General features: G+C 32.6%; 11 protein-coding genes across 17 annotated transcripts; 8 read left to right on the plus strand and 3 right to left on the minus strand.

Moving 5' to 3' along the window:
- Positions 1-14,991: 14,991 nt before the first annotated feature.
- On the plus strand, positions 14,992-16,762 carry LOC18104505 (transcription factor bHLH30). Its single transcript, XM_006376280.3, has 2 exons — positions 14,992-15,429; positions 16,031-16,762. Exons 1-2 carry the CDS (start codon positions 15,121-15,123, stop codon positions 16,526-16,528), a joined length of 807 nt encoding a protein of 268 aa, XP_006376342.2. The 5' UTR covers positions 14,992-15,120; the 3' UTR covers positions 16,529-16,762.
- A 3,660-nt stretch (positions 16,763-20,422) lies between these two features.
- LOC18104506 (ABC transporter G family member 10) lies at positions 20,423-22,478 on the minus strand. The gene has a single exon (XM_006376281.3). The coding sequence runs from the start codon at positions 22,321-22,323 to the stop codon at positions 20,491-20,493; it is 1,833 nt and encodes a 610-aa protein (XP_006376343.1). The 5' UTR covers positions 22,324-22,478; the 3' UTR covers positions 20,423-20,490.
- Positions 22,479-30,452: 7,974 nt separating this feature from the next.
- On the plus strand, positions 30,453-35,104 carry LOC18104508 (uncharacterized protein At1g03900). The gene is made up of 8 exons (XM_006376283.3): positions 30,453-30,753; positions 32,405-32,436; positions 33,035-33,135; positions 33,237-33,309; positions 33,506-33,537; positions 34,114-34,204; positions 34,377-34,488; positions 34,582-35,104. Exons 1-8 carry the CDS (start codon positions 30,655-30,657, stop codon positions 34,894-34,896), a joined length of 855 nt encoding a protein of 284 aa, XP_006376345.3. The 5' UTR covers positions 30,453-30,654; the 3' UTR covers positions 34,897-35,104.
- Positions 35,105-36,254: 1,150 nt separating this feature from the next.
- On the plus strand, positions 36,255-41,644 carry LOC18104509 (uncharacterized). Of its 5 annotated transcripts, none has more exons than XM_024583116.2 (6): positions 36,255-36,567; positions 37,314-37,493; positions 37,919-38,621; positions 38,704-38,814; positions 40,838-40,995; positions 41,089-41,644. In XM_024583116.2, the coding sequence occupies exons 2-6, from the start codon at positions 37,407-37,409 to the stop codon at positions 41,281-41,283; spliced, it is 1,254 nt and encodes a 417-aa protein (XP_024438884.1). In that variant the 5' UTR covers positions 36,255-36,567; positions 37,314-37,406; the 3' UTR covers positions 41,284-41,644. The 5 variants fall into 5 exon arrangements, with proteins under 5 accessions (XP_024438884.1, XP_006376347.1, XP_006376346.1 ...); XM_006376285.3 differs by having other exon boundaries at positions 36,261-36,567; positions 41,086-41,644; XM_006376284.3 differs by having other exon boundaries at positions 36,261-36,567; positions 38,710-38,814; positions 41,086-41,644.
- A 1,254-nt stretch (positions 41,645-42,898) lies between these two features.
- On the plus strand, positions 42,899-45,245 carry LOC18104511 (senescence-specific cysteine protease SAG39). The gene is made up of 2 exons (XM_006376287.3): positions 42,899-44,413; positions 44,536-45,245. The coding sequence occupies exons 1-2, from the start codon at positions 43,978-43,980 to the stop codon at positions 45,126-45,128; spliced, it is 1,029 nt and encodes a 342-aa protein (XP_006376349.3). The 5' UTR covers positions 42,899-43,977; the 3' UTR covers positions 45,129-45,245.
- Positions 45,246-49,105: 3,860 nt separating this feature from the next.
- On the plus strand, positions 49,106-53,437 carry LOC18104513 (senescence-specific cysteine protease SAG39). Its single transcript, XM_006376289.3, has 4 exons — positions 49,106-49,262; positions 50,444-50,533; positions 52,318-52,722; positions 52,845-53,437. The coding sequence occupies exons 1-4, from the start codon at positions 49,106-49,108 to the stop codon at positions 53,435-53,437; spliced, it is 1,245 nt and encodes a 414-aa protein (XP_006376351.3).
- Positions 53,438-68,352: 14,915 nt separating this feature from the next.
- On the plus strand, positions 68,353-72,491 carry LOC18104514 (protein trichome birefringence-like 39). Its single transcript, XM_006376290.3, has 5 exons — positions 68,353-68,841; positions 68,922-69,093; positions 70,721-70,899; positions 71,006-71,164; positions 71,915-72,491. The coding sequence occupies exons 1-5, from the start codon at positions 68,537-68,539 to the stop codon at positions 72,204-72,206; spliced, it is 1,107 nt and encodes a 368-aa protein (XP_006376352.1). The 5' UTR covers positions 68,353-68,536; the 3' UTR covers positions 72,207-72,491.
- A 2,520-nt stretch (positions 72,492-75,011) lies between these two features.
- On the plus strand, positions 75,012-77,569 carry LOC18104515 (seed biotin-containing protein SBP65). Its single transcript, XM_024583559.2, has 2 exons — positions 75,012-76,876; positions 77,176-77,569. The coding sequence occupies exons 1-2, from the start codon at positions 75,296-75,298 to the stop codon at positions 77,185-77,187; spliced, it is 1,593 nt and encodes a 530-aa protein (XP_024439327.2). The 5' UTR covers positions 75,012-75,295; the 3' UTR covers positions 77,188-77,569.
- Positions 77,570-79,824: 2,255 nt separating this feature from the next.
- LOC18104516 (anthocyanidin 3-O-glucosyltransferase 7) lies at positions 79,825-81,538 on the plus strand. Its single transcript, XM_006376292.3, has 2 exons — positions 79,825-80,415; positions 80,577-81,538. The coding sequence occupies exons 1-2, from the start codon at positions 79,887-79,889 to the stop codon at positions 81,452-81,454; spliced, it is 1,407 nt and encodes a 468-aa protein (XP_006376354.2). The 5' UTR covers positions 79,825-79,886; the 3' UTR covers positions 81,455-81,538.
- Positions 81,539-87,342: 5,804 nt separating this feature from the next.
- Positions 87,343-92,405, minus strand: LOC18104517 (transcription factor GTE4). 3 transcript variants are annotated; one of them, XR_002977296.2, is made up of 6 exons: positions 89,900-92,405; positions 89,762-89,807; positions 89,555-89,668; positions 89,370-89,440; positions 88,963-89,011; positions 87,343-87,765 (listed from the first exon to the last, which is right to left on the minus strand). XR_002977296.2 is itself a non-coding variant. In XM_024583346.2 (6 exons), exons 2-5 carry the CDS (start codon positions 91,862-91,864, stop codon positions 89,391-89,393), a joined length of 2,175 nt encoding a protein of 724 aa, XP_024439114.2. In that variant the 5' UTR covers positions 91,865-92,010; positions 92,144-92,404; the 3' UTR covers positions 87,343-87,765; positions 89,370-89,390. The 3 variants fall into 3 exon arrangements, 1 of the variants encoding a protein (XP_024439114.2); XR_002977295.2 differs by having other exon boundaries at positions 88,920-89,011; XM_024583346.2 differs by lacking the exon at positions 88,963-89,011 and having other exon boundaries at positions 89,900-92,010; positions 92,144-92,404.
- A 38,863-nt stretch (positions 92,406-131,268) lies between these two features.
- LOC18104519 (CLAVATA3/ESR (CLE)-related protein 4) lies at positions 131,269-131,906 on the minus strand. The gene has a single exon (XM_006376295.3). The coding sequence runs from the start codon at positions 131,865-131,867 to the stop codon at positions 131,628-131,630; it is 240 nt and encodes a 79-aa protein (XP_006376357.1). The 5' UTR covers positions 131,868-131,906; the 3' UTR covers positions 131,269-131,627.
- Positions 131,907-144,179: the final 12,273 nt, after the last annotated feature.

The raw sequence follows: 144,179 nt of genomic DNA on the forward strand, positions 1-144,179 counted from the left end.
CAATGAAATTCCAAGCAAGCTTGTAGAATTTGAAATTGAAACCATCTGGACCCGGACTCTTGCTCCCATCACAATCCCAAACACTCTGCTTTAATTCTTCCAAAGTGATATCTCGCTCCAAGCTAGCTGAAGAAGAAGCCGAGAGTGTTTTAAAACCAACAGGCCCTAAACCAATTCGGAATCTATCAGGACTTCTGAATAAGTTGGAGAAGAAGTTAACTGCCGCATCTTTTATGACCAGTAAACCTTCAACAACAGAACCATTATGAACCACTTTCAGGAGATGGTTTTTAGCCCTCCTGAAGTTAGCAACTAGATGGAAGAAACGCGTGTTGCGATCGCCCAGGCGACACCAAATTTGGCGAGACTTTTGACGCCACATGCTTTCTATATGCAGGTTACATTGCCACTGATTCTTGATCAATGAATCAAGCGAGTTCTGCTCTGCAGTAGATAATTGCCCATACTCTGATTTCTTTTCTATAGCTGAAATATTGCTTTGGATCAATGACAAAGCAGTCTCCTGATGCCCAAAACCAACCCTATTCCACTGTCTGAGCCGAGTTGCCATAAAGCTGAGCTTCTTAATGAGCTTGAACTGACCTGAAAATTCATTGCAAGCTTCATCCCATATACCCTTTACGATATCTTTAAAATTTGGATGATGGAGCCAACAATCCATGAATTTGAAAGGAATCCAACCTTTTTCTGCAGGTGAAACCCCTAGGATTAAAGGGCAATGATCAGAGAACCCTCTTGGAAGCCGTCGAAGAGACAAAAGGGGGAATTGCAAATGACAACAAGGACTAGAAAAAATACGGTCTAGTTTACTCATGGATCCCCCACGAAACCAGGTGTACAGACCCTCTGACATGTTGTACTCGATTAGGTTGCAATCATCAATAAAAAGTCTAAAAGCCGTTGAACCCACCTTGTTAATGAAGCCACTGCTTCTGTCACTTCGCAACATAGTTTCATTGAAGTCACCTGCTAAAAACCAAGGACACTCAAAAGCAGCCTTCAGAATACGAAGGTCCTTCCAAAGAAGAAGTCTGTCAGCTTGATTGCAAGGGGCATAAACACCTACCACCGCCCCTGAGAATCCTGTCAAGACATTCTGCCCAAATAACCCGATCCAACCATGACCATACTCCACTGATGATACCGCAAACTTAGAGTTATCCCACATAGCCAGAATGCCCCCTTTAGTACCTTCAGCCTCATTACCAAACCAAGAAACATTATTGACGCTCCATAATTGAAAAACCAATCTGTCTGAGTAACTTTGTAACTTAGTTTCAAACAAAAAACAAACCTCTATATCAAAATCCCTGATTAACTTTGAAACTGTCCTCTTCTTTCTAGCTAACCCCAAACCACAAGAATTCCATGAAAGAATCTGCATAAGAAAAGAGATTTAAAATCCTTACAGAACAAAGAGGAACATCTGCTCACTGGGATGCTTCCCAATCAGCCTTCTCTTTACGCCTTTGCTGATTTATATAGGATGTGAAGTCCTCTAAATTGTGAGGTTTTTCAATCTGCAAAACCTCTCCTATTTCCAGCATTAAACAAACCTCATCACCCTCAGAAGATTTATTGTTTTCGTCATGAGCTAGCAAGTTCCTCCTGTTACACCTCTGTATTGTTGAGTCCTCAGTATCCATCTCACTCGTATTAACTGTTTCATTCAAACTTCCATCAGCTGTAATCATCTTTGTACGTCGCAACTTCCTTCTTGTTTTTGCAGATAGAGCAATTGCACTCTCTTTTGTGTTTGCATCAGAGTGTAAAATAACTGGGTGATTCATGTTCTGTGGTTCCAGAATTACTATGGCCTGAGGATTGTATGTTGATTGAAGGGCTATATCATTGTTTGATCCAAATGAAATAGAGAGAACGTCAGATAGGCTTTGAGATCCACTGCCATAAACTAGGCTTGCAATCTGGGCCAATACAAGGGAGTCAAGGTCCAAGGCAGCTGCAGGGTTTCTAGCATCTTCTCTCAAAATAGGAGTGCCCTGTCCCGTATATACGGTAAGAGCATTGGAAATGAGACTACTTTTTATATAGCTGCTGTCAGAAAAAGAAAGATTGTATGCCATAATTTCTGGAAATCTCTCTAAAGATGAGGCAACATGTTGATCTTGCACCACATCCAGATGAAGAGCATTAAATATGATAAGAGAGCTATCGTCAGAAGTTGATAGCTTGTCTCTATCCTGTGCTAGATCTGAATTTTCCCACCCGCTGCTGCCGCCCCCAAGAGTCCTGGTGACTGATGGAGCCACATCTGCTCTGTCCTCATCTGTGTCTACTCCATCACCCACATCAACCGAGTCTTCCTCATCATCCTCATCCCCTTGCTCTAGGGATGTCTGAAAGTCATCCATGGTGTATGAAATTGAGCCAGCAATTAGGTAATGTAACTGGTCCATCTCCTCTATCTTAACCTGATATGTTTGATTTTTGAGTTGCAAAACAATCACCTTATCCAGTTGTGTACCAATGAGGATCCGTAACTGTGATAGTTCAAAATGCTTGAGAGTAGTTTTATCATAACCTATCATCTGACCAGATCTTTCTAAAATCTTTGTGAGGCATCTGCAATTCCAGCCTATAATGGGTAGATTTGTTATTGTTATCCAGGCCATCCGATTCAAAGTTGTATCAGTCTCAACCCAGGGGCGAACTTCCTCAAAAAATACATCCCAACATTTATTATTCTTCCTCCATGATTCCATTAATATGTCTCTATTATCAAAAATCACAAGGACCTGAGATGCCCCAAGAAAGCGCAGTCCTACAAAATCTATATCATGTTGGATCAATCCAAAACGTATAGAAGAGTAATTGGATCTTTTTTTTATTTTTCCCAGAAGACATCTCTTTAGCCAAGCATAATCCTCTTCTTCAATATCAATGGAGAGTTTTTCAAAGTAATCCTTTGGTCCAGAAGCCACAGGCAGAAGTATTTGTTCCACTTTTCCTTCACTGAGTACCTCTTTGTAACTTCTTTCATCTCTTTCACTAATAGGCACTCTTATAGTTGTTTTGGGTTTTGATCTATTAGGAGCTTTGTTCTCTCTTGGAATCTTTTTATAGTGTCTGGCGAAATTGGCCTTTAGTTGGTGATATTCAAACCAAATGTCATTCACACTCTCTAGCAAAACTTTATCAGAAAAGTTTGATGTTATTGTTACAAAACCAAAAAGACTCCCTGATTTGTTGACACGCCTGGATAAATAGAGTTTGAGTACAGAGCCAAACTTGCTAAAAGAAGCCTTTATGCGATGGTAATCAGCCCATATTGGGAAACCTTCAAAGTAAATTTGTGGCACTGAAATGTTAAAGGAGTGGTTATTCTGGGTTTTTGGGCTAGGAAAATTGTGAATGTGTTTAGGGGGTGGTTGTTGTTTTGGGTCAAGGTGGAGGTGGCTATTGGAAAGGGATTTTTGATTGTTTGTTGATTCGTGGGATTTTAGAAACCTAACCTGCGTTAAGGAGGCTGTATTTTAGATGTTTTGGTGATGGTTTGTGGGTTGTTTAGTGATTGAGTGGGTGGTGTTAGCTTTGAGGGTTTGAAGTTTTGGATTGGAAGCCATGACAGATTCTGGGCAGAGCTTCAAACAACAATTACTCACCAACAATTCAACAAATAACAAATCGCAACGGTGAAATGATAAAAACACATCTTATGCAGAACATATCCAAATATCAGCTCAAGTTAACGGTTGGATCTCCCTAGATCGGAGTTAGACCAAAACTGACCTGAGATTGATGGACCACTGTTGAGCATGCATAACTCTTTGCTGGAAGAGTTTTATCTCATCTCCACCGTTCTGAATGTGTAATATGGCCATACGCATCACATATCCAAAATTCGGAAGGATCGAACGGTAGAAAGAGAAGAAATAAGCCGGCAATTCTGACTGTTCCGAGAGTGATTTGCCCAGAAATCTTCAAGCGGTAAGATTTCTCTAGTGGATTCAAATATGCACGATCGCTCTGGTCAGGATGTGGGAACTATAGTGACACACAGCTTACCCAAAATTCGTGTTAATCCAACGGTGGAAGAATGAGAAATCAGCCAGCGACGCTGACAGGTCTAAGGAAGGTTTTCAGAAACCTTCAAACTATTAGATTTCCAAATTGTGACTGATATCCCCTCCTGTCAGAATGAAGACAATGTGTTACAGAATCCGGTTCTAGAAAGGGTTCTTTTGAGGATGAAGAGGTGGCGGGTTTGGTGGTGGAGGTGGATTTGGTGGAGGTGGATTTGGTGGTGGAGGTCTGGGGAGATTATTGGTGGTTCTAGAAAGGGTTTTTTTTCTTAATATGTTCACCTCTTATTCTGTAGAGAACCAAGAGTTGCTTTTTTCAAATAGAACCAACTTATTAAAGTCAATCGGGCATGTAACCCAAGTTGTTAGTTTTTCTTATTTCTTTTAAACACTTTGTGGCACTTAAACTATCATTGTATTTTTTATCTTTTAATTCTAATTCTGTTTTTTTATTTGTAATTGATGTCTTTTTTTAAAAGTGATTTTTTTTAATTTATGTTTCAATTAATATCCTTCCTTTATGATTTTTTATTTTGCTTATTTAGCCTTGTTTTAATAGTTTTTTTTTAAATTTTGTATGCATTTAATTTTTGAAGATATTTTATATCCATGAACTTTATTTTTGAAAAAAAATATATTTGTGTTTAGATAATCTTTTTATTGTTTGATTGAATAAAATACTGATTTTAATTTAAAAAAAATCAGTAAAAGCAACCAAGTGAGCAAAAGAGACTGCAGATGAGAACCTCAAGTTCACAAGTTTTTTTTCTCTCTCAATGAATCATCCTCTAAAGGTTTACAAGGCCTTAAATAGGTTTGAAACCCTACTTCAACTAGGATACAAAGTAAAAATCCAAAATTATAAAGGAAAGAAGCATATATGAAATCCAAAAAAATAACAAGGAAAATCATAAAAACTACAAAAACCAAGGTCCTGGAGCGAGATTTTTAAAATCTAAAGATTTGATTGTCAAAGTAGCAATTCCATTCTAAAAAAAATTAAGTGCGATCCAACGATCAGATTAAAAGTTATGGCTCTTTTCAGTAGTTATTCTAGTCTGGCACGGCCAGACCTTCTCTTGGGTCTAAACCAGTCTCACTTGTCCATAAATATATCTATAGGTCATCCATATAATCTGTCTGGGGCATATCCTTATCTAGTTATGACAGACTCACATCTGATTGCCCAAAATTACTTGTTATCGTAAGCCCAACTATGTCACTAATATCAAGAAAAAACAAAAAATACATACTATATAATGTCTTATTCCTCCAATAAGACATAATGATAACACTACAAAATCGCATCGGATTAAGTTCAAACAAGCTTCTCCCTCAACCTATATGGAGATTTATCCTACCTAGCTCAAGCTAAACAGCCGGTGTTTCAGCTGCTAGTTAACGCAACTCAGGTCGAACAAAGTCAGCATCTGATGGAACTAAAAGTCGGTAGTAGGTTCTAATTGGACACATACTTCAACAACTCCATGCACTGGATCCGATGGAAGTTACTTATGAGATCACGGTTGATAAGAGTGCCATGTGCACTGCTACCACCACCCGCTGAGGGAGGATATAGTCAAAACTGTTAAATAATATATTTATCTTATTTTATTTATTAAGATTAGAATATTATTTTCAACTTAACCTATATATAAGCTCTTTGTATTTAGGTTAAAGTAATAACAATAATACAAATCAATTGAGGAGAATTCTAGCCTCCTCCTCTTTCAAGTTCGTATTTATTTTTGTGTTAATTGAATTGTTTTAACATGGTATCAGAGTTGGTTTTATGGAACGAGACTTAATCCTAAACACAGCTTTCATGGATCCAACTAATTAAACATACGCGAGGAAATATGAATTCCAAGTTCTATATCAAGGAACCTTGACTCATTCCATTTTCAGTATACAGTCTAAACAACGACTCCACAATTCCATGAATAACACCAAGTAAAAAACCTATAGACCATCAGAAAAGGGAGGGGGGGAAATTACAGAACAAAAATAAATAATGATGTTGGGAACTACACTCACCTCACTCCCCAAAGATGTCACTCTTGTATTCCTGCTCCAGTGTAGTGGCAAATATGAAAGGGGAACCAAGGGCAATTCACCATCCAAAGCAATATTTGTGGCTCTACCATCTACATCCTGTACACAGAGAAAACAATAAACACCTGAAGAGTTGGTGAGATCAAATAAACACTAATGCATGCCAGTAGGTCAATGTGTGTGCTTGTATGCATATTTCCTAAAAATTTAAGCGATTAGGTCAGATCAAACTCGTAACTACTTGGTCAATAATCTCTGATACCATGGGAGACAAATAATAACCTGGTGGACTCTAAAACAGGAATTAATTCCAGCACCATTGATCTCTTTGCCTGGAATACAAGTCTCCTTAGAGATGAACCCATTTCGTTGGTACACACAGCAATCACACAGATATTCATCAAGTCTCATTGACTGCAAATGCCCAAGAAGAAATCCATGGGAAATCCCAAGGATGTTATTTGGCTTCATGTAGGAGAAAACTTTTACATAATTATCTGCCTGTTGCATGAGATAAAACCACAATTCTTCAAAGGAGAAAAACATAAGAAAGAGAAACAAAATGACCAGCAAAATCTAGACTGTAAAAATACAGAATGTGTGAGATATAACACATAAAATAGGAGGTGATATTTCATTAAATTGAAATAACTACCAAAGTTATCACAATGCATAGCAAAGCTTATACCATCCCTTTGGTTTGCAGAAAATTAGGGGTAAAAATAACAGCTAAATAATGCTACGTAAAAATAAAAAAGAAAAAAAGTGATTCGTTATCATTTCCATTTCTTTCTTATGCAATACAGGCTTTGATCGAGCTAAATCTTTGCTAAGATATTTTAAAGTATATTTTTTATAAAATTAAAATTTATTAGTTATCTGATATTGAAAATGACTTCTAATAAAATCTATAAGTTATTGTTCAAGATTTGTTATTTTTTTGTTGTTAGTTTAGGCTTATTTTTTTTTAATTTCTTTTAAGACTATTTTTTTATTTTTTCAACTTTATTTAGAATATTTTTTCTAGTATATAATCAACCTAAAATAGCTATAATATTAAATTTTTATTGGAGAAAATATTTAAGAATAAAATTTTGAATTAGAATTTTTGTGTGGTGGCCATATTAAGAAGAGTTATGTGTTTCTTATGCTTATTGTTGTTTTTGTGTTATTTTTGTCCGCATCATAATTATAATTAATCTCTCAAAATTTCAACACATCATCTTAATTAATTTCTCTACTAATTAAGGTCTACAAACTCTAGGAAATATGACTCAAAATCTCTTTAAAATATAACATAATCTAAGCTTTAGAGTAAAAGGAAAAACTAAAGCATAAACTTAAGGAAAGTGATCTAGAAAAACTAAGCTAAAAAACCACCATTTATTAGCCTTAATTATCCGTCATAAAACAACATTAACCTAGAAAGTTTTGCCTTTAAAGTCTATCATTTTTTGCTTAGATAAGAAATTGTTAAGATAGGTTAAAGAATAAGATTGTTCAGATTGTTTACTCCTGAACTGGATAAAAAATAATCTTTATAGGCCTAAAAGTTATTTTATAGTATTTTTAATTTGAGGTAATATTTTTTAAAAAATAATATAAATTATATCTTATGACATCACTTCATAGTTTAAATTTTTGGATTAAGATACTTTTTTTACTTGATATCAAATACTTGCTTATCAAATAATCACGAGTTCAAATCTCATCAACCTCATTATCTCTTTAAATTAAAATTAATTAATAGTATAGAGTAATGTGAGTTTGTGTAACTTTCAAGCCAAAAAACTTTCACTTGAAGGGGGGTGTTAGAGAATAATATGAATCATATTCATAAATATGCTTTATAAGGTTGCAAAAAGAAAAGGAGGTGTGTGTTAGAGAGTATTATAAATTTATAAGGTTGTGAAAAAAAAGGAAGAAAAGGAAAGGAAATTCTTTTTTTCTTTTTTTTTAAGTAAAGAACTGGTATATTGGCTCGTGCTCCGCAGCGGGTCAATATCAATTTTTAAAAGTACAGAGAATATTTTAAATGTCTTGGGTGTGGCGGTCATGCCAGACCCAAGCGCCTTGGGTCTAACGAAAATGCAAGACCTAAGAGTCTTGGGTCTGGCGGCCACACCAACCTCAAGTGACTTGAGTCTAAAATCAATACCAGACCCAAACACCTTGAGTCTGGTGGGCATGCAAGACCCAAGTCTGAGTAGGTGATAATTAAAATGTTGAGAGTTTTAATTTTTTTTAAAAAAAACATTTAAATTACCTTGAAGTATTTTAAACAGAAATCCAAGTTCAGAAATTATTTATAAATAAAAAATCACCACAAAAATCTAATTTAACGTTTTAGATTTGAAAATTCAAATCATATCTTCCTATTGAAATAATTTATTTTTTATGTTTATGAATTTGTTATTCCTTCAGTAGAAATTCTATCTTCTCTCTTCTTTCTCTCTCCTTTTTTTTTCTCTTTGGCGGCCATACTAGACCCAAACGACTTGGGTGTGGCGGTCATGCCAGACCCAAGAGACGTGGGTCTAACGGAAATACCAGACCTAAGAGCCTTGGGTCTGACAATTATGCTAGCCCCAAAAGACTTGAGTCTAAAATCAATATCAGACCCAAGCGCCTTAAGTCTGGCGGGTATGCCAAACCCAAGTCTGAGCAGATGATAATTAAAATGTTGAGACTTATAATTTTTTTTAAGAAAAAACATTTAAACTATTATTGAAGTATCCTAAACAGAAATCCAAGTTAAAAAATTATTTGTAAACAACAAATCATCACAAAAATCTAAGTTAACATTTTAGATCTAAAAATTCAAATCATGTCTTCCTATTGAAATAGTTCATTTTTTATGTTTATGAATTTGTTATTCATTTAATAGACATTCTATCTTCTTCTTTTTTCTCTTTTTTTTTGAATTTTTATTTTTTTATATTTTTTAAATCAAACTCAATGCAAAAAAACGTTTATTTAATTGGTGGTCCTTTGTGATTTTTCACCAGCGACAACATTATTTTATATTTTTTAACAATATTAGACTATATGTGTTTAGTTTCAGTTTACATATTTTCATCCACAATGCATACAATAAAAAGAAGTTTATTTTTGAAGACTTGAAATAAATCACTTAGAACTCAAAATTTATAACATAAGTTGCACAAACAAAAAAGAGATTGTAATTAAGTTCTACTGCATATGAATGAAAAATCCTACTTAAATAAGGCAGTGTTTGTTTTTGCAGTCCAATCGTGCTTTTATAAAATTTTAAAATTTTTGACCCAAGCAATTGGGTCTGTTATGGTCTGGCAAACACAGGTGCACGGGTTTGGCAGACCCGCGCATGGATTTAGCAACAATGCTAGACCCAAACATGGTTGTCAGATCCAAGTAGCTTGGGGCTGGCATGGTTGCCAGACCCAAAGCATGTAGGTCTTGAATGGTTTCCAGACCCATGACGCTTGTGGGTCTGGCATTTTTGTCAGACCCAATGCGCTAAAGTGGCAATAAAGAAGCAATGAATGAGAAGAAAAAGAAAGCCAAAGAAACATCTCGTGAAAAGATAAGATGAGAAATTGAAAGTGAAACTACTATTATAATCCATAATAAAAGGTTTTTTGATCTACAGTTATTTCCTGGCATGGTTGCCAGACCCAGGAGCTGGTCTAGCAACCATGTCAGACACAAACATGATTGTCAAACCCAAAACGTTTGGACTTGACGTGGTTGCCAAACCCAAGGTGTAAATCCTGGTCAAATATATATATATATATATATATATATATATATATATATATATATATATATATATATATATATGAGATGAAAAAATAGTCTCGAGAATTGAGTAAATTAATTGATATGATTTGTACAAGTATGAAATATGAAAATCTGAATTTTTGACGAAAATTACAAACCGGCTAATTTTACATTGTAGAACATAACTTTCAATCTGGTCATCAGATTAAGTTGAAATTTTGCATAGTCTTATAAAATATTATTTTAGCTTAGGTTAAACTTTTAGAAGTTTTGGAGTATGATAAGATGTTTTTCCAAATAAAAGAACAAATAACAAAAATGAGTGTCTAGAAATTTCTTTAGGGACCAAATTGAAAACTTGCCCAAAATAACCCTTTTTAAAAGTTACCAACAATGAAAAAAAAAAAGGAAATGAGGGAGTGTGCAGCCAACCAAGAGAATAAAATGTGAAAATAGGGCTTTTGTCATTTTTCATGGAAATTGCTTGAAAAATAAAAAAAAGTGTAAGATAGAAAGAGTGTTAAGTAATTAAAGAGAGGGTTTGATACATTTGATACATTAAGGAGCCTATAAGGAGTTTAAAGATTTTAAATGTGCTTTTAGAGAAGGAAAAAAATTGAGCTTAGAGGGAAGTGTGAAGGAGAACTTGATTCAACTTGTTTTGGCTTTTGATTCTTCATTCCTTAAGGATAAGAAAACTCTGCATGATGATCAATTGCGTTGTTTTTCATGTTTGTTCTTGGATTGAGTAGAATTGATATTATGTGAAGGTGGGTTCTTGATGTTTTTAGGGTGATTTGAATGTATGGATTTATTTTGATTATATGTTTATTGAGGGAATAAATGCTTGGGCTTGTCATTAATTAGGTTAATTTGTATTAAAAAAAAGGAAAAAAAAGAAAAAGAGAAAAGAAGGAGGGGGATAAAGAGTGGTTTCCACCTTAGATTGCTATTGATCCTTTATTATATTATGAGTAAATATGATCTTATTATGTTGATTAGTAAAATTTTATACATTGATGCTTAGTTATTATTATATGTGATTATGGAACTCTTAGATAATAGAAATGGTGGGTGTAATTTGTGAAGTTTTGCTAGAGTATTGTATGTTGGCATGAAAAAATAAAATAAAATAAATAAATGGGTTAAAGTTAATTAAGTGAAAAAAAAAGTTGAAAAATTATCATGTCACCATTTGTTTACTTGAATTTTTGGGCAATGGTAAAGAATTTTGAGGGGTGGGTTGAATTGATGTAATTGGAGATTTTTCTTGACTTAAATGGATGAATTGAGTTTGGATGATGGATTAAAATTTAGAGAAGAAGGGAATTTATCCTCCTCTTAGAAAGGTGAGTTTGGCCATGGAAAATATAAGAAATAAAACTTCAAGCTTAAAGAAATTAATGAATTTCATTTAAATAGTGAAAATAATAATGAAATGATGTGTTGAATTAGGTGTAAATGAATTAAATTTCCTATAGTTATTGGAAAATTTGTATAATAATATAAGATTCCTTTATAATTGTGATGAATTAAAAGTTTAGGTGGATGTAACATTATAAGAGTTATTTATGGAATTATTAAAGAACATGAAAAAAATAGTGATAATAATTTCGGGTATTAAAATTATATTCATTGAAAATTTTACTATGTGGAGAAGTTTTAAGTAAATTATTAGATGATAAATTATTGAAATCATGTGATCTTTTAAATGAAACATGAGAGGTTGGAGGCTCCAAACAGCAACAGATAGCTACTAGTCGAGCATCACCAGCAGGTAGGTGTCCGGCATCTTGAATTTTTGTAGAGAGATTAGTTGAAAAACATGTGTTAATTTTAATTAGAAATTCTGTAATTTATGTTTTGATGTCATCGGATGAACTAGCGCCCGGTAATTGGGCGAATGAACTAATGCCCGGTAATTGGACGGATGAACTACTGCCTGGTAATTGGACGGATGAATTAGTGCCCGGTAATTGGATGGATGAACATATTTGGGCGGATGAACTAATGCCTGGTAAATGACCGGGTAAACTAATGCCCGGTAATTGGGTGGATGAACTAATGCCCAGTAATTGAACAGATGAACTAGCGCCCGATATTTGGGAGAATGGATTAGTATCCCTAATGAGGGACTAATACCCCTGTGAAATGGCTAAGATTGGAATTAATTGGATGAATATGAAGGTGTAAGATATTAATGATTCATAACAAAGTATATAGGAGAAATATTTTTATATGGGTATAGTGAAATGATACATTGCATTTATTGATAATTATGTTGATAAAATATTAATCTTATTTTCGGGACCCTCGCAATAGTAGAATAGATCCTGCTTTAATATATGACACTTTTTGTGTATTTATAATGATCAACATGTATTTTGAGATTAATGAATGATGTAAAAGAGGTTGAATGAACCTTTTTATTTGTAGAACAAAATTGTTATATGTAATTAATGTGAATGCTATACTTAAAAATATCTTTGTGTTTGTATTATATTAAGTATTTGCATTTTATCATAGTTGCTCATAGGATTAGAAATGTTAGAATGATAAAAAATGAAGAAGAATCCCCAAATTTGTATATTTAACTAAGAAATTGTCCCGGATAAAATAGTGGGAGAATTACATTCATAATCTAAGTTTTTATTGTTTTTCTTAGAATCAATTAATTTTGCAAGTTATGTAAACCTTAGAATTATTTATGTATTTTGTTTTTATTGATTGCATCTTTATTATCGGACAATACATGTCTATTATTTTTGTGATGTATTGATTGGGAAAGAGGTTCAAGATGATTGAACCATAATTATGATATGAATTGTGTCAGGAATGAAGATGTTGATAACTTGGTATGGTCCCGTTACAGGAGTAACTCTGTCGAATTTTTAGTAAAAAAAAAATTGCACTTAATAAAAATTAACACTTATAAATAAACATGTTTTTTTTTATTTGGGTCGTGACACAAGGCGTTTGAGTCTGGCGTGTTTGCCAGGCCCGGGCACTTGAGCTTGGAATGATTGTTAGACTCAAGGCTTTTAGGTCTTGAATGGTTGCTAGACTCACAACGCTTATAGGTTTGGCATTTTTCTCAGACCTAATACGCTAAAGTGACAGATAAGAAGCAATGAATGAGAAGAAAAAGAAAGTCAAAGAAACATCTTGCGAAAAAATGAGAAAATTGAAAGTGAAACTATTATTACAATCCACAGAAAAAGTCTTTTGATCTACAATGATTTCCTGACATGGTTGCTAGACCCAGGCGTGCAAATCTGCCCGCCCCGCGCCTGGGTCTGCCAATAATGTTAGACCCACGATTGAGTCTGGCGACCATGTCAAATCCAACCATGATTGTCAAACCAAAGTAGTTTGGGCCTGGCATGGTTGCCAGACTTATGGTGCTTATGAGTTTGACATTTTTGCTAGATCTCAGGCCCTAAAGTGGCAAAGAAGAAGCAATGAATGAGAAGAAAAGGAAAGCTAAAGAAACGTATTGTGAAAAGATAAGATGAGAAATTAAAAGTGAAACTACTATTACAATTCATAGTAAAAAATCTCTTGATCTACAGTGATTTGTCCACACCATTTAACTTTTATTATAATGTTATTATAATTATAGTAAAGAGAAAATAAATCTCACTTTATTAATGAAGGGAATGTGACTAAATTGAAGATAAAAATTGTTTTAGTATATGAACAATATCAAATTTTCTATTTAATTTCAATTAATTTATTTTTCTTATTTATTGATGTTTGTTAACTATATTTATTAAATAGTAATAAAAATATTTTGAGTTTCAAAGATGTTTTTGTGGAATCAATTTTTAGATAATCTTTATAAATCTATTTCATTTTAAAAGAATCATTGTAATTTATCATATTTTTTAATTATTAAATTAAAAATATTGGATTAGATCCCTTACTAATTGGCATATCATATTTGATAAAATTATTGGATACCATTAGATAACTCGTGTGAGATCCCATTGCAGTATCAACAATAAAAAGTTAAAGATGAAAATAAAAAATAAAATAAAAGGACATGTAAGATTTGTCCATGATTGTTGGAGTTTATTTTTTAGATTCTAGCATAGTAAAAAGAATTGATAAAATAATACAGTGCAAAAATTATTTAGAGAAATAATATAATATAGAGAGTCGCAAATACATATACAATTTGCGAGTCGCATATGCCATATGAGAGTCTCTTAAATTGCAAAATTTTTGAACACAAGATTTAATAAAGAGAGAAGAGAGAGAAAAGGAAATAAAAAAAAACCTCGAAGACATATCTAAACTTTGATGATAACATCACTGTACCGTTGAAAAGACCTCAACGAGACAAATCCAATAATATCAAGGAAGGTTACTAACAATTACCGGAGTGGGCCACATGAAAGCAAGTGAGCCCCGACATTTTTGGATAACTCATATGGTTTGTGACTTTTTTTGGTATTGATGGATTCGTCTTGTCAAAATCTTTTCAACCATAGTTTTGGTGTGCCTCCAAGGTTTTTTCTTTCTTTGTTTTCTCTCTCTCCTCTCTCCTCCTTGTAACTTGTGAAGAGATAGGAGAGATAAAAATATAAAAAAAAGTGAGACTCTGGAAATGCAAAAAAGTCTTAATGATGCACCATTGAAACTGTAAAACAGATCCGAATAAAACGAATTTATCAAAACCAAATAAAATCATAAATGATGAATAAAATATGCCACATAAACTATCCAAAGGTGTTGGGCTCACTTACTTTTGAGTTGTTCGTATGGCTCATTCTAGTTATTGTTTATGATCTTTTTTGATATCATTAGATTTATCTTATTGTATCATTATTACAGTCTTAATATTTTTCCTAATAAATATTTTTCTTTCCTTTCTTTTCCAATAATTTTACAATTTAAAAGAGTCTGTTTTATTTTTACAGATATGTTTTTGCAACACATTATTTTATCAAAACAATTTTTAACTATGATATAATCCCCAAAAAAAGTTTAATTGTTGTGTGGATTTGTGCCTGGAAAAAAAAATACGGTCCGACCAACTATTCAAATATCTCCACCTGTACTACCACCCACCCTTTTATTGCCTCTCCTTTAAACAACAAAGCAAAGCAACGACCACATTCTAAAGACCAAACTTTTGTCTTCTCTGTTTTAATGGGAGTTGCACTTATTGGTATTATCAACTGGAAATTACATCAATACCCTTCCCTAGTTTGTTAGTGTTCCTATACTGGCTATGGAACCTTGTTCTTGGAACTCAGCAAGGGTGCAAGCCTCTGCATGTGAGGGAATGAGTGATGTGTTTTTGGTGAATTCTGAGTTACAAGCCGAAACAAGAAACGGGTCACGTTCAACTTCATCTTTGGTTTTTGATAATGAAAGAGGAGAGCTTGTGGAGGCTACCGTGAGAATGGAGAGGAAAGGAGTGTCGGCTGAGAAAAGCATTGCTGCTTTAAGGAATCACAGTGAGGCTGAGAGGAAGCGTAGAGCCAGGATTAATGCACATCTTGACACACTTAGGAGCCTAGTACCTGGTACTAGTAAGGTATTTGCTGTTTTTGTTTTGGTAATGTTAAAGTTTGAGTTGAATTGAATCATAGTTCTTAGAGCCTCTTTTTTTTTTTTTTTAATGAATTCTGTCTCTTAAAGCTTGAGAACAAAACTTAGCGAACGATTAGGTAATGTACTTGAAAGTGGTTATTATTTACTGTAATAACACGAGTTGCTTAATTTTATTTTTTGTAAGGTCTGTGCTGATAACTTTTGAATTTGTGAATTTCTTCAAGAATCTTCTATTACAATTCAAGTTCAATGTCTGGGAGATTTGTTGTGCTGCTTTTGTTGGTGAATGTACTTGAGTTGTTTATATAAGAATGATTAGTTATCAATTAGTTCTTGGCAGTTCTATCACCCAAAACACATATATTACCTGCTATGATTTTCTGGTAACTTTTCTCATTACTTCTTCTTGATTGAAATTGATCATAGATCAATGTTATCCATGGAGTACTTGATAAATAAATCTTGATATTTTGATGGACTTATTTGGTCATGTAAGAGCTGGATTGTTATGATCTTGTTAAGATTCCAGCTTATGGGCTTGTTGAGATGGGTTGCTGAATTACTAATCAATTTGAATCACTCAGATGGACAAGGCATCATTGCTTGCTGAAGTTATAAGCCACCTGAAGGAGCTGAAGATCCAGGCAGCAGGAGCTGGTGAAGGCCTTCTCATGCCACTGGATATTGATGAAGTGAGAGTAGAACAGGAAGAGGATGGTTTGTGCAGTGCCCCATGTTTAATCAGGGCATCTATATGTTGCGATTACAAGCCTGAAATCTTGTCTGGTTTAAGACAAGCACTCGATGCTCTCCATCTGATGATAACGAGGGCAGAGATTGCGACTTTGGAGGGCAGGATGATGAACGTTCTTGTGATGAGCAGCTGCAAAGAAGGGCTCGGTGGTGATAGCAAAGTACGCCAGTTTCTCGCCGGCTCCGTCCACAAGGCCTTTAGATCCGTACTTGACAAATTCTCTGCCTCGCAGGAATTCTCATTAAAACCCACGCTTTCGAATAAGAGGAGAAGGGTTGGTTTGTTGCAGCCGTTCTCATCATCTTCTTCTGGGGATCTCTGCAGTTGATTCCTTGCATGTTTGGCTTGTTCTGTATGAAAACGAGAATCGTAGACTTACACGCGTCTCATCTCTGCATGACAGATAGATGGCTGGATGTGCTACACTTGTTGCAATGAAAATTATTGATAGCATAGTGTAGTAATTATAATGTTTATTATCTCAATATAATTTCTTTGTGAAGTTATTTCAATTACATCTTCGACAGAAGTTTTAATAATTAATGTAAGTTGGCTTTTAGTCTTTTGCTTGCCTCAGCACTTCAGCAGTGTTATTTTGTCGGCATTGAACACTTACATTTGCTGTCAAGTCTCTTTTTGTGCTTAGCATTGTAGAGCTCCACTGTGTCATATGCTCTATGTGAGTGAACATACATGTTACCAATCTCACAGTCTTCAATAAATGAAAAATTATTGACAGAAAGTGTATTTCTTTTGGGGAAATAGAAGGAAAAAGAGAGTTAAAATGACTTTAGAAGCTGCAGACTGTCATAAAAGTAACAGCAGAAGGTGTATTTCGAACAAGTTTAACTAGATTTGAGTGTCTGGTATCATAAGAAGGTTTGATCTTATGGATGAACCCCTTGAAATCCTGTAGATGTAAGTGTATTGTTTAATCTAAATTGACCTACTTTTATGTTCTAAAACTGGATTACTGGAGTCGAACGCCCCCCTGCAGGCCTTTTCAAGAAACTTGGATCTGCAAAATAATAGAAGAATGTGTTTCAAGTAAAGCATCTAGTTCAAGTTAATTTGAACCGATGAAATATGAACTGAAATTGTGGTTTTATGCCTAATAAACCGAAAACATAGAGAGCCAAAATACGAACTCAATTCTTTTCTAAATTGAGTCGTTGGCAATTGAACTATATAATATTTTTAGGTTTGTTTTGTTTTTGGTTATTTTATTTTCGTGTCTTTTGTCGCGGGTTTGTAAAGTTAAATGGGGTTAACTCGATTTTTTTATTAAATTTTTTTTTTAATTATATCCTTTAATATTAGTTGTTTGATTTTCATATTATTATTTTTTTAATTTTTTATGAGATTATCACAAACTTATAATCCAGATCATAATTTTCATATTTTAATTAAAATAACCAACATCAATCAAGTATATTATATTTTAATATTTTTTAAAAAATTGATAATGATGTCCCATGAATCATTATTTTAGCATTTAAAGAAGGTGTCGTCCAATCTACATCAAAACTTAATTTATAATTAATTTATTTTTTATTAAAAATACGTTAGTAACATATTTACTTCTCTTTTTCATATATATTTTTTAAATTAATCCAACTGGCGATACATCGAGGGCACAGACCTAGTCTGAAACTAAATTCTTGACTGATCGGGAAGATCAGAGTCCACCAGTAACCAACCTTCCATAAGAACAAAAGATCAAATTTACTAGTAGAAAAAGATGATAGAACATATTTTTCTTACTGATAGAACAAAGCAAGCACAGGGCATCGGATTAGAACATGATCATTCGAGACATTACAACTTCTACGAGGCAAAGAGAGACAGTTAACCTTAAACTCCATGGCCATATGTTAAGACGACAATTAACGATGAATGGGTACAAAAGTAGAGAATATTCACGATGATAAGAGTGAGTATATAAATCAAAGATGAACCACAGCTATGATAGCAGTACTGCTCAATACTCATCTCACTACCGTAGGCTCTGTCTCCATATACAGCAGTCATGTAAGATTCCCATGCGGAATGATACGAGGCATTGTCTGCAATCACAAATTCTTATTCGCCGTATTCAGATAAGAACTAAGCGATTGATATGCCATACCCCACTAAAGTCCGAGTTCTATCTCTAGGCGCCTAGCCCCCAAGATGATGGTTTGGATTATAAGAGTGAGACTCGTTTATAATGTTCATATTTTGTCAAATGATGCATTAATCAAGGTTATGTTTATTTTTATGTTTCAAAAATATTTTAAAAAAAATTAATTTTTTTTTATTTTTTTTTTATTTTAAATTAATATTTTTTTTTGTATTTTTAAATCATATTGATGCACTAATGTAAAAAATAATTTTTAAAAATTAAAAAATATTATTTTGATATATTTTCTTTTAGTGAAAAACACTTTAAAAAACAACCGCAACCACAAAACATGCTGTGCATTTGTTACGGTTATTTTTGACTAGAATATTAAAATGATGATCTTGCTCCTCTAACATAACACAAGTGGCCTTGAAAGTAAGGGGCATGATAGGTTTTTAGTCGTTATTTATATAACAAAATTACTAATATGCCCCTTGAGGAAAAAACTAAAACATTGACGGGCATGGGCACTTTTGACTTTTTAATTTTAGTTACACGGTAAAACCACCACAATACCCTTGAATTATAATTGTCTTTGTCTTGGATGAAGGGGTGTTTTTATCTTTTTATTTTTTTTTTTGTAATTATCTAGTTTGAACAAGGACAATTTAATATTTTGGTATAAATAAAATATTATTTAATTTAAAAAAGACGGCTGCATATGGGGCTAACACAAACACGCGTGGGTTCTCCTGCGGTCTTCGGATATAGTGTGCGACACTATTTTACGGTCAAACTCCGGCTTGCACGGCGTCGCCTCCATTTCTAGGTGGCACGTGTGGCAAAAATATGTAAGGTTTTGCGCTAGTCCCTATTTCTTTTTTTTTCTTCCTTCTTTCCTCTCTTTCTCTCGATTCCAGAGCCAACCATTGCACATTCCCAAAACAACTCTTCAATTTATTTTTCTTTCAGATTTAGTCTCAATTCTTTTTATTTTTATTTATTTTATTTTAGATTATCCATAGAATTGAAAATTTCTTTCAATTTAACCCTTCTTTAGTTTTTTCAATTTTCAAACTTGATCCTCATTCTCTTGATTAAATTATATTTTCAAATGCATCCCTTAATATTTTAGCTCATTTTACTTTATGTCAGATTTGATCATTATTCTTTTAATTGCTATTTATTTTGTTTTTAATCTTTTTATTGGAATTTTTTTTTTGATTTCATCCCTCAACATTGTTTAAGTATAGCATTCAAATTTTGCCAGTCCAGTTCTAAAAATGTTAAATAGCATTCAAATTTTGCCAGTCCAGTTCTAAAAATGGTTGATTAGGTATAATCAATTGAGGTACAAAAGACCTCCAAATCAGGTCTAAAAAGATATTGTTTGATTAGTTTTGTTATTTTTTCTCAATATTTTTGGATTTTTTTTAATTTGTTTAGGCTTTTTATTATATTTTCTTTACCTTTTGATCTTTAAATCACTTCTAGATTTATTTAAGAAATTATAAACAACAAATTAATTAAAAAGAAATATTAAGTAATAAAATCTCCAATTAAGATTTTTGTACAGTGATACATGTTTTCTTTCTTTCCTGTATTGTTTCTGTGTCTATATCTGTTGATATTAGAGCTGTGTTAATTACCAAGGAGAACCTAATTATAGCTAATTAAGGGTGTCAATTGACCACCCTCTACCAAGAAAAATCCTTCAAAGGATATTATATTATTATTAAGAACTAAGATTTTTGAAGGTCGATGCATCAAAATAATCCTACAAAAAAAAAAGCAAAGAATCATGTCAACTGATCACCTGTAAGATTAGTTTCTGCAATCTTAATCTCCCACCTAATATGTTAGCAGAAACGGAGCAATAAATGTGTGCTAGGTAGATGTTCAAGGGGAAAGATGAACGAAGAACTCACCCTGTCAAGCTTTAATTAATATTTTGAGTGGCTGAAATCATAAGAAAGCTGAATGCTAAGGTTGAAGCCCCTTGGAAGCTGGGTTACTCGTGTTGAGCCAAGAACTGAAGTTGATGTATATATTTCTTGAATGATTGCTAAAAATTATTTTAATCTGGTTCTGAATAAGAGAATCAAAAGAAAGAATAGCTTCTCCTGAAAATCCTCTTGCATCAATAATTCTTGAATGAGCTTTCTTATTCGATTGCTGAAAATATTTTAAATTCTTGTTCTGTATGATCTGCACAGCAGAATTAGAAAGCAAAGAAGTCTGTATCCAAGAATGAAACCTGTCATTACTGCTAAATTACTCCATTTATTTGATTCTTCCACACCTTGTTGCTTCAGAAACTCCTCCCCGTACAGATAGCAGGATCCTTCTATATTCTTCAAGCACTTCCTCTTACCTTCCTCTCCTCCATATTCATTTATCATAAAACACTCAAAAGGGTACTTAAACAAGCTCAGATAATGCATGAAGATCCAATACTTGGGCATGTCGTCCTTCGCTATGAAATACCCAGAGAAAAGGAAAAACGACCCCACTAGGCCAGCAATCAGAGAGGTCCCCATGATGAAATTTGGCACAAGAGCACTAAAACATGCAACAAATGAATTTGACATCAAAACAACCATCCATACCACCAATAAAAAGTAGAGAAACCCATCCATTGTCCTTCTCAATCCAACCAGCCAGTATACTGGGGTGCTGTAGAGCAGTGCGACAACTAGAAGGAACGGAAGGAAAACTAGAGTGTTTGATACAACATAAGAAGAAACTCTATAAGCTCCTTTTGAGGTTTCTCTCTTTAGAATTCTTCTTTCTTGTAAGAAAATGGGTAAGCCTTCTGTTGTGGATGACAACAAGAAGGCGAGGCTGTAGGCAAAGAACCCAATTTGAGTCTGAAGTTTATGTCTCTTTGAATCGTTCATTACATCCATGAATATAGTTCCAAGAACAACCCCACCAAGCACTGCTTGTAGTATTCTTGCTGCAAAGAGCTGGTTGGTTCTGCAAATGATATGGGAGAATCTCTGACCCAGTATTAAAACCTCCTTGAATCGACCATTGGCGTAAATAGTTTCTTCAATATTGGTGTATCGGTTAGGATTTCTTCTGGTAAGCTCTTCATCTTGTGCTACAGCACTATTTTCTGTTTCTCTTGCTTCACTATCTTCCATGGCCAGGGACTCTGTCATCTCGATAGCGAACTCAAGCACATTAACATGCCTAGGAATGAAATGACCAGCAAATCTAAGCCGCTGTTCGAGGAGAAGCAAGGAACCATGATGATGAACAGTTCCATTTGATAACAACAGAATCTTATCAAACAGCTCAAGAATTCGGAAACCAGGTTGATGGATGGTCAACACGATTGTTTTACCTTGCTTTATAGCCATAGATTTGAGCAAGAGAATTATATTAAGAGCTGATGCTGAATCCAATCCAGATGTTGGTTCATCAATTAGAAGAACACCCGGATCATGAACAAGATCTACGCCTACAGAAACTCTACGTTTCTCACCACCTGAAATGCCTCGGTTTGATTCACTGCCAATTCTCACATTGGCAACGTGCTCCAATCCAAGTTGCTTCAATAGTTCTTGAACTATAGCTGCAGCTGTATGGAAACTGCCTGGCAACCTGAGGCGAGCACTGTACATGAGCGTTTCTTTGACTGTTAGAAGTGGGAAAAGAGCTTCATCTTGTGCTACGTACCCCGATAACCTCCGAAAGCATCTGGCATTTATCGGCTGCCCATTTACAAGAACTTCACCAGAAACTCTGCTAGGTGGAATTACACCAGCAAGAATCTCCAACAGTGTGCTCTTTCCTGCCCCACTTGGACCAGCAATTGCCATTATCTCCCCAGGTCGTGCTTCACAATTCACTTTCCTCAAAATGTACGCGTTATCATCCGCCGTTTTCTTCCAGAGAAGCCAGTTTAATTCATCGATTTGACCGCATAGCTTGTAAGAAAGGTTCTTCGTCTCGATAATATATCGAGCTCTCAAACTACCAGAGTTGGGAGCTATTCTTGGTAGTTCCATGGAGCTATAGTATACAAAAAAAGAAGAAGAGAAAAGACTGAGAAATGAACGTAAAAAGAAAAGGAGAGAAGAGAAGATGAGCTGACACACCAAACAGGATCTAGTTCGTACACGCTAGTGCATAAGCTATAGTTTGCATGCTTGATTACAAGCCTAACTCAGTTGTTCTTATATAAAATTTCACAAAAACATTTGGTCTTGGAGGATTAGGTGGTGTATAACGACATTTATCAGTTTCAAGAAATTACGTAAGTAATTGCCTTTCAGGTGACGTCTCCGTTGACCCAGTGTGGGGTTGGTCTTTTCGAGGCTTCGAGCATGTCATCCATGTGACTGGTGAATTTTCAGTTACAATCTTTTTTTTATATTTGTTTTTAGTGAGTGTTTGAAGTGATGTAGTTTTTATTTACAGATGCAGTGTAAAAATTATGTTTTACTTAAAAATAATAATATGAAATTAATATTTTTTTAAGTATTTTTTTTTTATAGATTTGATGTCTTGATGTAAACAAATATAAAAAAACTAATTTTTAATATATTTTTAAGTAAAAAACACTCCATATTATAATACAAATATATTTAAAAAATTATAAATAATATCTATGGCTTGATATTTATATCCCATAAATTATAAATATCATTTATGATTCTCTAAACTATATTACTTAGAAAAAAAAAACTCAATTTTTGTCCCCACTTCAATCTTTTTCCTTGGTTCATATATAGTAGTGTATTAATAGCCCTTGGTTTGCAAATTGAAAATCCTCTCCATTCTAATAAATGTTTAGATAGTATTTAAAATCGTGGGAGTAATTATTTTTTAAATTGTTTTTTAATTTAAAAATATATTAAAATATTATTTTTTATTTTTTTAAATTTATTTTTGATATTAACATATTAAAACAATTTAAAAATACTAAAATATTAATTTAAAATAAAAAAATTATTTTTTTCAAAACATGGTTAATTACACGGAAAAAACAAAACACTTCCTTGAAAATTCAAGGTTATTATTAACAATATTCCCCAACTGCTTTCTTGTTGTTATTGGCATCTATAAGCGTTAAATGAAGAGGTATTTTTAAACTAATAGATAATGATAAATTAAGTTCTTTATTTTTAATATTAAGATTGTTTAATACATTATAAATATATTCTTATAAGTGTCGATACCTGTTTAGAAGTGTGGTTACGATTGTTTTTTAAAGTACTTTTCACTTAGAAATGTATCAAAATAATATTTTTTTTTATTTTTTAAAAATTATTTTTGATATTAGCGCATCAAAATAATCTAAAAACACAAAAAAATATTAATTTTAAAAAAAAATTTCAAATTTTTTCAAAAACGCTTTTGAAATGAAAAACAAATAGAAAGTCAAACAATAAAGAAAATATCCTATTTCCCTCATTGAATTTATATAGTAATATTTTATTTCAAAGAGATTATTATTTCTGTTTAATTTTCCATATATAATAAGAATGTCATTAATGTATAAATCATATCATAAATTATTAGTTATTTGGAGAACTATATTCTACTCTCTCGTAAAAATATGTGTTTGAACGTGAAATTTTTTCATGGATCCCATATTTATATAAAAGGGATTGTATTTCCTTTCATTTTTATCCATGTTTTCTAAAAATACCTCTTTTTAATTGAACGTTCCATTTTAATTAGAGGTATTGTAACAAAATACGCTATTTAAATATTTTGACCAAATAATTATTCTGAAAAGGAAAAGGATAATATCACTCCAAAGGATTATTGTATTAATAGTTTTGTTGAATTAATATTTTTTAGAGGATGTTCGAGTGGTTTTCTCACACATTCGTACTAATATCTTTTTGGATGGGCCAACTTTAGAACCTAGAAAAGGCAATGTTGACTGTGAGTATAAAGCATTGGACCCAGTACAAAAGGGAAATTATAAGAAGTCGTGGTCATATTATATTTTTTTGAAAATGATATCAAAACTAAATTTTAAAAAATAAAAAGATATATTATTTTAATATATTTTTAAATAAAAAGTATTTTAAAAAATAATTTTTATGACATTTTTAATAATCACGAAAAGAATTAAGACATTTTTTATGGTAAATGTTGTTTTACGCAATCATAATTACGCTAGTAATGTCTGTAGTTTAAAACTACTTAATTTATCCAAGGATTTTAAGTTAATTTCAAATCTAAAAGAAGAAAATATCAGCATTATAGTTGCATTTTTTGATAATATAAAATTTGTCAACTGAAACTACTAAAAAATGTAATTAGCAACTATCCATTATGTTGCAAATAAAACTAAAATTCGTTACTAAAATAATTTAGCAACGGAATCAGCAACGGTAAATATCGAATGCAAATTTGTCGTTGCTGATTTTTTAGCAACGAATTTGTCCATTGCTGTGATTGACAAAATCAGCAACGGATTTTCCGTTGCTGATTGAATAATTATTTACAATCAGCAACGGAAAATCCGTTGCTGACTATATTATTTTTATTAAATTAATTTTTTTTATTTATTAAAATGAATTTTAATTTGTTTAATTAATTATTTATGGATAGTTTAAAAGTTGTAGAATATAACCAACATAAATTAATATTAAAAATAATTGTATCACTAATAAAAAATGGAATAAAAATAATATTCATATTATAAAAATTTAGTTAAACTTGCATTAATACAAATAAGTCGAAATACAATAAAAAGAAACAACAAAAGATACAATCATGGTGCTGGTTGCGAAGACGAACCATGATATTGTGGATCGACACAAGATGCATCAGGATATTTTGAACATGAAAAAATATAATAACAAACTTTTATTAAACAAATAATTACATAATAATAAGTAATTTTTTTCATACCTGAAAATATAACCTTAATAAATTAGTTTTAAGAAATTTTAACTTACTCTGTTGTTCCATACAAACAAAGCTCGTTTGATTTTTCTTTTATTACTCTGAATGTTAGCTTTCATCTTCTTGAGTCATCCTAACCGATAGCTTCTACGATTCACATCAAAGTATTTGATTTGCTTGTTTGTCCATTCTAGCCGTGTTTCCGATTTGTTCTTTGGATCAAAATTCATAGCTTCTGTTCTGATTGCTGTAGGGTTTGTGATTTGGTTAGGCATATTTAAGAGTATTGTAAATGTTATTTTTTAAAATATTTTTTATATAAAATTATATTTCATTTATTTATTAATTATACAACAACATCAAAATACTCTAAAAATATATATAAAAAATTAATTTAAAACTAAAAAATTTTAAAAGTATAATTCACTGCGATGTCAAATAGAACTCAGCTACTCATCGTTTGCTAGAATAGCTTTCAACAGCTAATCCTGTTCACGATTCGATGTTATAAACATCTACGCACGCAGTAATGATTCAAGACAACACTTGTGAGAATATTTCTTTGCACTATGGGAACATATCCCAAATAGAACCAGTAGCTGTGATCTTAACATATCCCCGGTGAGAAAATGGCTCATCACGCCAGACAATGCTCATTGCCAAAATCCAGCATTACATTTCTTCAGTTTTCCAAGTCCATCCCATTTGAAATTTAACATTTTTAACTACAATTTTCATGAAAAAATATATTTTAAATTCTATCATTTATTAATGCAAACATCAGCTGAAAGTCAATAAATAAAAAGGTTACAGTTATTAACTTGATGCATAACCACATATTTGTTTTATGAAATTTTCCCCATTGAAGTCAGCTATATTTATGCTAACATCATCACAACTTTACATAATGTTTCAAGTCAACTAAACCAGCAATTTTAAACCCTTTAAATAGAGTTGGTCGAAATCTTTGTCTATGATAAGGGTGGATTTCCTTGTACAATTAATCTATCATCAACTTTTTAAATGTTTCACTTCATACATTCAAACATAAACAAATTTTAATATTTAACTTTGATTTACCAAAATAATCTATCTTGAAATTAATATTAAAAATAATATACTAAAAATATTCATATTAATACAAACTTTATTTCTTTTCATGTGTTTCTTTCTTTTATTCTAGAAACCCTTGGCAATATTGTATCTTTGTATGCTTAGCATCAATTTTGTACATTATATATTAACAAAGGTAACATTTATACATTATATATTTTCTTGAACATATGTTGTTCAATAGCCTGGTATTTTTAATTGTGATTGAACTTCCAATCATGGGATCACGTACAAGAGCATGTTTAATTACTTTAGATATTTTTAAGCTCTTGTTCAATAGCCTGATATTTTTAATAATTTCAGATTTTTTGGTGCGTTCTGTTTCTTACCATTTAAGTTATACCAAAGGAAGAGATGGAACACTTACTGAAGCTTTTTGCACAGAAGTAGTTCTTAATTCATTAAATCCAACGTGGATTGCAAAACACACTATTATATTCCAGTTTTAAGTTGTTCAGACATTGACACTCAATTTCACAACATAAATGTAAAAGTAACCCTTTAATAGTCATGTATACCTCTTCCTTTGTTTCTGCTCTTCGTTTAGGAAGAAATAGGTTTAACCATGAATTTCTTATTTGTAGTTTATTATAAAAAAATCTCCCTAACAAAGTTAATTCTCTTTGCAAGATCAATATGTTTGGTCAATAATAACTCTAAAACAGAATTAAAATGCCTAAAACATAAAAGAAAAATAACATAAAATCTATGATAACACAAGAAATCCAAACAAAATTAAAAATATATTAGTCAAGCATAATCTTTCAAGCCTCATTTCAGATTATATACATAATGGATGAACCAACAACACAATTTGAAGTGGAAAAAAAAATGGAATTCATGGCTGTTCATATTTAGCCCTCAATTCAGTAATTAACTTTTCCTCGTTCTGTTAAAGATTCAAGAAACCTATTGATTAACTGTTCTAAATACACAGCGAAGCACCCAGTGAGAATAATCTTATGATACAATTTTCTGTTAACCATGTGGCATTTTTTCTTTATTATGTTTTTGGCAGTGCGGTGGGTGGGGGTTCCTAATTTAGTTATACCCTAAATTTATGCTTGATGATGTATTTCTGTGCAAAAGGGGGAGAGAAACTTGTGTTCATACATACATTTGCACTGACTACAGTTCCTAAATCCTAATTTTATCGAATGAATGGCCTAAAACAATTATTCAAAGCATCGATCAAAAAAACTTTGTTACCTGTGTTCTTGAGTTCTGGGCGAGCAAGATGAAATCTACACGGCAGAAGAACACCTAAGATTGCAGAAGAACACCTGAGGTTGAGAAAGTTAGGTTAAAACTTTTTAACCTAAGTTTAATTGCAACAGAGCAACAAATAAATCGTAAAATTAATTACCTAAATTATTGAGGAAAAGTATGCAACACCCAACCCATATACAAAGAGTGTGGGTAAATCAGGATGCTCGATGGTGATACTGATGGGTAAAGCGGGATGTCGCCGTGGGTCTGTGTTTTTGGTGGTTTACAAAGAAAGATTAAATCTGTTATGGATATTGAAGACGAATGAGAAGAAGATGAAGAGAAATGTTAGGGACAAAGGAAATCAGATCGATGAAGAGAGAGTGCTAAGTTAATTGTTTTTCTACTATTCTGGATGTTATCAGGGGACGAAGGGGATGAAGAGATCAGTGCAAGTTAATTAAATTAGCATTATCAGGGGACGAAGGGGTAAAGTGGGATGTTACGTTTCTGAAGGGGAGAGATCAGTGTAAGTTTAGGATTGCTAATTAACGGTTGAGATTGTCAAAGTTAAATACCCCATCAACGGTCTGTATAATTTTAATTTTAGATTAAAATTTAAATATATATTTTTTTAATCAGCAACGGATAGTCCGTTGCAAATATTTTGTTTCCTTTTGCAACGAATTTTCCGTTGCTAAAGTCCGTTGCTAATATTAAAAAAAAAAATATGCAATCCGTTGCAAATCCGTTACTAAATTTAGCAACGGAATTATCCGTTTCTAATAATCCCCTTTTTTAGTAGTTAAAAAAAAAAGGAGATGATTCTTGAGACATACATACGCGATGAGGTTAAATCTTGTAGTTTTGCTAGTTTTCAACGTAAAATATCAAAGAAAGGACGATCCTATTGTAGTCACATGTCTAATGTGAGGCTGCAGCTGAAGCTGAAGCTGAAGGTGCAACCATGTCAATGGTGAGGAGCGTAATGCCTAATGCTTCTACAGTAGATGAAGCAAATATTCAAGTAGCTAGCGCGTGGAAATTGGCTTCAGGCAATTGAACAAGATCATCTACAGTACTCCGGGAATTCCATGATAAGAGACATTCTAGATATTGGATGCTCTGTAGGTGAGCACAAGATTTCTGGCTGATAAGTTTCCTTCTGCGAATGTCGCCGTAAGTTCGATCTTCAATTTTAACGAGATCACTTTAACAGTCCTGTACATATGAGCAATGGAACTAAGATGCTCCCAAGTTGTTTAGCTGAAACTTGCTCATTTTCTCGTATATATGTGGATCCCAACCTGCAGGGGCTGGAGCTGTCACCTTTCTTTGTTTCTGTAGCTCAATTCAAGGGAAAGAAGACAGAATTTTCCCAAGAAAGAATCCTACTAAATGGATGCATGCTATGGCGGAAGACACAGGCTTTCCATCCCAATCATTTGATCTTGTTTCCATTTCATGTGTGGTATGTGCTCTTCTGTAAAGCAGTAAGCTTCTCAAAGCTCTGGAAATGCAATGAATGTTTTGAGTAAACACGATACCTTTCTTCAGTGGCCACACATGCATTCCCAATATTCAAAAGCTGTACATGGTAGACTGCAGTATAATTAGCCTCGGAAGAAAGCAAATAAAGCTGTTGAAGTTTGACACTTGGGAATTTATTAATAAAAGGCCCAACATTTTGTTTACGATTCAAGCATTGATCAGGATTTGAACTCTAGAAACGTATTTTTGGAATTTCGAGCAATAGTACAAATTTTGAAGGAAGCATCCGAATATGTTTGGCAGTGTGATAGCGGTTGTATTTTAAATAATTTTTCGTGCTGAAATGCATGTAAATAATATTTTTTTATTTTTTAAAAATTATTTTTGATATCAGCACATTAAAATGATTCAAAACATATAAATCATTTTAAATTTAAAAAAAAAAAATTAAAATTTTTTACCAACACTATTTGTACAATGTTCCTGAACAGTTTCTCTTCGCCCCGGAGGCACAATTGCTGTGTCAGATCAATCAGTAAGCATTCATGGCTCTATAATTGATGTTTTCTGCTCTCTTATGCAGCCAAAGTCAAAGATCCTTCAGGTATGTTTCCAATGCCAACATAGCATACTGTAGATTTATTCAAGAGATCTACAAAAGCCAAGGCTATTCGAGCTTAAGATTTTTGTAATTGTAATAATTTTTCAGAGTATTTTTTATTTAAAAATATATTTAAATAATATATTTTTAAAATTTATTTTTAATATTAACATATTAAAATAATTTAAAAACATAAAAAAATAATTTAAAGTAAAACAAATAAAATATTTTAAGTTTTTAAAAATACTTTAAAAATAAAAAAATAAACAAAATCTAACTTCTTGGTTGGAGACTTGAAAATATAACTATGTTAAATACTAGGTAAAAAAAGCTTTATCGTCTTTGTAATTCAACCCAACTCGAATATGAGTGTTTGAGAGTATGATTGTGATTATTTTTCAAAGTGTTTTTTATTTTAAAACAGATTAAAATAATATTTTTTTAATTTTTTAAAAATTATTTTAGAAATCAGCACATTAAAATAATCTAAAAACATAAAAAATATATTAATTTAAAATAAAACAAAAAATAAAAAAATTTAATTTTTTTTTTAAATCCTTTCCGACCAGCAGTACAAAACACTTTAATCACAGCCTTTTTTAAAACCGGATGCTCTACCAAAATAAAAACAGCACGTTCCATGGTCAAGCCAGTTAGGTTGGATATTCGTAGTGGACAAACTGATGCTTCCTTAGAAATCAAGCAACTACTACACCAAACTCCCATGTTGACCCCATCATGACCGTCCAATATTTAACCACAGCCCTCGATCTGACCTACAATTTAATGGTGCAGATACATTAAAGGTTACCCAATCTAACGGTGCAGATTACTTGCACTAGCAACTTATGTCCTCTCTGTCATTGTACAAGCAAGGGAAAACCCAGAGACAGACAAATTCCCTCTTGATACTCAATTTCCTTGTTTCTTAAACACCCCCTTGTAATATTTTTTCTTAAATTCCTGTAAAGCTCCGAATTTTATCTCAGGGAGCTCACATCTTCATTTAACTTATCCTTGTTTCTGTATCAAAATTTAATCTTTCTCTCGTGAGATCATGGAGAAAGTAGAGAAGGCACCGAATGATATTGAGAGTGAAGAAACTGAAGCTATAGAGCTCATTCTCTTTCAAGTCTCTGAATGTTATGTTTATATGGTAACTTTCTCTCTCTATATGTGTATCTGTGTGCATGTGTTGTACTGTCTTTTGATTTATGTTTAGTTGATTTTTCTTGTGATTTTGCAAATGGGTTTTTGAGATTTGTGGTAATTAATGATCTTTTGAGTTTTTTGTGTATAACCAACCTTGAAAGGTTATTCCTTTTCCCAGAAACCTTGTCCTTAAAAGAAATTTAGATTTTCAGTTGTATGGATAGGAGAACAGAACTTAGTGGGGATTTGGATCTGGGTTTTGCTCATTTTAGTGGGAAAAATTATTGTTGAGAAATGTCATATAGATCAAGAATTGAAACGTCAGAACAAGTGGCAATCAGCAGCATTTTTCTTTTTTTGATGAGTTGCAAGAAAATACCTGTATCAAATATGATAAATTTATGTGAATTGTGTTTTAGAAGTTCTCAGTTGGGCATTTGGGGATTGCTTTACTGTTCTAAAAGAAACATCATTGATTAAAGGTCCATGCTTTTTGTACTTGTGGACTGAGTATTGACGGTGTTAATAATTGACAGGGAAAAATCTATGAAGAGACAATCTTGGCTGTCTTTATTAGTGATTTTCTGTTGTTCATATTCTGATAGTGGGAATTAACAGTGTCATTTGCAATTAAAGATGTGTAATAGAAATAGTGGTATTACCATGGCAGATATTATCATGGTCAAATAAGAAGTGGTATCTAAAAGTCAGAAGCTGCAGATCTTGCACCTAGAAGTAATTACTGGCTGATACTAAAAGGAATGAGGCTGATTTAGAGAGATCTGGCTATAGAAAATTTTAATTTGTTGGAAAGAATTAAATGTTACATGGGCATCTCAAAAACTTATATTTCTAGTTTGATAATATGTTTTTGGATCATGTCAACTAAGGACTAAGGAAAGGGCTATTTTCTCCCCTTTCCAGTATACTGTCTTTGTTATTGATCGCCTTCCTTTCCCTGTTCTTTGCATTTTGTTTCTAACAGGGAGTTGATTATGGTTGGTTAAAATCCAAATATAGTCAAACTTCCTTAATTTGTTTGAATCTGAAAATTTACAATCATTTTGTTCGCTAAAGCACAGGTCCTATGACTTGGTCCTTCTGTTGGAAGTAAAAGACTCATAGTTCATATTGTCATGTTACTTTTATGTATTTGATACCTGTTTTTCCCATTGCTCTTTAATACATGTTTTAAAGTGCTGCCCTGGCATTAATTTCTTGAACATATCTGTTTTCTAGTCTTCATACCTATTGCAGATGTATGGAAGTTTACATGTTGAGATATCTATACAAGTCTAAGATGTTTGACATGATCTTTTAGACTTTTAATTGAACTCAAATTTCCAATATGTTAACATTTATGCTAACTTTCTGCTCTCGGCTGTTTATGTAGGAAGTCAGCTGCAAATCCATCAAAATTTGATCCTTTTTTTTTGTTTTTATTTACTTCTTTCTTTGTTTTTTTAAACCACCCAGAGTATGGTATTATGTCATAGAGGCAAATGATTACACACCACGTACAGATCAGCTGCATCCTATAATTTGCCACTTATTTTCTTTGTGATCTAAATCACACATAATGTAGTTTTTGGCGGATCAAGCCAATTCAAACTAGATAACAGTTGCTAAGCTACTTTCATTTCTTTTTTCTGCAGATACCTCCTAGGAAAAGTGCTGCTTCTTACAGGTTTTTTCTCAACTTGTCTTTATGATGCCTGATATAGATATTGATCAGAAATTTTAAAAATGATGTCTTTCATACAATATTCATTTTATAAAAGTGCTATTTTCTTATTGTGAATTAAGCAGAAGTTAATTTATTCAATTTGTATTGTTGCTCAGATCCTCTTGTAGAAATTGTGTCCATCAACGTAATTAGGAGTTGGACTTTATTTGTCATGCATGACCAAATTAGGATATACTTGCATGAAGAGTTTTATGAATTTTTTCCTTCTTTTGAGAAACAAAAGATATACAGAAGAACAACAAGGCATCTGAAATTACTAGAAAGATTTTACTATATGCATGGGAATTTTAGGTTTGGAAAATTATATTCAAGTAACGAGTTTGATTTCTAAAAGAAACTTAATATCTAAATTCACCTTCATAAACACAACCTGTTATAAAATCCAGTCACTTCATATCCTTCCTATGGTTTTTTCCTGTAATCAAATGTAGCCAGTCAGACAATGCCATTGCTTTGTTGAATCTATGGACTATATCTGCTGCTTAAACTTGGTTTTACCTATTGTATGGATATTTATATCTCTTGAAGTGTATTCCAGGGCTGATGAATGGGATGTTAACAAATGGGCCTGGGAAGGGACTTTGAAAGTCATTAGTAAGGGCGAAGAGTGCATTATCAGACTTGAAGATAAAACCACAGGTTAGATTATCTCTGAATGGCTACGATGCAGAAAATGGTATATAGTATCTTTGTTTGATGAACTTTGCTGTGTCTCTTATGCTTTGATTTAATTTATATAGGTGAATTATATGCCCGGGCATTTTTGAGAAATGGGGATCTACATCCAGTGGAACCTGTACTTGATAGCAGCAGGTTAAGCCCATTTCTCACTGAATCTTAAGCATATCTTTGTTGCACCACTGATTCTACTGATAAGAGTAATGAAATATGCCCTCCATGCATAAAGTTAATTCATTCTGTTTAACCTGAGTTTTGTTCTTAGCTTCTAACTGAATTCCCATATAACTGTGTTTTGAGAGTATTTAAATGGATGTCTTTTCTTTTGCAGATATTTTGTTCTTCGAATAGAGGAAAATATTGGTGAGCTACCATGCCTGCCTCTTGGTTCAAGTTCTATATTTAACTGAAGATTCTACTTCTATACTATTGTTGTTATCTGTTTTTTAAAAAGAATCCCATGTGTGCAAACTCTATTTGAAACACTCTTTATGGTGATAAATTTGTTCTTCAAGGCTCGGATAAATTTAACTTGATGTATTTATGTTCTATTCATATGGTGTCCTGAAAGAACCCAAAAACCTGCATTGAATGAGTTCTTATTCACCTATTCATGATTAAGCAAAAGATCTCCACACACAGTCATGTGCTGATATTCAGATTTTATGATACTGACCAACAGACTTTGATTCTTATGAAAATTGTTCTTAGGGAAGATTTAGAGGGAGGGTAGGAGGGTAGGTGAGAGGAAGGGAGGGGGGGGGGGGATTCCTTGGACCAGATCATGTGTCAGCAGTTTCATGTTTCTTGGAAATCTTCTATTCATATATATATATATATATATGTATATGTATATATATATATATATATTATTCTCCTTTCCTTTAGTCAGATTCATCTTCAATTTCTTTACTAATTTAGTTTTTTGGAATCATGCAGGTGGTCGCCTTAGGCATGCATTTATTGGCATAGGATTTAGAGAAAGAGCAGAAGCTTATGACTTCCAGGCAGCACTGCACGATCACATGAAGTATGTTAAAACCCATAAATGCATTATGTACCTTTTCAATACAAGGATCACACCCCACAGATTCTTTGTAATTTGAGCTGTTAATGCATTCAGTGTGTTCTCATATAGAGATAGTATTCCCACTTGCATAAAGTTGATTAATGTAGGCATTCTCTTATGTTGTCTATTAAAGATATCTGGACAAGAAGAAAACTGCGGAAGAGATGGAGCAGCATTTTCAAACAACTTCCTCGGTGGATTACAGTTTAAAAGAAGGGGAAACTATTGTACTCCAAATAAAAAATGTAAGCTCTTTTGCATCCTCATTTCCCAAATGTGTATAGATACGTTATGCATCCTAATGTCTGTAATGAAATTTACTCTTTCTGGTATGACAGAAACCTAGAGGTAGTGTGAAGTCCAAGATTTTTGAGCAGGGTCTGAACAATCTGTCATTGGAGGAGAACAGTGATCGAAAAGAACCCTTGCTTAGTATCAGACCTCCTCCACCTCCCCCTGCACCGCTTTCACCTGCTACAAGTGTACAGAATTCTCCATCAAACTTACCACCAAAAATTACTCTTGAAGGAACTTCTACTGAAAAGTCCCCATACTTGACAAAGGATGAAGCAGAACAACAACATTTTCCTGACAATGAAAGCTCACAAGATATACAAGATGATGATTTTGGAGATTTTCAGGCAGCTGGTTGATGTGGACTCCAAATTGACGTGTTTATAATAAAATTCCTCGATTTTATTCTTGTTTTTGTGGGATTGGTGTTTTCAAGGATTTAGATAGAGATCCAACTGAGTTTTTGGTTATCATGGTTTGTGAAATATGCTGTAAATATTACGGGAAGTGGAGTTACCTTACCGACCTCATAATGCTGCTAAGATTGATTTACCTTTCTCTCTGAAATGCAGCCTAATTATAAGAGGGCTAATGCGCAGTCAGGATCCGTAAAATTAACCCTCAAGCTCCGTTCATAATGGTACCAGCTAAAAACTGTTCTCACAATGTTTGGATCACTGCTCTCGGGGCTTAGAATCTGTGGTGAGTGAGTTTTTTTTTTTAAAGGCATTATTATAAATGCAGATCACTGGTCTAAGATAACAAGGATTCAATCTCCGTATTTGCAAGTAGGTAAAAAATAGCCTTATTATGTTTTCATTCTTAAATTTTTTTTCTTTTGTAATCGAGCCCCTTCACAGCCTAATTGGATAGAATTGAGCCTGAAATTATGGGGGAAAAAATACCAAATTAAAAGTTCATCTTGTTAATTTTTTGTCCTGTTTTTACATTTCAATCCTTTATTTTTTAATTTGAAAAAATAAATAATATAGTTTTATTTTTCAAGTAATGATCTTATTATAAGTTAATGTACAGATTTTTGACAAGTGGCACAGGGTTTAATAATAATAATAAAAGGTTTTTCATGAATTAATTTTTTCTTAATCCACTTCATGACGTAGTTTGAGGAAGTATCCTAGTTGAAAAGTTTTGATCATAAGTTTTTGTTGTCTCTCTCTTTACAAATGAACCTTAAAATTGGTTAAACCAATTGGTCAATGCCATCATTTGAAGCTCAGAACTAAAAATTTGTTCACCAACCTCCGCAAAAGAATTGGACACTTACAGTATATATTCCAAATATTTCTTGCTTGCAAGTTAAAACTATTAAAGCCTAATTTGTTGTTAGTTCAAGATTCCCAAAAGATTCCCTGCTTATTTTTAAATTATAATTTTATTTATTTAATAATATTATTATTTTTTAAATCAGTTTTCATGTCAACCGCTATAATCATTTAAATTTAATTTAATTGACAAACTTGTAAGTGGACTTTTCAATTAAGGTTTTCATTGTTTTTGTTTCTTTTATTTGTTAATATTTAGTTGGGCTCGACAGAAGATTTTCTAACAGGCCGAACTGGATTCAAAGTACCAACTAACTCTATCTTGTTGGATTTCATTCATGGTACACACAACCAGGTTGCAAGTTGCTAGCTATCATTATCATGGGGACCCACCAAACCAAGAAAGTTATTAGAAGCAATCCATTGTTCATACTTTTTCAGAAATTAGTAATTTCTTCTTCTTCTTTTTATCCCCTTGCACGTTTCAATCAAGAAGCCGTTTCAATTTTCATGTCTAATCTTTAATTCTTTTTCCTTTTCCTCTTCTTTTTGTTTTCAAAATATAAAGAGATAAAAAAGAGTTTTGGGTCCACATAAAGTCTGAGCTCAAATGGAGTTTTATTTATTTAAGTGTCTCTATGGATGATCAAAGAGGTTTTTGGCTTCTGATTCTGAAAAAAAAAAAGGAAGAGAGAGAGACGGGGGGTTTAGGCTTCTGGGCATCACTAACTTGGCCCTTTACACCAAGTAAGTTCTCTCCATATCTTTAATTCTCAAAGTTTACAGTCTTTATTTTCTTCTTTTTGCTCTTTCTCGAAAGGGTTACTCAAAAACAGCTATTCTTCAAAAGGGTTTTCTTTTCTTTGATCATCAACTTTTATGAAGCTCTGCTTTTGTGTTGAAGTTTGGTTCTTTTCTCCCATACTTGTTTTTTGAGTTTGGTTTTTTAGGTGAGTATTATGCACTGATCTATTTTATTTTATTTTACAACTATTTTTTTTTTATCGATGACCAGTTTTTTTAGGTAAGTCTACTACTTTTTTTCTAAGGGAAATTTGAACCCCACAAGAATAACTCTTAATTGATACTCCACGTTTTGAGTTATCTTCTTATGTCCAAGGAATTGCTTGAAGGGTTATAAATGAATTTCAAATTTATAGACTTTTAGGTGTGTTAAGTGTATAGATTTATATGGATAATGTTTATACAAGCGGGTGCAAGAATTTAATATAATTTTTATGTCGGTCCAATACATTATTGATGTAAAGTTTTGATTTTGAGCTTAAATTAAACAAAAAATCTTTTAAATTATTGATGTGAAGTTTGCTTCTGCAGTTTTCTTTTTTGTGCTGATGTTTGTTTCTGTAGTTGTTTTTATATTTCTTTCTTTTAATGAGTGAAAATTGAGGTTATCTGAAGAGTATAGTCAAAGCAAAAGAGCAGGGAGCTGATTTTTTTTTTCACTTACTGAATTTTTGTTTAAATTCCGGCAGAAAATAGAAGCTGAGAGGATTGCAATCATACTACTAAGATACAAACTGGAAGAAGTCTAAAACCTGTTGCTGCGGGGTAAATTTGTGATCGCTATGGACCTGAAAGGGATAACATGGGTTGGTGATTTTTATCAGAAGTTTGAAGCTAGGTTGTTGGAAGTGGAAGAAATTATGTGCGAGGTATCTCCTTTTACATAATTTGACCTGAAACTAATAACTTATAGCTCAAGGCCAGTCTAAGGGCTGTATCCCTCAACTGCCGAGATGGGAGACGGGTTGGCAGCTGGAAGCAAATGACCAGCAAGAACAGTGCAGTTTCTTCCAAAGTTACTGTTGTACTGTTGTGGCTTTCTTATGAGATTGGCCTTTACCATTTTTTTATTATTATTTCTTGGAAAGAGATTGATGATGATATCTCCTTTGAACTCTTATATTTGATGTGTGTTTCCCTTCCGGGTGTTACCTATTTATTGTCTCCAGTTGTTGATGGCTTGATTGATATGTCACTGGGAATTGAGTAATTGACTTGTCCAAAGCTAGTTATTTCCTCTGGCTACTTGTATTATTTGGGATTGAGGCTTGGTTATTGTTGTTGTTTTGGACAGGAAGCAGTTAAATATGTGGAAAATCAGATGCAGACTGTTAGTGGTAATGTGAGGAAATTCTATTCGGATGTCATGCAAGATTTGTGCTCTCCAGATTCAGAGGTTCCTGCAAATGGGGCAGTCTCTAAGTTGCCTGTAGATTTGGGAGCAGCTGATGTTGGGGTCCACTTGAAGCCAGATGATGGTGCGAAAGAAACATGTGAGAAGGCTGATGATTTGAGGCTGTTGACTGGGTATTCAAAGATGACTACTGATCATGGTCCTGACCGTCTCCCAGTACGTGAAAGGATTTCTATCAGAAGAATTTCAAGGCAACATAGTAAAGGAAGTCTGTCCAATAAATCAAACCTGGACATGCATGGAAACTCTAATTGCAAGAATGTGTCTCCAAAAGAGACATCAGGGATCACCACTCCTTCGAGTAAACATCTGATTGGATACTCAACAATTTCTGAACATTCTGATCAAAATCTGGAAGCATCTTGTGACTGGAATGCAAGACTTATAACTCCAGGGTCTGTTGAAGTTACAGAGCATTTCTCCATAGAAAAAAGTAAAAAAGAGATTGAAAATACAAGGGAGCACATGCTTGATATTTCATTCTATAAACCATCATTGGATATGGGTAATATCACTGAAACTGGCAGGCATGAAGGAACAGACAGGAGGCCTTCCAGCATCAACCTATTAGAAGAATCAAATGGTGAGTTTTCTGCACCATTCTTTCTGATTATTTACTTTTTCCAATCCTTGTAGAATGTTCTCTTTTGACTTCTTGTTGGCAGCTGCAGGTGTTTGTTTAAACAATGGATTGGTTTCTATGACAGACTTTTATGCAAATGGGAATATGCAGACTAACAAATTTGCATACGAGGAGGATTTTGTGTCTAATTCAGGTATGCTTCTGTTGCATTTCTGCACTTAAAAATACATGCAGCAGATATAGTGCAATCACTAAAAATACATGTAGCAGATATAATGACGTCAAAACAAAATTCTCTCTCTCTTTCCCAATCAACCTGGCAATCTGTGCACTCTCTAGACTGCTAAATAGCGTATATTCATCATCTTTCTTTCTGGTACCTTGTTTCTGTAGCACAGATGTTGGTGTATTGTTCTTGAGTTATGGCTGTTGTGTTTTCAAGGAAGGATTGATCTGCTTAGCTGTTAGCATTATATAAATTTTTTCCTGTTATTTTCTTGGTTACTACAGTAGCGTTGTACAAACATAATACTGCAACAAGGGTACATAAATCTTCATGTATCCACAGTTGATCATCTTCTTTGTTTCCTGACGTTTTGGATTAGACACAGGCCATTAAACCTAGTTTAAACATTGAAAAAGTTGTATAAAACCTGATTCCAGTTATTATCCAGTGTCAATCATGACATAAAGTTTCTTTACATTATTTCATTTGAATTTTCAAACACAATGGATTGATTGACATAAACTTTATTTTGGTTAATATAGTACCTCATTTTATGCGGCGCCCATGAGTGTTGTATGGTTGGGTGTAATTCCATGGATTATATCCATTTGACAAATCTTAATTTCTGTTATATGTAGTATCTAACTCTCTTACCCTGTGGCCAATCATGTCCACAGTCTCTGAAATTCAAGATCTTACATTTGAAAATAGATAAAAGGGATAAACTTGTTTCCTTCCCACCCATTTTGTGTAAAATTCTTGTTTTCTTTGCTAAACCCATTTTTCTGTCCTTCGTGTCCAAAAGTTGTGAATTTTTATTCTAGCTCATTAATGGTGGTTAGATATCAAAACTTGGAATATTTGTTCCTGAAAAATTAATCCCTCAGGCTAAGCCTCCATTGCTTGAGTTCAAATGGTAATGTCCTGGCCTTGCAAGCACAAGGGCATGCGTTTAAATTTTGAGACAGCTTTTTATGCAAACTGCTGGAGGATAGCATTTGTTTCTGTATGCTCACCGCTAGGATCACATTCTGGTGAAGCCTTGATGGATTAATGCCTTTATTTAATTTTCAGATTAATGGCTTTTATCTCTATAAGTTTCAGGGATCTGTTTTTCGGTCATTTAGGATTGTGCATTTTGTTCATTCATATGATCAAGCTTGCATGAAAATGCAAGTACTCTGTTTATTTGGTAAAAGATGCGTGTATGTTTTGTTTTGCTTAAATATTTTAGAGGGAGGCGGACCACTTATTAGGGTACTCGGATTGGCCTTAAATTTATGGCCTGCTATGACCATCTTTGACTCACTAGTCTGATAAGGAATGGTGAGGTTAATGTTATTATAGAAACAGAGATGAGTGGGTTCTAGAGCGTAGTCATTGTATCTCTACTTCTGATTGTGTCTGGACAACATTGTATCTCTAATTCTGATTTTGTCTGGAAGGGTGTCTATTTCTTTTGGTTGGTTTTTTTTATTTCTGTTGAAATACTCATTTGTCTTGAATTGGAATGTCCTAGCTACAGTACAGCTTATGATTAAGATTAAAAATAGCTTGCACCTGTCTTTACTTTGTCTCTTTCTTTAATTAAATTTCTAACATTTAACGGAAAAACAAATGGAAAGAGAGAACAAAGTTCAATTATCATCACTATTTATGTGAATGTTAAGTCATCTCTGAAAGCATTGAATTCATTATGCACATGCCATGATGCCAGATAAAACTTGCAAATCTAAAATTTATGACTATCAAGTTTTACTAAAATTCTAAAAAAACATGGAAAAAGTGCTCATGCATGCATCTCGGGGTTGGGGTGTTGGCCTAATAACAGCTTCTCTAGTCAATCCTGTTTAGGCATCTATATTTTCCAAAGTCCATTTTCTCCATCAAATTTTCAATCTGTATATATGATTTATAAACACTGGTTTTTCCTGTTGTCTTGTTAATTTACATACTCACTGATGTTGTTCTAAACTTGCTGGAAGTTCAGATGAATGGGGAATAGATTCAGACAAAGACGGTACCCTCATTGAAGAGGATATGGAAATCATCCAACAAGTGGATAAGGCTCAGCTTGAGGAAACCTGTGTTTTGATGAATGGAGATGAACTTGATGCTTCTCGTGAAGGCAAAAACAAGCCTTACAAGGTAACCTCTCCACTCCATTTACTTAATCAATCATTTACATTCTTGCTCTCTCTCTCCCCGTAAATTATTTCTCTCAACATTCATGTTTAGAAGAAGATTCGGGATGTTTTTAGTTCAAGAAAGAGGTCAGTGAGGAAGGAATATGAGCAGCTTGCTGTACAGTTCAGAAGTGATCCAAAATCCAATCAAGAAGAGAGTAAAACAAGTTTAATGGCAACTCCGTCTATAAAGGAAGCAAAAAGATCCTCATCTCATGATCCCTCTGAATCTGAATGGGAGCTTGTCTAGATACCAGTAGTGTTTAGTATTAGTAACACGTCCGTACGTGTATATAAATGTTGAATGGGGTGATTAGGATGTTGTGCCAGATGTTAATATTTCTCCCAACCTTTATTCCCCTTCTTTGCATACTTTCTTCTCTTCCCGAGTGCTGAAGTCGGTAAACGGCAGAGAAAAAAAAACCACCCTGATCTATAATGCAGAAATTTGTGAAGTTATATTCAGTTATTTTATGATGTCCTCGCATCATGGGGACACAAGTATTTACCTTGTATGACCTGTGAGTATTGTGCATGCCTTGAGTTCCAAGCCAAACCACTTGAAGGAATTGATTATTTCCTTCCTCCATGAAGTTTCAGTTGTTTTAAGAGCTGCAAGATTTGCTACATTTGAATTTCTTGAAATTTGTTGTTAGTAATTCTAAAACCAAGGCACACTGCAACTCTGAAGGATACGTAGATGATTGTAGGCAGCTGATGAAGATAGGGCAGACAATAACAAGTTAACTGATCTGATAATAGTAAACCAAGGCACATCACAACTCTTGCTGAAGGTCAAACAACCAAATGTGAGGAAATTGTAGTGTCCAAGACCAAGGATACATGCAAGAGCTTGTTCCATGTATCACGATGAGCCTTTGATTTTTCTGTTGCAGATCAGTTTTCAAAAGCTTGTGCTGCTTTCTTGCATACAAAGCTGGATGTGCATCGCTTCTATACTCTTGATAGCTCGGTATTGTTCAGGTATCTCACTGGTATCATCATGCTTCCAATTGTTTTCTCAATAATTTCTTTTGCTGGGTCAGGAAATGCACACATAGGATTCAACCATGATGGGTTGTGTTTTATTGTACCACTGGTGTTGTGGTGATATGCCACAGAAAACGATGGTTGTTTTGGTCGCATCAAGGTGGCGAATGATCCAACAAGGCCATGTCCTATGCCTTTATTGAATGCAGATTCATTCATTTCCTCTGCTAATTTTCCTTTGTATTGGAACAAATCCCACCTGCAAAAGTTGACATCCACTTCGACATTATTTGTCTTTCAAATTCCACAAGTTGACTAACCTTGTCATTATAGTTTTACACGAAACTTATGGCTTGAGCTCCCCACTGTAAACCCACCAAGTCATGGCCATGGTGAAAACCATGGCATCGTCTCCCCGCCACTTTTGGGCCAAGGGCGACAGTTTGTCAAGAAGCCTTAGAACTCTGCTCCCGTTTCTTGCTTGTGTTTCCCTAAAATGGGCTCAACAAAACTCCGGTAACAGGAGTAAAATCCTATGTTTCAAGTTTTTCTTAAGTTGATTCATGGTTATAATTCAACTAATAGAATCACTAGAGGATTAGAAACAGAGTAAAATATTGTAATCTTACCTTTGCTTTGAAGACCTTATAGACACAGCCTCCGTAAATATGAGCTCAAGAAGAAGGTATGGCAGAATGAAGAAGGCAAGCTAGAGGTTCCCATTGGTTTCTGTTGAGGGAATTTCCAACTATTATCACCATCTTTCATCTTAAGTCTCTCCAACATGTCCATGCCATTAAACATTGAATACAAATCTTTGTTAAAAAGAACACTAAACATGCACTTGTTTATATATATATATAAGCTGAAGGACTGAAAACACTTGTTTTTAATAAGCCAGAAAATTGGCTTAAAACACCTATCATCAAGGAGAAAAACTAAAAGAGTGAAAAAAAGAACAGAAGGCCTAAAACAAAAGGAAAGCATACCAATGCTTGTAGATAACAATTTAAGCATCAGATTGCAGCAAACAATTAACCACAGTATAAACACATCTAAATGATAAATTAAATCTTTTTAGTATAGTGTTTAACATTCTCAGGAAAAGAAAACATTAATAAGTTCGGTTGAAGAGATAAATTACAACCGATACTCCAAACTTTTAATGCTCTAAACCCACAACACTTTTAATACTCCTAGGATAGCATTTGATTATTGCTTCGAAATAAAAACAAAGGGGACAAATGAGGCATGCATCTCTTATATTTCATGTTTTAAAATTATATAAACGTATTTTAAAACTATCTTATAGATGGATTTATTTTCAAAGTAAAAGAAATTATTTTTTTAATGCTACCCTATGAAAGAAATTACAACACTTTTAAGGCGAGTCATTTGTCCTCTATGATGGCCAAGAAAAGGAAGAAATTAGTATTTTGATTGCATCTATTATCTACTACGAGGATTGAAGATCAGTGTAATATTGATGACTTCCAGACATGCTTCACAACTATATATTTTTAGACACTTCAATTGAAGTTAGTATAAGCTGCCTATGAATTTGAACACAGTTAACAATATTGGAGGCAGCATGATCCTGCCAAGACTAAAGACTACAATTACTGTCAACTCAAATATTAAATAATCAAAAATCATTTCCTTTAGGTTATATTTTTTGTTTTGTACCATAAAAACACATTTAGATAGTTGAAAAAATATTTAGCCATATATCATAGCAGACTGCACGGTACACTACTACCCGGCCATCTAAATCATATGCAATTTGCCGGTTGATCTAAGCATGGGAGGTGTCTTCATCTTCCTAAACAAGGGCATATAGATTCATAAAGCAATCAAACAGGAACATTAGCATACTATATATAGAGGTTTGCTGCGTATGTGCAGCTCATTCATTTCTAGTTCACACAGATTAACTACATCATTTAGATAAACCATGGTTTCGATATGCAAAAGGCAATGTTTCTTCGCATTCATCCTCATCTTGGGAACGTGGGCTTATGAAGTAGCATCTCGGGAGCTCCAAGAGCCATCCATGTCTGCCAGGCATGAGCAATGGATGGAAACTTATGGAAAGGTCTATGCAGATGCTGCAGAGAAAGAAAGACGGTTCGAGATATTCAAGGACAATGTTGAATACATAGAATCATTCAATACTGCTGGAAACAAACCGTATAAGCTAAGTGTTAATAAATTTGCAGACCTAACCAATGAAGAGCTCAAGGTCGCCCGTAATGGTTATAGGAGGCCACTTCAGACACGGCCAATGAAAGTAACATCATTCAAGTATGAAAATGTTACTGCTGTTCCTGCTACCATGGACTGGAGAAAGAAAGGTGCGGTTACTCCTATCAAGGACCAAGGCCAGTGTGGTAAGCTTTATCACTGCACCAAGCATTTCCCCCTCACCTCTGATTTTATGCTACATGCAATATCTTGGCTGTATATGTATAAATGTTATCATTGATGCTGATTTTTGTTGGAACAAAACCAGGCAGCTGCTGGGCCTTTTCCACTGTAGCAGCTACCGAGGGCATCAATCAACTCACCACAGGTAAATTGGTCTCCCTATCTGAGCAAGAGCTTGTAGACTGCGACACCCAGGGTGAGGATCAAGGATGTGAGGGTGGTCTCATGGAAGATGGTTTTGAATTCATAATCAAGAACCATGGCATCACAACTGAAGCTAACTACCCTTACCAGGCAGCTGATGGGACTTGCAACTCAAGAAAGGAGGCATCCCGCATAGCCAAGATAACTGGCTATGAAAGTGTTCCGGCTAACAGTGAGGCAGCATTGTTGAAGGCTGTGGCCAGTCAGCCAATTTCTGTTTCCATTGATGCAGGAGGCTCTGACTTTCAATTCTATTCAAGTGGTGTTTTCACAGGACAGTGTGGAACTGAGTTGGACCACGGTGTTACAGCAGTTGGCTATGGAGAAACCAGTGACGGTACCAAATATTGGCTTGTGAAGAATTCATGGGGCACTAGCTGGGGCGAGGAAGGATACATAAGGATGCAGAGAGACACAGAAGCCGAAGAAGGTCTCTGTGGCATAGCGATGGACTCTTCTTATCCAACTGCCTAAATATATAGCTATGGTCTAGATCTGTGGCACACTCCTTGTGAACATGTTTATCCTCTAGCGTGCAAAAATTCTCTGTAAAATCTGTGATGTGTGAATGAATATTTTACAAATATTGTCTGGTGCCATCCATATTCAGAAAAAAAAGTATTCTGCTTCTTTTTTTTTTCTTTTGTTTTGGTGAAGTAATGGGACTTTTATATGTTTGTTTGCCAATATTGGAGCGCATATTAAATTGGTGAAGGTTCTATATTCTTAAGTTATGGTGGATCTGCGGAACATATGAAAGAACAATATCATAATTGAATATTTCCATCGAAAGATTTATGCATTATTGGAGAAGAGTGACCAAGATCGAGCACTGTTTTTATATCACTAAAAAAAAAAAAGAAATTGAAATTTAATAACCTTATTATTAGAAATTTTCAAAAATGCTTAGAATTTTTTCGAAGCACAGTTTTTTTCGAAACACAAAAAAAATCTAGAAATTAATAACGTGTTTTATAAAAAAAAAAGAATTTTTATCTAATATTGGGATAGAAAAACATTTGATGAACTTATATTAATCTGGGTTGACTTGTAAAATTCACGGGGATAATCTTAAAAAAAAAATTGAAAATTTTAATTTTAAATTAATTCAATGTTGAATGAAGAAATCGATATAAAAATAATATTTAATTAAAAAAAAGCCTAAGTGAACTCGAGTGAACCAAGCAAAATCGTGATACAAATTATGCAAGTCATTAGATTGAATAAACTTTTTTATTCCATAGATTATTTTTTATTTAATTATACGAAAATAAAAGACATGATAATTTTTTTGTTTTAAACAATTTTTTAAATAATAAAAAAAATCGTGATAGGCACGTGAGGCTGAGATAGCAAAAGTAAATAATTTATAACAAAGAGTGAAATTGCATTCTTTTAGGTTTAACTTAAATAAAAGAAAAAATAGATCATTAATAACAAATAATGAAATTATATTTTTTTTAAAAATTGAGGGGCATAAAAACCTTTTAAAAAAGAATAACAAATAATAGCTAAGATGTTGCGAATTAACACATTAAACATGTGACCCGACCTATGGATTCAATTAGGTTCAATAATTTTTTTTTATCAATATTTTAACCCATATAAAAAATAGAAAAAAAAAGATTAAAAGGAGCCCAAGTGCACGGGCCTTCTAGCCCAGCCCATACACCTAAGCCTGATTTTATTTTTAATTTTTTTATTAAAGTCGCAGGTGACCTATCGTTTGCCTCAATTTTTTTTTTTACAAAGATAGTAGACGATACGTCATCTGTTTTCTACAAAATCTGGCAACCAGAGGTTGCCGAAGAAATAGGGCCTCAATTTGTTTTGCTTTAAAATCCATTTTCAATTCATTTTTGACCCAAAACACCTAAAAATGATAAACCTATCAATGGCTTAAAGAAAAAATAAAAAAAAAATCAACTCAGGCCCAAAAATATTTTAGTGGTCAGATGTGTCTCCTCAAGAAATAAGAAGGAAAAAAAAAAGCACCTATGTAAGACTCTTTTTATAAAATGAAACTTATTGACACTGATTTCAACCATTTTATGGCCATAATCATCGTCGAAAACCATTTTGTCTCTCTATGCTAGAATTCATCTGTCCTCTCTCTCTCTCCCTCTCCCTCTCGCTCTCTCCTATCACAAGAAATGGCTGAAAAATAAGAGAAATGAATTTTGATACTAAAATTTAATTTATAACAACTAAAAGAATCGATCGCCTATAAACCAAAAAAGATGGGGAGACCAAAATAATTTTTTGTATGAAATTCAAAGTCGCCACCTATTTTACTCGCCCTTTTCACTTTGATCCTTTGTCTTTCAATCCATTCATCTCTTTTAAAAAAATGCAATTAGGTGCTAATTTGAGCTCGAAAGGGCTTAATTGTGCAAAAAACAAAGTTTGAGGACCAAATTAAGAATTTAGAGAAAATATATTATTATAATTCATAGTGATTTGTGAGAGAATGAACAATAAATTTTCAATGGTAAAAATGCAACATGACTTAGTTTTTTTTCTTTTTATTAATCCAGAAACTTGATATAGTCATTGTGTTGTGGGATCCAAATTTAATATTATTGTTTGAAAGAAGATAAGGTTTTGACATTTCTCAATTGTTAGCCCAAAGCTTTTTAATACTTATGGATTAATTAATGATAACAATAATTATTGAATTTAACATGTATGTCAAAGATTCTATTGTTGTAAGAATTTTTCCACATCAATTTGAAGCACCATGGATTTTTTAAATGCAAACATGAATTGAAGATGTCTAAGTTTAATGTTAACGTAATCAAGTATTTATAGAATTTATTTTGGAATATTAAAAATGAATCTCATCCAGAGTTATTTTTAATTGCCAAAATTTACCATAAAAAATATTCTTATTGCCAAAACTTATACATAGTGAAAAATACATTAGGAGAAATTCTTTTATCAAATAGGTTGTTTTGGATTATCACTCGATTCTTTTTAAATGAAGAGCATGAACTTTATCACATGTCTTTTTATACTTTTAATTATCAAAATGTATTTTTTTTTTGTTTTTTTTTATACAAGACTTTGTTAGTCGTATTTGCTTATGTGAGTAACATGTGTGATTTATTCACTTATACATACCACATTTTCATTTGAGGTGAAATAACACTTGACGTTTATAATTCTCTTTTTTAATTTTTTATCTTTTCAAAATTTTAAACAATTTCATAATATTGAGCTAAATTACTTTCACCAAGCCCAACTTTATTGTAATCTTTTTTATTATGAAAGTGTGTAATATTTGAACTACGAGAAAATATTGGTTGTGAGTCATTCAAAAATTTAATCTTGATTATTAAAAAAAATTGTGAGTGAAATGTTTTTTAATATTGATCATGTAAAAAAATTAATATATCAGTAAGGTCTCACTCATTAGAAAAATTATAAATTGATATTGAATAATAAAATGAAGATTCAAAGAGTTGAAATAGATGATTGTCTGAAGCACTATAAATTATACGTGTCTCTTTTATTTTTCATCTCATTTTATTTGCGCTGAAATTAAAATAATTAAATTTCTTAAAAATATCAAATTTTCAATTAATATTTAATTCATTTTGTTTTTTAGATGTTATTTTAGAATTTCATATTACACGAATCAACTTCACAATTATTTTGTCCTTCTGCTATTAAAGTTTCATTTATTTCAAAAATATTTATTTACAACATCTTCAAACAATCATTGAACTTCTGTCAGCTCTGTTTCTATATTCATTAACGACAGGACGAAGGAAATAATCTTATTCTCCATTGGGTTCAAGAATTCCCTATCATTAAAAAATTAATAATGTATTGAGAAAAAATAATAATATTAAAAGGTAATACGCAATACGCAATGCAAAACAAACAGAGCCTTAATATTCATATTCATGTAAGTTTGTTTGCGCACATTAACATTTCCTATAGTTTTTTTTTTTTCGTCTTGTACCATAAAAACACATTTAGATAGGCTATGCACAGTGGGAAATGCCAAAAGCTCTGTAACTAATCCCCTTTCCTCATGAGACATTGCTTGATGAATTCAGCGTTAGAGTGTAAACTAATCCAATAACAATAAAGCTAACATATATATATATATATATATATATATATATATATATATATATATATATATATATATATATATATTCACGTGGGTGTCCGGGCCAGCTTGCGCGCACCACGACTAATCCCACGACCCACTGAACATCCTGCAAACCCAGTAAGCATGTAAGGCACCGCGGGGTGACAGACATGCACATGGAGGTTCGAACCCGGGTGCAGAAAAAGGAAACAAGTCCCTATCACCGCTAGTAGAATACCTCAAGTGCAAAGCTAACACATTTTGACTGGTCTCTTGAGAGCATGGAGATGGTGCGAGCCGCAAACTCATGCCAGACATGACAAATGGTTGATTTGATACCAATTCCATGGTGCCTGCCAAACACAGCTACTTAAACGACACAGCAAGTACTGGAAGGGGATATTTGGAAAGGAACTTCCCAACTTCAATATATAACAGATCCTCAGCCAAACTAAATCCTATGCAGGTGCACTTTCTGTTATGTGAGCCCGCTTATCTCAGAGGTTAGAGCATCGTATTTATAATGTCATGGCCATCGGATCGCGGTATTAAGAAGAGACAGCATGTAGCCACTAGTTGCAACAATTTTCTACCTTGCTCTTCTTGTTCTTGGCAGCAACCAGTTGCATTTTCGCTTGAAAAATTGCAGGAACAAGACAAAAACTCCGAGCAACTTTTTGTTTGGAAGCAATCTGAACATCAAGATATGAACTTCTTTTCTTTTGAAATCTTACAAGCCCTACATAAACCTCCATCAAAACTACAAAAGAATTAAAACCCCAAAATCCATCAGATCTTATCAGACAAAAGAACCCATAGAAGAAATTGCTCTGTTTTTTTTTTTTTTTTTCCTGATACCAAGGTTTTCATGACAGATCTCATAACTCTGAATTCCTGTTGATCTCCAAAACGTCAGGCAACTCATTATACATCTTTTGACATTCCACATCAATCTCAAATGTTCCATTATTATAAACCCCATTGTTCCCAGCTTCCGGAATTGTATGACCCATTATCATCCCCTTCATCCCAGCCCCATAACCACTGCATTCCTCCCTCAACAGTATCCTGGTGCCAATTTTCCTCACAACTGCGTTGTCAGATTCTGCAATGCAGCTATCCTGGCTCTAATACCACAAAAGAACGGGTTTAATACCAAGGAAAGTCAAAATGAATCCATCAAAGACATCCTCTTGCTTTCCTAGTCCAACACCCTCACTCTTCATTTCATTACTTAATCTGCTGAACAATACCAATAAGCTAAATTCTCTACCTTCTCTAACCCTGTATTAATCACATTCCTCAAGTGGAAATGTATTCTACGAAAAAAATATTAAAGGGCACCACCACACGAACATTATAAAGATAACTTTGATGAGGATGTCCAACATAGAAGATCAGTACAGCATGGGATAGCAGAGTAGGAAAAACAAATAGTGATCCCAAGCTTAATAGAATCAGTATAAAGGGATTCAATTAATAATTATTCAATATAAAAGGTAGTTGTTAAACAAGAAAATTAAAAATAAAAACTAGTTTCTGGATAATTAAAAACAGTATAGATCAAATATTTTCCATCAGAACGTCCACACTAGCAGCGCTCCTTGACCACCTGCAATAAGTTCCTCTTTTTCGCATGTTCCAATGCAGCATTACGCATCCCAAATCTAAACCTCCATTTCAGCTACTGCAGTGACAGTGGATGTGTTTTTGTCCACGGTATTTGACATCGAACGCTTAGTTATCGGCAGGCACCATCTTGTGCATATTTCCAATAGTAGCGTGACCAGTAGCAAAGTTAGTATTATACCACTGTAGGTAAGCCTCCAAAATCTTGCGGCGTGCAATACGTCAAATCCTTTGTATATATTGAATATGCTTAGGATAAGTGTTGAGCAACCCGCCAGGAAGTGGAACCAGTTGAAGAAGGGACGATACTTGCTATCTTTGTCAGGTCTGACCAGACCACCAAACACCTGCGCTGTTGCAAGACAGAAGAGGACAATGCCGATGATTTTGTGACAACTATGTTCAATTCCATGAGACCTTATGCCAAGAAATATTCCAGTCCCAAATCTAGACAGACCACCAAGAATATAGGCCAGAAGTTGACAACTGACATGCAAGTAGAACCATAAAGGGCCTGCAGATTCGAACCTTTTCAAGTATCTTGCAATGACGGCCCCAACAGGCATTAGAATACCCCAGCTTACTGTGTTCAATATTCCATGGACATTTTTCAGTGTTGTTGAAGAACTTCTTGTCGCTTTAATCCTCCCTGAAAGGAAGTCCAAACTCCCCATGGATTTAACGTTGGGACTGGATGGAGCAACACTATGCATCATTGGAGTGTTTTCAGACATTGGGCCTACTTGCCAGAGATGATTGACTGTACTGATGTTTCCATGGAGCTCTAAGCTTGCATAGATTATCATCTCATTGTTCTGATTAGTAGCAGACAAGTCCAAGACAGGAAAGCTAAGATTTCCATGTTCCAATCGCGTTCCATAACTTGTTATAGGCGAAGTATAGACAGCAAGACTTCCATCCGTTCTCTGAAAAGAAACGATTGCTTGGGAACCAATCATCCCTCCTGAAGTTGGATTGATAGCCCAAGCAATCCATCTGCGATCGGTCACGCCAGTATGCCTGAAGGCAACCTCAACTCTGCTGGATAATGGATGGTAGTTCCAGTGAAGAGAGGAACTCAAAACAGGCAAGTCGCTGCAAGAAGAGAACTGTTTGTTGTTGGAAAATTTATAGGTCGTGCATGGTTGTTGTTGTGCTATGCATGACAATGTGCAGAAAGAAAGAAAGATGGCGACCAGAAAAATCACAGAACGGGCCATGTTTATGCAACAAAAGGGCTTGAAAGAAGAAAGATCGGTGATGACTAGAGACTACGGAGCACGGGGAAGGAATTGTTTTTGGATAGAGAATTGTAAGGCTGATTGAGTGAATATATAGGGATCTTGTCTTCCGTTTGCGACTCGGAAAAATATTTTGATTGCTTCGGTTTCTTGAAGGAAGTAATGTCCGTCTTATAGTCTGAAAAGCAATAGAGAGATATTTCAGTAGTCGGTCTTTCCTTTTTTTTCCAATCGGATTAGCAATTTATTATTTTAAATAGTTTTTTTTTTTTTACTTTGCCTCAATAAAGGAAAATATTTAGCCATATATCAGAGCAGACTGCACGGTACACTACTACCAGGCCATCTAAATCAAATGCAATTTGCCGGTTGATCTAAGCACGGGAGGTGTCTTCATCTTCCTAAACAAGTGCACATAGATTCATAAAGCAATCAAACACGAACATTAGCATACTATATATAGAGGTTTTCTGCGTATGTGCAGCTCATTCATTTCTAGTTATAGCAGATTAACTACATCATCTAGATAAACCATGGTTTCGATATGCAAAAGGAATCAAACACGAACATTAGCATACTATATATAGAGGTTTTCTGCGTATGTGCAGCTCATTCATTTCTAGTTCTAGCAGATTAACTACATCATCTAGATAAACCATGGTTTCGATATGCAGAAGGCTATGTTTCTTCGCATTCATCCTCATTTTGGGAATGTGGGCTTATGAAGTAGCATCTCGAGAGCTCCAAGAGCCATCCATGTCTGCCAGGCATGAGCAATGGATGGCAACTTTTGGAAAGGTCTATGCAGATGCTGCAGAGACAGAAAGACGGTTCGAGATATTCAAGGACAATGTTGAATACATAGAATCATTCAATACTACTGGAAACAAACCGTATAAGCTAAGTGTTAATAAATTTGCAGACCAAACCAATGAAGAGCTCAAGGTCGCCCGTAATGGTTATAGGAGGCCACTTCAGACACGGCCAATGAAAGTAACATCATTCAAGTATGAAAATGTTACTGCTGTTCCTGCTACCATGGACTGGAGAAAGAAAGGTGCGGTTACTCTTATCAAGGACCAAGGCCAGTGTGGTAAGCTTTATCACTGCACCAAGCATTGCCCCCCTGCCCCTGATTTTATGCTAAATACTACATCTTGCCTGTATATGTATAAATGTTATCATTGATGCTGATGGTTTTTGGAACGAAAACAGGCAGCTGCTGGGCCTTTTCCACCGTAGCAGCTACCGAGGGCATCAATCAACTCACCACAGGTAAATTGGTCTCCCTATCTGAGCAAGAGCTTGTAGACTGCGACATCCAGGGTGAGGATCAAGGATGTGAGGGTGGTCTCATGGAAGACGGTTTTGAATTCATAATCAAGAACCATGGCATCACAACTGAAGCTAACTACCCTTACCAGGCAGCTGATGGGACTTGCAACTCAAAAATGGAGGCATCCCGCATAGCCAAAATAACTGGCTATGAAAGTGTTCCGGCTAACAGTGAGGCAGCATTGTTGAAGGCTGTGGCCAATCAGCCAATTTCTGTTTCCATTGATGCAGGAGGCTCTGACTTTCAATTCTATTCAAGTGGTGATTTCACAGGACAGTGTGGAACTGAGTTGGACCACGGTGTTACAGCAGTTGGCTATGGAGAAATCAGTGACGGTACCAAATATTGGCTTGTGAAGAATTCATGGGGCACTAGCTGGGGCGAGGAAGGATACATAAGGATGCAGAGAGACACAGAAGCCGAAGAAGGTCTCTGTGGCATAGCGATGGACTCTTCTTATCCAACTGCCTAAATATATAGCCATGGTCTAGATCTGCGGCACACTCCTTGTCAATATGTTTATCCTCTAGCGTGCAAAAATTCTCTGTAAAATCTGTGATGTGTGAATGAATATTTTTACAAATATTGTCTGGTGCCATTCATTTTCATATTCATTTAAAAAACAAGAAGGGATTATTGCCTAAATATATATATATTTGGAAAATTAATTCTCACAAAAAATAAAATTATTTATATATATGATGTATATCCCAAGTTGTGCTTTTTTTCTTATTTAAAATTATTGACGATCCATTTTCATTTATGTGGTAGAGGAGCAGAATAATTCCTCATTTTAAGATGGACTTTGCACAGCCCATGTCACTCTTCTGAAGGAGGCCTGGCCTTTTCAAAAGGCCCAGCCCAACATGCTTAACTGTTGTCTGTTGAAACTTGAAAGGCATGGAGCAAGCCTGTTAATCAAAATGAACCCAGAAGGAGCTTTCCGGCTACAGAACTTCCACTTTCCTCCACGTGCCATCATTTCACGGCAGGTTCAGCTGCATTCTTCTGGACCCGGATGTCCTTTACCAACCCGTTTGAGAGTGAGTGGGCTTTGTCCTTTCTGTCTCGTAAAGTCGTTTGACTTTCATCATTGCATTATGAAAGTTGAAACTTCAAAATCCATCACCGCTTGAATACAGGAATAAACTAGCACAAAGGTCCAATTAGAAACTGGCCTTTATTTAATAGATGGGCTCAAGCCCATTGATGTCATGGTGTAATTGATATGACATGATTTGTTTTTTCTAAAGATATAACGAATAATAGCATTGTTTTTGCATTTTAAAAGATTTTTTAGAAAAATGTTGAATTTTTTTAAAAATATTTTATTTCAAATTAAAATTTTATTATTTTTAGATTGTTTTAATATGTTGATGTTAAAAATAAATTTAAAAAAATATTATTTCAAAATATTTTTAAATAAAAAACATTTTAAAAAAGAACCATAATTTTTCAATCAAATATTAAATACGTCATTTACACTTGAAAAGTACGTTCATAAAATATTATTTTCTTATGATTATTTTATAAAAAAAAACTTTAAATAATAATGTGAAGATTAAATTCACTTGCAAATAAGATTAAATAATTTATCATAAAAAGGGGTAGTATATTAATCAATTGGCCTCCTAAAAACGCATGGCATCGTGATTTTCAAGAACAGAGTTAGGCAAAATCAAATTATTACTAGGGCTGCTGCTACAATACACTCAAGTGGCCGGACCAGCCATTTGCAGCATCATACACTATGACCCTTTATAAAACTAAAAATATTTTAATATATTTCTAAATAAAAAATATTTTTAAAAGTATTCCGAGTCAATACACTAAACACACAATTAATTCATTTCTATATGCTCTTTTCTTTTAAAAAATATTTCCGATCACATTCAAAAAAACAAATTACCAACATTTTCATGATGATGTGTAAATGGCTTGATCAACTTAGTTTACGATCGAGTCGGCAGCTGATTTGACACAACTATTTCTCAAGTCTTAATTACCAAAAAAGGGTTCAATACATTCCTCCCGGCGGCCAGTCACCGGCCTCTTTGGTGCCTTCACATAAAGCAGATGGTAAATGGTTGCTAATTACTAATTACTTTTCGGTGCGGCATTATTGACACCCCACAAGACAATGTTTTCTTAACATTTGGGTCCTACATGCCATCATGAAGATGTTTTAGGAGATATAATTCTTTTTTATTAAATTAATTAGTTGATTTAAAAAGAAGCCATGCTTTAGGAAAGTCTCTTAATCAGCAAAATTCCATTCCATCACTAAAAAGGTCAATTTTCCAAGCCCCTCCCTTGAAATTAATTGCTACGCCCTAATAAAAAATTAAACAAAGCCAAATCTAGAGCGGCTAGCTATCAAATTTGATGTGAGCAATCATTTTGTGATTACAGGCAAGAATGAAAGAAACTTTGAAGAATTGGGGCCCCAAACCCATCATGATTATCCATGAGAGAAGAATTCATTGTTTGTTTTTGTGTTTTTTATTTTTTTTTATTTTAAATTAATATTTTTTTAATATTTTTAGATCATTTTGATGCGCTGATATCAAAAATAATTTTTAAAAAATAAAAAAATTATCATTTTGATATATTTCTGAGTAAAAAGCACTTTAAAAAACAACCATAACCGCACTTTCAAATAGGTTTTTAGAGTGGTGTTGGTTGCCGCAGTGGATATTGTTTTGTAAGGTGTTTTTTTTAATAGAAATATATTAAAATAATATTTTATTTTATTTTTAAATTTTATTTTTTATATCAACCTATTAAAACCATTTAAAAATATTTAAAAAATAAAAATTAACAAAACAGTGATACCATGTTGTTTACTAATAATTTTGTTTTTTTTGTTTTAGCAGGCCTATATATGGCAACACTTCAAAGCCAACACAAAAGACACGATATATATTTAATTTATTAAAAATATATAATTCCAAACCTTTCTTTCATTCTTTAAGATGAACACCGTGCTAAGAAATGATACAAAACCGGCGTCTTCTCGTGCCACCTCGATGGAATAATTAACTTCTTAGAACAATTGCTTATAAATTATCTGTAGATTGACCGATTAATTAATTATTTTTTTAGTAAAACAAATCACAGTTTCATTTAAAATATGCTTTGGAAGTAGAGTGTTACTTATCGAATGTGATGAATAGTGATATAAAATAAATTACATTAAAGTATGTTAAAAAGGGTGAAAACTATGGAAGCTTGTTTTTTCTATTGTATTGTGTGCGTAGTATCACTAAATTCGATTAAAATATGCTTTGGAAGCTTTCCTGTAGGCAAGATGAGGAAAGAGGTTGGGATAAAAATCCTTAAAATTTTTAGTTATGCTAATTAATGTTTTTTTTATATATATAAACAATGATATTTGTGTGAGTTTGCTGATGAAATGATGAAAAAACTTCACATAAAAATTAACTTTTCACATGCTATGATCCTAAACCAAGACATGTAACTTTAATGTGAGTTTTGTGTCTGAGCTTACTGGTTGTTGGGCATGACCGATGACAAAAAGATTTTCTTAAAAAAACAAGTTCCTCGTGAAACAATAGACTCTCCGATACTTAAATTAATAATTATAAACAAAGATAAAAGACCTAGCCATTTGGACTAGACTTAAATGGCAAGGTGTAGCCATTTAAGCTAAGGTGTTTGTGGTTACCACAAATGACTTGAGATGTTGACCATGTTGTTTAGGCTGAACCCAAATACCCTAAGGTGGTGATTGAACATGTCTTTTGGGCTAAGCCTAAATGGTGTGAATGGATTTTTTTTTTAATTGTGCATCATTATTTATAACGAATTTGATCATTAAATTATGTTGAGAGTTTAAGAAAAAAAAGGATTTTATTAATTGATGGTGAAACAAAGGATTATAATGCTATAGTTAATTTAGGTTAAATATATTGTAATAAAATGCTTAATTATTTGTAACTAGTGACATGAGATTTTTCTTACAATATTCATTTTTTATATTGTATATGGATCTTTTTTTTTCCTTGTTATTATTAATTTCATATATAATATCTAGCGGATATGTTGATAAACCAGATGGACAAGTTTAAATTAAAATAAATGGACAAGTTAAAGGAGCTTACTAATAGAAATGAGCATAACTTTAAATTTGATCATTATTGTGCGTTTTATAAAAATATTTTTATAAATAGTCAACTCACTATAATTTGTTGAGGTTGCTTTAATCCCTAAATTACTTCTCAATTTTATTTTTTTCCAATTATTTTTGGAATCTTTTTCTAATTAAGTTCGAGATATTTATTTAATTTAAGTTTTATTAGTTGGATTAGTTAACTTATTATTTAAATAGTTTTATATGTTATTGAAAGACTATTGCTGACATTTAAGATTTATTAGATTAGGATTTTCTTTATAGTTTATCTATAATTTTTAGAATTTTTAAGTCTTTAGTTTTTTCTTTTTTTGTTATATGTTGTTTGTTAATTTGACTATAAATCCTTCATCCACCACTAAAAGAGAAGGTCATTAGCATCGGATGTTAGCAACAGAATAATTCAGATACAACTTTAGCAATAGATTAGTAACGGGTTACATATATATTAATTTTTTAATATTAGCAACGGGCTTAGCAACGCAAAATCTGATACTAAAAAATAAATTAATATATTAAGAATCAGTAACAAATTTTTCGTTGCTAATATGGTTACACAAAATTTACACTGGAAAAGTTCGTTGCTAATAAAAACAAAAGATTAGATTTTGACTTTTATGCAAAAACAATAAACAATAATGACGTGTTAATAATTAATTGGTCCATGTATATCTTGTAAAAAAAAAAACTCACACAATTGACAAATACCAATCTCAATCGAAAAATTCCTTTCATTCTTCGAAAGAACCCTAACCCATATGTCCATTTTTGTTCCTTCTCCAAAAATCTTATCTCTGTCACTTTTGCAAATTCTTCTCCATGAATATATGTTCCCAAGACGTCATTTTCCAAAAACATCATTTGTCACTTTCTTAACTTCTTCTCTAGTGAATCTGCGCTTCTAAGGATTCCATCTTGCAAGGAACAAATATAGTGCGACAAATTAAGATAGCAGGTATAATTAGAAACCCATATTTGAGAGATTGTATTTGTAATTTAGAGAGAATATTTATTGTTTTATTAATTAATTTTATAGAATAATTTTGTAAATCTATTGCAAATAATTTGTTAAATATGGTTGTCATCAAATGCTAATGTTTCTAATTCTTAATGTAATGTTCTTTATCTTCATGGTTCTGTGACGATTTCATTGTTGCTTGGTTAGGTAGTGAGGTTTTTTCTGGGGTTTTGGTTATTGTTTTGTTTTGCTGGATGTATGTGTGTGGTTTTTTCAGATGAGAAATATGAGTAATGTGTGACAGGGCCTGTAAATAAAAGTTAACTCTTGGATTTTACTCGCGTGCTGTGAATGGTGTTTGGTTGGTTAATAATTTTTTGCATACTACATCATTTTCACTCATTTTCTTCAGCATCAACCTCTCTCTAGTGAAATTGTTCTTATTTAGTAGTGTTAAACATAGTAGAGCAAAGAGAGTGAAATTGTTCATCATCAAATTTTTACATTTCCCATCCTGTTTTGAGCAGAAAATTTGCACTCTTGACTCTCCACTTTATAGATAAATAAAGTCAACTCTTTTTTCTCCTTGACGACTACTTTTGTTTCCCTTTTAACAGAAAACCTTGTGATTGTCATTTTCACCCATTCATCCACGAATTAACCAATCACATGTCCTATTTACATACATGTACTTGAGAAAAATGCATCAGAAGGTCATCTTCATGTCATGGCATTTCTCATAGAATTGACCCTATATATCTCATGCACCTCACATCACCAAGTTGGGAAAAGGTGATTTATTTTTGGGGGGTGAATGAATGTTTAGAGTAAAACACATATCAGTTATATTGTTTTACTTTGAATAGAAATTTGACCAAAACAAATATGAGAAATGTGAAATGCAGGAAATTCTTACTACATTCATATTAGTGTTTCATCAATTCAATCCATGTGGCATCAAAAAAATTAATTCCTATTATAAATATGGAACTTTAACTTGGGAAATTCGACTTATTAGTCTCCTTGCAATGCTATTCTTGCTCATTATAGGCTGATTTACTTTTTTAATTTCTTAACACTAATATTCTTGCTCATTTTTATTTTTTATTTTTCTAATTTTAGATTGTTGAACCCATCATCACATCACATTACTTATTTGCATTTGGAGTTGCCAAGTTTTTGGGTTGTGCATATAAGGTCCTCCAGGTTTATTAATATAGCTTAAAACTTTTAATTAATTTTAGAATATAACTTGGTTTATAGAAAAATTGCATGGTCATTAAATCTTGGCCTCTGTTTGCTAATAATGGTGTAATTTGTCTCCAAAGTTTTTTTGTTTTTTGTACTGCACCTATTTGAAAGAGAAGTTGTAATATTTATGTTGTGCAATTCAGCGACCATTTATTAGATAGGCATAATCTTATTTTTTTTTAGTATTTTTTTATTTAATATGACGATCTTAAGTAATAAATTATTGATCAAATAAATATTTAATAGTTGGTTAAAAAAATAATTATGACATATGTTTGCAGGAAAACTTTATTTCTACAATATTACTTGACAATGTAAACGATTATTTTTTTTCAATAGAAAAGTCTAGATTACTAAAGCTGAAGAAAAAAAATGATGGTGGGAAATAATAAAATGATATTCTTACTACATTCATATTAGTATTTCATCAATTCAATCCGTATGGCATCAAAATAATTAATTCCTGTGATAAATATGGAACTTTAACTTGGGAAATTCGACTTATTAGTCTCCTTGCAATGCTATTCTTGCTCATTATAGGTTGATTTACTTTTTTAATTTCTTAACACTAGTATAATAGAGATGAACTCTTTAAAAAGTTTAAGGTATGAGATTATACATTTTTATTTTAGACATAATTATGAGTTGATGAAATCAACTAGCATTGTAGAATTAGGCATATGCAATAGGTAGTTGAATATTTTGGCAGAATGATGCAAAAATCTATATATAATGAAAATTTGACAAAATTATAGGAGACTTCTCTTCTCATTAGGGGTGAGCAAAAAAACCGAAAAACCGATTAAACCGAGAAAACCGGAAAAAAAATAACCGAAAAAACCGAACCGTAAAAAAAAACCGATTAAACCGATTAGAATTTTTAAAAAACCGGCCGGTTCGGTTCGGTTTCGGTTTGGTAAGCCTGAAACCGAAAAAACCGAACCGGTTCAGTAAAAAAAAATACTATAAAAGCATATCTAAACTCTTAACCCTAGCATTCCCTTGCATCCAGCCGCCCCCCCCTCCCCAGCCCTCAAATCTAAACCTCTCTTCTCAAATCTCTCAAATCCTCACCTCTCTTCTCAAATCTTCTCAAATCTAAACCTCTCTTCTCAAATCTAAACCTCTCTCACTCTCGACCTGATAAAAAATTAATTCTTCATCACTTTACAAAACTTCATGGCCAGATCTAGATTTCTAGTCATCTAATAAAACTTCAACAAGGCTACAATCTTCATCTTCAAATCTAACAACCCAGGGACTGGTTTAGTATATGCTTCAAATCTTCATCTTCACGGCTTCAATGTTCGTTTCCTCTCATCACGGTTTTGGGTCCTTTTTTTTTTTCCTTTTTTAAGGTTGACGCAGCTCCTGATGTAATTCCTGCTAAGGCTGAGAAGAAAGATTAAAGCTTTGTACATCATGGGTTACTGTGCTATGTTGTTTACATAGAGCTCTTTACTTTAAAAGTCTGTTTTTTTGTTTAACTTTTATATTGGTCGTTTAGTTTCTTTCATAACCATTTTGTAATGCGTGGAGACGATTTTATGGTTACTGAACATGGATTTAGAATAATGGAATGGTTCTTTGCTGTATTTTATCTGCTTGCAGTTATTACATGTTTGAGATTTGTTGTTTGTTGAGTAATTGGACTTTTGAAATTGGAGGGTTTGCAGGGAAGAACAAGAGGGAAGCTGGAGAAGCTATAGAGAAGATTGTTAAAAAAACCCGGTCGGTTTGAATATAGGTTTTTCCGGTTTTTATGTTAAAAAAACCGAACCGGACCGAACCGAAACCGGTCGGTTTGAACCGATTCCGGTTCGGTTTCGGTTCAAAATTTTCAGTTTTTCAAAATTTTATTTTGGTTATTTTTTTAAATAAAAACCGAACCGAACCGAAAATGATCACCCCTACTTCTCATAGATGGATTTTGTGGAAAATGGGATTTCATGGTTTTGAGTGGGATTCTTGGTGTTTTCTTAGGTTGTTTGTTGTTGTTTTTCACTTATAATAATAAATTTGAAATTATTAAACTATTGTGCGATGGTAACTCCCACTTTCTTTCTTTCTATGCACATCATAGCTTAATTAGATGCAAGGAGTATCAATGTAGTAAAAAACAGTTTTTTTTTATGGCAGTGAAGACCAAAATGAAGTACGAACCTCTTAGATACAATTAATGTAAAGAATAGTTTTTTAGGGAAGTGAGGATTGAAAAGAAGGAAATAAAGAATTTCTAGTGAAGACATTAAATTTGTTTGACCATTTTATTGATTGAAAACATAAATTAATATATAATTTTTTTTGCAATTCAGGCATTGAAAGAGCAAATAAAGAAAAGAAATGGTTATATTCATTATTACAATAGGAGATGACTTCTATAAAAAAATTTCTTAGTAACATGGGATACCAAGCTTGGGCATCAAATATGGACTAAGGTATGTCGGCACCTATGGCTTCATCTATGCCATCACATGTGGCTCCACAGATGACGACACCTATGTATTCCCTATCTAATCCAGTATATCGACTCAGGCCTTAACCTCCATATACCGATCCCACCTTATGATGGTCAATATTGTTTTGGTTCGTTTCCACTACCACCTTTATGATAGAACATATTTATTAAATTGTGACTTATCTATTTTGATGTAAGTTTAACAAGATTTAAAAATTTATTATGAAATTTATTTTTATTTGACTTATTATTATTGATAAAATAATTTCTAGTATTAATTTATGTTCTTTATATATTTATCTACAATTTTTGAAATATCCACTAATAATAAAAAAAATTCAATAAATGGGAAAAATAATTTAATAAATTCAAGTTTTAAAAAATAGTTATTGAACAAATCAGCAACGGATCAACAACAAAGTTTTCATTGCTAACTAACAACAGATTAGCAACGAAATATCCGTTGCTGATCAGCAATGGTGATTAGCAATGGAATATCCGTTGCTGATTTATACAATCAGCAACCAAATTTCAGTAACGGATAAGTTTTTGTTGAAAAAATCAGCAATTGATAATTCATTGCTAAAAAATTAGCATATATTATTTGCATATGAAATTATCCATTGCTAATTTTGTTATTGAGTTTTATCAATAATAGATTTTAATTTTATTTACAACGTACTAGTTAATTGCTTAAAGACTCCTTTTTTAGTAGTGATCTTTGACATTGCATTCTAACCTGAAATTTCATTTCAAGTGACCTTCAGCAGAACAATTTTGGTTTTTTTAGCACTAATGTTTTTTATTAGTAGTATGAAATATCAACGAATCATGCATTATTCATGGAATGATTGCATCAAAATAGAAAACGTCAAGTCATTCTCAGTCCTGATATCCGACCAACTTGGATCTAAACCCATGTCTATGCGTGGATTCCTCCAGCATGACTTTGAAATGTACTAGACCCTAAAAAAAGAAGAAAAAAAAGTGAGTATACGGTGAAACAGAGAGCACATGGGGAGTGTCGATTTGGCAACATCAGCCCCATGTTGCCTGCTTGATTTAGGTATTTTTTTAGAAATATGGTATAAATTATATTTTTTTATATTTTAATTTTTTTGTTAATTTTTTTTATATATTTTTAAATTATTTTAATGTGCTGATATTAAAAATATTTTAATACATTTCTAAATAAAAAAATTTTAAACCACTACCAAAATCTTAAATAGTTATTTATACTTATTCTTGGATATCAACTAGTAGTTGTAAACGTCATCGGATCAATATTATTGATGGATATAAGAATAAAATAAATATAATTCTTCATCTATGTTTGTGAGTAATCATGATTTAAAATATGTTTTAGGTTCTCTTTCAAAGTTAAGCATGAGAATATATTAACTTGATGATTAATAATTGCTTAATGACTTGATTGAGCTAGTTAAAATTAAGAAAATTTATTTAAAAAAATAAAATGATATTATTTTGATAAAAATAATAATAAATATATAAATTAAATATAATTAACTTATATAAATTAGTTGTAAATGCGATCGGATCAATATTTATTGATCGAGTATATGGGGCGTAGTGACTCGTTGCTATCATTATGTGAGTGAGATATACATGGAGACAATGATTCGTTAAAATTGATGATCACATATGCAATATGAACACCGAGATTTCAATATAAATTAATAAAAATACTCCTTTAAATTAATAAAATACACACACATGTTTGTGTAGGGATTTAAATTTGAGTAAACTCCATATATTTTGAAACTATCAAATGTAAAGAACATGAACCTTACTTTTCTTTTCTTTTCTTTTTTTCTAGCTAAAGAGGTATTTTTATTGATTTAAAAGAAATTTTTTTAATTAATTAAGCTTGAATGTTAAGATAAGTCACCTCATCCGAGACCATTAAAAAGAAATTACATCTTAAATTAATAATATTGTATCAGTTGGTGAAACTATCTTCTTTCTTTCTCTCTCTGTTTTTTTTTCCAGATGTTAATGTATTCTAATAATAAACAAATAAATAAATAAATAAATAAAAAGCTGTTAAACACTCACCGATCCATGCATGATATTTCTCATTGCAATCCATAGTATTAGTGAAAACTATTTCTCCCTTCCTTTCCGGTCAAGCATGATCTTTCTGCAAGCCAGCTAGCCGCTCAATTCTAAACATATGAAAATAATATACTTGACATCGATCTTGACCTTATTAATAAAAACCACAAGCACCTAATATTAAAAGGAAACTCATCCCAGCTCTAATCGGTAGCTCAATTGATCAGATCTTAAATTTATTTTTTAATAATTATGAGTTTGAATCATCTTAGAATTACTGGTGTCTTACATGATCGTTAACTTCAGAATCCGTGAGACTAGTCGAGGTTCGCCCAAGCTAATCCAGACACCCGTGTTAATAATAATAAAAAAAAATCTCATCCCTAGTAACATTAAGTTGTTGTTTGTGGCATGATTGTGTTTTTTTAAATAATTATATTTTTATATCGTTTAAATGTGCTAATATCAAAAATAAATTTTAAAAAATAAAAAAAATATTATTTTAATATATTTCTAAATAAAAAACACTTTAAAAAATAACTATACGAAGTTAAATGTAGCTTGACCACACTACTAACTTCCTCAACCACGTTGAACAATCCATTTAATTTCCTTCCTCGTACAAATTAAAAACCGAAAATTGAAATCATCAAGAAGTTCGTTGTTCGTAGCTATGCATGGGATATGTTTTATGCAAAAATAATATATATATATATATATATATATATATATATATATTATTCTTTTTAAATGAAACTATTGATTAAAGGAGTGTATTCCATTCTAGACAATTTGTGAGAAGTATTATTTTTATCAAACAAGCGAGGTGAATTAAGAAAACAACTCATTTCAAAAGATTACGTAGAAAAAAAGTAATTTATTTTGGAGATTTGGACACTCTTTTCTAGAATCACGGCTTATTCGACAAGATTTTCCTCGCGATTTAGTTAATAATTCGAAGAGAGAGGTCAAATGATTAAGAAAGCTTGCTCTTTCTTTAATTTTTTAAATTCAAATCTTAGATCTGCATTTAAGATTGCTTTGAAAACAATTTATTTTCAATGTATATATAACTTATTTTAAAAAATACCTTAAAATTAATCAGAAGGGGGAAAAACGAAACTTGGTCAGTAAAAACAAAACAAGACGAGAAAAAGAAAACCCTTTTGGGGCACAGCCGATGGCCTACACCTCACTCAAGACCATTTTAGTGACCCTACAAAACTAGCTTTTCAAAGAGTCCTCATTGAACTGGTTCAAGCCTGTTACCAGCCAATTTAGTCTCTTTTTTTTCTTAAATTCAATTAAAAATATATTTTTTGGATTTTTATTTATTTATTCTTGATATAAACATATCAAAATTATTAAAAAAAATTATAAAAAACATTAATTTACAAAAAAAAAAAATCCCATGCGTGGAATTTGATACCACCCTTCACACCATTTTACACGAATGTGCACTCTTAATTTAAGATCCTTAAATTTCTTTCTACACTAAATCGCCGCAATATATTGCACCAATTATGAGCTCTACCAATACATTTTACACTGATTGGAGAATTTGAGTGGATAGTGGCAGCCGAATGAGAGTTTTGAGTACGATTCCAAAAGCCTGCAAAAAGGGTTTGGTAGGGTATACTGACACAGGCAATAGGACCTCCTCCATAGAAGGATTTGGCCGGCTTTCTTGACTTGGAGAATTGTAATTCTTTGATAATTTCCTGCTTAATCATTCAAGAAAAATCAAACAAAAGTTTGGAACTCGGCCTAAATTCAGTTCTTACTCCAAATTCTGCTTTGTTCATGAATTCCTTGGCAAACCAGAGGTGGTTTCATTGGGTTTGGTATTGCGGTAGCTTGTTATAATTATAATTTAAAAAAAATTGTTTTATAAAAAATATTTTTAGTTAAGGTTGGTTTAGAAAAATATATGTTTGGTTAAAACTGTGGTTGAAATTGAGGTTGAACAAAAAGTAGTTTAATGTGTTTGGTTAAAAAAATGATTTTCAAATTGAGGTTATAAAACAATTATATATATATATATATATATATATATATATATATATATATATTGATTGTTTTTAATTTAAATATTGTAGATTTAACTAATTTTTTTTACATCATAAAATAAATAATATTGATATCAAATATTTTTTTCTTATTCCATTAAATTATGTGTAATTTCATCACGTAAGAAATCTATCCAACAAGGACTATATTTTCCGTGGTTTCTTAAGCGCGCAACAACATCAGGTAAAAATATCGTCAAGAACAAAATTGGGATTGCAATCAAATTCTGTAAATGTTACGTCATCAAACGATCTGCTTCTAATTTTTCGAATAAAACATAATTAAAAATAAAAATAAAAACTGAATTTTTTTTAACTGGGTCGGACCCGGCAAGAACATAATTGGGATTGCGATCAAATTTTGCAAATGTTACGTCATCAAGCGATCTCATTCTAATTTTTCAAATAAAACACAATTAAAAATAAAAATAAAAACTGATTTTTTTTAATTGGGTCGGACCCGACAATAATAAAATTGAGATTGCGATCAAATTCTGTAAATGCTATGTCATCAAGCGATCTCTTTCTAATTTTTCGAATAAAACACAATTAAAAATAAAAATAAAAACTGAATTTTTTTTAACTAGGTCGGACCTGACAAGAACAAAATTGGGATTGCAATCAAATTCTACAAATGCTATGTCATCGAGCGATCTCCTTCTAATTTTTTGAATAAAACACAATTAAAAAAAATAAAAATTGAATTTCTTTTAACCGGGTCGAATCCGATTCAATGCATTTAACTTTGGATCGGATCCGATCTGGCCGAAATAGTAGTCAGAACAGCTCTCCACTGCGTGGAGAAGCAGCAAAATATAGCTTTTAATAAACCTGCAGCACAGCCTTAATAAATGGTGGGTCCTATAAAAAAAAAAATTGTGTTTCGTACTTAACCAAACAAGAAAAATTGTGGCTGTGAGTGAACCTCACCCGCAACCACAATACCAAATGATGCCTAAAAACGCACCTCAAAGGGCACTACGTGATAGTGCTTTTTTTAAAAAAAATATATAATTTTTACTTGAAAAATATTAAATTGATGTTTGTTTTAGATTTTTTTGAATGGTTTTAATAAGTGTATGTTAAAAATAAAAATAATTTGATTGTAATAATAATAAACTACATAAAAAAGAGATTGATTGAAAAAACAAAATGTCATTTATTCTGTCTCGTTATTTTAATTCTTGGCTGGAAATCAACACGATGGTTTGGTTTTTCTTACCCATTTTAACTTTAATCAAGGGATAATGCTTCAAAAAAAGAAAAAGGTTTAAAACTGTTGTATTGTTTATTTTTTAAAATATTTTTTACTTGAAAATACATTAAAATAATATATTATTATTATTTTTAAAAAATTATTTTTCAAATCAGATAAAAATATCAAAAAATATTAATTTAAAATAAAAAAATAATTATTTTTTAAAATATTTTTAAAACTTAAAATCGAACCGCCACTAAAACTAGTTAGATTTTCACTCTACAGCAGCGTGCAGCTTGTCCATTCCATTCCGTTTCAATTGGTGACCCATTTTTTTTTTTATTTAAAAAAAGAACAAAACAGAGAAATAATCGAACTACAAAATCCGGTAGCAGATGCAAAATCGTATGCCAATCAAATAGTATTGGATGCCGGGAGGTCATCCATGATGTCTTAATTAGGACAAAAGTTAGACAGATCTGACATTATAACGAAACTTGTAAATTTAAAGATGTACTTTGTCATGACTTCAATGCCAACCTAAACTCCATTTTTCTATGAAATGTGACCTTTTATACTAACACTCTAAAATAAATAAATGGGTTAATTTCTTATTGTATAAATAAATAAATAAATAAACTCTAATTCAAAATAATTATATTTTTGAGTTTAATAACAATGTAATTTTTTTTTCAAATTTAAATATTTAAAACAATTTAAGATCCCTTCACAATATAGCGTTGACATACAAATTAGTATATACTATATTATATATACCAATTTATCTCCGCACAAAATGTTTAGAAGAAATGGCATTCACGTTTTAAAATACTAAATTTTATTCCTTTTTATATATAAAAAACTAAAATACCTTAACAATATTAAATAGAAAAAATGAATTTAAAAAACACTCTATTCAAATAGTAAAAACAAAACTAGAAAAATATAGGAATAAAAAAAATAATTTAAAAAATATTTATTTTCTAAAAAAAAAAAACTTGTACCCCAGGAAATTAATTAGCTAGAAAGGGACACTGAAAAAGTTCATTGAGTCATCTACCGGAAAAGAAACTCTTTGTTTTTCACATTATTTCAGAATCAAACTCGTTATGATTCCTATTTTTCAAAGCCAAGGGATCGAATTGTATCCATCTCCACATGCGACGGTGGAAATAATTCATCCACAGATTTCTTATTTTTCTTGTCAGAAATCAAATAAAATATTTTTCTTATAATAATGTGACACATTCCATGTGAAGCCCTCCCCACTCAGAGCTCCCCCCTCGACCTCCCTCGCTCCTTCTCTCTCATACATTATATAAACGCTTGTCTGGGACAACTTTTTCTTCACTCCTCTTCTTTTTCTCTCGACAGATTTTCTAATTATTGAAAAACAAAATAAATCAAGATGGCTTTCTTGTTCTTCAAACCCATGTTTCTCTCTTTGTTTTTGTTCATATCTTACCACACAGCAACAGAAGCTTCAAAGCTAAGTGCCCAGAGCTTCAGCTTCAGCAATGGTACCAGTAATGCTAGAGAACTAGCTGGCAAGTGCAACTGGTTCAGAGGAAAATGGGTTTTCGATCCAAAATATCCTCTCTATGACTCAAATTGTCCGTTCATAGATCCACAGTTCAACTGTCAAAAGTATGGCCGCCATGATAGCTCCTATCTCAAGTACAGATGGCAGCCTTTTGCATGTGATTTGCCCAGGTACCATGTTTTTTTTCTTTTTTTGTGCCCTCCTCATGTTCACTAATGGTGGGAAAATATGCAATACGTCATGTGTCCAGGTTTAATGGGCTGTATTTCTTGGAGAAATGGAGGGGGAAGAAGATAATGTTCGTGGGCGACTCACTGAGTTTGAACCAATGGATATCTCTAACGTGTTTGATTCACTCATGGGTGCCGAACTCAAAGTATAAAGTGTTCAGGGCAGATGGGCTATATTCCGTCACATTTGAGGTGAGCAAGGAGTAAGTTTTGCTTTAAATTTTCAACAATCAATTACACTTCAGCAGTATGCATGTCTTGTCCTTTTCTCCATACCTTTTTGAGAAGGTAAAGTTTTTATTGCTTCATTTAAATTCTTCTATTTCCATTCCCAGTTTTTGCTACTTTATTTTAAGTTGGTCTGCGTGCGTGGCGTTTTCAGCACTAAAACAGGAGCGTGATTGGTGGCGGTGGTAGGCTTTTTCTGTGAATTTGCCGGTTACATGTTGTCCTTGTGCTGTAATAAATGCTTCAAATTTTAAATAGCTAGATTTATCGAGCGGGTTTGGAAGTACCTAGGACTTTGTTTTCAGGGTGCGTTTTAATTGATTTAACACATTAAATTAATTTTTTAACGTATTAATATTAAAAATTAATAAAAAATATAATACCAAGCACTTAAGATCTTGGCCTAGCAATAGTAGAGAGTTAGATAAAATTCTTTTGCGGAAATTGTTTTCCACGATAGTGTAGAAAAATCAATATTATACTTGTCTGTTTAGAAATGTGGTTGTGGTTGCTTTTCAAAGTGTTTTTCACTCGAAAACACATCAAAATAATTTTTTTTTATTTTTTAAATTAAACCAAGCATAACTTGATTGATAGATTTCTTTTTTTTTTTTTAATTTTTTTTAATTTTTTTCCAGCCAATACTTGTGAGTGCAGAAAGTTAACTCTTTTAGCAGTAACCTTAAAGTCCTTGATTAACCAATGAATCATTGTCTTCTTTGCCTTTTGGAATGGAATACTGTCTCCTACCCTATATAGAAATGCCCTTAAACCTTTCAAACTGTTTTTTTGTAAAAGCTAAAGAAAAATAATGATTATGTTGGTTTTTTAAGGTATTTTTTTATTTGAAAATATATTAAAATTATATTTTTTTATTTTAAAAATTATTTTTGACACCAACACATCAAAATAATAATAAAAAATTTAATTATTTAATTATTTTTTAAAACTCTGTTTGAGACGTAATTACAAGTAGGATTATTATCTTTCTTTTGAGTAAAGCCCACCAACCAATTAATTATTAATCCAGGCATGGTGACATTTGAAGGTTAAATGATAACAGCTAGCATAGATGATTTATGGAGTTACTACAATATCAGCAAAAGCCAATGACTATACACCGTTGGATTTGATTTTTTTTTTTTTTTACTGTTTTATACAAATCCATTTTTGAATAAAGATAGCTGTCATGTTGGAAATTTCAGGGAGGAGTACAGTTTTTTTTTTTTTTGTCTCTTGCTTTGTTATTTTCTTCTGAAAAAAAAATCTATGGAGTTCAGTTGACTTTTTAAAATCTGAAGAGTGGCCTGCAGATGGGATAGGAGAAACTTTGCTACGTGCCAAGTTGCCTGGCACTTTCAAAGGACTGTTCGAGGAATTAAGTAGCTTATTTTTGTCTATATATTTTAAAATCGCATTTTATTTGAAAAAATTATTAAATTTATATTTTTTCAGTAGTTATAAAAATAAAAAACACTTTTAAACACGCACAATATCCAATATCCATACTATCAAATTATAAAAATAAATAAATAAATAAAGATTAAAGTGAGCTATAAATTAAAGGGCTTGCCTGTGCTTTCTTGAGCAGGAATACGGAGTCAAGATACTACTATATCGAACACCATACCTGGTAGATCTTGTCTATGATAACAAGGCAGGACGGATCTTGAAGCTTGACACGATACACAATGGCAAGGCATGGCGAGGCATGGACATGTTGATCTTCAACACCTGGCATTGGTGGACTCATACCGGAAGATCTCAGCCGTATGAACTCAACCCTATTTCTCATATTTTCATGTTATTTTATTTTATTTATATATATAAAAAAGAAATCACAACATGGCTGATATAATATCTCTATAATTTGCAGATGGGATTACATCCAAGAAGGGAATAAATTGTACAAAAACATGAACCGTCTAATTGCTTTCTACAAGGGACTAACCACTTGGGCTCGATGGGTCAACCGATATGTTGATCCTTCTCGAACCAAAGTCTTCTTCCAGGACATTTCTCCCACTCATTACGAGTAAGCAAATTTCTCTTGTTCATCCACTCCTTTTATTCGTTTAATTAGCTAGGTTTGCTTTCTAACTATGTTTTTGATTCTGGTAATGGAGAATAACATAGGTTTCTTAGTGTTATACATATTTATATATTGAAACGTTAACTAATACATATTTATATATTTAGATTCGAACACATGATTTATATTATTTTTTAACATAATTTTTTAAATGAAAGTTTTTTGATCTTCAAACTTGCACAGATTCATACTATTTTATGCTTAATTTTTATCAAATAAATAAAGATGATGAAATTCAAACTCGTGACTGTATGATCATCAAGATTTTGATACCATGTCATAGAACCATCTCAACCTACAAACTTAAACTTTTAGATGAGGTCCTAAGATATGATTTATATTATTTTCTCACATATTTTCTCAAGCGAAAACTCTCTGATCTTGAAACTTGCATAGGCTTACACTATCCTGTGTTTAATTTTTATCAAATAAATAAGAATGTTGAGATTTAAACTCGTGACCGTTTGATCATTACTATTCTAGTACCATGTTAAAGAATCAATTCAATCAAAAAACTTAAACTATTAAGTAAGATTTCAAGATATAATTTATATTATTCTCTAACAACATTAGCTCGTATATATCAATCCTAATAAACATGTCGATTGAGTAAACATGCTAATGTAAGAGTAAATAGATTCATACGTAAACAGCTATGTCAGCGTATTTATCGACGTGATCCTTTTAAAATAGGGGCAGGGATTGGAAGGAGCCATCAAAGTCATGTGCCGGTGAGACACAACCATTCTTTGGAACAAGGTACCCGGCAGGGACACCGTTGGAATGGGTGGTGGTTAACAAGGTCTTGAGCAGGATTAAGAAACCAGTCTACTTACTAGACGTGACCTTACTTTCTCAATACCGGAAAGACGCACATCCTTCGCATTACAGCGGCAACCATGGTGGCACTGACTGTAGCCATTGGTGTCTCCCTGGGTTGCCTGATACTTGGAACCAGCTTCTATACGCAGCTCTCTTCAGTTGATAGTGTTTAATTGGAACTGATTATGAGGTTGTAATTTAGACATTTTTTTAGAGGATCATTGTTTCAGTGATCATGGCATAGGGATTTTAGTTTCTTCTTGAGATATATTTAGTTTGCCTGTGGGCAATACCGAGGTACGATTCTTCAATTGTAAATTTAGATTTTTTGGCAATGAGATTGCCATGAAATGCCCCTCCAAATCCAAAGGCTTATTGAGATTGGAGATACTCTTTCATCTATGTTTATTAATTTCAACGAAAATAGTACGAGGCATGTATTATCAAATCTTGTTGGATCAAGATCAGATTCTCAAGAGAATCGAGGTGCAATTATTTATTTATTTATATTTTTTTTATTAATAATAAATATTTCAAGAGGAGAAGTAAGGCCAAGCCCCCCGATGATTCCCTATTAACATTCATGAAAGTAATTATATATATATATATATATATAATAGATGCAAGGAAAGGAAAACATCATTTGCCGTCCCTAATGTATCCCTTAATTCTAAATTTCAACCCGCACCGATTAATATTATTTTTTTACTTTTTGAAAGTGATTTTAAAAAAAAATTAATTTTTTTTATTTTCTCATAGTTTCAAATTAATTTGTTTTTGATATTTTCATATTATTTTGATATACTAATAATATCAAAAATAATTTTTAAAAAATAAAAAAATATATTATTTTAATATATTAGCACAAAATATATAGGAAATAGTTTATTTTGTCTATAAAAACTCTAAAAAATGCTTAGAAAGAAACCCGAAAAAACCAACAATAGTAAAATTTAAAAAACAATAAAACTTCATCAAATTATTAAATTGAATCCTTATTTTTTTATAGGAAAGTATTTGTTAGTGTATTAAATTACTTTTTACTCTTTTGGACAGAATCATCCACAAATTTTGAATAATTTATTTTGAGAAAATTTTCTAATTAAAAAATATCTTTTACAACAAAGATTTACAAATTTTTTTTATTCATGCATATACGTTTAAGTTCTATTCACATCACATTAAATAAAAACAACTCTTGCAAATGAAATTAAGAATATTAGAAATAAATTATCCAAAGAAATAAATTAAAGATTATAAGAAAGCATACTGTAAAATAATTGAATAATACACGTGAGATTCACGCTTTAAAAAACTAGTTCTTAATAAATATGGGGTGTTGATAAAATTAAGTAATTCTGAATGAAAACGGGAATAAGGTAATTAGTTGAGCTAGCCATGTATGGGCCCGAAATCTGGACTCGACGGTCGACTCATCCTAAGGCTTGGGCTTGGTCAATAGCTTGCAACGGGAAAGCCCAGTGACAAAGTATTGGTGCACATCCAGACTGACAGAAAAGCCCACTATCCGAAGTCCCAAATGATCCAGTGAGGGGCGAAAGTAGTGAAATTGGTAGAGCTCAATTTTGTGATTGGTCTGTATAATTTACGTAATTACTATTAGTTTCCTTTACAAATCAAATCTATTTGATAGCTTGTCCATGGGCTATAATGTTTCATATTTTTTTTTAATATTACCAAACTCAATTTTATGCTCTCTAGCCAATATAAAAAATTAAAACCAAAATGTAGAAATTAATAATATCTTAATATAAACAACTTACACTTCTAAACTCTCTACACAAGATTGACTTGGAAGTTTTACCTAATTTAAGGTTTGAAACTTCTAAACTTTGATTTTTTTTATTTTAAAAAAATAAAATAATATGATTTTAAAATAAAAAAGTTGGTTTTTTAACCTGGATCAGGTTAACTTGTTGGGTTAGCCGATTCTTATAACACCGGTAGAGACATGCACATGTATTTTTAATAAAACTTATTGAAGATTATTAGATATGTAAGGTTTGTTTGTCTTTACATTTCAAAAATATTTTTAAAAACACTTAAAAATATTTGTTTTATTTCAAATTAAGTTTTTATATCTTTAGAATTCATCATGGACCTGAATTAGTTAAATAGCAACCCCGTGTTAAACAATAATTACAATTAGACCGTCACACAAAGCATAAGTCCAAACATTATAATATATAGGGGCGGAAAAAAAACCGATTGGGAGTGCATTTTCGTGATTTTTGTGAAACGTAGTAGGTTTGCTTAACATAAATGAAATCTATTCGATATTTTATTTATCCTATGATTGCTATCATAGGATAAAGTTCATTTTCGTGATTATTGTGAGGGTTTGTTTTTACATTACATTCTGTTTTGTTTTTTAAATTTTTTTTACTTAAAATAAACATTATATTAATTAATATTTTTTAGATAATTTTAGATGGTTTTAATAATATGTATATATTAAAAATATTTTTTTAAAAAATATTATTCTAATATATTTTTAATTAAAAAATATTAAAAAAAACCTTAGCTAAATAGTCTCAATAGCACAAATTAATCGAGAATAATATAACCAAATTTAATAAGTTAATCATTTATATTTATATTTTTTCTATACAAGAGAGGTTCAAATTTGAAATCTCTTATAAAAAAGAAAAAAAATATTAATATTAAATGAGCTAGCTAATTGTTTCTAATTGACACTTTTTTACTACTTGAAGTCTTGGATTTATACTTTGAAAATATTTCCGTTTAAATAAAAAATAATTTTAGTAAATGCATAGATAAAGTACTTAATACACTAAACTAAGAAGAAGAAGAAGAAGAAGAAGAGAGCTTGGAAAAGCAAAGTGAGTGAGTCTTGAAAGTCTCTGGCAAGAAGAAGAAAAGAGGCCCACATGGCAAAGAGACACGGATCCATTGTCCTGAAATGGCTAACCTAAGCTATATCCTCTTACGTGTGCCTATGCACTAATCATTTGTCTAGCTGAGTCACCTTCTTCATTGTACTGTTCCAACACGTTGCTCCAGGCACCAACACATGTCCGCTCCATGCACACACACCTCTTCCAATTCCTCAAGCCGCCAATGGCCATTCCTTCTTCCTTTTTAACGCCCAATCTCCTCCTCTTTTTTCCTATCCCAACAACAAATCAAGAATCTTACATAAAAATAACCCACAAAAGAAACCACGGAGAGATCTAGTTTCTTAGTTACTTTCTTGAAACACTAGCAACTATGGCATCTGAGCAAGCAAGGAGAGAGGATACTACTAGTGAGAGAGAATTTTCTGTGGCGAGAGAGAGAGTCCCAAAAATAGCTAACCATTTTGTGTCTTTGATTGAGAAACCAAAAGAGTCAGGTGTCCTTGTTGGTGTCATGGAAAACTTGAGTACTGAAGGTGGCAATGAAATGGGAGCGCAGTTTGAGTCTCTTGCTGATAAAGTGAGAGCTGGGACAGGTGTTTCTAGTGATAAAGAAAGGGAAAGAAGGGAAGAAGAACAAGAAAGGAAAGCAAGAGAGGGATATTCTGTTGGGAAATTTGAAGTGAAAGGTGAAGGTGAGAGAGGTGGTAGAAAAGAAAAGAATGGTGAACAAAATAATGAGCAAGAACTTTCTCTAGATGAAATTACGAAGTTAAGAGGAACGGCACAACAGAATTCATTGGAGGCTTTAAAGGCAGCTGAAGAAAGAAATGAGAAAGAAAAGGAGAAGGCTAGTCTAGTTGTGGGTTGCAAAGAGAAGGCTCCTCAAGCAAAACATACTGTTGTAGAGAAGGCTATGCAAGCCAAAGACACTGCTGCGGAGAAGGCTGCGCGAGCGAAAGAAACTTCTGGAGATAAGGCTGGACAAGCAAAAGACATTATCTCAGAGAAAGCTGCACAAGCCAAAGACATTGTCGCAGAGAGAACTGCACGAGCCAAAGACGCTGCTGCGGATAAGGCTGAACAAGCAAAAGATACTGTTCTTGGAGGGGCTCAAAAAACTTCCCGTAATCTAGCAGAAAAGGGCTCTCGAGCCAAAGATACTGCAGCAGAGAAGACTTCACAAGCCAAAGATACTATTTGGGAAGGGGCTCAAAAATCATGTCAACAGATTGAAGAGAAGGCGTCTCAAGCGAAGAGCACTGTCCTTGAAGGTGCTCAGAAAGTTGCAGAGAAGGGAGCACAGGCAAAAGACACTGTAGCTGAAGGGTCTCAAAAATCCACCCAGTATGCTGCAGAGAAGGGAGCACAGGTAAAGGACACTGCAGTTGAAGGGGGTAGAAAAACTACTCAGTTCATAGCAGAGAAGGGAGTACAAGCAAAGGACACTGTTGTTGAAGAAACTCAAAAAACTACCCATTATCTTGCAGAGAAAGGAGCACAGGTAAAGGACACTCTAGTTGAAGGGGCTAAGAAATTTACCCAGTATGTAACAGAGAAGGGAGCACAAGCAAAAGACACCATTTTTGAAGGGGCTAAGAAAACTTCAGAGTATGTTGCAGAGAAGGAAGTAAGAGCTAAAGATGTGACAGTGGAAAGTGGCAAAGAAGCTGTTCATTATGTAGAGAAAGTGGCTGTGGATGTGAAAGACAAGGCCGCTGCGGCTGGATGGACTGCTGCTCATTACACAACTGAGAAAGCAGTGGAGGGGAGTAAGGCAGCCGCAAGGGCAGTAGAGTATGCTGGTCAAAAGACTGCAGAGCTTGCAGGCAAGCCGTTGGGTGCTGCTAAACAGACTGCTACGGAAAGTGGCGAGAGTATGAAGGAGTATACAGCTTGGAAAAAAGAGGAGGCTGAGAGAGAGCTTGAGGCCCGTAAAGCAGCTGAAGGAGAGGTACAGTTCAAGAAATAGTGTGTCTAAGAGTTGTTTTTGCATGGGTTGAATTCACATTGTGAAGTTTACGATGCTCTTTTAACTGCAATTTAGTGTAATGCAAAATTTTCTTGAATATCTTGAATGGATGTTCTATTTCTACATCATTGGCTTCAATGCAAGCAATGCCTCTATAGGCCAATAAAATTGATGGATTAAACTCTCTCGCTAATTGAAATTGAAAAATGTGGACTAGTTTATTACATTTGTAGTACTTGAAATAGAAACTGAATATATGTTTCCTGATTGACGATGATTAGAGGAGTTTCTAAGGAAGGGAATACAAAGAAGAACCACAAGTTCATGCAACAGGAGGTCAAGGGCCAGAAGAAACGAGCATCACTAAGAAATTCAGCGAGCAAGTCTACCTTGAAGGCGATAAACAAGAACAACAGCATTGGCAGCAGCAACAGCGACAAGAAGGAAGCAGCATACAGGGCGCCGTTGGCGAAACTATAGTGGAGATTGCTCAAGCAACCAAAGATCTTGTTATTGGGCAACACCAACCTGGCGCGGGGAAGAATGCTGGTGGATACGAGACAAGCCACTACAAGAATGGAAAGCAAGAACATTAGAAGTTTGTTGGTGATTGTTTCTTTAGATTTGTATTCGGTTCAGTCAAGATTCAGTAATATACCTTTTGGATTTGTATAATTTAGGTGGTTGCATACATTTGAGACCGTATAATAAGCAATTTCTTTTATATATATATATGATCCCATGCCGGTTAGGAAACGAGAGTCTTGGTTGCTTATATAGCACTAAGAACACCTCTTTCATTGCAAGATATTACCCACTAGAAGTCATCTGAGATAATATCTCGTGGTGGACATACTATGCTACAAATATGGACAAACCTCATCAGATGACGCCGTCTGTGGGAACGAGTCATGTGCTCTACCTAAGCCCTTTGTCTTGGGGGCTCTGATAAGACCATTATCTCACATCGGTTAAGAAACGAGAGTTCTGGTTGCTTATATGGTACCAAGGACACCTCTTTTATTGCGAGATGTCTTTTAAGGGACAAAATTTATTAGAAGCCATGTAGTTGTTTACATGACACCAAAAACACCTCTCTTATATGGCCCCTCCATGATGATTAAAAAAACACCAAGGAATGTCAATTTTTTGCCATCATAAACCGCTGTAAGCACCACTTGATGAACATGCATGGTGCGACAACTTACTTGCTAGGGTGTGCAATGAAATGCCAAATATTTTATTATTTTTAATATTTGTTAAAATATCATATCATCCCTCATATCACACAAAAAAATTAAGATAAAAGTACAAATAAACCCCTTGAGGCAAGCTAAATAAATTTTAATTTTAAGAGCAATTAATAAAATCATTTAACTATAATGTAAAAAGTGAAATTTTAAAAAAGCTTCTAATTCCAATTTAAATAATTATTTTCTTTTAAAGGAAATTAAGTAATTATATTATGCTAAAAAAATATATAAAAAGATTAAGCTGTCTTGATTAATTTTATAATGAACAATAAACCCTATATCTCTAAAAAAACAATAGATAAAATAATAATTTTATTGGTTCAATCTACAATCTTCAAGGCATTTTTATATTACCTTTCCCATATACTAGTTACAATATATATTTTTTTAAATAAACATATAGCAGCTTTGTCGTGAGTAGGATAGCATTGATGATTTTTATATTTCATTTAGTATAATTAGCATTTTATCTAAAAAAAACTTTACCAAATAAGATTGAGATATCCTAATTATATTTAAACCTGGATGCGATTTCTTTTATCTCTTTTTAGATATATTTTTTTCTTGTCTAAATATCCCAACATGATCTTAATGAGGCGTGGGGCTTTAGTAACTTGTGAGGGTGATTGTGAGAATGATTTTTTTTTAAAATGGTTTTTAAATGTTTATATAAACATAATAAAATTAATTTAAGCCACTCTACTTAGCTCACCATTCCAAATAATTATTCTATCAAAAAATCATTTCAAATGATTGCATATTTAACTTGATAATATTAATTCTTGATGTGAATAAAAAAATCTTCATGAATTCAAAAATATGGAATTAATTGGTAACGATAATTACTACGATCAAATTGAACACAGAAAAATATAATATAATGACAAAAACATTATAAATATGCTAAAGATATTTATAGATTGTCAACTTTTTTAAGTAGCTTAATACTAGAATTGTTCCGGTATACTTATTTTTCATCTATTAATAACTTAGATCCTGTTTGTTTTTATGTTTTAAAAGTGTTTTTAAAAAAATTTAAATTTTTATTTTATTTTTTTGCTTCAAATTAATATTTTTTAGTGTTTTCAGATCATTTTGATGTGCTGATATAAAAAATAATTTTTTAAAAATAAAAAAAATATTGTTTTGATGCATTTCTGAGTGAAAAAACACTTTAAAAAGCAACCGCAACCATACTTCCAAACACGCTGCAGTAAAATTCTCAAACCCGATTCAAAATAACCAAGAAAAAAACATGAATTATTAAGTTAATAAATCAATTTTAATTAATTATTTTTATTAAAATAATTTTGTTATGTTTTTTTTTGAGTGATGACTATCCTAATTTGACCAGTCATAACTATATCAATCATATTTTACTAAATCAATATTTTTTTTTAATTCAATTTAAAACACGGATACCGATTTTCTATCCTAACTCACCGAGTCATGCTAAATTTAACAACTGTGAAACAAACTGGTAGCATTAGCGGCCCTGTCTTGGGGGTTAACGCGTGCTGTGCACTCAGCTGCCATCTCTAACGAATTAGTCAACCAACCGCTGGTCATCTAACTACCTGGGGGATGCAGGCATGTGGTGGTGATTTGTTGTCAATGGACAACATGTTGTTAGCCAAACTTTTCCCTGTGTAGAGTAGTCTTTCCTGCTACGTTTTATGCACATACAGTACAGGTAACAATTTAGACAACCTTCTCCGTCCTTCGTTCTTTATAAATGCATGCATTGCACATGGTTACTCATGCATCAACTAATCCTAAAAATGCCTCAAACCGCCGCCGGCCCTGATCATGTTGCAGTCCTTGCCTTCCCTTTCTCCTCCCATGCCGCTCCGTTACTAGCCATCATCCACCGCCTCGCCACTTCCTCCCCAAACACACACTTCTCCTTCTTCAGCACCCAACAGTCCAACAACTCCATCTTCTCCATTTACAAGCAAAACAGGAACATCAAAGCATATGACGTGTGGGATGGTGTCCCTGAGGGCTACGTGTTTGCTGGGAAGCCTCAAGAGCACATTGAGCTGTTCATGAAGTCAGCTCCTAATAGCTTCAAGAAGGCCATGGAGGTAGCTGTATCAGAGACAGGGAGAAAGGTGAGTTGTTTGGTGAGTGATGCCTTCTTTTGGTTCGCTGGTGAGATGGCGGAGGAGATAGGGGTGGTTTGGCTGCCCTTTTGGACTGCAGGACCTACCTCACTTTCTGCTCATGTTTACACTGATCTCATCAGGGATACTTTTGGAGTTGGAGGTACCTACTTACAATTAAATTAAATTTTATTTCTAGAATATGTTAGACATCAATATAAAACCATATTCCAGGACCTTGCCAAACAGATTAACTTACGCATTGGTTAATATTAATCCTAGTTTCTTGGGAGAGAAACTAACAATTTAATTGTGTAAATACAGGTGTGGCAGGGCATGAAGATGAACTGCTAAGTTTGATTCCAGGAATGTCCAAAATTCGAATCCGTGATTTGCCAGAAGGGGTACTCTTCGGAAACTTGGAAGCGGTCTTTCCAAACATGCTGCATAAAATGGGAAGAGCGTTGCCGAAAGCAGCTGCAGTGTTCATTAACTCATTTGAAGAGCTAGACCCTAGGATAACAAGGGACTTGAAGTCTAGATTCAAAGAATTCCTCAACATTGGACCCTTCAATATGATTTCACCAGCACCACCAGCGGCAGACACATATGGTTGTATAACATGGCTTGACAGGCAAAAACTTGCTTCTGTGGCATATCTTAGCTTTGGATCCATCACAACACCACCACCACATGAACTTGTGGCACTAGCTGAGGCCTTAGAGACAAGTGGGGTGCCATTTATATGGTCACTGAAGGACAACTCGAAGGTTCATTTGCCCAATGGATTCTTGGACAGAACCACATCACAGGGACTTCTGGTACCATGGACTCCTCAAATGGAAGTCTTGGCTCACAAAGCAGTAGGGGTGTTTATAACTCACTGTGGATGGAATTCATTGCTTGAGAGCATAGCAGGAGGGGTGCCCATGATTTGTAGGCCATTTTTTGGCGATCAAAGGCTCAATGGACGCATGGTAGAGGATGCGTGGAAGATTGGTCTCCAGGTTGAGGATGGAGTCTTTAGAAAGCATGGAGTGTTAAATAGCTTGGATAAAGTTCTTTCACAAGACTCGGGGGAGGAAATGAGGGAGAACATAAGAGCACTTCAACAACTCGCAAAGAAAGCCATTGGACCAAATGGGAGCTCCATCAATAATTTTGTTTCTTTGTCAGATCTAGTGTTCAATACTAAAATATAGTATTGATGTCTAACATATTCTAGCAATAAATTTGGACTTCGAGTTTGCCTATTGTTTCAATGAATAATTTAATTTTCTGCCCTATTTTTCAGAGAAAAAAAATGTTGTCCTACTCTTTAAAAGCTCTGGAGATGAATATTTAGTGGCTAGTTCTTGGTGGTGTGAAGAACACAAGGGGATGGTTTAGCAGAAAGATAGTTCTTGGAAGCTTGATGATCACAAGAAAGATGAGAAAGGAGCTTGAAATCATGCCTTTGATGCTCTCCTAGAAAAGCAGAACATATTAGACACCTCACAGGCAAGTTTCTGCTTTAAATCTATCAATAAAACTACTCTGCTTGTAACCCTTAAGTTGCAGTTACATTTCTACAACAATAATTGTTATCCACAGATGATAATCAGCACCAGTTCCTAGAAATTATGGGAGACAAAAAGATAACATCAAACATATTCTTGGAGCTCAGATTCACAAACAGTCCAAAATCACAGGAGAATCAATATATCATATCTGCACATGTATCATCTCATGAATCATGCCTTAAAAATTTCCTCACTCTCCACTCAATGCCCAACAAGAAACACATAAAAGAGAGAAAGATGAAGAATCCAAATCTACAAACAGAAACCACTACTGAGTACTGAGAATAATAGTACCCAAGAAAACTACTACATGACTAAGGTATGTTCAGTAGAATCAGAAAATCAACAAGGTATCTGAGAAGTGAACCACTCCATGACATTAATGGGGGCCTTCATCAATTCCGAAGCCAGTTCCACCATCACTGTCATGCACAAACAACATGGACACACACAGGATAGACCTAAATTCTCAAATACAAATGTACAATACAGCATTACATAAAAAAATATATAGACCAAGCCCAGATCACATATTGTAATAAAATTACCAAAGGCTAAAATAGAATCAAGAAATCTCAATGTAGAAACAAATTTTCTACCAATCAAATTTTGCTGTTATTTTTTATTTTATTTTTACATGAAAAGATAAAATAAAATTGAGATAAATAACATGAAAAATAAATGAGTTTTCATATATTTCTTGGCCAATGAAAGGTTGACATTTAGGATGAGATATTCAGGATATTTTGTCATAAATACAAGATCTTATCAATAAAGATCAACCAATAAAGAACATGAGAGCCCTTGCAAACCTCTATAAATAGAGGGCCTCAACCTAAAAAGCAAAAATTTTCTTTAAGACAAACTCTTCAAGCAAGGAAGTCATCTCTTCAAGCAATGAAACTCTCTCAAAAGCTCTCAAGCTTCCTTTATCTACGCTTGAAGTCTACAAAGAATGAAATTCTATTGGATCAAGCTTAAACGCTCCATAAGAGTTCTTCAACAACACTCTGAAAACAAATTAAAGGCACTCTTCAAAGTATCAAATTATCAAATCTTGCTTCACAATACACACCTAAATTCGAGTTCTTGCAAGACACAAATCTTGGCTTGATTTCACAAATAAATCAAGTCACTATATATCAAATCCAAGAGAAGAATTAGAGGTTCGTCTTATACTTTTGAAAGAATATGTTAGATAGAGATTGTACTCGGTCATATATTTAATAAAATTATATATTTGTACACATATGCTTGTTTAATTTCAGGTGCTTAAAATTGTGTCTATAAATTTCTAGCGACTCCATTGAGGATTTCTCTACCTCTCATCTCTTCCCTTCAAGAAAGAATTTTCAACAAACTCTCAATGGAAACTAGGAAGCATCATTGTAGCTTCCAAAAGCAACAAGACTACTGATTCAATTCACTAACATACCATTGAAGATTTTTTTACCCGTCATTGAAAACAAAATCCATCATCGAGTTGTATGCATAAACTAAGCCGATTCTCAAGCTGACATCAACTTCAAATGTAAAAAGAGTACGAGAGCTCGCTCCAAAACTGAAGTTACAAGTAACTCCACTACAAAAGTCAAGTGGGACGCGTGGAATACTTAATTAGTCATCAGATAACTTCTCTCACTTTATGAAGTCAAGAAGCCAGAATTCGTTCCATATTATAAGTATGCACAAAAACTAATGACAGGAAAAGAGAATAAGCAAACCGATGTCAATATTAGCATCATTTAATGAAGAAATAAAAATCCTCGTATGTCAAACATGGGTCGTTCCACCAATAACTCATGACATAGAAAAGAAAGAACAAATGGGTGTAATTTCTGTTTATGAGATTGAAAAAGAAGATTGGCGCCAGCCACTTATCGACTATTTAAGACATGGTAAGCTAACTAAAGACCTGCGCCATAAGACAGGTGAGGCAAAGAGCTTCACGCTTCATATACTTCCAAGACACTCTTTATCGATATTTTTTTGATGGGGTCTTTTTGTGTTGTCTCGAAGAAGAAGAAACTATATATAAAAAGAAAGAAACACAGTCGAGGATCTAAAGAGTGAACCAATCAGGTCCTAAACTTCACTTCCAAATCAAAAGAATAGGGTACTGTTGGCCTATAATGGTGAAAGATTGCATAGATTATACTAGAAAATGTCAAAGTTGTCAATTGCATGCTCATTTGATCCACTAACCACTTGAGCCTTTACACCTGACAATTGCTTCTTAGTCCTTTGGTGCTTGGGGACTTGATGTGGTAGGACCATTGCTAAAAAACACTAAGGGGTATCTTTACATATTGGCTGCAATATATTACTTCTCAAAGTGGGCAGAAGCTGCAGTATTAAAAGAGGTCAAGAAAGAGACAGTTGTAAACTTCATTCAGATAAACATCATCTACCGTTATAGGATGCCGAGACATATCATAACTGATAATGAAAAGGAATTCTACAATACAACCATGAATAAGTTGTGTGCACAATTTGATTTCATTTTTCATCTATCAAATATAGTCCCCATTCTTTTTATTGATTTTTTTTTCATTTTCTTGATAAATTTTATTTTTCAATTTCATCCCTTATTATATTATTGCATTTAATTTTTATACCTGATTTGATCCTCATTCTTTTGATTACTATTTTTTTTTTTTGGATAACTGGAAATTTTGCTTGCTGATTTTTAAGAGTTTGCCTTCTTTGGAGTAACCTAGTCTTATGATCTGGGTCATGAGTTTTGAAGATTGACTCGTTTTGACTTTATTTTTTTAATTTTATCCTTGGATATAGGTTATTAGGCCTTCAGTTCATGATTTTTTTTATTTTTTTATGGGGTTATCACAATCTCATATCTCAAGTAATAGGTTAGTCAAGTTAGCCTCGGTTGACGTAGTTTTTTTTCCAATGTTTTTTTAATAGATTTGTTTTTAGTTTTACCTTTTATTATTTAGTTTGCTTAAGAGTTGACCTCCATTGTTTTATTCATTTTCTTTTATACGGGGTTATCCTGACCTCACAAGCAGGCCTTAAGTTTGGCATACTAGCTAGAGTCATTGTAATTTTAGCTCGTGCAAGTAAGGAGCTACATCAAATTTCAAGCATAGTATCTCCTTAAGAATTTGTCATTGATAGGCCAAATCCCCAATCCATTCTCATTGATAATTTTATAAGCTCCATTGGTGTAGACTTCTTAAACCATATAAGAGCCATCCTATTTGGGGTGGAACTTGTTGCCCTTGTGTTTTGACATGATTATCGAGCGTTGTACTACCAAGACAAGATCTCCAACTTAGAATGAACATGGTCGCACCTTCTTGTTGAAAGCTCTGCAAAGTCAAGCTTGATAACATTCTAATCATTGTTGTGCTTCAAGACGCTTTTAATCTAAAACTTCAAGCTCTTTGAAGCGTAGACGAAGATTGTCTTCATTAGAAAGTCCTTGGATCACAATTCTTAGAGACAAAATTTGACATTCTAGTGGAAGAACAACTTCAACCTCATATACCAAGAAATATAGAGTAGCTTGAGTTGGCGTTTAAAATGTAGTATGATAAGCCCAAATCACTTTTCTAATTCTATCATGTCAGTCCCTTTTCAAGGATTCATCACCTTCTTGAGAATATTGCATAAGGTCTTGGTAAAAACTTCTGTCAAGCCATTAGTCGAAGCATTGTTATAAATTATTTAAAAAATAAAATAAATAGCAACCTAAATAACATAAATCAAAGTTGAAGAAAAACCAAACTGAATGGCTCATTTGAATAATTGGAGGGTTTCGCACTAGAATTGAGGAGAGAGAAAAGGAAAGGAAAAGGCCACCGGAGCCAAACTGAAGGTATGTTCCCCACACGCCCTCCCAGGCACAAAGAGGTCATCGAGTAGATTCCAATGCCACCTCGGAAGCTAGGGTTTGGCCGCTAGGAGATATTGCACACACCGTTCAAAATTCGCGAACACCAGCCACGCATTGATGCATGCAATGCACGCGTCAGCCATTTTTTGTAATAATATTTACATTTACTAAAATACCGAGTTTTCCCTCAACACTCTTGATTATAACGAAAAAAACCATAAAAAATATAAAAAAAGCCCTTGCAGGTGATTTTAGTAATTTTTGCTTTTAAGGGTACTTCTGTCATTTTAATGTTTTGAAAAAAGTGAAAAGACTAAAAAGCCCTTGGATGCCAGTTTGATTTTTTCAAGGGTACTAAAGTTATTTTACCATGTTAGAAAATAAAAGAGGAGGGATTTACCCTCGACTAATTTGATAATGTCAAATGAATCTCATGAAAAGATCATTTTATCCTTTAATTTTCACTTCATTGGTAGTTATTATGGATTGCCAAAATATCATTATATTATAGCAATTCATATTGCAATAAATCTTGTTCCATGGTAAAACACTGAAATCTTTTAAGTTTTTTTATTTTATTTTAATGTGAAAAAGATTATGAAGCATTTACTAAGCATTAAGAGGGAAGCCTGAATCTTTAGAAGCTGGAATTTACTTCGGGGATACCTAGAAATCACCATAAGAATCCAACCACCAATTCAACAACTCAAACAATTAAGTTTCACATACAATAATTGGATATCAATTCGATCAATGAGTAATTTCCAAATCAATAAATCATCAAGTCCCTGCCCAAATTACTTCTGGAACATCCAAAGGTAATAGCATTTTTCTTTTGCGAGAAAATCAAGCTAATGGCATTTTAAAAAACAGCATAAATTAAAGTGAATCCTCAACTTTCCAACTCTTGTTGAAATTGAAAGCAACAAATCCCAGTGCCACTGACATGAACTTGATATTGTCAAAGCTATGCCTGCACTATTGTATCCATAAAGATCTCTTCTTCGTGATGCTAGAAAATAGTTCAACGGAAGTAACTGATAAATAAACCATACTAACACAAAACTCGTAAGCACTTTCAATTGTGGATTTTGAGAGAGGGTCACTAGTAGAAACAACAAGAGCACCGAGTTATGCAAGAGATGAAGCACAGTCCAATGAGGTCCATTTGGTGTCAATTGACGGGGAGGTGTTTGTGGCCCATCCGGTTCTTGTTTAATGGGCTGTCTCTCCATGATAGCAGACCAGACCATGGTGAAAATTCCAAAGAAGACGCCGAGAAAGATTTGGTTTTGATGAAATAAGGGGTGAGAGAGAAGAGGAGCATCTTGTAAGAGTTGGAGAGTGCATGAGCTTGAGCTAATAAGTTCGCATTTGTGGACTTGATGGGTGAAGGTTATGGCTCAAGGAGTATTGAGTGACTGGTCTACAATGTTTTAAGCTTTCAGTTCTGCACGTTTAGATCAAGTGGGGAATCACGGAGTGTTTGGTTCTTGGAACCGCCTGCAGCAGGGTGGCGGTCTGAGAGTTCGAGTCTCATCCACCACAGCCAGTAAAATTTTGGAGCCCATGAGGTATAAGAATTTCAATTTTGATTCAAGACATCTGTTAACGTTAGAGGAGGAATGGTGGAGCCATATGATCTGCGCGCGACCACAAACATGCAATCTTCAGAAAAATTATTGGCCATTATAACAACTTCATGGGCATGAATCACAGAGTATCTCTTCTATAACACCAACGAATCCTGCATCTGCTAGCACAAAATCAACGGGGCGGTAGCTAAAACTAAAATGACTAGAAGTTGTTAGCCATGTACACATGCTGAGGGAAACAAACCACTGTATCTAATCATCACTCTGTATCTAATCATCACCACATTCTAAGGGGTATTATACAAATTCAAGACTACACAGATAAGCCACATGGAGATTCAAGAAACCAGTTCCAACAAGAGAGACTCCACTTTGCACTGGCAGGACAATCAGTCGCCTTGAGAACTTCACTGTACAACAAAGGCAGATTCCTATTCAATCCGGAATTCATGATATCACCAACATGGGGATAGCCATCTACCCTAAATTTCTGAGATCTGTCACAAAAATGGAAAGCCAAGATTAGCCACTGGTGCCTCTGTATTTAATAAACAAACTTTAGAAAATGTCAATAACAAGTTAATAAATACTTCTCATCAACTAGCTAATGCAGAATGGTGAGGAAAGTTCTGCATAAAACCATGGGACCAAACTTCAACTGATAACAGCACGTTTATTTACAGTTTCATACAAGCATCGACAATCCACAAAAACTAATGCCAATCTGTACGCAAACATCCTTTAAAATTACAGGTTCACTTTTACTCATTCAGAAAGCATATAAGCATTTCTACCACAAGTTTAGTAGGGGGGGACACAGAAATGGCAATATACAACAGGAAAACTACTCTAAAAAAATAACCAGGCTTCAATTATCCCACAAATTAGCATGTTTCTTATGGCCATTGATTGCTTTCATTGCTGATTATTACTTGTTTGCCAAGATAATCCCACAATTGATTCCGAACCAGTTTACATAGCAAGATTCCAGCTTCAGAATTTCAGAACTATTCTGGAAAGGTTCCACGTAGGTAGATCAAGTTCCTAAACAAAACACACAATCTAGCCTAGAGAGGGATGAGGGCAAGGACAAGCTACTATATTCCCCAGCCTACTCTCCAGTGTTTTGTGGGCATAACATTGCACAAGCGCAGAGCCATCCAGAATATACCACACTTTCAAGATTTCTCTAATTATTGCATCAGGTAAAAGCTTCAAAGTTTCATATAAATCCTCAACAAAAGCAAAGACATAAAGGAATTTGGGCATAGTTGATCCACAAGTAGGTCATAGTAGTCTTATAACCAACTAACAATCCAAAACAAAATACATTTTAAATTCACTAATGATTAACTCCAGCCCAAATTGTCATGGTGTGCTAGAGTTTATGCATTAAAGGTGCTCTACTGTTTAGAAACCAATTTCTGCTGCCAAGTCATTACATTAGGCAGCCAATATTGGAGCAGATGCATAGTCATCTGAACCCATTTTTTCTCCCAAGCCTCAAAGTCCTTTTACATCAATTCTTTTTCTCATTAATCCATGCCCAGCCTATAAGAAAATCATACCCACGAGTGGAACCCCACAAGTATGTATCAGAATTCAGAACCACCTCAGCAATAACCAAGGCAAACAGCAAAGGCTACATTACCCATATGACTAGACTACACTTTAAGCAAGAAACGGTTAATCACCAAACTACACTCTGACTTGAGCAATCACATTCTTGTTCACTGAGAGACCCTACAAGGACAATCAAATAATGTTATAATGTGCAGAGAATTACGTTTTCAGCTTTTCACAAGAAAATCACAGATAAGAGGACTGTTGTCCCTACACATCCTGCAAGTCCTAAGCAACCACACATTCTTTCCATTTACAACCACACTATCAGCATCAATATTGTTACTAGATTGCAGGTAACGCTTGCAGACCCGACTAAAGACATGGGCTAATATGACAATAAGGTGACATAGCAGAAGTCGAGTAAAATATTGTACAATCAACAGTGAGTAAAAAAAAGGCAGGAAAATGCACAGGTTATTAGCAAACAAAAGTAATACAAAAATTTCAAGCCAACCACAGGAGAATATTTACCCACCGGAACTACTCGAGTACTCAATTAATTCCCTACATCTGATCCAGACGCTGAGGAGTTGTCACTGTCAGAGTCTGCAATAATCATGCAGATAAAGAAAAATAAATAGAAGGCTTCACTTAACATCATAACAAACATATGAGACATAACAGTGACAGAAATTCAAAATTAGAAATGTGATGGAGTACCACTTGAAGAAGATCCAGAATCACTGCTGGAGCTGCTTGAACTACTAGACCTACTTCCATTGTCTCCCTGTTTCTCCACTTGAACAGGTGACAAAGTGGAGGCGTCCCTTTCATCTGCCAGCAGAAGATACAATGTTTCAAATAAACAATACAACCAAACTATAATTAACCAAAATGAAATTAATACTAACAATCAGAAAACTTTACCTGCTTTTGTTTCTTTTGGTGCCTCCGCCACAACTGATGCTGGGATCTGCAAAGAAACATCACCAGATGAAATTTAGAAACCACATATTTCTGTTAGAAATAATGCTTCTGGTTGAGAAATATGGTCAGAGGCTTTACCTTCTGCTGCACATTCTGCTGAGCCTCTGTTCTAGCTTGAATGGCAAGTTCAGCTTTTCTCTTATTCTTGCTTAAACTCTTCTTGTAGTTGGTGACAAACCTATCCAGCTCCCACAGAGTCTCCACATCAACACTGTCAATATCCACTTCAATTTCATCATCATGTTGGGACAGTGCTGAACTCCTCTTCTTTATTATCTGTACAATGTTATCCAGTTTCTCTGAAGGTAAGCTCTGGAGGTTTGTACTAAGCTTCTGTTTCTCGTCATAAGTCATGTCTCGCTTATGTGGATCTTTTGCCTTAGGCTTCTTTGGAACAGGGGTTCTACTAGAAGGTGTAGTGGTGATGGATTTGGGTCTGGATCTTGTATCAATAATAGGATAATTCATTGATTCTGATCTATCCAAAATCCTCCTCATATCAAGTGGGGGCGGTACAAATGGAGGAGCCTTTCTTGATGTGGGAGTGGGAATACTCACCTCATAACTGGCAGCAAACCTCATCTCAAGATCATAATCCGACTTTATAACAGCCCACTTGGTCTCAAATATATCCAATAACTGTTCTGCCATTACATGAACATCTTGCCCTTTCGGGTTATACTTCATAGCATTGTGAAATGTAAGTCTCACATCCTCTGCGAACTCTTCTGGGGACTTGTACCAATTCTTGGTCAGCCTGGACTTCACCGTGCCCAAGTCCATTGGATGCTTGATAATGGTAAAGTAATCATGCAAACCAAGACCCTTCGCGTCAACAGGAGTATTAAACACCCAACCATGCTTATGCTTCATCAGTTTTTCAAGCAACGTACTGCAATTCTTGAAAATCTTAGTGCTTGTCCCAAACCCATATCCAGATTCACCTGCCCCCTGCTTCTTCCCAATCAATTTCGACTTCTTGTTACTCTCAGCTGGCGGAAACTTGTCTTTTGCAAGCAAGAACTCTGAATTCATATAAAACTGATTTGCTTTTGGTGTCCTCTTCTCTTTCTCCACAAACTCACCCACACCCTGGCTATTCTCTAGCACCGATATACTAAGCTGATTCAAGGGCTTAGACTGCCTAGGGGTAGGAGTAAGAATAGTAGTACTCTCACGGGGAACACCCACTGATCCCACTTCTGAATTAACCCTCGTCAATCTATTGTCAACCCTATCATTCACCAGCACCACCCGTGAATTACTCAACCTACCAACACCAAGCTGCATTTCTTTAGCCTCAATCCTCTTCACCAAACCCCTAACCAAAGCAAGCTCACTCTCCAACTTCTTTTTGAGCTCCCTCTTCTCCTGCTTTGACCGTGACAACAAATCCACCTTCACCTTGTTATCCAGCCCTTCCTTCAGAAACACCCCATTCCCCACAGCTTGTCCCCTCTCCACAATTTTCTCTCTCACACTAGGCACCACCTCCTGAACTTCCTGCCGATTTCGGCTGATGGAAGCATCAGAAACTACAATTGAGAGAGAAACAGGCTGTTGCACTTTCTGGGCAGTGTTCGTGTTGTCTACCACTACAGGTTCTGATTCTCGCACTTCAACCAACTCCTTCTCGTTGTTGTCCCTGTCCCTTGTTTCATTTGCAGTTGCAGTCGTAGTTGCTGCTGCAGTTGCATTTTTAGTTGCAGTGGTGGAGAGAGTAGCTGGAGCAGCTGCAGTTTCAGTTGCAGCAGTGGAGGTGGTGGTTGGAACAGTAGCGGTTTCAGTTGCAGAAGGGGCAGTGGTTGCTGTGGTGTTGACGTTGTTGTTGCCAGCAGCTGCGGTGCTAGTGGTGGTTAGGTTTGTGTTACTGTTATTGTTATCAGCGGTGGTGGTGGCGGTGTTATTGTTGGTGCTGGTGAGGCTGTTCTTTTTGGGTCCTTTAAAGGCTTTTCGAGTGTAGACCTTACTCTCTGTATACCTTTGTTTCTCTCTAACTTCTCCTCCTTCATTTCCTGCTTCTACTACACTCCCAGAAGCCATACATGTACCACCCAAAAACCCTAACTTTCCCCTTTAAAACCCTAATTTTCTCCCAATCCCTCTTTAAAGCCCTAATTTCCTCAAAATTCCCACTTTCAAAACCCTAATCCCCTCAAAATTCCCCTCAAACCCCAAAATAGGGTTTCCTATATAACCACAACCCCCAGAGAAAAACCATAATTTCATTCCCAAATCAACCCAACACACATAGAAATTCAATATGGGCAAAAAAAAAAAAAAACAGAACTAAAGCACAGGAAATTAGGTTAAAGCACGAACCTTTATCGAATCTTTTTCTCGATCCACAGACCTATACATACAGCAACATATATCTATACAGCGCCATATACACAGAGAGATGGAGAGAGGGATTTCTAGAGAGAGAAATAGAGTTAAGGTTAGGGTTTCGAGCTGTGGTTTTGTGGAGATCTTCGATTTCTTTTGGCTTTCGCTTTCTCTCTCTAAAACTTTAAGGGCAAAAAAATGCGACTTTCTCTCTCTAGAAAAACTGTTTCTCTCTCTAGAGTTCCTCACCTTGCTTCACTATCCTTTATCTGACAGGTGTACGGTGCGTGTGCATTCGTGTATTTAAGGGCTACTTTCACGAAAGTTAGACCCACGTGGCATCCAATGACGTGTACTACACGAGCGAATCAGGGAGGGGAGAGGCGTTCGCGTGGTATTCACATGGTAGTGGTAATAGTAGAGAGTTTAGTGGCGCGGAGTTTTGATTGTGGAATTTTAAAAGGTTCGTTCACGTAGGGACTGGGGCGTGGAATGTAATCGCTGAATTTGTAGGGAAGGGGGGAGAATTAGTAGGCAACGGAAGTTTGCACGCGACGGGAAGGTGGTTGCAGGTTCGAGAAGTCAAAATTGTGCTGACGTGGCAATATCTAGGCCGAAATTCAAACTCAACAACAGTAACAACAGTTGTGCTCAATTCAAGTCAAATTTAAAAGGTGACAACCTCGTATCCGTGGACACGTTAAGAGTTTGATTTTGTATTTTAAAAATATTTTAAAAAAATTAAAATTTTTTTATTTTTTATTTTAAATTAATATTTTTTAATAATTTTATATTATTTTAATGCACTGATATTAAAAATAATTTTTAAAAAATAAAAAAAATATTATTTTGATACATTTCCGAGTGAAAAGCACTTTGAAAAGCAACCGCAACCATACTTCAAAGCAGACTCAAAACAACACAGGAAAACATAACTTTTTTTAGTAAAAAAAAAATTAGTAAAATAACACAAACAAAAAAAAATATTTAAAAATCTAGCATTCATGATTCGTAGCAAACTAGATGGCATGCCCGCGTGTTACTGCAGGCTTGTGAAAAAAATTATAACAAAACAAAATCATGTGAGGAAAGACTGTTGCAATTCACAGTGTTTTAAAAAAAAAACTACAAAACTAAATTTTCAACCAACTCAATATTAAAAAAATAAAATCGACAAAGATAATTTTGAAAAAAATCATAACAAAAAAAAACGAAAGGAAAAAAACTATATAGGAAAACATTGTAGCAATCTATAGTGTTTTGTGATGAAATTTACAGTTGTAATTCTCAACCAGCTCAATATTAAAAAAAAATCGACAAAGATAATTTTGAAAAAAATCATGTAGGCAAAGATTGTAGCAATCCATAGTGTTTTAAAGAAAAAAAAGTACAAAGTTAAATTCTTAACCAGCTCAATATAAAAAGAATAAAATCAACAAAGACAATTTTGAAAACAAATCATATAAAAAATAGAAAAAAATGATAAAAAAAACCATGTAGCGAAACACTATAGTAATCCACAATGTTTTGTGAAAAAAGCTACATTTATAATTCTCAACCAACTCAATATTAAAAAAAAATAGACAGATAATTTTGAAAAAAATCATAACCAAAAAAATAAAAACCATGTTGGGAAACACTGTCGCAATCCACATTGTTTTAAAGAAAAAAATTACAAAACTAAATTTTTAACTAGCTCAATATTAAAAAAAAAATTCACAAAGCTAAGAGCTCTTTTTTATTTATTCTGGTTGCAGCTTTAGTTATTCTTGCTGTTTATATTTTTTCTGTCATGTGTTAGGTTTGGTACCTTGTCCTTGATTAAGTTACTCATCTAACCATTGTCAGCTAATTCTTTAGTCAGCTAATTCTTTTAGCTTGATAGTGCTTTCTCCTTTTGGTTTTGGTGTTTTGTTTAGGGAGTATGTTCTCTTTTTTGTAAATCTTGTATATGAACTTTTTGGTTATTCAGCCTTATATATTTTTGATATAATATATTTACTTACCTTTGATAAAAAAATAATTCGATAAAGGTGATTTTGGAAAAAAAAAACAAAAAAAAAAACATGTTGGGAAACATTGTAACAAGACAAAAACCATGTAAGGAAACACTATAACAATCTATAGTGTTTTTTTAAAAAAAACTACGAAGCTAAATTCTTAACCAATTCAATATGAAAAAAGTAAAATCAACAAACACCATTTTGGAAAAAAAAAAAAACAAAAAAAAAACATGTGGAGAAAAACTATAGCAATCCACAATGTTTTAAAGAAAAAAGCTACAAAGTTAAATTCTTAATTAGTTCAATATTAAAAAAAATAAAATCAACAAAGATAATTCTGAAAAAAAAAATCAAAAAAGCAAAAAAAAAGAAGAAAAAAATGGAAAAAAAAACATATGGGGAAAGCTAAAGTTAAATTCTCAACCAGCTCAATATTAAAAAAATAAATTTGACAAACATAATTTTGAAAAAAAAAACATGTGGGGAAACACTATAGCAAAACAAAAACCATGTGGGGAAACATTGTAGCAATCTATAGTATTTTAAAGAAAAAAACTACGAAGCTAAATTCTCAATCAGCTTAATATGAAAAAAATAAAATTGACAAAGACCATTTTGAGAGGAAAAAAAAGAGAAAAATCATAAAAATAAAGGAAAAAAAACCATGTGGAGAAATATTATAGCAATCCATAATGTTTTAAAGAAAAAAACTACATAGCTAAATTCTAAATCAGTTCAATATTAAAAAAATAAATCGACAAAGATTATTTTGAAAAAAAAATAAAAAAAGAAGACAATCTTGGGGAGAAAACAAAAAACAAAAAGAAAAAAAACCAAAAGAAAAAACATCTGGGGAAAGCTATAGTGAAGCTATAGTGTTTTCCCCACGCATTTTAGAGTATTACTTAATGTTATCTATAACTTGCACTTCATACTCAATATTTGCGACATGCGAGCCATAGATAATGTTTGGGACTTTTATCAATTTTAAATTTTAGATCTTTTTATTTCCCTTTCTACCTTTATTTTCTTTATCTCTCTCCTCGCAGCACAATCTCACGTTTCTCCACATCCACTTCTAATGACCACTCTCTCTTCCTACCACTAAACATGCCCAAATCCACCATAAGATCACCCTCTCACTCTTCATTGTTGCTTCATTTTCTCTCTTTCTCTCTCTCCACTCGCGGGTCACCTTCCATTTTTGATCGCCACCACCACCACTGGTCACCACCCATATTCAACACTAAGATGTATATTCTAACACTTCTTCTCTATCATTTGATATAATTTATATTAATTGTTGATTTTGAAAATGTTAGGGTTTAGAATTAAGGATTTTTAGAAAAAAAATTAGGGTTTTTTTTAATTAGGTTTATATTAGGTTCATTATATATAAAACACATTGATTTGAGTTGTTAATTATGTTATTTTTGAAGATAATCAATGATTTTGAGTTGCTGCAGATTGTGAATTAAGGTTACAGTTAAGATTTTCTAGGTTAAATTAGGGATTTTCCAAATTAGGTATAAAATAAGTTAATTAGTTATGAAATACATGAATTGAGTTGATTATTTTGTTATGATGGTGAAACCTGGTGAATTGAGGTTTTCATCAATGATGTTACTGTTATGGTTTTGTTGATAAATTATTCACTTTGATTAACCCCACGATATCGATAAATTAGGTTTGTATTTTATTATGTTATTTGATAAAATGTCTAGTAATTTTGGAATATTATACTTATATGGTGAAACCATTATCGATATCAACAATGAAATTACTTATAATAGCTAGAATATGCTTGAAATAGAAGTTAATATTACTTGGAAGATGTTGCAAATTAGGATTAGTCAAGCTATTTATATCGGTATACCCATCTATAGTGATAGAAATGTGAAATCAATGTTTGAGTTTACGAGTATTAATGGGATTAAAATGTAAGAGCTCTACTTGAATAATAGATCTAAATAAAAAAACTTCTCTAGTATGGGGTTCGCTCGGGTGCCAAGTAACACTCAGAGGACATACAAGCAGCTGATCCATCTAGGTTTAATGGTAATGCAAATAGACAAACATCGGCACAAGAAATTATTAATTTGGAGCCTCATTTGGATAAGATATTTGCTCTATATTGCCATGGAAAATCTAAACCAAGTGATGATGAAGATGATCATCACATTAATTGTAATAACCCTGATTTCTTACATCCTTTTTTCGCGATACATTGGAAATTTTCAGGTAAATTTGTTTTAGATATACAGGTTCCACCAAAATTTCGGCAGAGTCTTCCCTATACTGGGAGGTCCCAAGTTATCGACATAATCATATTACACTTCCAATTTTAATTCACATCCCGATCCAATCATCCTGGATCTCAACCCAACTCATCATCATCAACACAATACATCTTATTCAATAACATCATATAATGTAATTCAAGTGAAAGATTCGATTTCAACTAAAAACATGCATGGTTAAATAGGTACTTAGAGTTACAACATTATATTAAAGTCATACATTCAAATTTACAGATTAATATTACATTTTAAGTTTTAGGAGATAAGACTCTTAATTTACAAATAATTACATGGTCAAAAGCAAAAGATAACTAAACCAATATCATTCCTGACGCGACCCTGATGGACCTGAAAATAGAAATTAACGTGTACACATAAATATAAAAAGGTAGTAACAAACAATAACAATGATAAGTAATAATCTTCATAGAATTTCTTTTAAGACATAAAATTAGGTATAAACCTTTTTTACAACATGTATTTTCCATCTATTACCAATATCCATCTAATATCCTATCACATTCATTGAGAATAATTTCATCTTGGAAATCTCAACACAACTCAACGATTTTCAAACACCATCTTCTTATAAATCAATTCTCACTTTATACCAAGATATTCCTCTCTTGGTATCATTAGTTTATCTCATTCTTTTGGAACAACTAATCAATATTTTTCCTTTTATTTTCTGGAAGGTAATCCCTGACACTAATAAATCTTCTTAGTATCATTAGTCTTCTAATATTGGGTTAGACTAATCAATTACATTCACGTGCCGATATTAATACAACCGATTAGTATCATTAACTATTCCTATCTAGAGTATCAAATCTTATTCATATATGGTTTACCATCAAAGTTGCCGATGTCAAGAACCCTTCACATCATTAGCGTCCTTACCTGGAGTAACTAATCACACCAGAAATGGTTGTCGATACCAATGTGACTCATTGATATCATTAACTATTCTCGACCCGGAATAGTTAATCAACTTATCTCTTTCACTAAACCAGGAGTAACCATGCCGATGTTAGTAATCTCTACTAACATCGTTAGTCACCTAATTGCTCTGGATCGACTAATCAATTTAATAAATGCTGGCACCGATGAAACCCCATCGATACCATTAACAATCCAAACCCGAATAGCTAATCAATGTCACCTGAAATGCCGGTACCAATGAAACCTCATTGATACCATTAGCTATCCAAACCTGGATAGCTAATCAATGTCATCTGAATTTTTAATTTGTACCGATCATCTTTCTTCTATTTTTTTTATTAATATCATATGCATTGTAACCACAGTTGCTAAGTATCATTCACACACAAACTTAGTTATCGACACTATGACTACTAAGCATCATTCACATAACCTTGGTCACCCTCATCGCAGTGCCAAGTATCATTGTAATATATCCTTAGCCACCAACACTATAGTGACCAATTATCTATCATTTCTCTCCCAATCTTTAAGTCATTGTGTATACCCAATCCATACTGAGGTATGTTATATTATTACATCTATTCCAGGTTATCATGGCTAATTCGATGCCTATAAATGTAAGGTAATTGTATTCATCCTAATAATAACATAATTAATTCGATACATAACAATACACGTAAGGTACTCATATTCGTTCAAACATCATCCTAACTAATGGAGGTATATCGTTGCATGCAGGGTACTCTTATTCATTCCAACAATATCATGACAAGTTTAATACATATCAATGTATGTAAGATACTCATATCCATTTCAATTATATCATAACTAGTCGATATACATCAAAGCACGCAAGGTACTTATATTCATTCCAATATTATCGAAGCAATAAAACAATCAATTTTAAAATTTATCAATAAGTTTACACAATTTAAAAAGACAAGGTGCGATGTACCTACCTAGAGTATGCACATGTGCTGCCACTCCATGCAATTATCCAGTTCCCACAGCTTTCTCTATACCACCAGGGATTCAGTTTTTATCAACAATACAACCAACATCACAACTTTATTTAATTTTCATTCAACTAGTATTCTCAAACCAATCAATGAATTTCCTTAGGATCTCATACTCTTACCCATTTTCATATTCATATTCATTCTTATAATTTTGTTATCAAAACCATCACTCAACATCAATTTCAAGCAAAGATTAAAAATTATATAGTTCTAATCGATTTAGCTTAACCAACCTAGAACACTATCTAGTATTTTAATCAAAACTAAACTGAAAAAAACTCAGTTCTGGGCGTGATTTGTCTTTATGAAAGGCTGAAGCATAGAAATACAACTTTCATGAAGAAATCAACTACAAATTATTTAGTTTTAAGACTCAAAATTAACAATCACAAGAACCCCTTCTTTATAGCTAAAATTTTGGACAACGATGATTTTCATCCCTTGAAAATCCTTTTCAACTTTCAACTTATTTTCATGTATAAACAACATTATCCAAAGTCGTTTGGTATCATTAAATTACAAATTTAATCAATTCTAAAATAAAAACATTCAAACAATTTCCCTACCTCTACAATATAGCAAGATTCGACCAAAATAAGAAAACTCATCTCTTTGGGATTTCTCCTATTATTTATTTATTTATTTATTTACACACACTATATATGTTATTATCCTTGTTTAGCATTATTAATACAACAAAATGATGAACCATTCATTTTCTTTCACTTTCTCCTCGTGCGATTAAACATATGCGACAAACCTTAACAATTAATATTCTTATATCATTATCATAACAATAATTTCACCCTACTAGTTAGAATCCATGACAATATTCATTAACTAATCAATTCGCCAAAAATATACTTATGGCTTGCTTTAAATATGTTTTATTTTCCAAATTTCTTTCATTTTAATTTCTTCATGGTTCCACCTCATTCATATCCACACAACCAACAAGTTAGCTTTTTATTCAATCAACATGTTCATATAGCAATATTCCTTCCTATTCTTACACAATAATCATTCTTCCCCTCGTATAAAGAATACATAATTAATTTATAACAACACTAATAACAAGAACATATTTTACCATTACATCCTCCATAAACCCTAACACCCACACAATTTTAATTTCATCAAAGCATGTATTTAATCAAGCTTTCTAAATTTTGCCAAAACTAGCAATATATTCAAAAAGCAATAAGTCATCAACCTCTGATTATTTTGTTGAACCCAACGGTCAGAATATATATCATAGAGTTTTGCACAATATATATCAAAATCAGAATGATCCAACGGTTAAATCTCCCTAGATCTGAATAAAACCAAGCTAACCTGAAAATGGACGAGCTACTGTTCAACGTGAATAGCACCTTGCTGGAGAGTGTGTTTCCGATCTCCACCGTCCAGAATGAAGGCAACATCTAGGCGCATGCACCACATATCCAAAAATAGGCATGCTCCAACAGTGGAAGAGAGAGAAATCAGTCGGTGACCAAAACTGCCCTACTGGTGTATTTCCTTTTGTTTTCCAGAAAATTGCCGATGATGAGTTCTGTCAAACGGATTGTGTGCCATCAAATCCCTCCAGTCAGTTAGTAGAGTAGTGGGAGAAGAAAAATATATCCAAATATCAGCATCATCCAACGGTGGATTCAGAGATATGGCCCGGAGCATTATTGGTTCTTCCAAATTTTGCACTTCTCTCTCTAGTTGAATTCTCTATGGTCTCTCACTTTTTTTTTTGAACTGGTGGCTTCTTTAATGTTTTAAAAGCACATTTTTCCCTAATTAAAATTATGTCCCTCATTTATGCATTTATGTATTTTATTTTATTTTTCATGTAAACTATCTGGTTTGTTTCTGCTTAAATTGCTAGTCTTTGCCGAACTCTAATTGGGATGAGATCTTTAACCAAGGTAGGAAAACATATTAATAGACTTCATGCAAAATTTCATCTCGATTCGATGATTGGATTGAGGGCTCTGTTTTCTAATGTAAAATTGGTCAGTTTATGACTTTTCATCAACGGTCCAAATTTTCTTGTTCAATCTTCACATAAAATCATATCAATTATCCTTCTAAACCTTTAAGGTCATTTTATTATTTTAGAATATATTCATTTTAAAATTTCCACATTTATTTATTTATTGGGTATTATTATCGTTTCAAAGTAATGTCACTGATTTTTAATTGGTGCTTGCACCTTTAGTCCTGTCATTTTCATTGCACTATCCTTTATTATAATGTATTCTTTATTACCTCACTTATTTCTTAGAAACATTTTGTCATTTTTCTTATTATTTTATCCATCAAAACACGTTACTAGTTTCTCTGTCCTTATGAATTCTAAACCAAAATTTATTTTATGGAGGTCATCCCCTCCATTATATATCACTTTCAGTCTTACGTTTACATGACAGTTTACACATCCGCATATTTAAATTATAAATTTCTAGGGTTTCACATTAATAGAGTTAAGGAAGAGAAGGAAGATATGGAAGATGAGAATGTTGAGTTAGTTGAGCTTATAAATTAATACATGACACCTTCTACTTTTGAATTTCAGGTTATGAGTATGCATAACCAATACATATGTAATCATCAGACTAGTAGTTATAAGCATTTGGGCTTAACAATTGATGAATTGAAGGTTGGACAAAAATTTTGAGACAAGTTTGAACACATTATTGCAGTTAAGAGTGGTATATCAAGAATTCATTACAATACAAGGTCCATTGTTTAACTAAAACTTATATTTAGTTGCAATGCGTTCAAGAACCATAAGTAAATGGTATATGCATGTGGATATCACTAGAGGTGTAATTCATGGAAGATCTCAAAATTGAAAGGGCCACACATATATCAAAACCCATTTATTTTGCAACGCCATCATCATATTAACTAAGATCTCATTACCGAGGTGATGTTGATAATTATAAAAATAGATAAAAGTACGAGTGTTGCAACAATTCAAGTTACAATGGAGATGGATTATGTGCATGATATCTCATATTAGAAGGCATGGATGGCTAAATAGAAAATATTTAAGCAATTGTTTAGTACACACGAAGAGTTATTTCAAAACTTGCTTAAAACACTACTAGCCATCAAAGATTCAAATCATGAAACGATTGTCCCTTGGGATCATAAAATAGTTTATAGTAACGAGGCAATATTTTGGAGAATATTTTGGGCATTTAGTGCTTCAATTAATGGGTTTTAACATTGTCATCCTTCAATTAATATTGATGACACTCACTTTTATGGTATGTATAAAGCAAAGTTATTAATTATAGTTGTTTATGATGCTAATAATATGGTATATTGTCAAAGAAGAGACGAACATTAATTGGAGTTGATTTTTTATTAATGAAATCTAGGCAATCAACCATTTTCTCTTTCATTCACTGTTTTTTAAGGATTTTCTCTCTCCTCTCTCAAACTCATGGACTCAAATGTGAACTATTAGCAACAGGTCTATGGAATAATGATTTTGATGATAACAATAATTATTGAATTTAATATGTATGTCAAAAGTTTTAATGTTGTAAGAGTTTAACTATATCAAATTTAAGCAATATCTACTCCTTGGTTACAAACTTGACTTAAAGATACTTAAGCTTAATTTAATGTAATCAATTCTTTATATAATTTAATTTGAAATCACAAAAATAATTTTTACCTAAAAACATTTTTATTGCCAAATGTATCAATTAAAAATAGTTTTATTACCAAAATTAATACATGGTAAAAGATACCTTATGAAAAAAAAAATTATCATATATTTTGGTAATATCACTCAAATTAACTTCAATGGATTGCATAAACTAGATCAAATGAGTTCTTGTATTTTTTTATAACACTAAAAAGTTTTTTTATCCATTTTTAAATAAGTGGTAAACTTGTAATTTAGAAGAGTTGTACAAACATATTTTATACTCAAGAGTTAACTTGTTTTACACTCAATGATTAACTTGTTTTACACTTAAGCTCTTGTAAATAACTCTTTTCCATCCAAAATCTGTAATATAGTCATTTCTAACAAATGAAAGAATACTTTAAGAGCTTGAACTCCTTGTTTAAAGTTTAATCACCTAGGAGAAAAGATCATGACACTAGAGGGTTAATTAAAAACTAGGATTTCCTACTTTAAAGGAAAAAAATATGCTTATTGAAAAGCTATGATGCAATTTTTTCTTGAATATATTGATAATGAGTTGTGGGATATTATTGAGAGTGGTTATACTCATCCTATTAAGATAAGTTTAGATGGAGAAGTTTATCTAAAACCCATAAGTGAATATGATGATAAAGAAAAGAAAAGATATGATTATAATGCTAAGGCCATGATTGCTTTCTTTTGTACACTTAATCACGTAGAGTTCACTAGGGTTAAAAATTATAAAATGGTCTTTGAAATTTGAAAACTTATGGAAGTCACCCATAAAGAAACAAGTCAAGTTAAGGATTATAAATTGATTAGCCTCACCAGAGAATATTAATTGTTCAAGATGGAACCCAACAAAAGTATACATGAAATGCATTTTAGTTTTATTATCTTCATTAGTGAAGTTGTTAGCTTAAGTAAAAAAAAAAAACATAAATGAGGAAATGATTGGTAAAATCTTGAGGTCTTTACCTAGAGATTAAGAACCTAAAGTCACGACTAACGATGAGGTTAACAATCTTAAAACTCTTGACTTTGATGAGTTATTGGTTCATTAATCGCTCATGAAGGAAAAATCAAAGAGCTTAAGATTAAAGATAATGAAACCAAACAGAAATCTTTAGCGTTAAAGTCGGTGACTAACCATAAAGGAAAAATAGATACAATAATGAAGATGATGATAATGACATAACTATGATTGCTAAAAGATTAATAATTTTAAAACTCTTGACTTTGATGAGTTATTGGTTCATTAATCACTCATGAAGGAAAAATCAAGGAGCTTAAGATTAAAGATAATGAAACCAAAAATAAATCTTTAGCGTTAAAGTCGGTGACTAACCATAAAGAAAAAAATAGATATAATAATGAAGATGATGATGATGACATAGCTATGATTGCTAAAAGATTCACAACATTTTTTTAAAAAGCAAAAGGTTGGCAATTAAAGGAACTTTATAAGAGAAAAATGTGATAAAGAAGAATAAAGTAATATGGATAATATCATATGTTATGAATCAAAGAAACCGGGTCACATGAAGTATGATTGCTCTAATTTAAAAATAAAGTTAAGTTTGACAACAAAAAAAAAAGACAATAAAGGTAACTAATTGGGATGATAAGAATGATAGCGCAACTTCTTTAACAGATGATGACTCTAACTTTAAAGAATTAGAAATCTATGTTTGATAGTGATATTGATGCCACCAAAGAAAAAGCTTGTTTAATGGCCAAAAGCTCTATCAATATTGATGAGGTAAATAAATTTGAATTTTAAGTTACTTTTGATGAATTATAAAATGGTTTTGAAGAATTGTATCATGATTACAAGAAAGTGCATAAGAAAAATATTTTGCTTCAAAGCAAACTCGATACTATTTTAAAAGATTTTGATTTTTTGCAAAAACAAATGGATGTCTTATTAACTATGAATATTTGTTTTAAAAGGCAATTAGATTTTTTGAAAGATGTATCTAATTCATCTATTTCCAATGAGATTAGTTAAAGAAAATGAGATCTTAAAAGCTTAAGTTGTTGATTTAAACTCTACTTTAACTAAATTCACTAAAGGTAAAACGAACCTAAATCGACTTCTAGGTAATCAAATATGGGTTTGTTTTAGAAAAGTGATTTTGGTTATAAACCAATGAGAAGAATGAAAAACTTTACTTAAACTTCTTTGTAAGGGCATCAACATCTTCAAAATTATATGTTTTTATGGAAAAAATAGATTTCATAAAAAAAAACATTGCATACATAAAAATATCTCAACTAAAACCAAACTTATTTGGGTGTCAAAAGGCACATGTATTAACCCAAATAGACCTATGAGATTGTTGCACCGTACATCACGATGACCTTGAAAAATAAGAAAAAGAATAAGCATCTGGCACATTGTTCTTTGATGGAAAATGTCTTATTTAAGGAGTTGTCATCTAATATTATGGTTACTAGAAAACCCTAATTGATCAACAGAAATTCTATTGTAAGGGACTAATTACACTATAAGGAAGATATTATCACCCTTGAAGTGTCCTATCTAAGGTAAACTACATTGATGATTTTCTCTTAATTGCTAATGTCTATTGTGCTTAAACTACCGGTGGTTTTATCTGTTAGGTGAATGTGGATTTACTGTGATGATTTAAACCATAGTCAAAATTTCAATACAAATCCATTCTAAAAGTCTAGTTAGTTTTTGCCCACTCCTAGTTGTTTGGTGAGTTGATAACTTTAAAATGGTCATTTTAGATCATAACTTAAGTTATATCTATAATGTACTAGTGGGTCTATGTTGGGTCTATAAAACCCAGCTTAAATCACAGGAAAGGTGCTTCAAATAGGCTCACTAGTCATATAGTACGTCAAATATTCCTAACTCTAGTCTTATAAAATATTGGATTGAAAATACCCCCACTTGGAGAGTATTTTAAAAAATTCAGTTTTACCCTTAACAAAAAATTTCATCATCATTTTGTTTAAGGAAATTGGACTATAAAACTTGTTACAAAGTCCAAAAATATATGCAAAATATCTTTTGTATTTTTATTTTCTTATTTTTCTTATAAAAATGTTAAAACATGCAAACTATTTTTGGCCTTTTCTTTTTATGGAAATACTAAGAAAACGAGTAATGATCAAAACATTTACAACCGTAAAAACAATTTTTTTTGACTTTTTTCTTTAAGAAACTTGGCCATGTAATTTGTTTTATAAAAAGGACAAGTTTAAATACTTTATTTTTTATTTCCTTGTTCTTTACTTTTCTTCCATTAAAAAAAAAAAGGGTGGCATGATAGGATAAAATATATTTGAAAATGCAATGATGATATTCCTACTAAAAGGAATAAGGCCAATCAAATATAGCTTAAAAACCCGACCCACAAACCAAACTTTTTTTAAGAATTATAATTGTCCCGAACAAGTTCTATAGCCAGCCTATAATCCATAATTAACAAACAAATAAAAGCCTACACATCCTTTCTCATCACCTTTAAAGACTTGTTGTCAAGAGAAATAAAAATGTACCTTCCATATGCTGATATCAACATACTCAACACATAAACAAAGAAATTGAAAACACATTATAGATCAAATAATGTCTCCCTCTCTTACATTGTCTCAACCATAGTTATTAAACCCGGCCCAGGAGTTTACCTGGCCAAGGAGCCGGGTCCTAGGTTTCATGAGTCAACTCGGGTCAACCTGGATCAACCCGGAAAAATAAAAAAATAATTAAAGTTTTAATATTTTATATGAAAAAATTAAGAAAAAATTCATATAAATATAGGCTATACATATTGTAAATAATGAAGTTTAAAAGAATATTTTAAAAAGTTTTTTATTCCACTTTAAAAAGATATTATGTTAAGCTTTTAAGTTGAAGTATTTAAACAAAAAATATTTTTTTATCCCACATTGAAAAGACATAACTTTTTTTTGGAACATAGAGTATATATACTAATGGGTTTCAAATCCCACATTAAAAAGATACTATGTTACCTTTTAAGTTGAAGTATTTAAACCAAAAGATTTTTTTTTTATTCCATATTGAAAAAACATAACTTTTTTTTCTTGGGAACATAGAGTATATATATTGATGGGTTTCAAATCCCACATTTGAAAAAAAAACACCAGGTCCCAGGTCGCCCGGGTCACGGGTTGACCCACCGGGTTGACCATGTTTGGCCAGGTCATTGCACCAGCCGGTTTTTTGACAAACCTGAACCGATCCAGCCCCCGGGTCCTGGGTCGACCCGCCGGGCCAGGCTGGGTTTAATAACTATGGCCTCAACTCCTTTTCCTCCTATAATATATACAAAAATGCTTTGGGCCTAAGCATCAACAATAAAAAAGAAAAAGGTCTACCTCCTTTGATATAAGCCACCAGACAAAAGCAAAAACCTTTCTAGTTTTATCAACCCTCTTAACACCCATCTTTTTTTTTTCTAGAATAGTACTCACTTTTTCACAAAACCAAATGGTATGCAGGTCGTTGCAAAAACTCATGTTATTTTTCAAGCCAAAGGTCACGGGTTTGGATGAAGAGTGTATTAGAGAAAAGTTTTTTTTTTCTTATTGGAATCATTATATGCAAGACAAATCATACCCAAACTAAAGTTTTCTCTCTTTCGCCTAATTGTCCTACCCTATTTGCAATTGTATGGCATAAAAGCCCTGCTGAGTTTAGGAGTAGCGTCAGGCTTCTTCCTCGGGTAAAAATTGATAACTTTGGCAACCTCATGGCTGCAATATCGAGAATAAACTAGTGAATTAGGTCACAAGATCCAAGCCTCTCCTCCTTGAAATAAAAGCGAATCTTCACAAACTTATTTCAATATCGAACCACATTGAGGGAAAGAGTTGACATTGAGTGTTTAGGTAAAGGTTTATGTTTTTATAGAGGAAGAAATGAGTGGTTTTAAAACCTTATAGAGAGACTGGATCTTTATGTTTCTTTGATAAGATTTCGGGGTTTGAAAGTTATTGGACAATTTTTTTTTCTCTTGGGTTCTCCTATGCAAGGTAGAGACTTGAAACGACCTTCCCCCGAAGTTGTGATGGTTACCATTTTTTTTAAGGAATCTTGTTGCCTAGTATTTTCTTTGATATCCCGTTATCCTTTTTTGTTCACTAGGATTTGTATATACAGTACAAAAGTCCTCAATGACATGGAATTTAGAATCTCACACCAAATAAACTCATCCTCTATTCAAATTGAAATTTTATTAAAATCTAGATAAAGAAAGATTAACTAAAGACATCATAGTGATTTGTTTCAATTGAGTACCAGGAGAAACAAACATTCATAGTAGTCTTTGATTTTTCCATACATTATCAAAGTGCTCCCTCGATCAAAATCAGTCCCTAATATTTTAATTTCTAATTTAAACCCCTTTAAAAATTAAATTAAAAGGAAATGATGTTAAATCTAGGTTTTGATAGATGTCATCTCTTTATAGTACTTATGATATAAAGTTATGTAAAAGGCTTTATATTGTAAACTTGTTAAGAAGAAATAATTATTTTTTAAATCATCAAAGTTAAGAGGTAACTTTATCGGAATTTTTTTAAAATTTTATCAAATTAGAAGGTGGTTAACCTTGCAAAACTTCAAAATTGGTTATTTAAAAGGTGACCTACCTCATTAATGAAAAATTCAAAGATTTTTCAAATGGTTTCATTCTTAAGGTAATTTACCTGTTTTGTGAAAAATTCAAAGATTTATCAAAATAGTCTCATTCTCCAGGTTCCCTACCTTTTTTATATAAAAAAACTTAAACATTTTTTAAAATGATCTTATTCTGTAGGTGACCTACATGTTTTTTTTTTTTTTTGTAAAAAATCCAAAGATATTTCAAAATGATCACATTCTCTAAGTGACTTACCTAGTTTATGAAAAATTCAAAGGTTTTTTAAAATTTTAAAATCTAGTTGTTTTGAAGAAGGTGGCTTGCCTCTTAGTCTAGAAAAGACTAATTCATGATCTTTGGTTACCCATGCTCTTGAAGCTAGACTTTTGATACCATCTTGAATTAGAAAAATCTTAATCAGATCCTTGATGGCTTGGATTCATCAGAGCCATGTGGACTCTATTGGTATTTCACTTGTGAAATTTATATGAAAAAAACATTGTTTAATGCTTTAGGGTTAGATGATATGCATATATTTTTACTTGGTTTGAAATATAAGCCCCTTTCCTTAAAATCTCTCTTTTACTTGACTAGATTGGTTTGCTATTTTTAAGATGAGTCTTCTAGGTCACTAGACTCTTTAGTCCACTCAAGTTTTACTCGTGTGATTAATATGTCTGACTATTTCTTCATCATGCAATCATAACCTTATACAACATATATGCCTTCTTGTGGTTTTTACATGAAGCTCTACTTAGTTGACCATTTCTTGAGAAGTGATAAATTGTTTATTAGCTGTGATGTTTCCCGCTAGTCGGATGGTGCTCCCAAGTGTGGTAAGCAGATGAAGAAGTGGTGCTCCACTACTTTTAGTATCTAAAGGAGTTTATCCACACATCTACGACCATAGATTATTTTAAATAACATTGCCCTCAAATGATCTGGTTGTGCTCATCTTTTCAGTAATCATAAAAAAGCACCCATGTATCATCATTTGGCTATTATATTAGATTTGTTGCATCATCATTTGGCTATTATATTAGATTTGTTCAAACCAAATTACTCTTAAACTGATCTTGATGTTTTCCCTTACCCATTATAATGTTCATAAAATTGCCTCTAAATTGACCTAACTACTCAATCTTCTAGTAGACAATTATCTTTGTCAAGAATTTGCAAATTTAGAAAATGACCTTTTTTATTTAAAATTAATTTTTCTTGTTTTGCAATTAAATTATAAATTTCAAAGATTGTACTATTCAAGTCTAATTGTTGTAATACAATCATGAAAATGTAGAATAATTCAATTCGCACAAAACTCACATCTTCTAAGTAGTAATATATTTAATCCTAAATTTACAAGAATTTAATCTAATTTTTTTTAATCAAAATAATAATTAAAATTAATCCTACACATTTAATTGAAATTGAACAACAAAATTGAAAACAAATAACTAAAATTCAACAAAATAATGAAAAAAATTATTTCAATAACAACTAAAATTCAACATAATTATTTATAAGTGGTAATATTTGTGATCCTAAATTTACAAAAAATATTCTAATGAAATAAATACAAAATAATAACTAAAATTCCATAATAATGCAAAAATTCAATAACAACTAATATTCAACACAACTATTAATTTTAATTAATTATTAAGAACACAAAATTGAACAAAAATAATGACCTAAAAAACAAAAACAATGAAAAAAAAAAACACACACACACACACAAATAAAGAAGAATTAAGAATGAAAAATTCTTACCTTTATTGTGTGCTTAGTTTCGGCTAAGAATTAAAAACAATAAATGAAAAGAGATTGTTAGAAAAACCTAAAATAAGAAAAATAAGAAGAAAAATGAAGAAAAACAACATACCTTGGGATGAGAGAGGAAGATGATGCTCGATGAGAAGACAAAATTAATGAGTTGAGAGAGAGTACAAAAGAGAATATAAGAGAGAAGAAAAGAGAGTAGGAAAAGAGATGAATGAAGAAGATGAAGCCCTATTTGTTGTGCCCGTGGTCTTTTATAATAGGTTTTATCGACGGAATCACTGATGAAATATTAAATATTAATATCTTTAAAATTTTCATCGTTGAAGTTAAGTTGAAATTTTCAGTTCACATGAAAATTCTCAAATTCCCTCCAAATATTATCGACAGTTTTTCATTATGTTGGTAAGTTCATTGGTAAAAGAGTATCCAGTCAACAATAAAAAAAAAGCATTAATTTTTTTTGCCTTGGAATACCCATTATGTCGATGATTCCCTTAGGGAAAGTGTACCCTAATAAAAAAGAGCATTAATTGTCAGAGCGTTGGAGTTCCTATTCTGTTGGTAAAAATCATAAATCCATTCAACAAATTTGTATTTGAAAAAACTATAAAACAAGTAAACACCCAAACAAAATACATATATTACAAAAATATACAAAAAAAATAACATTTTAAAATTGTGTTCAAATAAAAAAAAGGATAGATTTGCTTACTTAAGGTAAAGAATTCTCAATAAAATTTAAATCAGAAAAACGAATGCTGATAAACCGAGTATTGTGGTGGCCATATTTGTTGTGGGAGGTTGAGTTGTGTTGAGACTGGGGGGTAGTTGTTTCTGCTGTTTGTTGTAGAAAAGAGCAAGATAGAAATGGAGCAAGATAGAAATAGAGGAGGGGAGATGAGGGTCGATCACAAGGTCATAAATTAAATATTACTGATGGATTTACCGATAAAATTATTCTATCGGTAAAAAGTGTCATGTCCCCATACAATTTGTCTTTTTGAATCCTACTGCAATACCGTTCATAATTTCGTCAGTATATACCAAAGGATTATTTTTGTTGCTATATCTACGGACGAACTTTATCATTGAGTTAATTTCATTGGTAAAACTATTGGTAAAAGTTACATGTTATTAAGTGCAAAATATGCATATGTTTTTACTCATTTTACATTAAGCTTTTTAATGTATTTTGGAAGTTATTTTGATGAGTTTGGCATGCCTAAGAGACTTTGTGAATTAATTGATAAAGATAAGAAATTCTGCATTTTATGTTTAAGACCTAGCTTTTTATGACAAGGTTTTCGTCAGGTTAGAGTTCCCGAATGAGAACGCGGGCTTAATATAAGTTGAAGTACAAGGTATTCTGGGTAAAAATTTGATCTTATTTGGATCTCTAATCAGACCTGCAAACTTGGGTCAAAATCCTACTCGCAATAGGATTCTCTATTTTCACATTAAATATTCAAAAGGGAATATCTAGAGTTTCAGATATCAAAATCAGGCAATTTAAATGCCCAAATTCATCTACACATCTAGGACTACAAATTTGATGAAGGACTCCAAGTCAGATAAAATCATTTTGAATGCCAAACTTTGGATGCAATTTGTATGACGAGATGAGTCTCCTAATCTGATTAGGAAACTAACGGTTGAGAGTCTGACATAAAAATGGTGGGCCTTAGGACATAAAAAAGATGCAAATCAAGCCTCAAACATGCCATGAATAAATGAATACAGTTGGGATGGTCTGATATTGCAAGAAATCAAGTTAGAAACAAAGTCTAAGTTGCAGTAGAGTTGGAATTACAGAAGAGTAGTGATAATAGCAAAGTTAGTTTTCAACACAAATTCTGAGAGATTTATCCAACCTTAAGGACTAGATAGAAAAGAAATGAATTAAGTATCATGAATACTTCTAATTAGCCTAATAATCCTGAAGAAATTTGACAGCTAAGAGAGAGGATAAATAGAGCATAACACAGCTGAAACAGGGTTCGGAAAAAAATTCATTTCTTCTCTGCTTTTGTCAATTTTCTAACAATTATGAACTAAACTCCTAAATTCGGTTCAAGAAAGACACACACCATCTCTATTAGCAAGTTGTGAGAAGTAATGTTATCATTGTAATTCTTTCAAATTCAAGTATTTATTTTTCCTTGTTCAAAATTATAATATTGATTGTTATTCAAACTTATTGAATTATTTTGAGATGACGTGTATGCTTTGTAGTTTTTTTTAATCTGTAATTGTTGTTAGGGACTAGAATAAGAAGCAAAAGAATTAATTTGATTGCTATATCTCTCATCTTGATATATTAGGAAAAAATAAACTAAGTTAAATTGTCAAGTTTTTGAACGTTTGCTTAGAATAAATGTATAGATTTTATTCCTAGACTACTGTCGAATGAATGAAAATTGCTTTCAATATTACATTCCCTTGATGGTAAGAAATTGATTAGAGAACTTTTTTCTAATTAATGTACTCGTAATCTCATCTTTTTCTCTTAGCTTTAAGGGATATCAAATTTATTTACGTGACGTGAAAGAATATTTATTTTATTTCGATGATCAAAAAAATTATAAGAATAAATGTATGGACCATTGAACTGATTTAACTATATATCAATTTATTATTTTTGGAATTATTGTTTTTTGGATTTTTCATTCAAATTCCCCATTTTTTCTCATTTCAGTATATTGTAGGAAGATTAAACAAAATTTATCTTGGGTTCGACTTGATTTTCACAAATTTATTTTGTTTCTGATAGTTAAGTCAAAATTATATTTTGGTGGTTCCGACGACTGACCACATGCCATCGTACTTTTCTGGATTTTTTATTCTTTTTTTTCCCACTGCAATCCTCTCGATATAGACTATGAAATATTTCTGTTGGTGTTTACCTATGAATATAGTGAAGACAAATTCTATTGGTAAAATCCATCTCAGTTTACCAATAGAAAAAATTTTGTTGGTGTTTCCGTTTATATTTTTGTCAAAATTTTGATATTGTTTCACAGTTGCAAACTTAGCTCGATATATAAAGATTCAATTGCAACAAAAAAAAATAGTTTGAAAATAAAAAATAAAAATAAATTGCTTCACTTTTTACATGAAAAATGAGGAAAAAACCCGATCTAATATTTCAGTTTTCTTTCTTATACCATAATCTAAAATGTTATTTGGGCTTTTAACATTTGAATCACAGCGTAAACTTAGCCCAAAACCATAAACTTACATCAATGAGCCCACCACAACAAACCGTAAAGCCGAATGATGGCCACCCCAGTATTTCAATACTTTTACTTGAATGTCCTAAATAATTCATTAATTATCATCCTATGAATGCCACATGTTGTCTGTTCAGTCCCAAATCCACTGTTTGTGAGCTCTACTACCCCATTAAAAGAAAATATCACGCACCCACACATATTCAAACTTACAGAAACTGATTTCTGTGGTTGGATGGCTTGGTAAGTTTTTTCTTTTTATTGTTTTCTTTTTCTTGTGTTTTGTTAGGATGCAATTGTCTTGGGCTACCCTGTGTTTTGTTTGTCTCCTTCAGTCTTGAATGTTTTATTCTTTCTCCCTCGATGTATTTTATGGTTTTTTTATATATATTGTTTCATTTCTTTAAATTACTTAAATCATATATAAATATTTTTATTATAATTGAGACTTCAGAAAAAAATAATAATACCAATTTCTGAGCTACAATTCATTTACAAGACATGATGTCAATTAGGATTATTAATTAGGAAAATGATTTATAAACGAACCTTTTCTACTAAATTTCCAAAGAAATTGTGTGTTAATTTATAAGTGGTAAAATGTGGGCCATTAATTTTATGTTATTGACCTTTCATGAAAAAAATAAATACCACATTACTCCATCAATTAACACATGTGGTTCATACAGTGGATGGAAAACATTGTGATAATTAAATACTTGAGTTCTTTTTCATGTATCATTTGGTAGTATTTGATATCATGGTAGTAGTTGTTTTTTTAAGTATTTTTTATTTGAAAATATATTGAAATATTTTTTTAAATTTAATTTTGATATCAGCACATCAACATGATCTAAAAATATAAACAAAATTATTTTTTTTTAAAAAACTTTCTAATACATTTTTAAAACATAAAATTAAATAAACTCGAAAACAATATAGTTTTCTCTCGTTAAAGTATTATTAATCAACCCAATTCCACATCATTTTTCATACATTTAACATAAACGAAAGGAAAATAGATATTTATAGGACAAAATTTAACACCAAAGCAATTGAGATGGGACAAAGTTTAGTGGAGAGAATGTGGAGACCGACAACGTCCATGCAAAGCAGGTTGTCGTCATCGATCTCCATACAATGGAGCCTTCTGTGTTTTTATGATGTATGATTCTCACCTTAGCGTTTATGTTCCATTTTCCATTCTCTTTACGCAAAGCAAAATATCTATGTCTCTCTGAACATGATGAGGGGGAGGTCTAGTCATCTGTGCTTCTCTATCATTAATGACAATTGGATTTTAAATCGATCTACTAACTGTAGAGGTGACCTTTCGCCTCCAATCATCTGAGAATATATGGCTTGGTAGACATACAGGGTGCTGCAGGAGATAGGTACGAGACAAGTTCTGAATGCGAAGCTGATGAAGACAAAACCTAATTTTATTTGTCTCCGAGAGGAAAATTAGATATTTTTTTGTACCTTATTTCAACGGGAGATAAAGACAAATTCTTGTCCCTCACAATTAAATAGAGATAAAGACAAAAAATTTATGTCATAAACACCAAACCAAACACAGGTTAGTGTTGTCATGTATCCTGTCTCGTCCCAATGGTGTACTCGCATCCCTTGCTTTTTTTATCTTTACAAAATATTTCTTAGGAGTTAGGAAATTTCTGTTAAAATAATTAAAATTAAACATAGATGAAGAGGGCTAGAATTCTCAATAATCTATTTATTATGAGTGCTTAGAATTAACTTAAATACAAAAAAATTATATATAGTTTAAACTGAAAATACTATTCTACCCTTAATAAATAAGACTAGATAAATATTATTTAACATCTCCCCTTAAACTCACGATACGATAACTACAAGCATCGAGAGTTTGCCAACTAGAAAATATAAACGAGAAATGAAATACGTCTTGGTAAAGAAATATGCAATCTGCAAGGAAGAAGAAACAAAAGGCAAAGTAATGGTGTCATTCTTGAGATGATGACGAGTAAGATGACAATCGATCTCAATGTGCTTAGTTTGCTCATGAAAAACCGAGTTGTGAGCAATCTGAATAGAACTCTGGTTGTCACAATACATAAGAGTAGGATGAGAAAATAAAACTTCCATATCAGCAAGTAACTAACGTAACCAAACAATCTCTTTGGTAGTAGATGTCATGGCACAATATTCTACTTCGGTGGATAATTGAGAAACAATAAATTGTTTCTTGCTCTTCCAAGAAATAAGAGAATCACCTAGAAAGATACAGAACCCAGTAACAAACTTGCGATATATGGGATCACTACCATAATCATCATCAGAGTATGCACACAGCTTCAAGGAAGAGGTGGATGAAAGTAAAAGACTCTGAAAAACTGTACCCCGAATGTATCACAAAATACGAAGAAAAGCTGCCCAGTGAACAGTAGTAGGAAAAACAACAAATTGACTAACAACATGAACAACATATGCAATATCCGGACGAGTAATGGTGAGATATACCAAGCTCCCAACAATAGTACGATATAAAGTAAGATCTATCCAAGGTAAACCATTAGAAGAAGAGTACCTTGCGTTAACCTCAATAGGAGTATCTACAGTCTTGTTATCAGTAAGTCTAGCCCGCTCAAGAATATCTGCAATATATTTCGACTGAGAAAGAAGGTAACTTCTAGGTGAGTATGTTACCTCAATACTCATGAAATATCGAAGATAACCCAAATCCTTCATTTCAAATCGTCTAGCTAACTTTGTTTCCAAAACTGAAATACCATCAATGTCATCACCAGTAATAATCATGTTATCAACATATAAAGACAGAATGATACGACCTGCATCAGTGCACTTAATAAAAAGAGCAGAATCATTACTACTAGAAACAAAGCCAAGAGACGATATCACAGTAAAGAATTTCTCAAACCAAGCACGGGGTGCTTGTTTGAGACCATATAATGCTTTCTTAAGCTTACAAACATATCCAGAGTCATGTGAAATACTAGGAGGGGGTGCCATATAAACTTCTTCTTGAAGATCTCCATTTAAGAAGACATTTTTAACATCAAGTTGAGAGATATGCCACTGATGAATCGAAGCTACGACAATAAGAGTAAGAATATTAGTCATTTTTGCAACAGGGGCAAATGTCTCCTCATAGTCCATACCATACTATTGAGAGCATCATTTTACAACCAGCCTAGCTTTGTATCGCTCAATAGACCCATCAAAATTAGTCTTGATCTTATACACCCAACGACAACCAACAACACTCTTACTAGGAGGTAAAGAAACCAGATCCCAAGTATCTGTCTTATGTAGAGCAGAAAGTTCCTCATCCATAGCTTGCTACCAAAGCGGATCAAGAATTGCTTTTTTATAGGAAGAGGCTCAAAGAGACAATGAATAGAAGTTAAAAAGGAAGTAAATGATGAAGAATAACAAGAATAAGCAAAATCTGGTAGTTTTGTGGACTTACAAATGCGGATGGATTAACGTAGAGGTGGATCCACAATCTCATATGAAGTTTGAGGGATTGTAGATGAGAATGGAGTTTTAGGTTTGCCAGAGAGTAAAATATCAATACCTGCAGAGTTATGAATACAAATTGGTTAAACATGGAGAGAGGTATGCATATTAGAATCATCAGAAAATGGATCTATACGAATAAGATCAGGTTTAGTCAGGCTATGAGTAGTGGATGGAATGGAAAAAAAAAGGTATATGCTCGAGAAAGACAACATGACAAGACATATAAAGTTTCTGAGTTGTTGGATCAAAACATCAATACCCTTTTTTACCTTCATCACAACCTGAAAGACATAAATAGCAGATCGGGAGGATAACTTACTATGTTCCATATAAGAACGAAGAACGAAACAAGTACAACCAAAAACTCTAAATGAGGAATAATTAGGGACATACCCATATAACTTTTCAAAAGGAGATAGACCCGAACTATGAGAAGTTGGAATTGTATTAATCAAACTTACAGCAGTAAGGACAACTTATCTCCAAAACTCATTAGGAATAAAAGCAGACAACAAGAGAGAACTAGCAGTTTCGACAATGTGCCTATGTTTTCTTTTAGCAACACCATTTTGCTTAGAAGTATCTGTACATGAAGTTTGGTGGATGGTTCCATCTAAGGCAAGCAATTGACAAAATTTATTAAAGGTGTATTCCCCACCCAAATCATACCTAAAGCATTTGATCACAATAAAATGTTAAGTTTTGACAAGAGCTTGAAAAGCTGCATACATCTTAAAGAATTCAAAACGATGTTTCATTAAATAAATCCAACAATAACGAGTATGATCATTAATAAAAGAGATATAATATCAAGACCTTCCTTTTGTGACAACAAGAGAAGGTCCTCATACATTAGAATGAATTAAATCAAATGGTGAAGAAGAAACATAAATACTTCGATTAAAAGGTAAAGCGTAAAATTTTATCAGTTTACATCCACTACAATCAAAGTAGAAAGAATACCCATTTTAGAATACGATTGAAGACGTATTTCTTCAGCCAATAACTCACTGACAACCGAGTCAACAGAAGGTAATGGAGAGCGATGCAGAATTGAACCTCTAAGTCTTTCGAAGTCACTGCGAAGTGTTGTTAAAAACTGTACCAATCGTTGTTGCTCTCTACGCTCAATATAAGCACCACATGCCTTTAATTTTGCTGATTTTGTAAGAGCCAATTGATCCCAAAGATTTGTCATGGCAGAATATAACTCCTGAATACTCATATTCTTCTGGTGAAGAGCTTGTATGTCATTCTCTACCTGATTGCGTGAATAACCGTTGCAGATGATCCCAAACCTCCTTTGTTGTCTCATAGAATGCTCAATAGAATTGTTGATCCAAGTAATGATCTTTGCATTGTTTGCTTCCCATGCGTCTATTAAAACAACATCCCCTTCTTCAATATTCTTAGGTACCATATAAGTTCCACTAGCATATCCCCACATCTTCTTACCTTTAAGAAAATTTCTCATTATATAGCTCCAATACGAATAGTTCTTCCCATCCAACCTCACACTCACAGACTGAAGCGAATCATCTCTTCAATAGCCATAATTAACAATCACAGAGAACCAGAGTGCAAAAGTAGCGGAAAACAAAATACCAAATTGCAGAAACTAAATAGAGATTGTAGAAACTAAACAAATATCTTTTCAAAATTGTATGATTACTCCAAAACATAAAACAAATTTGCAGAAACTGAACGCAAATACCAAATTGCAGAAGCTGAAGGGAAGACGAAATACCAAAATAATTACAGACACTGAACGCAAATATCAAATTGTAGAAGCTGAAGGAAAGACGAAATACCAAATTTTACATAAAGATAAAATACCAGATTTTGTATAAGCGGAAGACAAAATATCACTCCAAAATTTTTTTATTTAATAGTTGGATCCGTGAAAGCTGTATTTGAGATTAAGCCTCGTTTCATAAAACCAGCTCTAATACCATGTTAAAATAATTAAGATCAAACATAAAAGGAGGCTAGAATTCTCAATAATCTGTTTATTATGAGTGCTTATAGTTAACCTCAATACAAAGAAATTATATATAGGTTAAACTGAAAATAATATTCTACCCCTAATAAATAAGACTAGATAAATATTATTTAACATTTTTCCACCTTTAATTTACTAAATTTATTAACTCAGGAATTGTTCAAAAATTTCTTTAATTTAAAAATTGAAATAGAAAAATTGTTTTTTATTGAGAAAAAAAAACCAAAACCAACAACCAATGCCATAATTTTTGAAATCCACTTTATTGATTTTCGTCGGTGATTTCATTAGCAAATTTAAAAGTATTATAACCGACAACAACCACATCCTCATCTTCTTCCTCTTTTTCTTTAACTGTAGATCAAAACAACTATCCCTTCCCCTTATTTTGCCACAAAACTAGGCCCTATCATTATAATTTCAACCACCCCAAAATGCAATAGTGTCAGTTAGGGGTGTTAAAAAAACAGATCAATTAATTAAACAAAAAAAAAATCAAAGTGAATGGAAAAACCAAAGAAACTGATTTAAAAATTAGAAAAATCACTCGATCCATTTTGGTTTCAGTTTTAAAAAGCTGAAACTGATTGAACTAGACCGATTCAATCAAACTTGAATTTGTCTTAAAAAATAAAGGTGCCTATGTTTTCTTTGGAATAAAAGCAGATAACAAGAGAGAACTAGTAGTTTCGATAATGTGCCTATATTTTCTTTCAGCAACACCATTTTGCTTAGGAGTATCTGTACATGAAGTTTGGTGGATGGTTCCATCTAAGGCAAGCAATTGAAATTTTTTATTAAAGGTGTATTCCCTATCCAAATCACACCTAAAGCATTTGATCACTATAGAATGTTGAGTTTTGACAAGAGCTTGAAAAGCTGTATATATCTCAAAGAATTCAAAACGATGTTTTATTAAATAAACTCAACAATAACGAGAATGATCATCAATAAAAGAGACATAATATCGAGACCCTTCTTTTGTGAAAATAGGAGAAGGTCCTCATACATTAGAATGAATCAAATCAAATGGTGAAGAAGAAACATAAATACTTTGATTAAAAGGTAAAACAAAAAATTTTGTCAGTTTACATCCACTACTATCATAAATGTCAGAAGTTTTCAAATTTTGTAAGGCTCCTGTGGATGCCAAAATTCTCAAACGAGAAGACGAAACATGTCCTAGACGAGAATGCCATAAATAAAAACTAGAAGATGAAGGACTCAAATGAAAAGAAGACAAATCAACAGTAGTAGCAACAGTAGGAACTGACACTTTTAACTCATCCAAAATGTATAGTCCATTCTCCCTACGGCATGTCCCAATCAGCTTCTAAGACTGCAAATCCTGTACACAACAAAAAAAAGAGGAAAAAATGACTAAATTATCACCAGAATCACATAATTGACCAACAGAAGCAGGATTCAATTTGAGGTTTGGAATAAGATAAATATTAGGAAGAGACATGTGAGGTGTGACAACAGAACCAACACCTACTAAGGGCATGTGAGTGCCATCAGCAGTTATAACAGGAATGGAGGGCGGAGGGGAAACATAGGTAAAATATGAAGAATCTGGAGACATATAATGTGAAACACCAGAATCCAAAACCCATTCAGAATGTGACATACATGAGGAACTATGAGGCAACTGACCTATGGAAGAAGAAGCAGACATTGTTTGTGGCTACAATGAGAGAAACGTCTGAAATTGCTCAGCCAAAGTACTAGGATTGGTAATAGAGACTGAGGAAGTTGCTGCTGCGGTATTGTGGTGTGATGGTTTATAACTCTGAGATGGTCTATGAGCATTAGATTATGACTGGCTGCTAGGCTTCCAAGCTTGATTCTGTTGTCTCAACTTAGGACACTGAGCTTTCCAATGACCTTTCTGCTTACAAAAACTGCACTCAATATAAGGCTTATGTAAGGCTTATGGTGGTGATTGGAGAATTGCTTAGAGGGTACTGCTAGTAAAGAAGGATTCAAAGCAGAAAGAATACCCTTTTTAGAATACGACTGAAGATGTATTTCTTCAGCCAATAACTCACTGACAATCGAATCAACAAAAGGTAGTGGAGAGCGATGCAATATTAAACCTTTAAGTCCTTCGAAGTCATTATGAAGTGCTGTTAAAAACTGTACCAATCATTGTTGCTCTCTACGCTCAATATAAGCACTATATGCCTTTAATTTTGCCGATTCTATAAGAGCCAATTGATCCCAAAGATCTTTCATGGCAGAATAGAACTCCTGAATACTCATATTCTTCTAGTGAAGAGCTCGTATGTCATTCTCTACCTAATACTACTTTACAAAATTTGATTGCGTGAATAACCATTGCCGATGATCCCAAACCTCCTTTGTCGTCTTATACTTCGCCAACTGTGCACCTATAGAATGCTCAACAGAATTGTTGATCCAAGTAATGATCTTTGCATTGTTTGCTTCTCATGCATGTATCAAAACAACATCCCCTTCTTCAATATTCTTAGGTACCACATAAGTACCACTGACATATCCCTACGTCTTCTTACCCTTAAGAAAATTTCTCATTACATAACTCCAATACGAATAGTTCTTCCCATCCAACCTCACACTCACAGACTGAAGCGAACCATCTCTTTTAGTAGCCATAATCAACAATCACAGAGAACCAGAGTGCAAAAGCAGCGAAAAATAAAATACCAAATTGCAGAAACTAAACAAATATCTTCTCGAAATTGTACGATTACTCCAAAACATAAAACAAATTTGCAAAAACTGAACGCAAATACCAAATTACAGAAGCTGAAGGGAAGACGAAATACCAAAATAATTGCAGACACTGAACACAAATATCAAATTACAGAAGCTAACGGAAAGAAAAAATACCAAATTTTATAGAAAGACAAAATACTAGATTTTGTAGAAGTGGAAGAAAAAATCTCACTAAAAAAAATTTATTTAACAGTTGGATCCGTGAAAGCTGTATTTGAGATTAAGCCTCGTTCCATAAAACCAGTTCTGATACCATGTTAAAATAATTAAGATCAAACATAAAAGAAGGCTAGAATTCTCAATAATCTGTTTATTATGAGTGCTTAGAGGTAACCTCAATACAAAGGAATTATATATAGGTTAAATTGAAAATAATATTCTACTATTAATAAATAAGACTAGATAAATATTATTTAACATTTTCCACTTTTAATTTACTAAATTTATTAACTCAGGAATTGCTCAAAATTTTCTTTAATTTAAAAATTGAAATAGAAAAATTGTTTTTTATTGAGAAAAAAAAACCAAAACCAACAACCAATGCCACAGTTTTTGAAATCCACTTTATTGATTTTTGTCGGTGATTTCATTAGCAAATTTAAAAGTGTTATAACCAACAACAACCACATCCTCATCTTCTTCCTCTTTTTCTTTAACTACAGATCAAAATGACAATCCTTTCCCTTTATTTTGCCACAAAACTAGGCCTTATCCTCATAATTTCAACCACCCCAACATGCAGTAGTGTAAGTTAGGGGTGTTAACAAAACTAATCAATTAATTAAACAAAAAAAAAATCAAAGTGAGAGGAAAAACAAAAGAAACTGATTTAAAAATTAGAAAAATCACTCGATCCATTTTGGTTTCAGTTTTAAAAAGTTGAAAATAATTGAACTAGACCGATTCAATTAAACTTGAATTTGTCTTAAAAAATATGCAGGGTAAGGAAACATAACCTAACCTTAAATCATTTTATCCCCTTTTAAGCCACCCCATCTACCCCCATCTCTTGTTTTCTCCTCTCTTGTCAACCTAAATCTCCTTTTTGAGTTTTGACAACAGCCCACTCGCACCTTTTCACCTCCTTTTGCTATCTCTCTCTCTCTCTCTCTCATCTCCTTTTTTTTTGTTTATTTATAAGGTAATTATAAGCAAAAAACCATAATCTTTTAGGCTCAGTAATATGACTAGTGATGTTCATTATTTTAGCATTGTTGAAGAGTTAATTAATTGATGATATCTTGCATCAAGATGTAGCTGTGGTTTCCACTTTCCATGCCTTTTTTGTGTCCATGTTCCACATGTGAGAAAATTTTGTTATGCTTAATTGTTTGGTCAAATTAGGAGATTTGAAATTGACAATCTTGTTTAATACTGGTATATGGAAAGAAATAGTGCTTTACAATTGCCTTTTTTGTTTGTTATGATTTAATCCGACTAGATATTGCTATGGAGTTGGTTTGGATGAACAATATAATTGATTTTGCTTTCCAGTTTTTGTAGTTTTTAATGTAAAAAACCAACTCGACTCGAACCAAACCGGTTCTATTTGAACTGGTTTTCAGTTTGGTCCTAGTCAGTAACATCATGTTACTGAGGAATACTAACTCCTAGTTTGGTTATATTTCCGGGCTTGAATCGGACTAAACCGGAAAGTGAACACCTCTAGTGTTAGCATCACTGTCTAAGTTTAATTGTTTTCTAAATATTCTCCACACCAAATAAGCAAACCTACCCATTTATATTTTAGGTTAATTTATGATATTATGTTGTATTTGTAGTTTTCTTGTATATTTAAGTGTTTTATTGCTTTTTCATAGAGAGTTTTAATGTATTGAATATGATTTGTATGTTAGGCTTTGTTTGAGATTTAGAAAAAAATGAATTTGTTTGTAATTTATAAAATTATGTTTGATTTTGTAATTTAGGTTGTTATACTGGAAGAATTGATGGGTACCAATCACATTTTGTAAATTTTATTGTTAAGTTGGAAATTTTAGAAAAAAATGATTTTTTTTTAAATTGATAACAATTAAATGGTATTAATTTAGATTGGATAAATTTGAATTGAATGAATGATAGATAATTAGTTAGGTACCGATTACTAGTTCACATTCAGATAATGATAAATGTTATTAGATTGTAAATTTATTTTTAATTACCAAAGTTGAATTTTGAATTGATGTAAACTATTAATAAATGTTATCATCAATATTATATATAGGTTTCATAAGTAATAGATGATTGTTCTTTGATGCATCGAGATTCACCAAAAGGGGTCGAGGGTTTTATTAATTTTTCACTTCTATATCTAAAGAATATTAGTGGAGATGAAATTAGATGTCCATATGTAAAGTGTAAAAATAAAAAGTTCCTTATGTTGTGATAATGCATCTTATAAAAATAATTCATAGAGAAATACTTGTGTTGACTTGCACATGAAGAACCCTATGTTCCTTATGAGATCATGTTAGAAAGGACTGTTGGCTTAACATCAAGTTCTTGAAACATACATGAAGTTCTAGATGATAATAGTAATCATTATAAAAATATGATGATGGATGCAATGAGAATAAATTATGGTTATTCAGGTGAAGGTTTATGTGTCATTAAAAAACCAAATATAGATGCAACTAAGTTTTTTGAACTTTTGAAAGATTTCGATGAATCATTATGGGATGAGTGCACAAGTCACAATAAATTATCAGTCATTGCACAAGTGTTTACTATCAAGTCAGATTATAGATTGAGTGAGATCGATTATGATAACATCATCAAATGGGTGAAAAACATTTTACTTAAAGGGAATAGGCTGAAAAAGAACTTCTATGCTGTAAAATTCATGATAAAACCCACTGGCTTAGGATACAAAAAATTTATATGTGCCTAAACTTTTGCATGTTGTTCTATGGTGAAGATGCAAATTTAATCAAGTGCAAAACCTGTGAGCATACTCGATATAAACCCAATACTAGCAAAGAAGGGACACTTATCGCATACAAAATGCTAAGATACTTCCCAACCACTCCGAAGCTGTAAAACATTATTTATACCTTTGAAGATAGTTAAGCACATGACATGTTATTATGTGACATGATGTGGTAGATAGAGTCATGGTGCACCATTCTAATGGTGAAACTTGGAAGCGGTTTAATAAGATACATCCTCAGTTTTCAATAGGACCACAAAACATACACCTTGGTTTGTGTATTGATAGGTTTAATCTATTTGGATCCTTTCCTACACCCTATTCATATTGATCAATCATACTAAAAATTTACAACTTGTCTCCGGGAATGTGTATGAGGCCAACATTCATGTTATTATCTATGGTCATACCCGATCCTTACAATCCAAGTGGAAATATAGATTTTTGTCTTCAACCATTCATTGGTAAGTTGAATCAATTATAAGTATTCGAGGCTTTTAAGATAAAGACAACTCTGATGTGGAATATAAATAATTTTCTGTGTATGATATGGTTTTAAGATAGAGCACACATGAAAAAATAGCTTATCTATACAATATGAAAAACAATATGACCTTCACCTTAACGAATAATGGTAAAACTTATTTTGTTGATTACCACCAGAGGTTATTGCTAAGTCGTCATTGATACAAAAACAATAGGAAAGACTTTTTGAAAGGTAAAACTAAAAAGGATGTTGCATCACCGATACTATTGGGTGAAGAATTATCTGATGTAGTCTCGTAGTATGAGGACATTGCATTTGGTTTTCAATCTAGTAACTAGAAGCTTCTTGGTTTTGGTTTAACCCATAACTAGGTAAAACAAAATGTTTTTTTATGAGTTTTCTTATTAAAAGACTAATGTCATCCGCCATAATTTGGTTGCCATGATATTAAGAAGAATGTGGTTGAGAACATTTTTAACACGTTTATAAACATCAAAAGAAAAAAAAAAGGACAATATAAAACCTATAATGGATATAGTTTTGTTTTGTAACCATCAAAATATGAAGTCTAAAGCCATATTTGCCTTAAAAAAAATTATTGTTTTTAAATGGCTTAAGAGTCTATAATTTCCTAATGAATATGCATCAAACATAACTAAAATGATGAATTTAAAGGAATGCAAATTGTATAAAATGAAGAGTCATGACAATCATGTGTGTATACAAACACTCATTCCGATTGCTTATAGATATTTATTGCAAAAAAAGATATGAGATGCACTCATGGAGAATAGTCACTTTTTTAGATATTTTTGTTTGAATAAGTTATGTTCCCAACACATGGAGCAATATAAAACAAACATCATTGAGACAATATACAAACTTGAAATGATCTTTCTTCCCTCATTCTTCAACTCAATATAGTATTTTCCCATACATTTAGCGTATAAGGTAAAAGTTGGAGGGCTTGTGCAGTACAGAGGAATGTATCCATTCAAGAGGTTAGGAATTACATACATCTTAAGTTTCTATTGTATTTTTTAAAACATTTGGCCATTCAATCTATATCTACTTTTATACAAGTACTTGTTCAATTAAAAAAAGATTAAAAATATGACACATGTTGAGGTTTTGATATATGAGTCTTATATACTGAAAAGATTTCAATATTTATCTTGTATTATTTTAAGCATCTTATGAGAAAAAGAATCAACCGTGTTCCAAGGCATGATGATGGTGGTGAAATGCTGAATGAGAATTTATCAATATTTTTTATGCTAGATGACAATTATTGAAGAATATAGTTTTGAGAAGATATTTGACAGACATTGAATTCAGACAAGTATAAAATTATGTACTATTTAACTACGATGAATATATATATATTTTGTTCAGTAAGTTAATTTTACAAATTTATAATCTTAAATAATTTTCTCTTGTATTCTCAAATAGGCTAAATTCTCAATAATTTTCTTACAGGCAATATTGTCAATTTTTGTTATCTCAAAATCCATATCTTACTGAAGTTTAAATTTCTTAATTACAAGATGAAATATTTACCACGTGGTTTAAAATACAAGTATATAATAATTTGTAACTTTAATAATAATATATTTACTTAACTTTTTTCATCGATCATTGATTTACTATTATCTTTAACCAGGTGTACAATATGGGAGGCAATGCTGATAGTTTGAAATTACTATCTTTAGGTCCTAAAAGAAAGGTCTAGTGTTATAATTGATATTTCATTAATGAATATATCTTTCATGTTGAAGAGTATGAAGAGGGCATAAATACTTATAATACGAGTTGTGTTAAAAGATCAACTTCTAATGAGTTTAAAGTTGATTATTATGACAAGTTAGAATAGGTGATTAAATTGCAATATCATAGAGCAGAAAATATAGTCTTTCTATTTAGTGTTTATATATTTTTTCATTAATTAATTGATTTTCAAGTTCATAAATATAGAAGTTACATGTATGATAACATCAATGATGAAAACACCGATGAAAGTGCCTTCATTTCAATAAAGCTAACTTAGATATCATCTAGAATGAGTGCCTATGGTTGAGGCATGGTGGGGGAAAGTTTAAGGTTAGTAATCAATACTTTTACATAATATACATATTTTTTAAATTTAGAAACTGATTGTTTTATGAAAATGATTATAAGGAAAAATTTTGATGGGATGTTACAAACTCTAGGGCGGTTAGACAAGTTTGGAAAATCACATCACAACTAGGTAAGTTCTAACATATGAAGTATATATATTTTTTTGTGAAATTATATATAATTTTGTTATATTTCTTTTGTTTAATGAATTTCTGAACCAAGTTGCATGATTTCTGGTATAACGGGCACACCTATACTAAGAGAATAACCGAGTTAGATGACTTTGAGGCGTGAAAGAATTTTAGACCTTCCCAAATCACTAACAATAATTGAAAGATATATATATAATTCTTAAAGCTAGAGGGTTTTAGGAGGCGATAATGAAGTGGGTCCTTGAATAAAAATAAAGGGATTTACGATTCCATTAGTAAGCATACCTGTTAATCATTTTCTTTTATTAACCATGCAAAGTGCCTAGTAAAAGCCTGCTTCACTTGTAAGTATTTTTCTTTAGATGTCGGTGATTATTTGTCAGAAAGTTTAATTAATGATTTATTTTACAAGCAACACAACTTCAGCATGAGCCAACTCCGATGGAGTTATATATGAAAACACATATACGAAAAGAGGATATATCGAAAAAGGTGTAGTAGTTTGTGGATAGTCGAGCCGGGACATTTGTTGTGAGTAAACTTTGAAACCTTTAGAATTTTTTTTTGAACAAATGTTTTTTTATCGACATCTTTGAATTGTTTTTTTATGTAGGAAACATATAACGCCAGCATGTGTGCCAAACATAGAGAGAACCTTTCAACCCATCTGGAATACTATTCAAAGTTGTGGTTGGAGGTTGGAGCAACTGATGAACTTGGTAGGAATTGGGTTAGCGGTATCTATATGACTACGACCTAAGATATAAGGGCGAGTTGTAGACTCTTAATCATATGAACCCCATAATCCAACCAAAGTCAGCCATTAACGACCGTTTAAGAATAAATTGTTGTTGTGATGGCTAATATGAGGGTTGAACTGGAAGCATAGTACAAAGAATGAAGTAAAAAGCAATCAGAGTAGACGATGACATACATGTAGACTCATTATCCCTCCTTTATGGACCTGTAGGAGATTTTCCTCCCCCTTCACCTCCACTTGTAGCTCTAGCTTCTTTCTAATGTATAAAGATATTTGTAATTGATTTTATAATTACATTAATAATATAAAATGTGTTCTTCAATTTAATTTAGTTGTTTAATGTCAAATTGTTTGATTCAAATAAGTATGTATTGAATTGAAATATCGATGGAATCACCGACATACATTAAATTTGTAAGTGATTCCATCATTAATGTAGACCTATTTTCCTTAGAAGAGTTGTGAAGTATTTCATACAGATAAACAAATTCACAGATAGAATTTTGTTGGTGAAACAATCGATGATACATGATCTATTATCGATGGGTATTCGATCGTTGATTCGTTAGTAATATTTACTCATAGATTTACTGACAAAAAAATGGTTGCCAATTGTTTTTTTAACATGAACTTTGTGTTGATATTTTTGTCCGTAAGTAACTTCATTGGTTGAATTACCAAAGAACTTGATATCCCTAATGGGAAACTCTTCGGTGAGAGGTTTTCATCGAGGAATCCATTGGTGATATATATACCGATAAAAATAAAATTTAATCACTAATAAAATATTCTGTCAGTAAAAATCAATTTTCTAGTTGTGAACTCACTAACCTAATCTGTTTTTTTTTTTTTTTTTATCACAACATCTATACTAACATATATAAACCTAATCAAAATTTTTATAAACGCTAAATTAAAAGAAAGTTAAAAATGCACTACACAAATATAATCATGAAAACTGTTTAAATTGCCATTAAGTTTTACACTGCAATAATTAAATGTTGTTGTCAAAAAAATTTCACGAAAAATTAATTGTATTGTAGCGCCACATAGCACAATCAAATGGGAAAGCCATGTTCTGAACAACCTAATGGAAATCCTATCGACACATTATCGACAGAGTAGAAACCTTCGTATTAGTACCATGCCCGATGATCATCCATGTCTAGATATCTTACATTAAGCAAAATTCAGGGATCATTATAACAACACAGTTTAGTATTTTGGTAATCTGACTAATAGATAATAAATTATTTGATAAAAAGGGAACAAATAATTAAAGTATGATATAATGAGATAGATGGTGTAAGATACCCCAGCCACATTTTTTTTTATTTTTTTTTAGTTTAACGTAGGTGTCCGGACCAACTTGCGCGCACCTCGATTAATCCCACGGGTCCTGAAGTTAACGATTATATAAGCCTCCAGTAGCCATCATATAAGCAACCACATGATTCGAACCACCACATCAATTTTATCACCATTTGTAGTGATGACATACTCACGGCAAGGTTGGTTCTTGGCATGAAACAAAGACCTGTCATTTTTCATGTGATCTTATGAGCCATAGCCAATTAGATATAATAAGAGCCTTGCCTTGTTGATTTGAACTACGAGTAGCATCCACCGGTGAACGACAACTTGGCACAGACAACACATTCAGCCCACTTTCATTGCTGGACGGTGGCGTGGACGAGCTGGACAAATTGGTAGATGTGACAGCCTCCATTCCATGCAGGGCATCTAGTCTCGGATTGGTGGCAGTAGGACGTGTATTTTGTGCAGCCTCAAAGTCTATACGGGAACGCGGTTTTCCCTCAAATTTCTTTTTTTTATTTGTTAAAATAAATTGGTTTGATATATTAATTTTAAAAATAATTTTTTAAAAATAAAAATATATTATTTTAATATATTTCTAAACAAAAAACATTTTAAAACACAACCACTACTATAATTCCAAACAGATATGAGCTACTCACGATGGTCCAAATACAGTCAAGAAATTAAGCCATTCTTTTTTAAACCATTCTCCTCAGTAAGTCGGCTTTTCTTACAATATGAGTACATTAATCCATCCTTTTCTGTTGATCCATTAACAGGCGCCTCGGAAATCATAGCAACAATAGGATCTACAAAAGGGCCAAATGGATAAGAATTAGTTTTAGTTATATATTTTTAATAGAACATAATGATCACAATTCATTTATTATAGTTTTAATTTATAACCCCTTTACATAAAGTAAATTTTCAGTAAAAATACATATTTTTTGAAACGACCTTTTAGGATTCCCTCGTTAAACGTGTGTTAAATCTTTGGTAAATATACATTGTTTCAATATTTATTCTATTTAATAAGACACATTATTTCATTAATAGTATAAATTCATTGAATAAAATTTTCTACAACTTCATAAAATATTACTTCTTTTAATAAAAAAATGTATATTTTTAAAAAACCATTTTAGGATTTTCTAAGGTGTTTGATTTTAATAAATAGAAATTATTTTTATTCATGTTTGACCTAAATTCATTGAATAAAATCTCTTATAACTTCTCCACAAACCTATATATTATGTAATCTATTTAAATTATGTATCCTTTCATTCTAAGAGTTTTCTAAGTATGAACACATACGTGAATAATGAATAATCATTGGAAGTAATCTCATTAAAAAAATCTAAAAGCAATTTCATGAAATTTAATTCATGATTTTGTTTAACATCCTTATATATAATATTAAATAATTTTTGAAGGATTATATTTGAGAAATTGCCCACAATGCACAGTTCATTAATTGATTAGTTAAATAATAATTTAGAACTTTAAGTTTTTTTATAATTTTTTTTCTTTTTATGGAGTTCAGTGGACCTTATTTAATTTTGTTTTTGGTAAGTACAAGTATCAACAGTACTTATGGTGTCCTTGAGCATCTTCATATTGATGTGTGAGTGCTGATACTGTGGCTTGCCTCCCATCTATCAACAGACCACTCCTTGAGGTCTCCACCATCCCCCAATTAGCCTTGCCTCCCACCATTTTTCCCCCTTAATCTATTCAAATATATCAGTTTTGTTTTAAAGAGAGCGAGGTTTCAACTCAAGAATTGTTGTTTAGCAACTCATTAGCAATCAAATACATATAAAATAGAAAAATAGTGTTCAAAATAATAAAATAGGTAGATAAAACCCTAATACAAGTATATTTTATTGCAAGAGAATTAATTTTTATATTGTTCAAGGATCGCTCATGTTACCTTTTCCCATGCGGGAATTTGGATTCATGTGCTTCTCAGCTTGTGACTGTTCAAAGAGCAAGGCGTTGAAGAACTTGTCATTTTCAATAAAGATAGCATGATCTGAAGAATATCGAATACCTTCTAAGGCAGTAAGCATTTTCAAATAAATCCAATATGCTATAGTGCCCTAATTAAAGTGATGGATTTTCAACACTACATGGGACACTCTAGTGATCACACAAGGAACCAAAAAAAGGTTGTTGATGTTGCACGTTCGAATCTTGAGGACTATTTTATATTCATAGAGCACCACTTTTATAGTGTTTTGTTGTGAATCTAAGTACATATTCTAATAGTTATAAAGCTTAAATATTGCATCCTAAAGAAAATGTCTTTGCCTTCCCGTTGAATGTATTATTTTTCAAGCTCCCTGTATATAAAAAATGATACTTTATGTTAAATTTTTAATTACATGCCGGTCAAGTGGTTCAATAAATAAGACCCAACTAGAATTTAATATAAATAATTCCGGGATGGATAGTCTATTAAATAGGAGTTAGTGAACTAAGTTTCAGTGTATGAAATCTTATCCAAAAAAGAAATGACTAGAAACATATTGATCCAAGAGGGAGACATGGTCTTGGTTTGCCCAAGTTAGTAGAAGAAAGTAAAGCTAAAGAAAAACAAGATGGAATTTAGTGCAAATATATTGATCTTTGTTCATGATAATTCAGTTCATGAACAATTGAGTCCGATGCCAAAAGCCAGAATTTCTCTTATACATTCCATTACATTTTTCATTATATAATAGCATTCACAGTCACAAACTGAACCTTATGAAAAGTACTAGTCTCACTTTGGTTTTGCAGTTGGTGACTTACTCTGCCGGAACTTGAATGAACATGCATGGAAGTCCTATAGTGAGATTTTAGTGATGTTTGGGGTCTGGCCCTCCTGGGCTGAGTCGTTTGGATTCGTAAGGGCTTCGAGCCACATCTCCATCATCTATGAATCTCACATCGACTTGTTTCGATTTCTCTTGCAGTTCTTGCAAAATCCTTGCTAGGTTCTTCCTCCCGAGGTAAGGCTGATCAAGATGTCTAGTTTCTGACATTGCTAATGTAAGAAACAGCAAAACAAGGCATACCCAAAACTTCAAATTGGCCATAATATCAATATTTCTCCTCGTATGAATTCTAGCTAGTCTTGTGATTCAAACGATAATGAGAGACCTCCTTATATATTCTCATAACCTCTCTACTGAATCTATATTTAAACAAAGTGGAACCCTCAAATTAAGGTCTTACTGACTTTGTCTTGTTCTATGATGCCAATTAATCTCATTCCATTTGACAGAATTTCTCTCCATAGCCAATGTTTGATGAGTTATGAGCTTGTCCAATTCAGTACAAAGAATCATCTATTTTTTCCAAGGAATGAAATAATTGTAGGGGTCGAGGATCCTACCAATACTGCCAAAATGCATATTAATTTTAAGGTCATCAGTCTGGACCATGAGTGGTTGTCTAGTCATTAATGCTGTGGCCTTGCAATGGAGATAGAATTAGTTTTTGAACGTTTAGCGTACTGAAAGGGCACCCTTGTGTGTATGATTAATTAGTCTCAAGCACTTTCCTCAATGATGTCAAAAACTTCTGAGTTAAGCTGTTGTTGCTATAAGCTTTTAGTACCACTATTTGATTAGTCCAACATTTGGCCTTTCTGCGTTGAGTTTTATTGGTTTGAGAGGAGAATTTGGGTGATGAAGACAGCCACTTGAAAAATTAAATGTAGTCGTAGCTACTTTGCGTGCGCGTGCGCATACAGATACATTAGGTCAATATTCTGATAACATGTTTGATATTGGTTTTTAATTAAAAAAAACATCAAAATTTGAATATTAATGTCTAATATCTTCTATACAGACATATTGTTTTGTAATGTTAATGTAGTGTTTAGTGGTTTTAAGTTAATTTCATAAGATATTTTATCTTAATGGATTATTTAAATTAATTTATTTGTTAACTAATATATTGTAATAAATTTTTTAAGATAATATCAGAGTAGTACTGTAATTTACCACCAGCTTTTAACCGTTGACCTCTTGGATTATATATTTATGAGCATGAAACACGAACCAACAAGCTCCAAGGAAGGATATGGTGAGGTAGGATAAGCCTGTACATATTCTTAATCTTCGAACTATTTCTAATATATTTAATATTAAATATACGCTGGCTGTTATAAATTATTTTTAAATATTAATTTAATGAAGTATGCAATGCTACTCGATAAGCATGATCTTCATTAATAATTGTTGACGTATATCTAGATCACATATCACTAGCTAGCACATTCAAAACCATGATCTATAGAATGTGTCCTTTCGATCTCGAGAAACAAATGTTTCATATGTTTATCTTATTCAGTAAGGACGCGATAATTTGAATTTATTATGCTGATAATTAAAAGTTGGATTTTTCTTTTGTTTATTATGATAAGAATGTGTCCTTTCGATCTCGAGAAACAAATGTTTCATATGTTTATATATCTTATTCAGTAAGGACGCGATAATTTGACTTGTAATGTATCATAAATGAATGAATTAGAAATCAACAAGGTCGCTAAAAAAAAAGAAAATTTAGCTAAATGAATGAATTAGGTTGGAATCAACCATAACAAAACACTCAAACCCAGTTCCAAATCCATGATAAATATAATCATATTTCCATATCATTATCCTTCTACATTTCAAATGTAGGTTCTTTACCTAAAGGAAACTTTTTGGCCTTTTTAATTTTAGGTCCTCCATATTTGGCCAAAAGCGCTTCAACCAGTCAACAATCTTTAAATTATGGCCAATCATAACATCCTAATATTGAGGCAAGATATTATATCACACTAGACATCATTAGAGTCACTCACATGGAACCCTACATTGGTTGTGAACAACTTGAAGTAGGTGATAAAAGAAACCTAATATCTTATACCTTAGTTATACTTCAATTCATACACCTCAATATCTACTAAAACTATCTTGCATTTTGCATGTTCTTAATATCATGAAATCCTTGCTTTTATATGATAATTTGCTTTAAATAATGATTTTTTTTAACTCCATGCTCATAATCACCCTTTTATCCAATATAGTTAAAAATGATGTATAATAACTTTAATATCAATCCTTTTATCTTTAGACCTCAAGTGTTCTCTATCACAAAACAATTATCCCTGAAGTCTAGCATTGATGGTTTGGTCATCCATAGTCTCGTATCTTGCATCAAATTCTCTCTAATAAGGCTCTTCTAATCTCTTCCTTAACAAATTATTATTTTAATAATATGGCTTTCCCTTCAAGCAAGTTCAATTATCATATTTAGGTTCATTGGAGCATGTTTAGGAAAGTCTAATGATCTCATTTAGGTTCATCCTAATTTTAGTGATGTTTGGGGCCTTTATATTTTTGGTTTATATGGATACATGTAATTTGTTATTTTTTTTTCAAACATATTTGGTATTTTCCTTTGCACAATAAATTTGAAACTTATGATGTTTTTATTCAATTTCAAAAGTTAATTTAAAATTCATATAAAGAATTTCATAGTGACTAGAAGGTGAGTTTAGAAATCTAAATTTCTTATTTAAAATTATAGGCATTATATCTTTAGTATGTTTTATTTTATATTATCTTTTACTATCACTTATGATCTCCTACTATATGAAGTCAATGATTCTGATTAGGCTGTTAATATTGGTGATTGAAAGTTTACACATGCTTATGTTATTTATTTTGGTCATAACGTTATCTATTGGAAGTCTAGTAAGTAAAAAATGGTTGCTTGATCTTATACAGATGCTTAATATAAGGCTATTGGTAATGCTGCTCATGAGTTATGACGACTCTCCTTTTTACAATCTAATTTAGCTGTTTGATCATACCCATAATCAAATTATAAGGGTGTATTAGAGCCTAATATTGATAAGAAGGCCTAGAAGACTGACCAACCATATAAAAAAACATACTACTTATGTGTTTTTTATGTTATAGTTTGAGACATACGTTTTTTTTATTCTATATTTTTCCAATTTGAACTAGGGTTAACACATATGCACTTGTAATGTATCATAAACACATTGAATCTAATGCAAAAAACTCATGGCAATGGGGTAAAGTATTTTATGTCAAACTCTCCTCCTTATTCTTCTCTTTCTTTTCATTCTCCTAATCTTATATTCATGCCCAAAAGTTCTAAAATCTTTTAATTTGATCTTTAAATTATTAAGCTTTTTCATAGTATTTATGCATTCCTCCTAATCAAAATATATGGTCTCCCTAATCTTTCTTTAACTTAACCCTACTAAGGTAACCACTTTTAATTTTACCTATGTAGTTTAACCATATTCAAAAGTTATTAGCTTTGCCTGAGAGGGTAAGCTATCCTTGTGTGGAGGATGAAGTGGGAATCGATCCCAAGATATTATGGGATGTGTTGTTTTCATATTCTTACATGTTTAGTATTGCGTTGATAATGTGGAAATTAAAAAGCTATAAAATAGTATAAAATACAAGCTTTTCCTTGTAAAATATCTAATATATATTGTAGAAAAAACTTGAACTAAGATACCACATGAGTGTTGATGGCTAAAGAATTAATGCAAAGACAAATGGAAATAAAATGAAAATTTGAATTCATATATAGCATGGCATTTGTGTAGTAAAGGAAATGATCCATGTAGCTCAATAGCATTTGATGAAGTTGTGAAAAACTTTAGACAAGAATCAACCTTTCTAGGGCTACAATCTTGAGTTGGTTCGTGGACTTCCCTGTAAAACAAGTACTTTGTGGGAACAAGGGACACTTTAATATTTAAGTTAGTAAGATGTAAGAGGAGAAAATAATCTACAATAATTAAAAAAATAATACAAGAATGTAAGAGAAATTGTATGTTCTAGGAATTGCTGGGTGGTTGTTTGTGGTTTATGATATGTTGGATGGTTAATGATGGTTCCTAGACTTATTGGAAGGTTGATGTTCATGTATGAGATTGTATGGCATGATCTTTAATGGTTGTATATCGTGTCTAATGGGGGTGTTTGACAGTGTGACAACAATTATTTTTTAAAGTGTTTTTTATTTAGAAATACATCAAAATAATATATATTTTTTTAATTTTAAAAAAAATTATTTTTGACTCCAGCACATGAAAAAAATATGAAAATATCAAAAAATAATTTGAAATAAAAAAATAAAAAAATTCAATTTTTTTTTAAAATATTTTTGAAACACAAAAACAAATGAGATCTAAGACTTAAGACTTATATTTATTTATTTATGAATGAGTATTCATACACCTAGTTTTTGAACTTATTTCATAAAAAAAGAAAATATTTTTTAAGAGAATTGAGTTATAGAGTGCTAGGTCATGCTTGTCATTGACATAGATGCTAGTTGCAATATTTTTCAAGGAAATTAAGGTATAATAGAGATATTGGCAGTTATATAAAAAAATAATTGCGTGCATAGAAAAACATTATATACACATGAAAAATTTGTGTGCACAATCATGGGAACATAAAAAAATCTAGGTGGTGGCTCAGTGATAAGAGCTTGGGACCAAGAGGTTTGCTCCCTCTGTGGTCTCAGGTTCGAGCCTTGTGGTTGCTCATATGATGGCCACTGGAGGCTTACATGGTCGTTAACTTCAGGGCCCGTGGGATTAGTCGAGGTGCGCGCAAGCTGACCCGGACATCCACGTTAAACTAAAAAAAAAAATACATAAAAATATGTGACAAGACTAAAATGGATAAAATAAAACCAAGTCAAGGCCTTATAGGCATTCGGGCATGGCCGCCCCCGTAGCTAGAAGGCCAGCATGACTGGGGCGTGAATTATTATGTTTTACTTTTTCTGTATCATCAACATTCATGTGTTAATAGATTAGTCAAGCCAAAAAGTCTTTCTACATTCTTTGTCAAATATCCTTTGTAATAATAATAACACTAAGCCACTAATGAAAGTGGATGTACGATGATTCTCCTGGTCAATATTATCTAGGATCAATATCCTCCCTGAATTTTGTTGTCTGCCAACGAGATTTCAAGAAAAATGTTTTTTTTAATTATTAGATTACCTTTGCAAGTTCTACCAGATAAGATTAGCTAGCTTAATTATGTTATACATTTCAAATGTCCTTTCGGGCTCTCGAACGTTTACTTTCAAAATATATTGTAATGGAGACATACCTACTCAATTATGCTTCAAACTTAAATAATCCAACTTTGTTTGGTCACATGAAATCGGTACCTTTCCTAAGCATTCACAAGGATTCTTTATCGATCAATGAAGATTAAATATGGTTATATTTTAAATTTGTTCTTTAGAGATTATCAGTTCGAGTTTTACAAACTTCAGGACCACTAAAGGTTTATTTGATTGTTCTTCAGAACTCGTGGGATTAGTCGAGGCGCGCACAAACTGACCCGGACATCCACGTTAATAAATAAAAAAATAAGATTAGATCTGAAATTGTTAAGAATTGTATTTAGATTTCTTATTTACATAGAGATTAGAGAGATTATAGGATAAGATAAACTCAAACTATTTTATTCAAACTCAGAATCTAAACAGTAGTTCGGATTGTAATTAACTGGTTAAATACGAATTTTTATCTAAATTTTTTTTTCTATCTCAACAATCAAATATGTCCAGGTACTTAATAAATTATGTCAAGACACTTAGTAAATCAGGCCAGTTTTTTTAATATCATGGACATATATACATGTGATCCATGTGTACATGCCTATTTCTAAAAGAACCACGAGAGAAAGCACCTTAGTATATGAGTTGAGAAATACAAGTGATATAATTCAGACAAAAAAATATATTCTCTTTTAATTAACTTTTTACCACTTAATTATTGTTAAACTATTATTAGTTTAGCTATTAGCTCACTTCCTACGCATTCTTCTTTTTTGCAAACAAAAAACATGATTTACAATCTACAATAGCCCATATTCATATTCCGATTTATTATAATATATATATATATATATATATATATATATATATATATATTGTTAGAGAATAATATAAATTATACCTATCAGTTTAAGCTTTTGGGTTGAATTAATTCTTTAACATGATATTAAAGTCTTGATGACTAAACGGTCATGAGTTCGAATCTTACCATCCCTATTTATTTGATAAAAAAATAAACACAAGGTAGTATGAGCTTGTGCAAGTTTTAAGCCCAATGAACTTTCACTTGAAGGGATGTGTTAGAAAGTAATATAAATCATATCTTAAAACCTTACCTAACAGTTTAAGTTATTGAATTGAGATAATTTTTGAGATAAATATATTTATAATAAAAGTATAATGAGATGAGGTGGTTCTATGTCATTTAAATAAAAGATATATTTTTCTATTTTAGATATTTTCAAATAATTAATGAATTATTCCTCATTATGATTGCTTCTTTTTATTTATTTATTTTATGAATAGTCACCCATTACCATATCAAAAAGGTAGGAGAAGAGATGAAGAGAAGATAAAAAGGAATATATATATATATATATATATATATATATATATATATATATATATAGACACACACACTGGCCTAGGTTGGATCCTGGGATCTCTGAATTCATATTTTGTCTTTTTAGATCAATTAATAAAGTTGGAATGGGTTTGACAATATAGCTGAAAAGTTAAAGCATAGTTGCCATGATGTGACTTTCAGCAAGGCTAAATAGATCTAAGGAATGCAACTATTTTGCTTTTGAAACCAGTTATGGTAACTTGTGTTTTTAACCAAAAGCACAACTTTTTTAATTAAATTAATGGCGCCATTTTCTTTCTAATTAAAATGATAACTTTCATCATTTTTTTAAAAAATAGTTATAAACATATCAAAGATATTGCTAATGATTTATGTAACTCTATTAAAAAAATTTATTTATATTATTGATTTTTTTTATAGAAAAATTATCTTTATTAACATGAAGTTTGATCTATTTTTTACAAACTTACTATAGTTTAAAAAATTAAAGTTTACATTCTAGATTTTATATTCATATTATACTTAACATTCTTGTCCAAAAAAATCAACAAAAAATATTTTATTATTTATATGATTATCATTATTTTTTATTTAATAACTAAAAAAATCCTTACAATATTAATATTATAACTTTATAATCAAATTAATGATTACTACTTTCTCATAAAACTAATATTACAATCCTGTCTAGAGTTAAATTTTTCTGTGAAACGTGACATTTTATCAAACACCCCAATTTCATCGAACACCCCAATTTCACGAGACTTGTTTGAATCAAATATTCCAATAAGCTTCGTATCCACCCACAATCATCACCAAACAATGTTAGAATACCCAAAAAAAATCTATTAGAAGATCAAACTAGAAGAAAACAAAAAGGAGTATGAGAAAGTATTGATGTTTTTGTCTCCACTCCAGAACTGGAAAAAATTGGAACACTCAACCCTAGCAACTCTACTGGTAAAATCAGAAACACCAAAAAATCAGAAACACCAAGCCCTAGCAACCCTACTGATAAATCTTATTTGGAAGTGGAGTCGGAAATGTAACCCTATTTCAGGTGTGCAATCTCAATTTCAAAACCAAACGTGACCTAGTGGTTTTGATTAGTACCTCTTAGTGGCATCTAGGGGCATCCTTATCAACCTATGAAACTCTCTTTCTAACCGAGAACACGCCTCCCTCCTATCCTTCTGGTCACTTGTTCCTCTCGAGCTGCGAATCCATGACTTTTAGTCCGAATCCATGGCAAGACAAGGTGGGGTCACTACTCTCTTCTCAATGATTGTTTGCTATGAACACTAAGCCAATCTCGATTTAAGTAGTAGCCAAGCAATTGTTTCCACTTGTTGTAACCTATTTTTGGGTCCCCACAAAATATATATAAAAATATATAGCCAAAGGAGTTTAGAAAAATAATAAGAGGTGGGAGCGCTCAGAAAGAATCAGAAAACAATTCATTGAGGAGATTCAGAAATGCAAGGAGTGAAATTTTACAGTATATATTTGACTGAGGAGAGCCCTGTTGGAAGAGAAATTTTAATTTGAAGAGAAAAGGGCCAAAATTGGATGTTTATGGACTCAATTGGATTTTATTAAAGGTTTATTTGAATTTATAGAGGTTTTGATTGCAAGGAAAATTGAGTTTTAAGTCAATTTAGGCTTTAATTGGAAGAAATTAAAGTTCTGAGGTCAAATTATAATTTTTGAGAGTTGATTTGGTTAAATCAAGGGCCTAATTGCATACATATTGAAGTTTAAAGGTCAATTAGGGACTTAATTGAGAAAATCCGAAACCAGGGACCAATTTGGAAAAGGCGCGTAAATAAGAGGGGCGGTATTGGATTTGATCCGGGGCCAAATTAAAGAAATTGAAAACTGGAGGACTGATTTGAAAAGGGCCAGGAACTGTTCATTGTCTTCCCCACCGAGCTGCCCGAGTGGCCAACTTCCAGGCGTGTTTTCTGCCTCGTTTGGCCCCCGAATCCGACAAAGCATGCACCAACATATCCACATGAAACCCCTTTATCCCGGAGAATGGTCCGGTCGGGTCGAAAAGGTTATAAACGGGTCCGTTCATTGGCCCGAAGTGGCCACCTCGGGCAGTTCACAGCCTGGAACTACCAAATTTGGCAGCTCGAGGTGCATACTTTGAGCCAACGGTTGAGATGCTTTCCAACTGAATCAAGGGCTGTAATTTTTCCACAACGTAGACAAGATTGCCCTCTTCCACTTCCTATAAATAGAGTCGGATTTGATGATCTGAGGGGGGAGAGATTCGAGTCCAAAGTCAGCCAAAAAACCAGCATTTTCACCCAATTTCTGCAGATTTCCTTTCTTCTTCTTGCTCTCTCGGCCAACCACCGTTCTTCCCTCCTTTCACTGCCGACACTGTTCCCCTCTCCATCTCATTTCCTTCTCCCACAGCCAACAGACCCAGCAGCCCCTAGCCATCGCCATTTTTCCTGCAGAATCAAGGACCACTCACACCGAAGCCTTCCCCCAGCAGGTATTTCCTGCCTCAGCAGCCGGCAACAAGGGACAGCTCCCTCTCTTTCAAAACCAAACCGGGGCAGCCCCCTCCCTTTCCTCTGATCTTCAACAACAGCCGTAGCAGCTCCCTGCCACAGAGCAGCCTCATCTTCCCCGACCAGAGAACGGGCAGAGCTGTTCCCCATCTCCTCAGACCCACGACTAACAGCAGCGAAGGAAGACCATCAACGCCGGCCTCCAGCGAGCACCACAACAGCAGCAGCTCCTCCCCACAACAGCCGGCCACGACAGCCTCCTCCACGCCAGGTACAGTCTTCTTCACCTTTGCGTTTTAGTTGCAGGCGTTTGCCTCCTGCATGCAGAATCGTTCTGCATGCAGGAGGCGGGCGGGGGGGAGAAAAATAATTCTCCCCCCCGCTGGGTTTTTTTGCTGGGCCAGCCCGATGCTGGCCCAGGTTTGCATGTCTGGGCCGGGCCCGGCCCAGACTGAAGAAGAATTTCAGGTTGGGCCGATCTCGGCCCAAATTCTTGTTGGGCCGATGTCGGCCCAACCTCCTTTTTTGGGCTGAGTCCGGCCCATTTATTTGGGCCGGCCCAGCCCGTTTATACATTATATATTAGGCATATTGTTTTGCTCTTTTACTATTTATATATAGATATATATATAAAAAAAAATAATTTTTAAATTCTGCAAAAATTATTTCAAAAAAAATATGTGATTTTGTTGTAATTTTATTACTGTATTTTGATCAATACCGGTTCGTATTTTTATATTGTAAAGATACAAATCCGGTATTAAAATACCCGGTTTTCGTCAAAACATAAAAAAATACGTAATTACAAAAAAAATGTTTTGTTTTCATGCATACGGCCTAGTCTCTCCAATATATATATATAAATATTATAACATCATATTTTCACACAAACAAAGGAAATTTCAAAACAATATATGTATTAGCATGCATTTTGGCTTTAATAACCCGTTTATTCAAGTCATGAGAACTAGGCCAATATTTCAAAAATTCTAAAAAAATCTTTTTGTTTTCTTTTAATATTTGGGATTACGAATTTATACGTAAAACGTATTCCTGATATTAAAAATATGGGTTTCTTTACATAGACATTAGAACGGTTAGGTTTTACCTGATAAGATAAGGACCTCCTTATTGAGGATGACTTTTCTTGAGCCATAGACGGACCAACAATTAGGAAACATAACGAGACCTGAAATTTTATCAGACAAATGAACAATGCAGCTTACCTTAGGTAGGGCGTATTTGGGGTGCTAATACCTTCCCTTTACGCAACCAGTCCCCGTACCCAATCTCTGAGACCAGTTAGGGTTCCTAGTGACCAAAATACTAGGTGGCGACTCCCATTCCATTTTCACTGCTAAGAGACAACGAATTCCTTGTCTCCCTACATTGACCAGATATATATCCCACCATACACATTCGAGGGCGGACGATCGCCGCGACGTCGCGCACGTGCGACACCACTCACATTATTTTATCACAGTAAGAGGATGGTGGTAAAAAGGGTGACAATTTGAGATTGTTTCCACCAACAGATTGTCAAACACAGGAGATGCATTTGCAGACGATGATGCAAGAGATAGCGGCTTCATTGTTGTTGGAATTTGAGATATTTTTCAAGCAGAATCTTGTGGAACTATACTCAAGAGGCCCTTGGATTCGCAAGCTAGTTTAGCGTCAAATGAGGTTTATTTTTAGGTGTCCTAATGATTTTGAATTTAGAAATTTTGTACCGGAAGTTTTAGCTTGGTGAATAAAAAAAATTTGGTTTCTTTGTAGAGTTTTATTTTAGGTTTTTTGAAAAATAATATAATTTATATGAAGATAATTTGCTCTTTTTATTTAATTTAAAAATTTGGGTTAATCTATGATATAAATTATAATTTTTTTAAATATAATAGGTGTCGTACTCTTTGCAATTGCGTGACGTTACAACGACCTTTTCTAGACGGGTTGAGAGATTTTTGGTTGGATAAGGAGTTGTTATCTAGAAATAATGGTTATTAAGAACCATAACTAGTCTTTACAGATTCTAGACAAGGGATTGGTTGTGTAAATAAAAATTAGAACTCCTTATACGCCTTACCTAAGATAAACTGTATCGTTTTTATTTGTTTATTGTTGCTATGATCTGATGGTGTTTTTATTTTTATCTGTGTATCTATGACAAGACCACTACGATGAACATACCTTGGTTTTCAAGATTAAAAACTTGGTTTGAAAGATGTCTAAAGAAAACAGGTATATCCACAACTTATGCACTGCAAATGAATCAAAAATAAAAATTCGAAGGGATTTAATGATTTTTTTCTTTTTTCTTTGGTATTTCAGATGTCCATGACTCTTGTATTATAAGACATAGGTTGAAATACCTTATTTATCATTAAGTCTTCTTTAAGGACAAACTTGAAATTTTTGGCTCCTGCATAATTCCAAATAATATTTCAAATAGAAATCCTTACAATTTTTATCTTTATATTAGAAATAAATAAGTTTATATTATCCTCAATAATACTTTAAATATTAACCTCTCATACAGGTTTCATTATCTTTATATTAAAAATAAATAATAATAAATTATTATTCCTAATAATAATTTAGATATTAATTATTTTGTAGGTTTTTTATTTTTATATTAAAAGTTAAATTTTTTTTCTTTTCAAAACAAGTTTAGCCAAGAAATGGCAAGCAACCCAAAGGTTCGCCTAAAAAAAACATATAAAACAACATAAAGTAAGAGCTTAGACGAACAACCAGCCTAGAAAATTATCTTGAAACAAATAGATCACCGCCCTAAGCCATTTTCTTTGCAGAATACCAACAATAAGAAGCTTTTTAAGAGTTCTTCAGTGGATTAATTCGACAACATTTAATAAACATTCTGCAACTCCCAAAACTTTAGCAATGATTAATTACAAAATCTCATAGCCTATTTCATGCTACAAAAATGAAGATCTCGATCCCATATAGCTTCAGTAGTTAATCCAGTCACCAACAACATGATTTCAACAACAATCATAAGATACTAGCAAGAAGATTGAGGTTCTTGTCATCAAGCCTCCAGTAGGAAATGAAGATTCTACACACAACCGAGAGAATATATCCATAGCAGCATCAAATGCATGCTAGAAACTCATGTATTCTATGCACCCAAAAATCTCAAATCCACGCCATATGCTCCTCCATTCTATTCACCCCTTGTTTTGCAAGGGAATCAACCATGAAGTTTGCTTCTCGAAGAGTATGACAGAAGGAAACATTACCAAAAACAGAAGAAAACCGAGAAAATTTAACGAAAAGATCATGGATTTTTCAAGGTCTAGAACAAGGTTTATTATCCAATTTACCACCAAAGCCAAGGCAGATTCCACTAAGAAACTTTGCCC

Source organism: Populus trichocarpa, chromosome 13 (assembly GCF_000002775.5).
Source record: "Populus trichocarpa isolate Nisqually-1 chromosome 13, P.trichocarpa_v4.1, whole genome shotgun sequence".
Taxonomy (NCBI): domain Eukaryota; kingdom Viridiplantae; phylum Streptophyta; class Magnoliopsida; order Malpighiales; family Salicaceae; genus Populus; species Populus trichocarpa.

Excerpts from the sequence above, each read along its gene's own strand:
- LOC18104505 (XM_006376280.3), top strand. The coding sequence starts at position 15,121 with ATGGAACCTTGTTCTTGGAACTCAGCAAGGGTGCAAGCCTCTGCATGT. Across the intron at positions 15,430-16,030 it reads TAGTACCTGGTACTAGTAAG|ATGGACAAGGCATCATTGCT; the intron begins GTATTTGCTGTT and ends TGAATCACTCAG.
- LOC18104506 (XM_006376281.3), bottom strand. The coding sequence starts at position 22,323 with ATGGAACTACCAAGAATAGCTCCCAACTCTGGTAGTTTGAGAGCTCGA.
- LOC18104508 (XM_006376283.3), top strand. The coding sequence starts at position 30,655 with ATGGAGAAAGTAGAGAAGGCACCGAATGATATTGAGAGTGAAGAAACT. Across the intron at positions 30,754-32,404 it reads CTGAATGTTATGTTTATATG|ATACCTCCTAGGAAAAGTGC; the intron begins GTAACTTTCTCT and ends TTTTTTCTGCAG. Across the intron at positions 32,437-33,034 it reads AAAAGTGCTGCTTCTTACAG|GGCTGATGAATGGGATGTTA; the intron begins GTTTTTTCTCAA and ends AGTGTATTCCAG.
- LOC18104509 (XM_006376285.3), top strand. The coding sequence starts at position 37,407 with ATGGACCTGAAAGGGATAACATGGGTTGGTGATTTTTATCAGAAGTTT. Across the intron at positions 38,622-38,703 it reads CCTATTAGAAGAATCAAATG|CTGCAGGTGTTTGTTTAAAC; the intron begins GTGAGTTTTCTG and ends TCTTGTTGGCAG. Across the intron at positions 38,815-40,837 it reads GGATTTTGTGTCTAATTCAG|ATGAATGGGGAATAGATTCA; the intron begins GTATGCTTCTGT and ends CTGGAAGTTCAG.
- LOC18104511 (XM_006376287.3), top strand. The coding sequence starts at position 43,978 with ATGGTTTCGATATGCAAAAGGCAATGTTTCTTCGCATTCATCCTCATC. Across the intron at positions 44,414-44,535 it reads CAAGGACCAAGGCCAGTGTG|GCAGCTGCTGGGCCTTTTCC; the intron begins GTAAGCTTTATC and ends GAACAAAACCAG.
- LOC18104513 (XM_006376289.3), top strand. The coding sequence starts at position 49,106 with ATGGTGCCTGCCAAACACAGCTACTTAAACGACACAGCAAGTACTGGA. Across the intron at positions 49,263-50,443 it reads TGAGCCCGCTTATCTCAGAG|CTACTGCAGTGACAGTGGAT; the intron begins GTTAGAGCATCG and ends CCTCCATTTCAG. Across the intron at positions 50,534-52,317 it reads CCATCTTGTGCATATTTCCA|TCGCATTCATCCTCATTTTG; the intron begins ATAGTAGCGTGA and ends GGCTATGTTTCT.
- LOC18104514 (XM_006376290.3), top strand. The coding sequence starts at position 68,537 with ATGGCTTTCTTGTTCTTCAAACCCATGTTTCTCTCTTTGTTTTTGTTC. Across the intron at positions 69,094-70,720 it reads TATATTCCGTCACATTTGAG|GAATACGGAGTCAAGATACT; the intron begins GTGAGCAAGGAG and ends TTTCTTGAGCAG. Across the intron at positions 70,900-71,005 it reads CATACCGGAAGATCTCAGCC|ATGGGATTACATCCAAGAAG; the intron begins GTATGAACTCAA and ends TATAATTTGCAG.
- LOC18104515 (XM_024583559.2), top strand. The coding sequence starts at position 75,296 with ATGGCATCTGAGCAAGCAAGGAGAGAGGATACTACTAGTGAGAGAGAA.
- LOC18104516 (XM_006376292.3), top strand. The coding sequence starts at position 79,887 with ATGCATTGCACATGGTTACTCATGCATCAACTAATCCTAAAAATGCCT. Across the intron at positions 80,416-80,576 it reads GGATACTTTTGGAGTTGGAG|GTGTGGCAGGGCATGAAGAT; the intron begins GTACCTACTTAC and ends GTGTAAATACAG.
- LOC18104517 (XM_024583346.2), bottom strand. The coding sequence starts at position 91,864 with ATGGCTTCTGGGAGTGTAGTAGAAGCAGGAAATGAAGGAGGAGAAGTT. Across the intron at positions 89,808-89,899 it reads AGCAGAATGTGCAGCAGAAG|ATCCCAGCATCAGTTGTGGC; the intron begins GTAAAGCCTCTG and ends GTTTCTTTGCAG. Across the intron at positions 89,441-89,554 it reads TTCTGGATCTTCTTCAAGTG|ACTCTGACAGTGACAACTCC; the intron begins GTACTCCATCAC and ends TGATTATTGCAG.
- LOC18104519 (XM_006376295.3), bottom strand. The coding sequence starts at position 131,867 with ATGGCCAATTTGAAGTTTTGGGTATGCCTTGTTTTGCTGTTTCTTACA.